The sequence below is a fragment of the Equus asinus genome, chromosome 9 (genome assembly GCF_041296235.1).
Source record: "Equus asinus isolate D_3611 breed Donkey chromosome 9, EquAss-T2T_v2, whole genome shotgun sequence".
Classification (NCBI taxonomy): Eukaryota; Metazoa; Chordata; class Mammalia; order Perissodactyla; family Equidae; genus Equus; species Equus asinus.
In genome coordinates, this window is record NC_091798.1 from 46,062,725 (window position 1) to 46,206,903 (window position 144,179).

A 144,179-nucleotide genomic window follows, 5' to 3' on the forward strand; every position below is an offset into this window, starting at 1 on the left:
GGAAGGTCTGGGAAATGAGGAACCAGCAAAGGAAAGCGCCTGTGCAGGGAGAAGGCAGTGTTACATTTAACCAGTGTTGGTGGGGTGTCAGGACAGTTTGAGGATAGAGGGGCAAGACGGTTGAGGGTCTATGCAAGACACTGATGTAATGATGGACTATGGAATTGAAGCTGTAAAAGGTGAGAAGTAAAGGCATGAGGGAGATGAAGAACTGAAAAAGTGGTAGAATCAATGGATTGAAATCCTGGTGGGCTCAAAGAATTGCAGGGGTTGGAGACCCAGGAGTGGATTGTAAGATACCAGAGAATTGCTGGAGATGCTTAAAAGTGAGGTTGTGGAGGGGTGCAGTTATTATTAAAAGGACTCCACTGTGGAGTAAGGCTATGGAGCGTCTTCTCATTGGAGGAAAGAATAAGCAGCTGAGAGGCCAGAGGGCTGTATTAGATCATCATTTGGATACTGAAATCCCCGATGATTATGAAATTAGTATTGGAGTGTGACAGTGAACAGGGAGCTAAAATTGTCAATGAATGAGGGGAAGTGACCAGTCTTGGGCTAAAGATAACTGCAACAAAAAAGAAAACTGAAGATCTAAGTTTTCTTGAACAAACACATAGTACTTAGTATGTGCCAGGCAGTTCTAAGCATTTATAAAGTTGTTTAATCCTCATAACAACCGTACAATTTAGGTACCATTTGACCTACTTTTCCAAATAAGGAAACAAAGCAAAAGAGGACAAATAACTTGCCCAAGGTCCCAAAGCTTGTGAGTGGTGGTGCTAGGATTTGAGCCCAAGGAGTCTGGCTCATATTCTTAATCTCCATACTGTTATGCCTATTCATTCCAAGTGTGAAGGAAGGAGGTAGTAAATGGAGGGTAAGGGGGGGGGGGGGGGAGGAAGAATGATCCAGAAGCAGCAATGAAAAGGAAGAAGGGCATCTACTTCACCTCCAAGCCCACTGATACAAGGGGAATGGGAGAGAACACAGCACTCTCAAAAAGCTGCAAGAGGAAGCCACATCCTCAGGGGAAAACAGGACTTGAAATTGGGAAGTCTGTTTTAATTTACAAACAATTTTATTTCATAGCCTTTATTTACCTTGTATTACCTTTTCTTTTTTTTTTTTTTTGTTATTCCTTATTGCAATGGCTGGAGCCTTCAGAAACGTTTTGATAGAAGGTACCTGGTTTTATTATTTAATGGGAAAATTTTCACCTTTTTCTATTAAGATGATGATGTTATATGAGGCAAATATTAAGAAAATATTCTTTTATTCTTTGCAAAATTATGAGTTTGCTAAAGCTAGATGTTGAATTTATTAAATAATGCCAGTGATAGGTGTCTCTCTGAATCTTTCCTCCTTTGGCTTTATTATGCTGATGATATATGAACAGATTTACTTTCTGAAATATTCTTGCGTTCTTGGGATAAAAATACCTTGGTTATTGTGTATGTTTACTATGACTGGAATCCTCTTAATTTATGAATTCCTGGATCTGTGCTCTGAGTGAGAATTGGTCTGCTCTTTTTTTCTCATGGTACCTTTGTCAAGATCCTGCTAGTTTGGTAAATACGGGTGATTTTAGTTTTTCAAAACTAGTTAGGATGACTGAACATTGTCATGAGAAGGGGCCTTGGACAGGAAGCAGGTGGCTATGCTGCCTGGCCATTTCATCCAGGGACTGGGTAAAGGTCTGGACCAGCAATTCTCAACCAGGTTCTTGATGTGAACGACAGAACACAGAAAATGATCTGAGTAACTTTTTTCAATTTTCTCAAGGACTGTACATAACTGGTATCATTTTAGATGCACAGAAATTGATTACAATGATACTGTATTAGTTTCCTATTGCTGCTGTAACTAATTATCACAAACTCAGCAGCTTAAAACAACACAAATTTATTCTTATAGTTAATGGAGGTCAAAAGTTGAAAATCAGTTTTACTGGGCTAAAAGTCAAGGCATCAGCAGGGCTGGTTCCTTTTGGAGGCTCTGAAGGGAGTGTATTTCTTCCCTTTTCTCAGCTTCTAGTGGTCACCTATATGCCTCGGCTTATAGCCCTTCCTCCATCTTCAAAGAGCATCATTCCAATCTCTGCATCCAACACATTGCTTTCCCCTCTTCTGCAGTCCAGTCTCTCCCTGCCTCCTCCTCGTTAGGCTTCTCATGTTTACATTTAGGGCCCATCAGGATAATCCCCCCATCTCAAGATCCTTAGCTTTCATCACATCTGCAAAGTCCCCTTTGCCACATATAGTAACATTCATAGGTTCCAGCGACTAGGACCTTGCTATTTTTGGAGGCCATTATTCAGCCTACCATAGATCCCTTAGGACCTTAGGGCTCCTCTTCTAGACTCTGGTTAAGAAAGGCTGTCTGGGCCATATGCTTATTAGAGCAGTAGATGGCACAAAACTGATTGTGCCACATGACTGAGAAGCTGAATGCTAAAACTCCACAATGTGTAACTCAAAGTGTGTGACTTGGTAGCATTCTGTGTGGAATGCTTATGAAAGGCTTCAAGATGTCAGGTGACAATTCCAGAAGGTGTGATTGTGCTTTTATTAGAAATGACATCTGGAGTCAAAATGAGAGGCCTGCTCTTCCTGGCCTGGATGCCACTGGGAGGGGGTCATGACTGTGAGTGAGCCTTGCTTGCCTTCCACACTGGAATGCACACTTGGGCAGCAATCAGGATTGACGGTGAGGCTGGGATGATACACAAGGTAGACACACAGGAGAGTTACAGACTTCTTCATGATGGCGGAGCAAGCCTCAATGAAGGGAGCCCCTGCTCTTGGTCAGAGCTTTCAAAAGGTGGACGTCCACAGCGGGGAACTCCTTCTCTCTAGAAGAGGCCCCGAGTCTGGATGATTACCTACACGGGTATGTGGGGAGGGAAGATGGTGGGTACTGCATTAGATGATTACTTACGGTTCCCATCAAACCATGAAGCCTCATTAAAACTACTTCAAATTTTAGTTGGGGAAACAAGGCCAGAGAGGAAGGTCGTTTGCTCAGATTTACAAAGTTAACAGCAGAGCCAAATATTAAAATCTCATTATTTATGGTCATCTTCAGATATTAATGCTGATATTTCAGTTTTTTAAAACCACATCCAAGGAAATAAATTCAGAGGTAACACTCAACACTGAGTTTCTTTTAATGCCAAAACCATAAATCGTCAAGGCAGTGAGACACTATATCTCAACAATGCTTTGAGAAGTGAAAGGTGAGTGAGTAGTTTCCAGTCTCAGGGAATCATTCTTTTGTGCTGGGGAGGAACGAAGAGAAGCTGAGTCCACCTGCACTGCTGTTGAGCCCCCAGGCCTGTGAGAGGCTGCCTGGAGGGGGATGAAGTAAAGGAATCAGCCCAAATTTCATGTGAAACAACTTTAATCATTTCAGAACCTCTCCAACATTCAAAATTCTAGGCACAAAGCGCATTTAAAGAATCTATTTTTGGGGCTGGCCCAGTGGCACAGTGGTTAAGTTCACATATTCCACCTCAGCGGCCTGGGGTTTGCCGGTTCGGATCCCAGGTGCGGACCTATGCACCACTTGTCCAGCCGTGTTGTGGTAGGCATCCCACATATAGAGGAATATGGGTATGATGTCAGCTCAGGGCCAGTCTTCCTCAGCAAAAAGAAAAAAGAAAAAAGAGGAGTGGTGGCAGATGTTAGCTCAGGGCTAATCCTCCTCCTCAAAAAAAAAATCTATTTTCTTATTGACTCAGTTGACACCAGAAATAAGCAGTTGCCTGAAGACCTATGTTTGTAAGGCATTTAAATCTTGAATATTTTTAATGAACATAAGATCCCAGGGAGCTAACACTGCATTTTACAATCTCTGAGCACTGATCAATGTTCTTCTTAATCCTGTAGAATTTCTCCACATATTCAGAACGCCCTAAGAGCTCCACGAAATCTTCATCATGAGTGATTACCAGAAGCTGGAAGTTGCGCTGTTGTGAGCGACTTTTTATTATCCTGAAACAACATATTTAGAACATTTTATTACTAACAAGCATAAACAACTCTTTCCTTTATTTGAAAAAGCCACTGAGCACCTTGTCAGAGACATGGCCATGTGTTACGTGTGACGACCAGGCTTTTCCTGTGGTGTGTGAGTATCAGGGCCTCTGCTAGCCCTGCAGGAAGTGGGGGAGGGGTGCGGTGGACGCCAGCCTTCGGCCCAGCCAGGAAGGAGTCCTGTCTTCTCTCCAGACAATGGGGATGCGTGGCTTGACTCTTCACCTAGGTCTGGCTTAGGGACTGGTAAGAATATATGATCTAGTTTCCTCCAGAACACAAAGTTCTTTTTACCAAAGCAGGTGAAAATGTTTTACTGAGTTTTCCTTAATATCTGTGCTGCTCAACTTTGGAAGTCTGACTTATTCCTTTGCCTGGGGTTTTCTTGATCTGTTACCAGTTTTCTCTGGAAGAAAATAAGTTTAAAAAAAAGACAGACTGCAGGCAAGGGAAATAACATATGCAAACCCCACTGTCTTCTTAGGAGCTGGGTCTACTTAGAATTCTGCCACCACCAGTCACTAGATGCATCATTAGTATGACACACAGGGGGCCTGAGTGGGTGGACCACGAGCATTTTTGCTCATTATCTATATGCTGAGGTGCCCAGGTATGAGACTAAGATCTGAAAGACGACTTCTTTTAACCACTTATTTGCCCTTTGCTTCGAGCTAGATGCACTTAGGTTTCAAAAGCTCTAGCTCTTACTTGCTGGTCATGCAGGACTGAGACGGCTGGAGAACGGTGCTCTGTGGCTGCTCAATTCTCCTTCTGGCCCAATCCCTGCTATCAGACAGGAAACATCATCTCTGCCAGAAAAAGTCTACCTGGAGCCGGCAGTACCTGAAATAGCTTCTCTACTTCAGGAAAGTGCCTTTCCTCTGCCAGCATAGTCCTTAAGCAAGGGCTGCCCATCCCTGGAGCCTGTACCCACCACAGGTGAATGTGGAAAAGGTGTGTGCAGTTTTACCCTCTCTGGATTCTACTTAACCACTAACACACTTTTTGAATAAGAACTCTCATTCCTCGTAGATGTTGTCTGACACATGTGAAAAGCTGGGAGACAGTCCAAAACCCACTATCGCCACTCAGAAATGTTTTAGCAGGGCATGCTAACTCCTGCACATGACATGTGGGCCCCTCTGGTGGGTTTACAGGAAAACTCAACCAAGCCAGGAAACCCTCACCGTTTCTTTCCCTATGAACACACCTGGGGAGATGCAGGATATGTCTGGGGCTGCTGTTCACCATCTAGTTCTTTTTTAAGACTGAAAAATTACTATCCAAAGGCAAAGCCTAAGGTCTGGCACCAACCAGCTTCCCTAAGGAAGACACATCTAAAGAGGGTTTTTACCATAGAACTCTCTTAATCTTACTTTAAAAACTATCATAACCTCCCAAATTTGAGAAACTTACTCAACCAGAGCATGTGCAAGAGATTCAATGTTTTCTCGGTCAAGATTTGTCGTTGGCTCATCCAAGGCAAGGATGCCACAGTTCAAGCAGAATGTTTCAGCCAGAGCCAGGCGAATAATGAGTGAGGCTAATACCTGGAAAAAAGCACCAAAGCTGAGCTGTGCAGCACACTTTTTCTCATTCACCTTAGGAAAGCATGTACACCTGGCTTAATCTCTTTAGAAGGCAAAGAGATTTCTGCTCTTTTGTTTGGGAGAGCCTGGCACTGTGACAGACTCTTACGCTGTTCTAGGATCATGAACCACCAGGTGTATTATCTCAGCCCATCATTTGCAATGGAATAAAATGCTAAAAGCAATGCTGATCTCTCACACACACAATCAGCTATAACAAAACTTGAAATCACAGGCTTGAATCATAAATGCATTACCATTTATCTGTAACTAATAATTTTAATAATGGTATAAGATTATCAACCTTAAAAATTCATGATCCAGCTATTTTATTTTCCTGATAATGAGATTAGAAAACTTGGACACACTACATTTTCCAGAGACCCACAGAGACATTTTCAGAGTCTTCTTTCAATCTCTATGTTCCATGAGCACCAGGTATCATGCTCTAACCCACATACATGTTTGCGTAGATAATTTTGAGAGCGAGCGAGAAAAAAGACAGAGAGAGAATGAATTCCTGGGTCAAAGTATCAGTATAGAAGTATGGTTTTATTTAAGCTTAGCTGTAAGAAATACAAGCAAGTGAAGCCATGAGACAGTTTCATGTTTACCTAATACTAAAACCCTCAGACCCAGCTGAAATGATCTGAGGGTAGAAGGGACACAGAATTAAGAGTGTAGGACTATTCTAGGAAGTATAAGCTCCCTTTGCGTGAGCTGTAAATTCCCCCTCCCCCTGAATTTGTGAGTGAAGGAACATCAGTGAGGGAGTTAGTGACTCGAGAGCAGTTTACAGCTTCTCTTGATGCCCAGGGCAGGCTGGCAGACTGCAGAAGTGGGGCCAGAGCTTGGCCCTCGAGACAGGTACTTCCTGTATTTGAATCCCACTGCTTCCCCCACCACCCACTCAGAGTCGAGTCTGAATAGAGCTCCTGGCCCACCTCTATGAAACCATTTGTCTGTCTTCTCCCCTAACGCCAAGGAAGCAATTATTGCCAATTAATTTTAATAATTTAGACTAGCTACAGAAAATCCACTTTTGTTCAGAAAATATTTTTGAAAGTATTTTTCTTTGTTTTTGTGAGGATGATTAGCCTTGAACTAACACCTGTGCCAGTCTTCCTCTACTTTGTACATGGGATGCCTCCACAGTATGGCTGACGAGTGGAGTAAGTTCTCACCCAGGATCCAAACCTGTGAACCCGGGCCGCCAAAGTGGAGTGTGTGGAACTTTAACCACTCGGCCATGGGGCCAGCCCTTGAAAGTATTTTTAATCTAAAGAGACATGTTTCAAGTTCTGTATTTTCTCATTCATAATTACCACCAAACAAAGTAGAGGATACTGATTATAGATCACAAATTTGTCATTTTTGCAGACTATGATTAAGATAATAATCTGCAGATGCCTTAAATTGGTATCAGCTATCTGGGCTGACAACAAAATACATACATGCATGGAGTGTCTTTAAGCAAAAATTGAAAACTATTTATGAAAATAACAGCATCCATTTCTAGAATCTTAAAATTTTGTTAAGAAAATCAAGGGTCCAGAGGTGTTATCAAGCATAATCTTCTGCTTCTAATCTGAAAGGAGGAACCTCAAGAATCTGTGAGATCTTAAGTCCAAACCTGTGCACAGTGAGAGGACCCAGCCTTGTTCCCCAAGGATGCAGGTCCCACTTTGCCGACTCTTTAGAAGTCATTCCTCCTTCTGATTTGCTCCATATCCAACCTGAACTGTCTTCCCAGAGTGTCAGACAGAGGTGGGTAGCCTGGCCCAAGTGCTGAGTCTCTGCGTGTGGTGGTGGGGGCAGAGGCACCTGTGGGTATCATGGCCTTTGGCTCTGGCAGACCCTTCTTCAGATGGTCTGCAGGCCCAAAGGCTTGGCTGGGAGTGGTGGGGGTGACTCAGTCCTATGATGGGACTGCTTTCTCAGTGAGACTTTCCTGTATATTATAATGTCTCATCTGCCTCAACCTAGGATCTGGTTTGCTAATATTGTATGTCATTGATTCTAAAACATACCCCCTGCCCTGACTTCTCTGAAATCAGGATGCATCTTGCAATTACAACTGCATTTTTTCTTTCTTGGTGGCACATAAGACAGTGGCATGTCTTATCATGATGACACAGTAACCATAAGGAGTACAATGAAACAATGAATGGTCTTCAGCTCCTTGTTCTACCTTTAGCCTATCTCATGAGAATGTTTCAGACCCTTCTCCTAAAAGCCTTTTACATAATGTTGCAGGAAATGCTGGTGAGATTTGGGAGAGTGTAATGAGGGTAGCTGACCTTGGTCCCCGTTACAGAGCACTGTAAGGAGCTTCCCACCATTCAAAGGCAGCCTTGGGTGCTTCCGCTGCACTGCCATGTGTTTTTCTCATTCAATTCTCTGCGTAAAGGTGGCTCCCTGGGCTCTCGAGATACCTGCCTTTTGTCCAGCACTGCATCGTCCTCGCATATCCAAGGCTGTGTCTCCCTTTAGCATCACCACTCGGTAATTGTAATTCCGCCTTTTATCAGCAGCTGATACATTTTCGTCAGCATCCGACCGAATTTCTATGTATTCAATATCTGACCCAGAAAGAAGAAGATTTCAGAGGAACCTACATTCCGCAGCCTTTTGTTATCTGCAAACATTACCAAGTAAGTCTAGGAGCAATGTGTGAGGTTGACATTACCAGAGGAAAAGTGGCTGGATTGGAACCTTTTTCTCTGGCTTAGAGGACTCACGAGGAGTCCTGGCCAGAAGAAACACAGATATCCCAACCCTCAGTCTCACTCGGCCTTTCTTAGTTCCCCTATTAAGAGTTCCCTCCTGATGGTTTTCTTCTTACCACATTTCAGCTCATCCCTATCTACACTTCAACAGAACCTGTTATGTCATCAGCTAAATATAATTATAATGCGTATGAGAGCCAAATATATAAGTCCTGTCAGGCTTTGAAATAGAAATGTTTGCATTTTTTCTTGCTACAAGATGTTGTCAAGGCAAGAATTCTTAGAAAATCTCAAAGAGATGGTCAGAAAGGCATGTAGGAGGTAATACTGGCATGAGAGGTCATATAGGGCAAGAGCTGGGGACAAGGCTTTGGACAGAGCATTTGTGATACACTGTTAATTACCTTGTCCACGATAGGTACTTCGCCAAAGGTCACGAATAATTTTATTGATTTCTTCCATTTTCATACTATGAAATTTCATTATTGCTCTGGAAAAAGAAGCCATTGGCATTTTAAAAGAAAAATTATATAATGATAATATATTATTATATGTAATAGCATCTTTTAAAAATCTATGAAATATACAATAATGTATATAATAATATCATGGAATAACTCCCCCGATTAAATGTTGATACAAGTAGGATATAGTAAGAGCTAGAAAAAATAAACAGGACCAAAACCTTGCTGCTTGGCTACTACTGAAAACTGCCAGGCATATTTCCAGTGCTCTGTGCCCTTACCCTTCTCCATTTTCACTCTCAATCATATGACAAATACTTCCTTAAATAAATACTTAAATACTGGGGCAATTTCAGAAAGTGATTTTTTAGTAGACTTTTTCTTAGCCTTATTGGAAGGACTATTTCCATTGAGGCCCACTGGGTATAGGCAGAGCTGCTGATAACAAAGCGAGGAGAGGTACAGAGGGTCCTTTAGTCTACGGGGAAACAGGCCAATCTCTGCAGCTGCTGCTTTTTTCCTCTGCTATTACTTAAGGTTTACCAAAAGTCAGACTCTTAAGCTGCTTTTATTCCTCAGATCTGTAAGCTTCTTATCAACCAGAAGCCTTGCTTTAGAGAGGGTGATTGAGAGCCTTAAGCTGAGCTGAACCTCAAAACTTCTATTTTCCCTTTCTAGTTAAAAATTCAGAAATCCTAACGCCAAAAATGTGCATTAACTTCCGTTTGGTCATGGGCTCCCCACCCCCAACTTAAACTACTTAAAAGGAAGGAAAGAAACATTTGTAAAAACAAAAGTAGCCTGTCAAAATCTAACGTTCTTACTATGGTCACCTTTCACCAAAAAGCCCTTAGATTCTTTGGAAGTGGGTTTATGAACTAGTAAATGTTGCACCAGTGACAAAAAGCACACATCACTGCCATCACCATACAAAGGATGTGAGGTGGACTTACTTCCATTTGCAAGCCTCTTATCTGATATATACAAAAAAAGAAACTGAACGTAATGCTACTGCCTCTGCAGAATCATTTCATGATCTTCTGGTTCACCAGCAAAAGAGAAAGAAATGACTCAACATAAATACATTTTCAATATCAGATGAAGGATTCTGAAGTAATAAAGACGGGAAAAAACCATATTTTGCTTGTCGATGAGAATGCAACAAGTCTCCATTTTCTACTTTATACATCTATCTCAGCCTAACATTTTATACTCCTTTCAAAACAACAGAAACAAAACTTCTAAGTATTAGCTTAAAAAACCCACATAAGACAAAACAAAATACCTCAGAGAATGTTCTTGGGACCAAATCATGTAATCCATAGCTTTATAAATTATGACCCTTTTTAAGAAGGTCATCTTTCGGGCTGGCCCGGTGGCATGTGGGTTAAGTTTGCACCCTCTGCTTCAGTTGCCTGGGGTTTGTGGGCTTGGATCCCAGGCACTGACCTACACACTGCTCATCAGGGCATGCTGTGGAGGTGTCCCACATATAGAACAGAGGAAGACTGGCACAGATGTTAGCTCAGCGACAATCTTCCTCAAGCAAAAAAAAGATTGACAACAGATGTTAGCTCAAGGCCAATCTTCCTCACCAAAAAAAAAAAAGGTCATCTTTCCATTCAAGTTGAAAATCTTTCATAACTAACATAAATAAGCATTCCCAATGTGGAGAACAAGCTCCAGGTGGGGTAAGGGTGTCCAAGGTGCACACACACAGCCTCCAACATGGTTCCCCTGTACAACAGAGTTGGTGCCTACTGGCCTGTGGGTAGGTCTGCTGAGACACAGCACTGCAGGAAAAAGCTCTAGCCCTGAGAAAGATCTAGACTCACCAAAAGGTGTGTCAGACAGAGTTGATGCCTACTGCTGTTGACTGGACCATAAGCTTATCTTTATATCCTCTCTCTGCTATTTAGTTTACAACCCCACTGTGCAAGAGTAGGGGATGATAAGGGAAACTATATTAATCCACTTGAGAGAACAACAATGATAATAGTGATTACTACTGATGAGCATTTAGCTCATGTGAAGCACCATTATGCTGAACAATCATATATTATCTCATTTAATCCTTGAGACAACACTGGGGATTAGGTTTGGTTATCTTCATTCACCACTAAGAAAACTGAGACTCCATGAAGTCAGTATCTTGCTCAAGGTGAGAGGAAAGTGGCTAGAATATTAACAGCCCTTGAATATAATAATTAAAAATTAAAAAGTTGTCAAAATGCTATTTTAAAGCCACCAGGCTCAGACAGTTTTACGAGTGAATGTTATCAAATCTTCAAGGTAAACCCAGCTCCCAAGTATATAAAGTATTACACAGCAAGGAGAAACATAAGTAAAATGAGAAAAAAAAGTATAGACCTATTTTGCTTATGAATATAGATAGAAACATTCTAAGTAAAGTCCAATTTACTAGTGAGGGTATTAAAAATAATATATCATGACCAAGTAGTGTTTATCCCAAGAAAGGAAGAATAGTACAACAGGAAAAAAAAAATCAAGATAATTCATTGCATTAAGAGATTAAAAGAAAAAAATAATTATCTCAATAGATGTCAAAAAAGTATTCAATACAACGTAACACCGAGTTTTGACAAAAATCCTCAGTAAGCAAAAAATAGAAGAAAATTTTCTTAATTTGACAAAATGACTATCAGATATCCACAGCAAGCATCAAATTTAATGTTAAAATATACAGAAGTGTTCCTCCTAAAGCTAAGAACAAGAGAAAGATGCCTCTTATTAGGGTTATCCTAACAATTCAGTAAGACAATAAAAAGAAATGAATAATAAATGGGAGGGGGGACTTGCCACTGTTTCTGCAGGTGATATAACTGTGCACTTAGAAAATCTAAACTATTAAGACTAATAAAGCGGTCAGAAATAAAATAAACATACAAAAATTAACAGTCATGCGTCACTTAACAACAGGGATACATTCTGAGAAATGCATCATTAGGTGATTTTGGCATTGTGCGAACATCGTAGAGTGTACTTACACAAACCTAGATGGTATAGCCTAACACACACCTAGGCTATATGGTACTAATCTTATGGGACCACCGTTGTGTATGTGGCCCACTGTTGACCAAAAGTCATTATGCGACAAATGACTGTAGTTTTATTATCTAGTAGTAAAACCTAATAGGAAACAGAGAAAAGGATCCTATTCACAGTGGCAATAAAACCTATGAAATATCTAGGAGGAAATCCAACAAAAAGGTATAGGATCTAGAGGAAAAACCTATAAAACTTTACAATAGGACAAAAAGAACTGATTAAACAGAAGAAACATACTATAGGATCCAAAATGAGACATTCAATATTGCAAAGATGTCCATTCTCTCCACAATAATCCATAAAGTAAATGCAATTCAAACAAGACTCCCAGTAAGATTTTAAAAAAAAGATGTTACATGAAATCCAGAGATGACTTTAAAGTTCATATTTCAGAGATAATGCAAAAGAATAAAATCACAGTACTGAGACAGGAATACAAATGAAATAAACACAAATACATACAGAACTTTATAACTGACATTTCAAATCAGTGGGGAAGGTTTTAATGGTGCTGGAAAGAGGAAAAAATTAAAATTATATCACTATCCTTTATCAAACTTCAAATAAAATCCCAATGAATTAAAGCATTAAAAGTTAAAACTATCAGAAGAAAATATTTTTATAATCTTAGGATTGGGAAGCCCCTTCTAACTAGGAAGCCATAAATAAAAAATTACCTAAAAATTAAGTCACTTTATTACCATAAAGAAAGTTAAAGGACAAATAACAAACTGGGAATAACTGCTTGCAATGTATGTGAAAAGGATTAATATCCAGAATCTATAAACAAGTGATATAAATCCCTAATAAAAAGATAACCTAATAGAAAAATTGGCAAAGAGATATGAATAGGCAATTCTCGGAAAAGAAATACAAATAGCCAATACATGAAAAGAACTTTAACCTCTCTAGTAAACAGGGAGAGCATTTTTTGGGCAACAGAATGGCAAAAATTAAAAAGGCTGATAATATGAAATGCAGAAATGGAGAAATAGGTACTTCCGTACATTACTGGTAAGAACAAATTTTTAAGTGTGCTTGGAAGGCAATCTGGCACTAATAAGTTAAAAAGGTACATACCCTCTGACTCAGTAACTCTATTTCTAGGAAGCTATCTTTCTGGTGTATCTGCACAAGTGTGCAAAGACGTCTGGTAGCAAATATTTAAAAACTTCCTAATATGTCCATCAGTGGTTAAATAAAGTAATATCCATTTTACAGAATATTATGCAGTCATTAAAAATAACAAGGTACTTATATACATGAACATAAAAGATTTTCATCACATAAGTGGAAAAAAAAAAGACACCAGAAAAATACCCACAGTGTGACACTATTCACATAAAAACAAAAAAGATATTATTTGTGTGTACATACATGCAAAAGCACTGGGGGAAATGAAAATACATCATCAATGTAATAATACTTAAGTGCTGAATAAATGTTAGACATAGTCATGGTTCAACTTGAACCATGTTCTGTGATTTGCATAGTAATGAGGTACAGGGAAGCATAAATATCTGTAATACAAAGCTGAATGTGTTAAGTGGTATAAAATATTATGGAGTACAAAGGGAGGAAAAATTATAACTGTTTGGGAAGGCTTTCATCCAAAAGAAGAAAAATAGCATAGGAAAATGTGAAGCGTCTTAAGGGAACAAAATTGTTCAGTTTGGTTACAACATAATGAGTACTGAGAGATGAAATGGGAAAGGCCAGGTATGGAAGTCTTTCCTAAAATTAGAAGAGAACAGGGACCACCACCTTTAGGAAGATTAATGTGATAGAAGTACAACAGAGGTGGGAGGGATAAAGAGGTGGGACGCTACCACAGTAATACAGGTCAGAGTAAGGAGGGTCTGACTTAGCGGCCATGGAAGAAAAGCAGCTCTGAAACAGCACTGTGCAGGAGCCCTGTGGGAGCTGCCTGCTGACCGACAGATATAGGCCCAGAGATTAACTTAATACACCTTTTAGCACCCAGAGTTTACAGGTAATTAGTATTTAAGAATGACCTCGAAGGTCCACCACCTCTAGTAAACTAGCATTCTGCTGAGGCAAAGATATGAATTTCATGGGCTGGAAACTGCTGTTGGGTACGTGGTCATCTGGCTAGCTGCCTTCAGGCATACTCAGGTGACTGAAGTGTGCATGTTGCTCAGTTAAATGCATATACTAACTCATATGAAGCAGTACGTTTTGTGAAAACTGGTTCCCAAAAGAAAGTGAAAAGGTCTAAGATCCAAGAAAACAGTGCTTTATAAATTATTTAGTCTTGTATTTAAAGATTCTTAAGAATCTGAAAGATTTCCTTAAAAATTTCAGTAACAAGCTATTGTATTTTATAAGGACAGATGATGGCTTTAGCGGTATTTATAATTTTGGTGATCCATGAAAGTCTGAGGATGTCATACTCACAAATGACAAGGGCTTAACAATTTCCTGTTTGAAAGGGGGCACCATGAGGCCAGACAGAAATAAAGACACACGCCTGTGAAACTATTCTATATATTATTATGATGGGAGATACATGTCAGTATACATTTGTCCAAACCCACAGAATGTACACCACCAACAGTGGACCCTAATATAACTACAGACTTTGCGTGATTATGATGTGTCAATGTAGGGTCATCAAATGTACCACTCTGGTGAGGGATGTTGATAGTAAGGGAAGCTATTGTTGGGGCAGGAGACAGAGGTATATATGGAAATCTCTGTACTTTCAGCTCTATTTTGCTGGGAACCTAAAACTGCTCTAAAAACAGTCTTTTAAAAAAAAGAAAGAGTGAGAGAAAGAGATATGTGCCAGCGTAGCGTGTGGAGCTGTTTCCATCCATGTCCCCCTTCCTTCTTCACAGAGACACCCCCTTTAAATGTCAGGCTGATTGTACTGTCCTTTAGCACCTCTTTGCACCATGGCTTCGGCCCCAGCAATGAGATGGTTTTCCTTTTTGTTCTAAGCTGTCCAACTGCCTCCCACACTTGAACCTTGAACGAACAGCTTCCATAAGCCTCTGAGTTAATCTTTTTCCTAAGTATATATATGTTCTAGCTTGATATCACAAATGAAGCATATTAGGCCTCCCTAGGACAGTAATTCAGGGGTTTTGCTGCTACTATGAGGCCACTTCCGTAATCATTTCAGGACTTGGCCATTAGCAGAGAACGGAACACCTGAAATGGAGTCATTAGCGAGTATGTATCTAAGGGGTTGGAAAAATATCACCTCAATAGACCAAAACCTTACCTGCCAGGAAAATACCTTTCCAGCTCTTACTTTCTCCATTATTTAAACCATCTCCAGGACTCCAGCTACTGAGGAAAGTTAGCTACCATTTTGCAAAATTTGAACTGAAGCTCAAAATCAGTTAAGTGCACATAATCTTGAACTGGATTTCCCCATAGTCTCAAGCTACTTCACTGAATAAGATATTAATTAAAAAAGCCAAATACATATGTTCCTTACTAATAAAAAATATTAATTCATAAGTATGATAAAAACTAAAAAGTTAATGAAAATTAACCAAGTAGGAAAAAAGCAGTTGACATTTTCCAACAATATTATCCTCATACTTATATTTAAAATTGTACCAAACTTGGAGATATATAGGTTGCCAAAAATTTGGCTATGAACACTGTTATTCATTCCAGAAGGGACACTCTTCCCTACTGCCCTGGTACTCACCAGTGGGAGAACTTTCTGCCTCCCTATATTTAGGGGAGTGGAAGCCCTCTTATATAATGGAAATGGTATCATGAGTATAATGTTCCAAACTAATAGCGATTTTCATTACTTAGCAGAACTCAAAATCCCTAATTTGCCAAATGTAAGTTACACATTTAAAAGAAAAATGACCTTTTTCTAGATAAAACCCTTAAGACTATTAAACTAATTTCCTAAAACCTTTAAAACTACTGAACTAAATTCCTTTAGCCAGACTCCCAAAAATCAGCTTTTAAAATTCAGGCAATGAACCATTATCACAAGATAAGTATTTGGTTAAAAAACCCTAGAGTGTGAAATCCCACTGGCTATCTTTTGGTTTTGTCATTTACCTGCTTGATACTACAGGGGTTGCTGATGCGAAACCGCACTGTACCCACGGTGAGGATGAGAATGGTGGCCGTGAGGTGAGCCCTGGATAAAGTCTTCATCCCCAAGCTCTCATTGAGTGCAAGGAGTCAGGCTCTGAACAGACTCACAGAGTGCTAGCTGGCCGCCTTGGATGCAAAACTTTTTATAAAAGTTACATGTTTCCACTGAGTCTCAGGAGAAGTGTGACTTAATATGCAACATTCCATATTTGGGGAAGAATGACAACAGAACATTAAGCATAAGGTAGAACTTTGAGTGATATATTCCAAAATCATTTAATTTTAATTGATGTATTCTATTAAGGGGGTAAGGGGTAAACATTTTAAATGATGGATGTTTTCTCCCTTCACATCTAGCTTATGTGTCTCTGACCACTGGCAATCCTTGTAATCAGTGATGTTTTTAGATGATTACTAATAACAGATAGTAATCGGCTTTTCTTGAAAATGCACTGCTAATTTCCTGTGTTACCTTAAATAGACAGCTAAATGCAACAATTACACTGACTGCATGCTTCATTCTAAGAGGTGAAACAATGAGGGAAATTTTGGACCTTACTTTCTTCTAGGTGAGAAGGCAAATTTAAGGCTCACAGCATAAATCTTAAGAAGAAGGCCATTGTTTGTAAGCACAAGCCCACAAAGACTCAATTTTGGGGAAATCTGTACCACTTCTTTTCTTCTCATTTAGAAGAATCCATCTGATTCCAGATAAAAGAACTCAGTAAACAGCCTGACTTTGTTCCTTCAGCAAGCCTAAATTGCTGGAAAGCACCCCTGCATCTCCCCATCCTAAAAGCTCCTAACTGGTCCCATCAAGCCCCCTCACACGTGCTCACTCTGCTTCGTGTAATGCCTCTGTGATCGAGGCACTTTTCTCTACTGAAATGCCCTTCCTACATTATTCAAGGCCCAGGTCAAATACAGACTATGGAGCACCTACATGGTCTCCCCTACTGGACTGTTAGCAGTTTGCAGGAGAGACAGGGCATGACAGTCCTGTCTTTCCAGAGCCTGACAAAAGAGGACAGAACAGAGTTTTCTGAATGAACATGTGCCTTATTGAGGGAATTCCTCTTGCTCCTGCTGTTCCTGGCTCTCAGGGTCTGTAGGGATAGCTGGAGGGCTTCTAGGTGTAGTTTTATATTCAGTTAACATCTATGAAACCCCAGATCCACAGGTCAAGATACAAAGTAAGAGGAAAAGCCACTTGTAGCAGAATATGTGCAATTAAAATTTAAAACAAAACCAAGCTACCTACCTACCTAATTTGGCCCCAGTCCCCTCTAGCTATCACCCATTTTTCTGTTCTCCTTCACAGCAGAACTTTTCATAAGAATTATCTATACTCAGTCTCTGTTTCTTCCCACCCATTCTCTCCTCATCCAACTCCCAGGCTTCAGGTCCAACCATGCCATTTGAGATTGCTCCTAAAAGTTATTAACTACCTCCATTTTATCAAATTCAAGGGTCATTTCTTAGTCCACATCTCATTTGATCTCTCAATAACATTAGATTCTTGAAGTACTTCACTTGCTTACCAAGATTTCACACCTTTAAAATTTTCCTCCTACTTCAGCTATTTCTTCACTGGATTTGTAAACATCATGAGTCTTGGGACCCTTCCCTTCTCTATCTACACTTATTCCATATGTAATCGCATGCAATACCATATATATACTGACGATGCCCAAATTTATACCTTTCCCCTGAATTCTAGACTTGAGATTATACATCCAACTGTCTGCGTGACATCCCTACTTAGAAGTCTACAGATACCTCAAATTTAAAGTGTCCAAAATAGAACTCTAGATTTTCCCCTCCCCAATCCTGCCCATTTCAGGGAATGGCAATTTGCTCCCCCAACATCCTTTTGCTCAAGTAAAAATACGTAGGAGCAATTTTTGATTCTTTTCTTTCCTTTTCCTCCCCTACATTTGATTCAGAAGCAAGGCCTGTCAACTGTATCTCCAAAACAAATAATCTTGAGTCTATCCACTTTCTCTCCATTTCCACTGCTACCACCCTAGTCCAGTCCACCAGCATCTGCTGGGTTACAATAGTATCCTCTCTGGTCTCCTTGATTCTATTCTTGCCTCCCTACAAGCCATTCTCCATAGAGCAGCCAGTGCAATTTCTTCAAACTATAAATCAGATTATATTATTTCCCTGCTTCAAACCCTCCAGTGACTTCCTATCGCACTTAGAATAAAATACAACTGTTTACCAAGGCTACAAGGCACAACATATTCTGGGAACAATCTATCTCTGACCTCATTCCTTTGCTCACTGTATTCCAGCTGTGCTTTCCTTCTTCCGACTCCTTGAACCCCTCCTGTTCATACTGGCCTCGGGGCCTCTGTATCAGCTATTCTCTCTACCTGGAATGCTTGTATCTCTGCTTTTTGTATATCTTGCTCCCTCTCATCAATCAGGTCCCAGCTTAAACGTCACATTCTCAGAAAAGATCCTGCCTTAGAAAAGGCCTAAAGTAGCCCTTCAATTAGTCCCATCACCACAGCTAATTTTCCTTGTTTATTAATTTTTTAATTTTGTGTTTCTTCATCCCTGTATATTTAGTTATGATACCTATGATGCCTAGTATCAAGCATATAAGCACGCAAATCTTAACTGAACAAAATCCTAATATATACAACAATATATATGATGCACCACATACATACCTCACTGAGGAGGTATAAAATGTATATAAATAAGTTGATTATAGTGGTTTTAAATCAGAAAGTATATGTTAAGTACAGTTAAGAAAACTTTTATATAAATATCAGTTTTTTAAAGGTTAAAGGGGGGGCTGGTAGCAGCACAGCACAGTGGGAATAGAAAGCCCTTGGTTCTGAGATCTAATTTATCTCTACCATTTAGTTGGGTAATCTTGGATAGCCTTCTTTTTTTTCTTTTTTAAACACTGGCACCTGAGCTAACATCTGTTGCCAACTTTCTTCTTCTTTTTTCTTCTTCTTCTCCCTAAAGCTGCCCAGCCCACAGGTGTATATTTTAGTCGTAGGTCCTTCTGGTTCTGCTATGTGGGACGCTGCCTCAGCATGGCCTGATGCGTGGTGCCATGTCCCCACCCAGGATCCAAACCAGTGAAAACCTGGGCCGCTGAAACGAAAAATGCAAACTTAACCACTCGGCCACGGGGCTGGCCCCGGGATAGTTTTCTTAATTTCTGATAAATTCTTGCCCTTTACAGGGTAGATGCAAGAATTCAATGATCATGGCTAATACATAGTAAGTATTCAATTAATATTAGCATGTCCTCTGCACAGCCCCCACCCTTGAGAAATTTACTCTCAAAGAACATCTAAATAGAAACAACAGACACCTACATTTTCTTAGTAAAGTTAACTTCTTTTGTGGTATTAAGGAATAGAGAGTTTAAGAATTTAAAGAATGGAACGTGACAAAGAAAGCTGGACTAAACGGCCTCTGAGTTTCCCTTATAACTGAGTCTACGTTGAATGCTATAATGGACTTTAATAAAAAGATTTCCATTTTTGGATAAGGAAACTGAAGCGAGGGCATTTAAATAATTTGCCCAACGTCAACAGTCAGGATTTGAATTCAGGTAGTCTCCAGAGACAATACTTTTAACCATGTATTATGGATTTTTCTTATTTTTGAGGAAGATTAGCCCTGAACTAACTGCTGCCAATCCTCCTCTTCTCACTGACGAAGACTGGCCCTGAGCTAACATCCATGCCCATCTTCCTCTACTTTATATGTGGGACGTCTACCACAGCATGGCTTTTGCCAAGCAGTGCCATGTCCGCACCTGGGATTTGAACTGGCGAACCCCGGGCCGCCGAGAAGCAGAACATGTGAACTTAACCACTGCGCCACCAGGCTGGCCCTGTATTATAGATTTTTGAGACCTCAAAAAGGTAAAATTTATCAACTTTTACACAAACATTTCCTGCTTTGTATGACTCAGTTTAATTTTTTTCATCACAATCAATCTGTTATCCTATTCTATACAGTGGGTTTTTATTGATAAAAACGTGTTTTGATTCTTGTCTCTTCCAATAAACTTGCCAGTAAAGCCTGGCTCTCCTATTTCTTGGTGCTCAACAAATGTTTGGTAAGTTTATTGGTACACAGCATTTACTGCTAAAGAACTGAAAAAATAGAAAGCCTCCTAAAGGCATATATGAGGTAGCTAGGAAGACTAAAAATTATGGAAGGAAAAAAAAAAAGACAAATGTGTGTATGTATAGGCTACTGGGCAAGGATTCTTTAATAATGTCTTGCTTATGGTCTTGTTTCAAAACCTCAAATTTCAACACTTTAAACTGTAGTACAATTGAGGGGAGATTTCAACATTTAAAGAGGTTAAAAAAACAAAAGTTCCCACTTTGGTGCAGGCAAACATTTCCACGAGCCTTTCTGGAACCAGAGAGCATTGTAATGTTAACCTATTCACTCACAATGAAAGAGGACAAAAGATGTGTCCATGGAATAACTTTCCAAGAGCCATCTTAAGGGCCAGCCCGTGGCGCAGTGGTTAAGTGCTCACGTTCCACTTTGGCAGCCCAGGGTTCGATGGTTCGGATCCTGGGTGCAGACATGGCACCACTTGGCACACCATGCTGTGGTAGGCGTCTTACATATAAAATAGAGGAAGACGGGCATGGATGTTAGCTCAGCACCAGTCTTCCTCAGCAAAAAGAGGAGGATTGGCGGCAGATGTTAACTCAGGGCTAATCTTCCTCAAAAAAAAAAAAAATAGCCATTTTAGAAGTCAAACATTCCAACAAAAATTTTAGTAGTATTTATTTTAAAAAATAACATAATTGGCTCATTCCCAATTTTCACAGTAAATGACTGACTTGTCTTAAAAGATTATGTCCTCCCCCAAAATCAAACATGCCAAAGTTATAGCTAGGTGGTTCTGGGGCCACCTGTTATTGAAGGGGAGCAAAATACGCCACCCTTAAACCATTTTGGTATGTTGATTATTTTGAATTAAAGTCACTTAAGAAACAGCTGGTGTAGGAAGGACACTCTGACCCTCCTATGTCCCCCTGAAAGCAGGAAAAACATCTCCCATGTGAAAGGAACCCTCCCTGCACCAGAAGGGTAGAAGGCATCCTTATTACCAGAGACAGGGAATTCAAGGCTGAGAAAGCTATATAAACAAACCCTGTTACTTCTTCACAAATTTACTATCCCAAGCCCAAATTTCATTTGTCTTGTCAATTCTTCACAAACATATTGTTTGTCTAAAGGTATCAAGCTGCCTACTTTGGTCACTTTTTTGAGTCTCATAGTTTTATGAGCTCTCATACATACAAAATTAAATGTGTTTGTCTCCTGTTAATCTGTCTTATGTCAATTTAATTATTAGACCAGCCAAAGAACCTAGGGGAAAAGTCTTCTTTCCCTATGTTATCATCAACTAACAGAACCCTCATGCTGAAACCAGGGTCCTCCCGTCCTCAAGAACCCTTTGGTCTGAATGCCACTGCTGAGGCAGGTTTGTTGACTATGCTCTTTCTGACCGGACGCAGCCTTAAGAGAAGAAACCCTGTCTGTGTAGTTCTCTTACCAGTGAGAGGATATTTTCCTTTTCACGAAAACAAAAACAAACAAAATCTAAGGTAACTAATAATTCTCCTGCTACAGGGGCTGGCCCTGTGGCCAAGTGGTTAGGTTTGTGCACTCTGCTTCAGTGGCCCGAGGTTTCCCAGTGTGGATCCTGGGCGCAGGCATGGCACCGCTCATTGGGCCATGCTGGGGTGGTGCCCCACATGGCACAACCAGAAGGATCTACAACTAGAACATACAACTGTGTGCTGGGGGGCTTTGGGGAGAAGAAGAAGAAAGAGGAGATTGGCAAGAGATGTTAGCTCAGGTGCCAATCTTTAAAAAAAAAAAGTGTTTAAAAGTCACACTGTTCAAAAAAACAAATAATTCTCCTGCTACAAATGCCTAGAAACATTAGATAGATTCATAACAAAAATTAGTTTACATTCATAATTGAGTTCACAAGAAAGAAAGGGAAATCCCTATGTGACGGAAACAAAGATGAAACTGAAAAGCAGAATGGTCAGTGTGCGATCTGACACGGCAGCTGAACTTGGTTATTATTTTGTAACCCAGGGACTGGGTACTATCACCCAGAACAGAAGATGAGATACAGGGCTCAAGTGAGGCAGAGAGTTAGAAGTGACTCCCAACATAAAGACTGAGACTCTTAAAGGGCTACACCAACCTTCAAAGAAAGAGTAAAATTATAAGCTGAGAGTTCAAAGTCCTGGGCAAATGCCTCACATGGGTTTAAGATTCAATGTTATACCAACCAGTGTAGTTCAGACACTCCCAACTGAAAAATTAATATAAAAACTAGACCCAGGCCAGTGTTACCCCTGAAGCTCCTAGCAGATATAAAACCAAAATTGTTGTGTGGAGGGACATCCACACAAAAAGTTCACAAGGGAGTCTCAGAGGAAAAAAAAAAAAGCACCACTAAAGAAAAGCCTACAATTAAACATTATATAAAACACAAAAAATACTTCACTGGTGGCTAGAATCAGCACACAAAATAGCAGAAATAGATTCCTAAAAATGTGAAATAAGAAAACGACAATGTGAAAGAGGATATAAAATATGTATACTTAAAATGAGTAAAGACATGCAAGAAGGAATCAAAACACTCAGGAAAAAATACACTATGAAAAACAATAAGAATTTCTGAAGAAAAAATAGAACTGATAGAAATAAACAATACACTGAAATACAGAAATGAAAAGTTAAAAAAAAAACAACCGGCAATACAAGCAGCAGCTAAAGAATTTGTAAACTGGAAGATATTCATGAGGAAGTTATCTAGTATATTACCAATACATGTAAGAGGGGTTTAACAATGTGCAGAAAAGAATGAGAAGGTTTACTTACGTCTAATGAGAAACGAAGAAGGGGGAAAACAGTGAGACATGGGGAAAGGGTAATATGTGATGAGATAATATGCGAGAATTTTCCAAAATTGATGAAAGCTTTCAGTTCTCAGGTCAGTAAGCACAGTTCTTGAAGAGAAGAACTAAAACTAAACCTATATCTAGATGTACCTCCCCCCAAAATGGAGAACAGTAGAGACAAAGGAAAATTCTTAAAAGAACCAGAGAAAAAAGGCAGGTTATCTCCAAATGAATAATTGGAATGACTTCTCAACAGCAACCATAGAGGTCCAGAAAAAAATGGAATATTTTCAAAATGCTGAAAGAAAAAAATTGTCAAACTAGAACTCAATGCTCAGCTAAACTATCAAGATTGAGAGTAAAGACTTTTCAAAGGCTGACAGAGAATTTACTACTAAAAATCTCTCACTGAAAAAACTATTAAAGGATGTACTTCAAACAAAGGGAAACTGAACCTAAAGAAGGAAGGAATGAGATTTATAAGAAATTGGTAAACACATGGGTTTATCCAAATAAGCACTGACTATGAAACTATGACAATAATAATTACTACTTATTTGGGATGATATAAAAACAAGATAAAGCTAAAATACACTGTAGATAGGAGAAGATAATTAGTATTCACTCAGGAAGAAGATAAAGCAATTCACATGAGAGCTATGGTTCTTAAACTGTGATGTGCATCAGAATCACCTGGAAGGCTTGTTAAAACTCACACTGGGTCTCATCCCCAGCATTTCCGATCCACCAGGTGTGAAGTGAAAACTGAGAATCTGCATTTCTAACAGGTTCCAAGGTGATAATGCTGCTCCAGGACCCCTTCGAGAAGCAATGCATTTGGTTTTAAGTCAAATACGCATGTTAAAAATTTAAAGGTAAAAACCCAGATAACTAAAGCAGAATATATCATTTACAGTCCAAAGAAGGAAAAAAGGAGGAATAAAGAAAAATACATCAGGGGCCGGCCTGGTAGCATAGTGGTTAAGTTCACACGCTCCGCTTCGGTGGCCCAGGGTTTGCAGGTTCAGATCCTGAGCGTGGACCTAGCCCCACTCATCAAGCCACACTGGCGGTGTCCCACATACAAAGCAGAGAAGAGTGGCACAGATGTTAGCTCAGGCCCAACTTTCCTCACCAAAAAAAAAAAAAAAGAAAGAAAAATAAATCAATTCCATAGAAGGCAGCAAAGTAGGAAAAAAAGATAGAAATAAAAACAACTCCACTAAGTAATCAATCACAATGAATTGATACTACTAAATTCACTAGGTAAAAGGCAAAGATGGTCAGACTGAACAAAAAACAAAACTCTGCTAAATGCTGAATATATTATAAAGTTACAGTAATTAAGACAGTCTTGGTCATAGCACAGACATAGACAAAGTGACCAATGAAATAGAACAGAAAACCAAGAACCAACCTATGCATCTATGGAATTCTGATATATGACAGAAGTGACACTGCAGATCATTAAGAAAAGGATAAACTACTCAATAAATAAAGCCAGGACAAGTGGTTACCCATAAAGGAAAAAATGAAATTGGATTCCTGTCTCAAACTGTACATAAAATTCAATTTAGGATTAAATACTTAAATGTACTTAAATGTGAAAAGCAAAACTTTAAACCTTTTAGAAGAAAATATAGGAGTAGGGAAGGATTTCTTTCTTTTTTTTGCTGAGGAAGATGTGTCCTGAGCTAACATCTGCTGACAATCTTCCGCTTTTTGTATGTAAACCACTGCCATAGCAGGGCCACTGACAGACTTGAGTGGTGTAGGTCCTGGCTAGGGAACTGAACCCATGCTGCTGAAGCTGAGTGTGCTAAACTTAACCACTAGACCACCAGGGGTAGCCAGAAGTTCTTAAAGAAGACACAAAAAGAGCTAACCAGAAAAGACTGGCAAATTCAACTACCTTAAAATCAAATGTGTTCATTAAAAGACACTATAAGAGAGCCCAGCCTGGTGGAGTGACGGTTGAGTTCACGTGCTCTGCTTTGGCAGCCCGGGGTTCACAGGTTCAGATCCCAGGCACAGACCTACACACTGCTCATCAAGTCATGCTGTGGTGGCATCCCATACATAAGGTGGAGAAAGACTGGCACAGATGTTAGCTCAGGGACAATCTTCCTCAAGAAAAAAAAAAAGACACTAAAAAAGTGAAAAGATACACATGAAAAGCTTGAGAAGATATTTATAATACATATAACTGAAAAAGAATTAAAATGCAGAAGAGATAAAGAACACCTGCAAATCAACAAGACTACCAATAATATATTAAAAATGGGTAAAAAACACAAACATTTCAAAGAGGAAAGAATATGATCAAACATGAAAAGATGCTCAGCGTCATTAGAAATCAGGGGACTGCAAATGAAAACCACAATGATTTACAATTTTGACCCCATTAGATTGGTAAAAATTAAAAAACTGACAAAATCAATGTCAGAGGATGCATCAAAGAAAACCCTTATATTCTATTAATGATGTAAATTAAATTAATAAAACTATTTTGGAAAACAATTTTACACTACTTTGTAAAATTGGGGCATAACCTGCAAGCCAGAAATTTTACTCCCACATATACCCTACTACACCTTACACCTTTGCTCCAGAAGACATGATAAGAATATTCCCAGCAGCAAGGGTTATATTAGTAAAGACCTGAAAATAACCCAAATGTCCATCTATGGGAGAATGGATACCTTGAGCTATAGTGCCACAATAGAATTCTGTATATTAGTGAAAGTGAATTAACCATAGCTATAAGCAACATGAGTAAATAAAAACAAAATCCTAGAAGAGTACGCAGAATATATCATTTTTTAAAAACTACATAAACAGCTAATCTTCGACAAAGGAGCAGAGGGCCTACAATGGAGAAAAGAAAGTCTCTTCAACAAATGGTGCTGGGAAAACTGGACAGCCACATGCAAAAGACTGAAAATCGACCATTCTTTTTCACCACACACCAAAATAAACTCAAAATGGATCAAAGACCTAAAGATTAGGCCTGAGACAATAAGTCTTTTGGAAGAGAATATAGGCAGTACACTCTTTGACATCAGTTTCAAAAGAATCTTTTCGGACACTGTAACTCCTCAGTTGAGGGAAACAATAGAAAGAATAAACAAATGGGACTTCATCAGACTAAAGAGCTTCTTCAAGGCAAGGGAAAACAGAATTGAAACAAAAAAACAGCTCACTAATTGGGAAAAAATATTTACAAGCCACTTATCCGACAAAGGGTTAATCTCCATAATATACAAAGAACTCACACTGCTTAACAACAAAAAAACAAACAACCCGATCAAAAAATGGGCAGTGGACATGAACAGACATTTCTCAAAAGAAGATATGAATATAGCCAATAGACACATGAAAAGATGTTCATCATCGCTAATCATCAGGGAAATGCAAATCAAAACTACACTAAGATATCACCTTACCCCCGTTAGATTGGCAAAAACATCCAAAACCAAGAACGACAAATGTTGGAGAGGTTGTGGAGAAAGAGGAACCCTCATACACTGTTGGTGGGAATGCAAACTGGTACAGCCACTATGGAAAACAGTATGGAGATTTCTCAAAAAGTTAAAAATAGAAATACCCTATGACCCAGCCATCCCATTACTGGGTATCTATCCTAAGAACCTGATATCAGATATCTCAAGAGTCCGTTGCACCCCTATGTTCATTGCAGCATTATTTACAATAGCCAAGACGTGGAACCAGCCTACATGCCCAGAAACTGATGATTGGATAAAGAAGATGTGGTATATATACACAATGGAATACTACTCAGCCATAAAAAAAGACGAAATTGGCCCATTCACAACAATGTGGATGGACCTCGAGGGCATTATGTTAAGCGAAATAAGTCAGTCAGAGAAAGACGAACTCTATATGACTCCACTCATAGGTGGAAATTAGTATATTGAGAAGGAGATCTGATCGGTGGTTACCAGGGAAAAGGGGGGGTGGGGGGAGGGCACGGAGGGGGAAGTGGTGTACCCACAACATGACTAACAAAAATGTACAACTGAAATTTCACAAGCTTGTAATCCATCATAACATTAATAAAAAAAAAAAAAAAAAAAGACTACATAAGACAAAATTATTTTTTAACAAAGCAGAGAAAGCAAAAATCTGTGTTAGCAGTTACATGGAGTGGACAGAACGCTGAGATCAGGAGGTGCATCTAGGTGGATGCCAGTTAGTGACAACGGTAGAGTTCCTGGATTGGGTGTGGCAGGTGGTATCATGAGTACTCCTTAATATTAATATGCTTTGTAACTTAACTTTATAACTTAAGCATGTGTGTGTGTGTGCATACACATATATACATATATTTTTCCATTATTTGGTATGTATGAAATAAATTTAAAAAGCAAAAAAGGGGGAAAATATGACTAAAACATGCTAGTAGGTAGTAACTGCAATGGGAACCAAACCCCCAGTCCAATACTTACTGGTCAAGGGTCTTATAATAAATGTCCAGATCCTTGTTCACAAGCTCTGTTGTTCTCATAACAATCATCATTTCCCTATACTTTTCCTCAGCATCCCGAAATTGAGGTTCTCGAAGTTCTTTCTTAAAATGAATAATTTCTTCCTCATAACCCTTCTGTCGCCCTATTGCCAAACTGTGATTTCTTTTTACATTGTCTATTTTTTCTTCCAACTCCTGATGTTCACTATAAAAGGGAAAAATAACAAATGAGGACCATTTTTAGCTTTTAGCGGCCTGACGTGGAAAAATCAGATCTCTTTAGATAGATAAATATCATTTACCATTCTCCTTAGCAATCAGCATATGATAACAGACTTTCTCTTTGCTTTTTATTTAAGGCTCCAGTACTAAAGAAAATTTTCTTCCTTCCAAACCTCTGAAGCATCCAGATTTCTAAACAGCTGATTTTTTTGGGTGCTGAATAAAGAACTCTCATAACATGTGAGCACTGAGAAAGTTCCTGACTTTCAGACCCTGACTAACCTAAGTACTCTTGGTGATTAATATTACAAATTCACAAACTTCTGATTGTGAACTGAGAATACACAATTACCAACACTGAGAAGTTATTGAATAACAGGTGTCATCATTTTGTTCATAATATGTCAAAGACAAAATATAATTTTATCTCAATTAAACTATTAATTTCTGCAGTAATCCTTACTAGAAGTTTGTACTCCTCTAATGAAAGCAAAATTTCTTTTATACAAGTATAAAAAGTATAATACTGAGCAAAAAAGGTGAAATACTCAAACTTTTCTGATAACTTGGCAGATAACACAGATTTTAATGTATGCTTTAAAAATCTTCATTCATTATATATAGCTCTGACCCAGGCAGGCCCCGTAGGCCATATATTCTTTACATTCAGTACCATTACCTTGTGGAGCAGGCTAACAGAAATCTGGGGACTTGGCAATTTTAATCCTGCCCATCGCTGCAGTATGACTATAATTCTATATCACTACTTCAGTAATTCAATTTGTAAGGCCATGAAATGTATTTGTATAAAAACTCTGTCCACCTTCCTATAAGTCTCAAGGGACACTTTGGCTAAGGGCTTACATTCCTTTTAAAAAACATGTATTGAATATTCTTCACAATTTCAGTAATAAAGACCTTTATTTAAACTAAACACTATTTTAAAAACATACTTTTTCATTTGTAAAACTTGCATTTGACCCATTTCCTTCAAATGGTGTTTTCTTTCTTCTTCAACTTCTTTTAGTTCCTCATTTCTTTTTCTTAAAGTGAGGTTATCCTGTAGCCATCTTTCTTGTATCTAAATGTAAGTATTAAATCAGTTAACAAAAATAATCAAGTTATCAACATGTGATTCATAACAGGCAACTGCTGACAGGTAGTGCTAACTCTGCCTTACTTAGAATCATGTTAAACTCAACAGAGGGAGAATAAGCCAGGGTAAGGAATCTCCAGGCCTGGACTAATCTGGATGGCCCGCAGACACACAAAACAGAAATTTAGATGATGAAATTAAAAATATAACTAGATGTTTTAATATACCTACACCCCATGGGATATTGCATAGTAACCCCACAACAGAGCCTACTGATCTAAAAGATCATAAGAGAGCAATACTATCAGTCTCCCCCCGCTTTTTTTCCTAGTTGTATTTGTCTCCTAACATGTGCCAAGACTGTTAGATACTGTTAAGGGTCAGATAAGATCTTTACCTTCAAGCTTACAAATTATACAAGGCAGGAAGAAATTTCACAAAAATAGTATATATCTATGTCCTTGATGACACTTTCCTGGCCACCGAATTGAAAATTTAAAAAGTTGGCTGTTCTTTTTTTTTTCTTAAAGATTGGCACCTGAGCTAACAACTGTTGCCAATCTTTTTTTTCTTTTCTGCTTTTTTTAACTCTGCAGATCCCCCCGATACATAGTTGTGTATTTTAGTTGTGGGTCCTTCTAGTTGTGGCATGTGGGACACTGCCTCACTGTGGCCTGATGAGCGGTGCCATGTCTGAGCCCAGGATCCGAACCGTTGAAACCCTGGGCCGCTGAAGCAGAGTGTGCGAACTTAACCACTGCGCCACGGGGCCAGCCCAAAAGTTGGCTGTTCTTATCGAGCAGTTTTGTCCTTAAAAAGAGACTCAATGACTTAGCAGCAGCAGCAACACCAACACAATTATTTCAGTAGTTTTCCTGGTGATTATAATGGACTATGTTGTCAAGAGACAAGCAGGAAACAATTTACAAATTGACTCTTCGGAATTTGGAAAAAAATTTTTCCTGTAAAAACAATGGTGGTTTGGCCCATAAAAGCCTGAACATAGAAAACTCATCCCAAGTTCAGCAACAGGACATCTTAATTAGGACCCTCCTGCAGTAACCCTTACAGCTGTGTAAACTCAGTGATGTGGGAAGCGGGAGGGAGGGGTAAATCTTTGGCACTATCTTGTTGCTCACAATAATGGCACAGGAGTCACCAGGGAAAAAGAATTTGGGAGGTGAGAGAGAAGAAGGGAAGCCAAGGACTTCTCTCACATGCTTAATGTTTATTTCCAACCCTGCCCATCTATGAATCACTATTTTGAGTTTTTTTTCAGTTTTCTTGGAAATAAAAATATATATACATATCTATTAAAGGTATTACTATAAGCAGTTAAAGGTGTCTAAAATGATATGGCTATAAGTGTCTTTTTGTTGCCAAGGCAATCCAATGTACCACCTGCAGCTGCTGTGACTCTCCAAGATTCTTCTATGGGGGACTATGCTTGTACTTTTTTCTTATTTGGAACAAGAGAATGTGCCCTTGTTTGCTTTCAGCTAATATTATTTAACACTGGAATTTGCTTTCATGACCACATGAGAGGACTCTTCAAAGGGCTATCACATTTTTAGGTGAGATTGATTTCTGGCACAGAAATGGTGTAGTTTTTAAAGGCATTAACTATCATGCTTGTATAAGTCACACTGAAGATGTTTCTCAATGTGATTTTAATTATATCATGGAAATTAACTTCCCTAAAAGAGAAAATAAATAATATAGGAACCAAATGAAAAACAACTTTATATTTTACTTACAGACAACTTTTAAGAATATATTATTACACTTCAATCCCTATTTTGTGTGAATTTATCCTTCATAGAGATGTGTTAAAATAAGTAAGAAAAAAATACAGATATATGTAGGATGTTCACTGACATAGTTTGCAATAAGGAGAAAAAGTAATCAACTTAAGTAAGTTACGGTGCATACACAAAAAGAAATATTTTATAATCATTAAAAAGGCGGCGGTAGATCTGAGTTGAGTTGATATGTAAGATCAAATTGCATTAAATGAAAAAAGCAAGATGAAGAGCATCAATGGTATGATCCCATCTGTACACACAAACACATACATACAGATATATTACCTATTTATCTGCTGGCATATGAATAAGAACCTTCTTTAAGAACAAACAAAAAACTGTTAACAGTAATGACATCTACAAGTGAGACTGAAAACTGGCAGAAGGAGAGGGAGACTTTTATGCTTTAATTTTAATTATGCTATAATTTTATGCTTTTATGTTTAAACTTCTGGCAAGTGGGTCTTTTACTAAAAATAAAAATGAAAAAAAGGAAAGAAGAAAAGACCATGTTATTAGAACTGCTTTTCTCTATTGTTTGCATTTCTATTCAATGGAAATACTGAAAATAAAAGTAAGAAGTAAAAAATAAAGAAAAGAATGTTATTTGTATAAGCAATACCATAAGTCACCATAAGCCATTAGTCATTAGACCTACCTTCTGTGTATCAATATCTTGTCTCATGATTCGCATATCCGTATTTATCTTTTCTTTGTGTTTCTCACATTCACTTAGTTGAGCTATTACTTTATTAAGTTCATCTTCTTTTTGCTACAAAAAAGAAAATTCTTTAAGCACAAGAAATAAAACTTCAAACAAATAAATAATTTTAAGTTTTAAATTACCTTCTTATAGTCGTCTTTCCCATCTTGAATATAATTTTCAATGTCTTTCACATAATTATGAATATTTTTAACCTTTTCTTTGATATCATTCATCTGTGGAAAGATATTTATTAAATAACACTGACTGGGACCAGGGCATTTAAGATTTACTTCCAAGGAAGTATCTCATACTAAGGTAACAAAAACTTAATAGGAGAGCACAGTGAAACACTGGCTTGGAGGTTCGGAGCAGTGTGTTCCAGTTTCCATCCCAGTAAACCATATGATCTCAGACAATTCTCACCATCATCTGTGGGGCTGAATTAAATAGTCTCAGTTCTCAATTTCTATTTTAAATGAAGAAGCAAAACAATTTAAGTTTAATCCAACAAGAATTTTTAATGTCAAGATTATGTCACAAATCTGAAAATACTATTTATCTTATCATGTTTTTAATTTCATGTGAAATACTAGTGTCCAACATGGTGCTCTGAACATAATAATAAGTTTAGTATATATATTTGATAAGTAAACATATAAATGAAATCTTACTTTATCCTGTGCTATTTTGTTGCTTGAATTTTTTTTGTTGATTAATTCTTCTTTTTCCTGCTGGAACTTTTCCAATGTTGTTTCCAAAGGGCTTACCTGCTCTTTAGCATCCTAAAAATATAAAGAACATAACATCTTATATAACATTCCATTATCTTATTTCACGTGTCAGAATTTACAGTCATAATAAAAGTACTTTCTATGTGGCAGGCTTTAAAAATCAACTCATTTTCTCCTTCCAACAACCCAATGAGGATGATACCATTATTTTCATCTCATATTTCAGATGAGTAAACAGGCACAGAAATGATTTGTCCAGGGTACAACAGCCAGTAAATGAAGGAGCCAGGATTTAAATCCCATCCAGCTCCAGAGTCTGTCTTAACCACTAACCTACCACCTCAGTCACTGACTTGATTCTTAATCTACTCCATGTGTTCCCAACTATATGCGCATGTGGCTTCAGGTGTAAGTTTTCATGAGTTTGCAGGGGCCCAGGTCAGCACCATATCACCAAAGAATAGGAAAGCTCATTCAGTCCAGGCCTCTCTTTTCCAGATGGAAATATGATTATAAAGGATATTTTTTTTTTTTACACGAAGATTAGCCCTCAGCTAACTGCTGCCAATCCTCCTCTTTTTGCTGAGGAAGACTAGCCCTGAGCTAACATCCATGCCCATCTTCCTCTACTTTATATGTGGAATACCTACCACAGCATGGCTTGCCAAGCAGTGCCATGTCCACACCCGGGATCCAAACCAGTGAATCCCGGGCTGCCGAAGTGGAACGTGCGACCTTAATTGCTGTGTCACCAGGCCGGCCCCTATAAAGGACACTTGTCCTCAAGCCTAGTTTGCTAAGGCTAAGTACTTATTTTATGGTAATAAAAGCACACTGGTACATTGATGTTGGTGTGTTTACACCTATTTTGACAGGAAAGGAGCTTTCAAGTAACAAACTATTTTACTAATCAGAAGTCCACATCATTTGGGCTTGTAACATCTCTACAGCATGATTAAATGATAACCACTGTTAAAAATAGCTCTTTAAAAATGTGTAAAAAAGCACTTTAAGATCTTGAACTATCTAATGAATCTATAAAGGTAGAAACAATTATTTCGTATTACTTTAATGTAGGTGTATTTTATCACACTGGGAAGTGGTATGGTGTGATGAGAATTCAAATGTCTTATACATCAGAAGACCTACCTGAAAATTAACCTTGCCTTCTACTAGCTGCATGAACTTGGGCAAGCCAAGAGATATCTGTAAGTCTCAAGTTCTTTTTCTATAAAAAGGGGATTTAATCACATATCTCAACAGTTACTGAGACACTGAACAGTTTAATGTCAAAGAGCTTTATAAATAGTACAAAATTATACAAATGTAAGGTAGGTACTATTTTATTGGATCATACTCTAAGTCTCTGATAATTTGTAATCCAAAAATACTTAAGAAAGAAACATTTATACTAATTAATGATAGACTCAGTAATATATTTAGTGCTTAGTGAATGAGTATAATTATGAAAACTGAGATAAGACTGTTTCCAAAACTGTTAAAAAATTTAACTGGTTGGGTCCTAGATTTGATTAATCTAGATGAGGGATGCCAAATGGATTCTATTCCACGTGGCAACTCAGTGGCTACTTACTGTATTGGGAAGGATTCTGAGACTATATCGGGAACCAAACAGAAAAAGTGTTATGACTGAGAGGCAGTGTCTGCCGTGGATACAGGATTTGTAGCTAAGACAAACCTCCTATACAACCAAGAATCCTTCTATGGAGTTAGCCAGCCACCACCTGACCACCTCCCATGACAGGAAGTTCACTATTTAACCAGGCAGCCAGTTCTTCCTTATTATGGCCAAAATTCTTCTCCCAGAAATCTTTACCTATTAGCACAAGTTCTGTCACCCAGGAGCAACACAAAGAATTATTATATCATTTTCATTTGGTCCTCACAATAACCATAGTTCTAGTCTACTACATCAATAAAGAGCATTTCACACATTTGAAAAAATTAAAAAAAAAATATGTATGAATGTTCTTACCTTTATCTCTCTGTATAAGGACTGAACTTCAGTGGATAATTCCACAGTCTGCTCCTCCAGTTGCTGACGACGTTGTAAATTAGTGGATATCTGAAGTTTCTCTGATTTAAGTTCATTTGTTATACTTTTTAGGTATTGAATCTGTTCCTGCTGATCCTGTATAAACTTACGATTCAATTCAATTTTACTGGAAACTGCACAAAAACATATTGACACACTGATTAATGTAGGGGTACAGAAAATACTACGAGCAGCATCCTTCCAGTTGTATAGGTCTATGGAATTCACAAAGGCTGAGTGTCTGCAGGTCCCAACTACTATAACAAATGTGCCACAAGAAGCCCTATAGCCCCCAAACCTGCATGTTGTTCCCTCCTGGCCACCCACAGGTAAGGCTCCCAGGGCAGGGATGACTGAGAAAGAGTACAGCTCATCTGATACTCCACATTCAAAATTCCCATTGTTGAAAATCTGTTGTGCAAAGCAAAGAAACAGAGAAGTGATGCTTTTGAGAAAACAGAGTGAATATACTATAGACTGGAAGGAAGAAAGACAGTTCCTTGTCCACATAACAGGTATAAAATTTACAATAAAAAGCATATGCTGGGAATGTTGAAGGCTTTATGGGTACATGAGGAAACAGACTATACTACCTGTATCTAATTTGTGTTGTTTTTCTTGCTTTTCCTGATTTACTTGTTGAACAGTTCTATCCAAGTCTAGTCCTTGTAGCTTAGCTGCTTGTTGTGCAATTTTTCTTTCAACGTCTTTAAGCTCCATCTTAAGAATAGAACAAAGTTATTTTCTTTAAGAAACTTACTGTATTATCATCATTCAAAATGTTTAAAAATTGCTATTAATTACTTTTTAAATCTAAATTTGTAACTGCTTTTGATAAAATTTTAACAAAGTTTAACAGAATAAAAATGAAATTAATTTTTAATTAATTTAATGATGTAAACAAAAGGAAGCAGACTAAAAAAACAAATAAGACTACTTCTTAATTCTTATAATTTATGAATAAAAAAATATAAACCCAAGAATATAAATAAGCAGGTACTCCCTGAGACTATTTGAAATTGAGGATGGGGAACTCTAAACACAATCTCCACCTGAACACTAGCTACTGTTTTTAACACTCACATTTCACATTCAAACTACCATGAAACAAATTTTATTCTGCTTAAACTACAACAACCTTACCTGGAATCTCTCCATAATTGAAACATCTGTCAGACAAACTTTAGCACTTTCTTCTTCAGGCATTATTACACCCAAGAGTGTTTCCTGTTCTTCCACATCATTCTTTAGGCGCTGTATGTCTCTGTTAACATTTTGCAGTTTGTTTCTTAATTCTGGTATTTCCTTCTCCTTCAAATCAATTATGCTTTGCCTTAACAAAAAACACAATTAAAAATAAGCTATCTAATGTTCTCTCATAATGAGGCTAAGGTTATGTATTTTTGGCAAGAATATCATAGAAGTGATGCTGTATCCTTCTCAGGGCATCATATCAGTGGGCACATGATGTCAGTATGTCTTATTATCGGAGATGTTAACCTTATTCACTGGGTTAAGACAGAGTCAGCCAGATTTATCCATCGTAAAGTTACTATTTTTCTCTCTGTAATTAATAAATATCTTAGGAGAGTTACATTGAGACTACATATATATTCTGTTTCTCAAACTCTGCCTACTGATTTTAGTATCCATTGGTGGATCTTGCTCGCAACAACTATTACAATTATTGTTGTTTAGTGCTGCTGCTACATGTACAGCAATGGTAAATCCCTCTTCTCACCTCACGGGCACAAGTCCCAGCATTTCATCTCGCCGCTTTTCTTTTTTCTTTAGCTCTGATTCTGTTGACTTGAGTTTATCTGGAGCAAGCCGCAGCTTAGACTGCAAATCACTGATGACTTCTTGTAATTCAGCTTCTGTCTGAAAAACTCTCTGACAGACGGGGCAACATGACTGGTTTTCATCCGTTAGCTGAGTAATGAATTGGGAGTAAACTGCTGTGGCTCCAGCCAGCATGGCTATTTTAAGAAATAAATATATTCCCAGTGAGAAGAATATCTAAGTCTTCTTTCAAAGGGCACAATATATTCGGATTTGTATAAATTATTTTTTAGTAACACACAAAAAAGTATAACAATGTTCTAGAATTTATCATGTGCTAGAAACTGTTCTAAGAACTTTACACCTATAATCTCATTTACTGCTCCCTAACACCCTAGATGGTAGATAATTATGTCCTCAGATGATATATCTGAAGTTTAGGAAGGTTTCAATAATTTGTCCAAAGTCACACAGTAAGTAAATTGTAGAACCAGGACTGAAACTTAAGGCACATGGCTCTAGAACCAAGTTTTAAAATCTCCCATCCTTATTAGTTACCTGTGAATGAAAATTCAAAAATGTCAAAGCACCTCATATAAAGTGGGTACCTTACCTCGCTGTTTTGAGGATTTTTCAATTTCTTCTTTAAGTCTATCCAAATCACTATCAAAATCCTGGCTACCACAAACATCAAACAGCTTGTCTTCATAACTGGACAACTGCTCTTCCTTCCTTTTTATTTCAATATTTATATGATTTTTATTTTGCTCAGCTGAAGCCAGTTCCTTGCTAAAATAAGAACAAATATGGATCACAATTTTAAAGCATGAGAAACGAGTTTGAAAAGTTTGAGTAAATAGATACAAGACAAATTCTACAAACAAATATTACAAAGATTTACTGAGCAAGAACTTTTTTTTAGACGTCTTGGCAATAGTCCACTTCTGCCTGAAGTCTCCCCCTGGGACACTGACACCTGCCACCCCTGGTCATGGGCCTGCTCCCAGAAAAATGTGTATGGGCAAAATTCTGCCTGGTTTCTGGGGATTCATGGTCTTAGATCCTGGGTTAAGAGCCTCAGCAAGGAGAATATGTTTGCTGGATCTATTGGAGGGAGAGAAAAGGAAAACATTCTCCTAATTCCCTTTGGACTCTTTCACAAAATTACTTCCCTTCCCTCCTGTAAAAACTTTTCCTTTGTCTCCTCCTTGCTGCTGTCCTGTACTTATGTCCTAATCACTCATTCCCTCTTATTCACCAAAGACGTTGCTCACTAATACAATTTATCTCTACTCTAACTCTTAAATATCATCCTAGCCAACCTCCGTGCCTGCAGAGACAGGGTTTTACAATTTGTAGAATATGAGGCACTGGTCAAGTCATGTAATCAATTTAATGCATTGCATTCAGCATATTATTTTAAAAAATGAAACAACAGAATAGACTGAAGTAGACTGTGCCAGTTTACAAAAGGTGCTATTTTGAGAAATTTGTTTCAGATAAACGTGTGAGCACACGTATGCTTCATCTTGATACTTCCCATTGTGAATCACAGTAAAAATCTGGAAGAACATAACTGATGTAGATGATGCTTTCACCATCCTAGCCACTGAACACTGCTCATCAAGGTCACCATCTTAGCAGCACCAAACACACCCTCTTTGAAGGAATATCTTCTTAAGGCATCCTAGACACCACTCTTACCTGGCTCTCACTCTGACTCCCTGGGCATGTCCCAATTTCCTTCACTTGCTCCTCTTCTTTTGCCTGCTAACAGTTTAAATGCTAGTGTTTTCCAGGAGTCTAACTATAACCTTTTCTATTCTCTTTGCATAACTACTTCAAGGTGACATATCCTATATTAATGACTCCAACTATCAGATACAAAGCAACAACTTCCAATTTTCTGAACTTAAAACTCCAATATTTTATTCCCTAACAGACATTTCCACAAGAAACATAGATTTAACATGGTCAAAGCCAAATCCACTATTTTTTCCTCAAAAGTCTGTGTGGAATTTTTTGACCCTCTTATCCAACCATGACTCAGGGTGACATATGAAAAAAGTGACCACTTTTTTTTGTTGCAGTAAAAAAACATGTAACATAAAATTTACCATCTTAACCATTTTTAAGTGTACAATATAGTGGTGTTATCTATATGCACATAGTTGTGCAACAGATCTCTAAAACTGTTTCATCTTACAAAACTGAAACTCTATACCCATTGAACAACAATCCCCCTTTCCCTCTCCCCCAGCTCCTGGCATCCACCGTTCTACTTTCTGTTTCTAAGAGACTGACTACTTTGGATACCTCATATAAGTGGAATCATGAAGTATTTGTCTTTTTGTGACTAGTTTATTTCACTTAGCATAATACCCTCAAGGTTCATCCAAGTTGTAGCAGCTAGAGCATTTTTCATTCCCATTAACAGTGCACAAGGGTTCCAATTTCTCAAAATCCTCATCAACACTTATTCTTTTCTGTTATTTTGATAGTGGCCATCCTAACTGGTGTGAAGTGATATATCATTGTGGTTTTGATTTGCATTTCTCTAATGACTAGTGATGTTCAGCGTCTTTGCACATGCTCGTTGGCCATTTGTATATCTTCTTTGGAGAAATGTCTATTCAAGTCCTTTGTACATTTTTTAATCTGGTTATTTGGTTTTTCTGTTGTTGAGCTACATGAGTTCTTTATATATTTTGGATATTAATGTCTTATCAGATTATGGTTTGCAAATATTTTTTCCCATTCTATGGGTTGCCTTTTCTCTCTATTGATTGTTTCCTTTGCTTTGTAGAAGTTTTTAAGTTTGATGTAGTCCCATTTGTCTACTTTTGCTTTTGTTGTCTGTGCTTTCCGTATTATATCCAAGAAATCACTGCCAATTTCAATATAATGAAGCTATTACCCTATGTTTTCTTCTAGGAGCTTTATAGTTTCAGCTTTCACCTTTTATAAAGGAGAATTTTAATACTCTCACTTAGTTCTGCAAACTTTTAAGGAACAAGAGCCCCAAGTTACTATGTGTTACCATTTTCCTTAATTCATAAAATATAGGAGAACTAAAGTCAACTAACAAGACATACCATTTCATGACAATGAACGATTTTAAAACAATTAAAAATGAAAGCATAAAACAAGAGACTTCGATTACATCTCCAAATGTTGCAACTACTTACTTCAATCTGGCAAGTCTGTCTCTGGTCTGATTAATTTCTTTTGATTTACTATGAAGCCAGTCTTCAAGCTGTTTTTTGTTGGGAAAATACCCTAACAATGAAGTTAATTCATCACTGTGCCTAGATTTTATTTTTCTGATTTGTTCATCTTTGTCAGCCTACAGGAAAAAAAAAATCTTTTAAAAATAAAGCTTAACATCTCCATAGTATATCAAGAACAAAAATAAATTCTAGACTGATTAAAGTTCTGGGCTTAAAAAATAAAACTACAAAAATCAAGAAGAAAATACAAAATTTCTTAAAGTCGTAAGAGTGAGGATGGCCTAACCCACAAAAGAGTAACAAGTCTGACGATGTAAAAATTAAAACTTGTGTATGATATACGATAAAAATCAAAGCACTGTGCATGTGTATTTGTGTGTATACACTTCCATATTATTACCTTTTTGTAATTAGAAAATACTTTTTAAGCTTGAAAATCTAATTCATAGAACATTAAGCTCATTTAATCCCTCAAATATAAACCCAATACCAACTAAATAGTGTATCACTTATGAATATAAGATAAGCTAGTTTAAAGATCAGAAAGTATAATTAGAACAAAAAGAAAGGTCATACTTTGTCTTTGGTCAGCATCTCCATCTGGGTGCGTGTTGTTGTATGATGGTTTAATTGCTCCATCTCCTGATCCAGTTTACGCAGGGTCCTGTCTAGGTCTGCTTTCTCATTTTGAAGGCTTATCACTTCTGTTTTTAACATTTCTACATTGCTGTTTTTCTCAGCCTTGCTTAGCTCACGTTCCTTATCAAAAATTCAAACAAAGGCACAGGTTTATATATGCGTGTCATGATAAAATGTATTAGAAATCAATTGCTCCTCAGAATGGTCAAGATATTACTCTTTCCTCCTAACCAACCAGACAAAAAACATAAAGAATAAGATTTTTAAAGAAAATCTTATGAAGTTACCTTACTATGTTATAATGTAAGAGAACTAGTAAAAAAAAATGTAGAGGGGTCAAACAGGAGAGAAAACTGAGAATCAGTGCAAAATTAAGAGAAATCTGTCTAGGTATATAGTTTAGTAACTCTTCAGTCAATAATTAAGTATTTATGAAGTACCTATGTAACTCACTATATTGGTTGGCATGTAGAAACTATAAAAATTGTGCGAGGTGGTCCCTAACCAGTGCCTCCTCATCACAAGGCAATATTGTGATAAAGTGCTAAACTGACAAAAATGTACCCTAGATGGTGAGTTAGAGAGCAAAAAGAAATGTTTACCTAAATTATCAAGATGGAATTTGAGAGGGGGATTTGCCAAGTTTTGGGATGCTTACTTTGGTGGTGATGATGTGAAAGAAGGGGACAGATTAGAAACAAGGAAGAAAATTTGGAAATTCATGAAAAGAAGAGATGGGCTAAGAAAATTTCTACCACAGAAAAAGTGATAACATGGCAATAATCATATAAAATCTGCAGTGTGTGGAACCTAGAGGGAAAATACTTGTTTTTTAAATTTTGGTAAGTGGTTCTTAACCAAGGGTGCTCATAAGAATCACCCAGTTTTGTTTTGAACACAAATTTCCATGCCTTATTCTTAGAGATTTTGATTTGGAAGGTTTGAGGCAAGATCTAAGTGTAAGTACTTTTAAAAAGCTTCCTTGGTAATTCTAATTTTCAATCCACCAGGTTCCAGACCAAAGAGCTGGGTGATTAAGATATTTGGATGAATTCATTTTATATGAGATTGATAGACAAGGTTAACATTTTTACTAAAATGCCACAACCTTAGGATTAGCAACAGATAAAATACTTCAGAAGGCAAGATTATAAATGTCTTACACCTTAAAATTATTACACTACTCAAATAATATCTTACAGCTTTTGTGAGCTCCTGGTCCAGTTCAAGAATCCTGTCTGAAGATCCTTCCAACTGCTGTAATTCGTACTTCACATTTTTCAGCTCATTCTGCTTCTTAGTTAGGATTTCTGATTTTAGTTCAATTATTCTTCCCAGTCCAGTTTTCTTATCCCTTATCTCATCTATCTGTTTTTGTTTCAGACTCTCTTTTTCTGCAAAGTCATTCTAAATGCATATGAGAAGCAAGAGTATTAACAATTTTTCATTAAACAACTCATTAAGAAAAAGTTTCTTCATTGCAAAAGTAGTACACACACACTGAGGAAAAAACAGAAAAGTATAAAAAATGTAATGACTACCACCCAGACATAATCATTAGTAACCTTGAGCAAATTTTCCTTTATGATTAGCTTTAAAAAGAAGTTTTACTTAAATAAAAGATGTCGGTCTGTATTTTCTTCATATTTTTATCCTTGTAAATTTTAAAAAATTTGCCTCCATAAAGGTTTTTTTCTACATTATAGCAGATTCTATCCTAACACTTATCCAAAAATATGACAAAATAAGGTCCACCCAAAAATTAAAACAATTCAACTAGAGAATCTGACACCGACAAAAGAGAATATTTACCATTAGGTGGCTGGCAGTTTCTGCTTCCCTTTCTTGCCTCTCTCTCACAAGTTTGTGAAAATTTTTAATCTGTCTTTCACTGAATGGTCCACGTTCAAATCCATCTAATTCTAGCTGTGATGCCAAAGACTGAATTAATGAATCTCTAGCTCGGATATGTTCTTGATGACGATCTTCCTGTAGCTGTAGACGACCTTTAAAACACACAGCCATAATACTTTCTTTCAGCTGACTTTTTAAAAATTGAGATAATTATACATTCACATGCAGTTATAAAAAATAATACTGGTGTCCACTCTCACCACTCTTTTTTTTTTTTTTTAGGGAGCTTAGCCCTGAGTTAACTACTGCCAATCCTCCTCTTTTTGCTGAGGAAGACTAGCCCTGAGCTAACATCCATGCCCATCTTCCTCTACTTTATACGTGGGATGCCTACCACAGCATGGCATGCCAAGTGGTGCCATGACCGCACCTGGGATCCGAACCAGCAAACCCCGGGCCGCTGAAGCAGAACGTGCGCACTTAACTGCTGCATCACCAGGCTGGCCCCTCACCACTCTTATTCAACATAGTACTGGAGGTTTTGGCCAGAGCAATCAGGCAAGAAAAAGGAATAAAAGGAATCCATATAGGGAGGGAAGAAGTGAAACTCTCGCTGTTTACAGAAGACTTGATCTTATATATAGAAAACCCCAAAGAATCCATTGGGAAAATATTAGAAATAATCAACAACTACAGCAAAGTTGCAGGGTATAAAATCAACTTACATAAATCAGTAGCATTTCTATACTCTAATAACGAACTAACAGAAAAAGAACTCAAGAACACAATCCTATTCACAATCGCGACAAAAAGAATAAAATACCTTGGGGTAAATTTAACCAACGAAGTGAAAGACCTATACAACGAAAACTACAAGACTTTCCTGAAAGAAACTGATGACGACATAAAGAGATGGAAAGACATTCCATGCACTTGGATTGGAACAATAAACATAGTTAAAATGTCCATACTACCTACAGCAATCTACAGATTCAATGCAATCCCAATCAAAATCCCAATGACATTCTTTAGAGAAACAGAACAAAGAATCCTAAAATTCATATGGGGCAACAAAAGACCCCAAATTGCTAAAGCAATCCAGAGAAAAAAGAACAAAGCTGGATGCATCACAATCCCTGACTTCAAAACATACTACAAAGCTACAGTAATCAAAACAGCATGGTACTGGTACAAAAACAGGTGCACAGATCAATGGAACAGAATTGAAAGCCCAGAAATAAAACCACACATCTATGGACAGCTAATCTTTGACAAAGGAGCTGAGGGCCTACAATGGAGGAAAGAAAGTCTCTTCAACAAATGGTGCTGGGAAAACTGGACAGCCACATGTAAAAGGATGAAAATTGACCACTCTTTTTCACCATTCACAAAAATAAACTCAAAATGGATCAAAGACCTAAAGGTAAGACCTGAAACGATAAGGCTTCTAGAAGAAAATATAGGCAGTACACTTGTTGACATCAGTCTTAAAAGGATCTTTGTGGACACCATGTCTTCTCAGACAAGGGAAAAAACAGAAAGAATAAACAAATGGGACTTCATCAGACTAAAGAGCTTCTTCAATGCAAGGGAAAACAGGATTGAAACAAAAAAACAACCCACTAACTGGGAAAAATATTTGCAAATCATATATCCGACAAAGGGCTAATCTCCATATATATAAAGAACTCACACAACTCAACAACAAAAAATCAAACAACCCGATCAAAAAATGGGCAGTGGACATGAACAGACATTTCTCCAAAGAAGATATATGGATGGTCGATAGGCACATGAAAAGATGCTCATCATCACTGATCATCAGGGAAATGCAAATCAAAACTACACTAAGATATCACCTTACACCCATTAGAATGGCAAAAATAACCAAAACAAAAAGTAACAAACATTGGAGAGGTTGTGGAGAAAAAGGAACCCTCATATACTGCTGGTGGGAATGCAAACTGGTGCAGCCACTATGGAAATTTCTAAAAAAATTAAAAATAGAAATACCATATGACCCAGCCATCCCACTACTGGGTATCTATCCAAAGAACTTGAAATCAGCAATTCCAAAAGTCCCATGCACCCCTATGTTCATTGCAGCATTATTTATAATAGCCAAGACGTGGAAGCAACCTAAGTGCCCATCAACTGATGATTGGATAAAGAAGATATGGTGTATATATATATATATATACAGAATGGAATACTACTCAGCCATAAAAAAGGATAAAACCCTCCCATTCACAACAACATGGATAGACCTTGAGGGTGTTATGTTAAGTGAAATAAGCCAGATAGAGAAGGACAATCTCTGTACGACTCCACTCATATGTAGAAGTTAAACATGTAGACAAAGAGACCAGATTAATGGTTACCAGAGGAAAGGGGGTTGGGGGGTGGGCACAAAGGGTGAAGTGGTGCACTTACAACACGACTGACAAACAATAATGTACAACTGAAATTTCACAAGGTTGTAAACTATAATAATCTCAATAAAAAGTTAAAAAAAAAATCCTGCAAGATCTCTTATATTCTTCTCCCAGTTTCCCGGTAACTGTGGTATTGTGATACAATAAGAAATACATATTTGGTCTTTGTCCTCAGTTGCTGGCACAGAGCTCCTAAAACTCTTAGAATTTCTGAGTGACAGGGGTGAGAGGAGTGTCTTTTGTTAGTCATTATATGTACCTTTCAAATGAAGCGACTCGGAAGATGGGAGCTGGTTGTCAGAGGAAGGAACTATGTGATTTGAGAGTAGGAACTTTCAATACTCACTCTCTCCAGCTCTGGGGAGGGGCTGAAGATTGAGTTCAATATACCAATGGCCAATGATTTAATCAATCATGCCTATATAATGGAACTTCCATAAAACCCAAAAAAACAGCGTTCTGAGAACTTTTGGTTGATGAACACATCAAGATGCTGGGTTAGTACCACACATGGAGAGGGCATGGAAGCTCAATGCCCCTTCCCCATACCATGCCCCTATGCATCTCTTCCATTTGGCTGTTCCTGAGCTTTATCTTTTATAATAAACTGGTTATGGTAAGTGTTTCTCAGAGTTCTACTGAACCTGAGGGGTTGTGGGAACCTCTGATTTATAGCCAGCTGGTCAGAAGTACAGGTGACAGATAACCTAGAACTTGCATTTGTCATCTCAAGTGGGGGGCAGTCTCATGGGACTGAGCCCTTAATCTCTGGGGTCTGACTAACTCTGGACAGTTAGTGTCAGAATTGAATTAAATTATAGGATACCCAATCAGTGCCCACCGAGAATTGGAGAATTACTTCTTGGTATGAAAAAACCCACACATCTGGTGTCAGAATTGTTGAGTAGAAAAAGAGTTTTCTTTTGGTAACATTTTGCAAAATCATAGCATAATATCATAACCAGGATATTGATGATGATATACAATCCATCAATCTTACTCAGATTTCCCCAATTTCACTTGTACCTGTGTGTGTGTGTGCGTGCTTGTGTGTGTGTATTAAGTTCTACACGATTTTATCAACTGTGTAGGTTCATATATCCACCATGACAGTCAAGATACTGAACAGTTCCAATACCACAAGAATCCCTCTTATTGTCTTTATAAACATAACCACTTTAACCTTCCTTCTGCCTCTCCTCTTAGTAATCCTGGCAACCACTTATCTGTTGGTTTCCCTTCCTAAAATTTTGGCATTTCAAAACTGTTAAGTAAATGGAAACATACCGTATATAATCTTTTAAGATTAGCTTTTTTCATTCAGCATTATTCCCTGGAGATTCATCATTCATGCAGACAATGCATAATATTCTAATATGAAAAAAGACAATAAGGACTTTGTCCTACCTTGTTCAACAAGTAGTTCTGACTTTTCTCGATTGAGAAGCCCAGATTCTTTATTTAATTTTTCCACTTCACGCTGACAGTCTACCAATCTCCTTTCTTTCTCCCTTACTGTTCTCTGGTGATTGTGATATAAATCATTTAGTTGTTCATCAGTCCCTTGAAAAACCTGTGTAGAACCAAGATAAAGAGCTTTAATAAGCAAGTATCAGACGGTATCACTCTGATGTACAAAATATGAACCAAAGGTTACTTAATATCCTTCTCTTTAACATACACGCAGAAGTAACACAAACATAAATATTTGTATATTTTTTTCAAAATATGAGTAGCAAAACGGAATCAAATGAGATTCATTACAATAACCTCAAAATTTTGAAGTAGAACAAAATTCTATCACCACAAACCTTTTCCATTTTCTGTTCCAGTTCACTATTATCTTTCTCCATTTGCTTCTTTCGGCTATCCAAGGCTTTAATTTCATTGTCAAGTCTCATTATTTTAGAGAGATTTTGTTCAATTTCTTTTAGACGATTCTGAAAATAAATACTCAACATAAATAAAACTTATTATAGTTTACACTGCAGATGAATGAAGAAAAATAAGATGTCTCAGGGCCAAATACTTCATAAAAGTGATCTCATTTAATGCTAAGAACGCTATAGAGAGGGCACAGAGAAACTGAGGATCAGAGACATTAAGTAACTTGCCCAACTCCTCACAGCTGGTAAAGAAAAGCAGGGATTAAACTCCACTTCTACCTCCAAAGCCCATGCCCTGCCCTCAATACCTCCCACAAAAGTCCTTCATTCATCGGGTACTTAGAGCCACATTATGTAAAGTACCACATTTTAAGAACTTAATCTTTAAAAGGCTAACTATTTAACCTATATATAAAAAAAAATCAGAACTCCTGAGTAGGCTAGAAACTCATGGTGAGTCATCAGCACATTCTGAGCCTGTGACAAAATTTATTTTGATTCAAAGTTTGCTCAAGCACAGAGGACTTTGAACAAGTGAAGTGTGACAAAAGATCTCAGTGGCCTGCTTCCAGGGATAGCTGGTTGCCTCATCTCCTAGGAATATGTGTGACCTGGCTCATAGTATTCTCCCCTTGGATGATGTTGGGGATACTCTTCCAATGTTTGCCTCTACAATTCCACAGCTGATCAATTCCTCTTCTAAGACATTTTTAGAACCTAAATTTTAAACTAACATATTATTAGAGTGCTTAGATATCAATTATAAATTTTCATAGCTGCATCGAAATGCATCCTCAACTCTCATGTCATCTAGTAAAATTATACTATATCTTGTGATTTATATATTAATGAATAGCATGTAATCACCATAAAAACAGGAACTTTTTTTACTCTGTTCACTTATGTATCCCCAGTACACATAACAGGTGTTCCATATGTTAGCTGAAAGGATGAGAGATTTGAAAAAAGTTATTTTACCAATAATAACAGTTATAGCTATAATTGACTGATTACCTACTATATTGCAGATACTGTACTAGGCGCGGCTATACATTCTCCCTAATCCTTATGAGACTACATGCTAAGTAGGAGACTTAGAGGACTTGTAAAAAGTCACATACTTAACAATGAGAGATAAGACTGGGAGGCAGGGTGGTATAATGGTTAAGACGGCAGGCTCTGGGTGCTGGAACAACTGGACACCTGTACGAAAAAAGGAAACCTCAACCTTACATCACACCATGTTCAAAAATTAACCTAAAATGGAGCATATACTTAAACGTAAGAACTCAAACTATAAAATTGCAAGGAGAAAACACAGAAGAAAATCTTTGTGACCTTGGGTCAGGCAAATATTTCTTAAATAGGAAAAAACAAAAGACAAACTGTAAGAGAAAAAAATTGACAGACTAGACTTGACCAAAATTAAAAACTCCTGCCCTTGGGCCAGCCCTCGTGTCCTAGTGGTTACGTTTGGTGCGCTCCACTTTGGTGGCCCAGGTTTGGTTCCCAGGCACAGATCTTTACCACTCATCTGTCAGTGGCCATGCTGTGGTGGTGGCTCACATACCAAATAGAAGAAGACTGGCAACAGATGTTAGCTCAGGGCAAATCTTCCTCAGCAAAAAACAAAAACAAAAACACTCCTGCCCTCTGAAAAGCAAAGAAAGAAAATAAAATATTTGCAAAACGCCTATCTGATAAGGGTTTGCATCCAGATATATAAAGAACTCTTACACCTCAATAATAAAAAGACAAAAAAAAAACCACATTGAAAATAGGCAAAAGATTTGAATAGACACTTGACCAAAGAAGACATTCAGATGGCAAACACACACATAAAAAGATACTCAACATCCATAAACATGAGGAAAATGCAAATTAAAACCACAATGAAAAAAAGAAACACTTAGAGATACTACCACACATCTACTATAATGGCTAAAATAAAAAAGACTGACAGTAAGTGGTGACAAGGATGTAGAGCAACTGCACTCTTTTACATTGTTGGCAGGACTATGAAATGGTATGGCCACTTTGAAAAGAAGTCTGGCAGCTCATAAGGTTAAATATACACTTACTATACAACCTAGCAACCCCACTTCTGGGGAGGTACCCAAGAGAGATGAAAACATACCTTCAAACAAAGACCTGTACACAAAAGTTTATATCCATTTTATTTGTAATAGCTGAAAGCTGGAAACAACTTAATGTCCATCAACCAGGGAATGGATGAATAAGTTATAATATATCCATAGAATGGAACACTCTCAGCAATAAAAAGGAATTAACTACTCATATATGCAACAACACAGATAAAATAAAAAGCATAATTATTCTAAGAAGCCAGAAACAAAGGCTACATAATGTATGATTCCATTTATGGGACATTCTGGAAAAGGCAAAAGTATAATGACAGAAAATGAATCAGTGATTACTATAGGCTGGGAGTGAGGGAGAGGACTGACTGCAAGACTTGAGAGAATTTTCGGGGGTGATGGAAATATTCTACATCTTTATTGTAGTGGTGGTTATGCCACTGTCTGCATTTGTCCAAACTCACCAACCTATATACTTTAAAAAGAGTGGCTTTTACTATACGTAAGTTATACTTCAATAAATCTGACTTAAAAAAAAAGTATGGGCTTAGGAATCAGAGGCCTGCACTTAAATCCTGGATTTACCCCTTACTTCCAATGTGAACACCTGTGCCTCAGTTTCTTGGCTATAAAACCTCATAGGGTTACTATGGGGCTTACACAATCCATTTTAAAGCACTTTCCTCAGTGACTGGCATACAGTAGGCCCTCAATGAATGGGACCATTCACATTACTTGTGAAAAAAATTCTGTGTTGAGAAAATATCTTTTGAACAGTCTAACAAAGAGAACTGGACTGATTCTTAAGAGCACTTAATATTAACACCTCAGCTATGATACTCTACTTCTCAGAAACTTTTTGGAGTCTCTCTATCGGTGTTTCCAAGGACTCTTGGTGCTTTAATATTATCTGGGCTTGGATCTTTTGTGACATCTCTAGTTGCTTCATTCCTTAAGTCCAGTCAGTCATCAGATACTGGGGATTCATTCTTTGACATCTGTGTTTTAGCTCGATTCTCAGAGCACAGAACCTAGTAAAAGGAGCTAAGACGAACAGAAAGACAACAAAAAAATATAGCAGTGTTTAAAGCTTAGGTGTTATTGTAAAATGAGACGAAAGAATGAGGCAACTGGGCTATCAGGTATAGAAGGATCATGAACTTGTGTGTGGAAGAGTAAGTTAGAGGGCCAGAGGGTATTTTTGAACTTGAAAATAAATTTCTCAGTGAATTCCCACTGAAGTTAAGAAAGGAAAACATGGGGCCGGCTCTGTGGCCGAGTGGTTAAGTTCGCGCACTCCGCTGTGGCGGCCCAGGGTTCGGATCCTGGGCGCGGACATGGCACCACTCATCAGGCCACATTGAGGCGGCGTCCCACATCCCACAACTAGAAGAACCTGCAACTAAGATATACAACTGTGTACAGGGAGGGGTTTGGGGAGATAAAGCAGAAAAAAAAAAAAAAAGATTGGCAACAGTTGTTAGCCCAGGTGCCAATCTTTAAAAAAAAAAAAAAGAAAGGAAAACAGGCCTAAGTTGGCCAAGGTCAGGATAGGAGGTGGTGGTATGGGAAAAAAGTAGTTTGTGAGAGTTCCTAAAGATGGAGGGAATTTGTGAAAGAGAAAGCATGAATTATATGCAGTATTGAAATGAAGCTGTCTTCCGAATGGCTGCTGGGAAGGTGATTTGACCCAAACTTTCAAACTTTATGCTGAGTTCTATGACAGGAAGAATCCTCCTGTATCAGAGCTAAAAAAGGACTTTGGAAATCATTCACTTGATAACTAAACCACCTGCTATGTGCCAGGCACTGGGCTAGGCTCCAAGCATACAGAGAATACGATTAGACCCTTGGATAACTAGTCAAAATTAAAGACAAATAAAGAAATATACAAACACCTAAATGTTTGCTACAGACTTGGTTAGAATCCTGGCAGCACTCAATAAATACCAGGTGTTATCTCTTAGCCCTAACTTGACATTATTTCCTATACAAATGCTCTATTTCAACTATATGGATTTGCTTGATAGTGTTCAAAGACAGCTTGCATTTTACTGTCCCTATGTCTCTAATTACCTATCCATTTATGGTCAACAAAAGCATACCCCAAGTTCAGGCCTATGAAATCCTCTCTGGCCATTTCAGATGGAAATTCTCTTCCTTCCTCAGACCTCTTATAGCTCTTGTCTTTTATTTTGCCTTATGTGTGCTTGTCATCTTTTCAACCAGGCTACTCCTGAAGAAATTAAAATGTGCTCCAATATTGGTAATTATCACACTCTCTACACATAGTTATCAGGAGAACTGTCCTAAAATACAACATACTTTGTCACTCTTCTGTCTACCGAACTAAATTCTAAGCCCATTAGCTGCCCATAATCTGATGGCAATTCTTGTCTCTCACTCTTTTTACCCTGATTTAACCCAGGCTCTTCCTCACAATCCTGTTTTGATAAGCTTGTATGTGTGAATGTACACACGTGAATGTTTGTATACATGTGTATTGTATATATGCAAAAAAAAAACCTGCTGTAGGATACACCTGGGAGGTTAGAGATGAAAAATGGGAAGAGCATCTCTTACTTTTCAACTGACATTCTACTATAACTTTTTCATTGTGAGCATATATTATGTGTAAAAGAAAAAATACAAACAAATATGCATAAAATGGCTTCTAGTCTGTCAATCTGATTTTTCCCCATCCTTTAAGGCCCAGCTCAACTCTGCCTCCTCCCTTGAAGGCCTTGTGATAGATTTCTATTCAAGGCCATCACTTTTTTAAACAGCTTTATTGAGATATAATTCATATACAATTCACCCATTTAAAGTGTACAATTCAATATTTTTTTAGTATATTCAGAGTAGTGCAACCATCACCATAATCTAATCTTAGGACTTACAAAAAGAACTTCCTAAAAGAAACCCTATCCCCATTAGCAGTCACTAATCATTCCTCTCTAGCCCCTACCCTAGGCGATCACTAATCCATTTTCTGTCTCTGCAGATTTGCCTATTCTGGACATTTCAAATAAGGGGAATCATACAATATATTGTCTTTTGTGATTGGCTTCTTTCACCTAACACGTTGTTGAGGTTCTTGCCTGTTGTAGCATGTATCAGAACTTCATTTCTTTTTACAACTGAGTGATATTTCAATGCATGGATATGCCACATTTTATTGATCAGTTAGTTAATGGACAGTTGAGCTGTTTTCATTTTGGAGCTCTTATGAATAATGCTGCTACGAACATTCCTATACAAGTTTTTGTGTAGATGTATGTTTTAATTTCTCTTGAGTATAAGGATACTTAAAATTGGTGGGTCATATGGCAACTCTATAAGTAACATTTTGAGGAACTGTTGAACTGTCTTCCAAAGTGGCTATACCATTTTATATTCCCACCAGGATCTATGAGGGTTCCAATTTCTCCGCATCCTCATCAACACATTATCTATCTTCTTGACTTACAGCCATTTTTGTGGGTGTGAGTGATACTTCACTGTGGTTTTGATTTGCACTTTCCTGATGAATAATGATGTCAAGCATCTTTTCATGTGCTTATTGGACACATATCTTCTCTGGAGAAATAGCTGTTCAGATCCTTTGCCCATTTTCAAATTGTGCTGTTTATTTTTTATTATTGAGTTATAAGAGTTCTTTATATATTCCCAATAAAAGTCCCTTATCAGATCTACGACTTGCAAATCTTTTCTCCAATTCTGTGGGTTGTCTTTTTGTTTTCTTGACGGTATAGTTTGCAGAACAGAAGTTTTTCATTTTGATGAAGTACAATTTATCTATTTTTTTCTTTTCTCACTTGTGTTACAGTCATCATCTTTCAGCTCCTAAAGAACCTATGTTCTAAACTGTATCATTTGTGTAGCTCTTCAGTTTACTTCTCTGTTGTCCTACCTATCTTCTAAAAGAGTTTCCTTGTTTCTCCAACTAGATTTTCAGTTCTTTAAAAGTAAAGTGCAAGTCTTTGGCTTCCTTATCCCTGAGAGCACCTGCACAGTGCTATGCACAAAACAATAATTATCCACTAAGGGAGGTATTAATGTCAATGGACACTGGGACAGGAACCACACCAAAGCTTTTCCAGTTTACACTTCAAAGATCTATATCAGTATTTACAGATGAGTTTTTAAAAAACAACATGATAATTTTTAAATGGCTTAAAAAAAATCTACTATCTGAAACCTAGAAAATAACCATTTTCAAGAATATTCTTACTTATTAGACTAGGAATATCTTAAGGGCAAGGATGTTGTTGTAGTCCTCCTTGTACCTGTAGCCCCAAGCATAGTATACTCTAGCACACAGGAAACACTCAATAAATGCTTGTGAAATGAATGAATGGGATTTCTTTAAGGTCTTCCTTATAAACCACAAAGTTCAGAAAGCTATACTCATTTGCAAATATATCAACATGTTACATGTACCAATTCCAAATTTTGTGCAATGTCAAGCACATCCTGCAAATTATAAAAAATTCCCTAGAAAGAGCTGTCAATTAAAAAAAAGAATCTCCTTAAGAATACAGAACTGTAAGGTTGGGTCATTACACATATTTAACAACTAGTGATCTATCTTACTAATTGAGTATGATGCTACAAATTTATTTATTCTCAAATCCAAGTTTTTTGGGCAACTTTAATCGTCTAGTATAGATCTAAGACATTAACCATAATATTATATAGTCTCTGATAATTTTTTTAAGAAATATACACACCATTCAAATTTACATAAAAATAAAGTGCTTTAGCGGTGAGTGCTACCATGGTAAAAGGTGACCTTCTCCTCAGCAAACAAGAAATCAAATTACCTTCAACGGATCAAGTTCATTCTCATAGGATTTGACAATTTCCTTTGAAGATGTTAACTGGGCTTCCTTACTAGTAATCTGATCTCGAATCTCACAAGCTTTTTCCTTATTTTGCTTCAGATATTTGAGTTCTGTTTGACATTCTTTTACTTTCTGACCTTGTGTCTGACGTACCTGCCGAAGTGTTTCCAAGGCTTTAATGTACCTTTGAAGATATTAAATAAAAATCAAATTTCTGGCTAAGTAAATTATGGTATATTCAAATAATGGAATAGGATGTAGTCATTAAGATTATGTTTACAAAGAATTTTTAATAACTTAGAAAATGCTTATGACATAATGCTAAGTGAAAAAGTTACATATATACTGTCAACCAGGTAAATAAAGATGCATAGAAAGTAAACTGAAAGGAAGTATACCCACCGGTTGCCACTGGATGAGAGGTAATATTTGATAACTCTTTTGCTTTAAAATTTTTTTCTGTTTAAAAAAAGAAGCAACCAAATTGCAACTATGGCTCAATAAGTTAATGGGCTACGAAGTCTAATTAAAGGTTACAAACCTTGTTGCTGAAAAAATTTCATCAAATTTCTGCTTCAAAGCCTTTCCTTCACTTAAAGGCCAATTAGACTCTTCTTGGTGACAGAAAATGACATTATTTAGCACAGACTTGGAAACCCCAAGAGAACTTATCATCTCTCGGTCAATTTCGGCACATTTAGAGCTGAGACTGACCTTTTCGCCATGCCTATAGAAAATGAAAATCAACAATTTATGTAACATAACCTCCAGCTGTACCTAGTCTATTGCGTAATCAATCCTTCACCCTGTACTTGAAAAAAAAGTCCCCTCAACCATCCCATTACAATAGCTTCCTCATACTAAAAAGTATAACTCTTATTAAACAATTCAGCAGTTCACTGATGAAAAAGTATATAAAACAAGGTAGTACAGGAAAAGATGCCAGAAGTTTTCTTTTACATATTTGAACTTTTAAATATAATAATTTAAAATATTTATAGACAATGCATAGAGGAAAAGAAAGTATCTTCCATCCCCAGAACTTAAAAATAAGGAAAATAAGAGACTTAAAACAATAAAACAAAACATGATCCACAGCAGACAGGCAAAGGTGCTTTAAACTAACATCCAAAGACTGTAGTTTAGATAAGGGGTTGTTCAGTAACAGACACATGGTAAAATGAGAGTAAAGGCAAACCTTAATGGTGCTCATCTAAGCAAATCCAGGGAGGATTCTTAATCAGTAGGCCTCAAGTTCTAGGGTCACAATGACAAAACAATCCAATAGAGAGAACTGCCTCAGGATTTTTAAAATGAGTTCCATACATGATTATACCCAGGCCCAGGAGCATCCTTGCCCTTGGATTCCAAGAGATCTCAGTTTCTTTCAGCAGAAGGACAAATTCACCATTTTCTGTCACAAATCTGTCCAGTATCTGTTAATAACTGGATTAGGTAGACAGAGGCAGTGGTCTGTCTTTACTGTCATTGATATATTCCAATAAGTATTTTTAAAATATTACACCAAACGTACTGAGAACGTTTTGTAGGAGGACAGAATGGACACAGATAGACCAGGTTATTATATCAGACTAGGGAAAGATGATGGTAGCCTGAACTAGAATGGCTGTAGAGATGAAAAGAAACAGACTCAGAGACATTTAGGTTAAATCCATAGGCTTTGATAATGGACTGATTATGGAGGGCAAGTAAGGTGTCAAGATAGACTTAGGTTCTTGGATTGTGTCACTGGATGGATGGGGGTGTCATTTATTGAGACGGGGAGCACTGCAAAAGGATCAAGTTGTGAGAGGTTTTTTAAGAGGAGTCAAGAGGAAAGATACATGAGGTTGGTTTCGAACATGTTGAATCTGCGGTGTCTTTGAAACAACTGGTAGAATATGAGACACTTGGGTACATGAGTCTGGAAACAGAGATGTGGCCTGGAGACAAATCTGTGAGTCACCTACAAATACACAGCAATGAAGATGAATGAGATTATCTAGGAAGAGACTATATAGCAAAAATAGGAGAGTATCTACGGCTGAACCTGTGGCACTCCAAACTTCATTAGCTGTGTAGGATGTGGCTGTGAAGGACAGAAAGAGGGAACAGTGTTGTGTCAGGTCATGGGAGTCTTGAGAAAAACTTTCAAGTAAGAAGTGATTAACACCTACCATTTACTGACTTGTAGTACATGGAATAATAGCCTTTCAAAGATATCTACATTGCAATCCCTGAAATTTGTGAATGTATCAGGGTACATGGCAAAGGAGAATTAAAGTGGCAGACGGAATTAAGGTTGCTCATCATTTGAATTTAAATAGAGAGATTATCCTGGATTATCTGGGTGGGGCCAAGGTAATCACAAGAGTCCTTAAATGTGGGAAAGAGAGGCAGAAGATGAGGTGAGAGAGTGAAAAAATGTGAGAACTCTGCCCACTGTTGCTGGCTTTGAAGACAGAGGAAGAGGGCCAGGAGTCAAGGAGTGTGGGTGGCATCTAAAAGACGGAAAGGACAAGGAAACAGATTTTCCACTAAAACCTCCAGACAGGACCATAGCCCTGCCAACACCTTGATTTAAGCCAGTGAGACTCAATTCGGATTTCTAAACTACAAAACTGTAAGACAAGAAATTTGTGTTGTTTTAAGCTTCAAAGTTTGTGGTTTGCTATAGCAGTCACTGAAAACTACTACATGAACTCTTACAACATATTAAGCATTTTAGATGCATTAGTTCAATCCTTACATCTTTCTAAGATATGTACAGTGATAACGAATCCTTATTTTACAAATGAAAGAAACAGACTCACCATGATGTTTGTTTTGTATAGCACTAGCATTATCCTAATTAAAACAAAGGTTTTTTGTGACCTGAGTTGGAGCTGGTTCAGTAGAGGAATGGGGCTAGAGGAGTGAGGAGGAACTAAAGAAACTGAGACACTGAACAACTCGTTTGATAAGACTGGCTGTAAAGGGGAAGATGAAGACAGATAATAATTAGAATGGAATGGAATAAGAGGATGCGGGAAAGATGCAAGTGTGTTTAAAAGACAAGGAAAAGAATCCATTTAAGAAGCCAGTAGCTAGTATAGTGCCTCAAGTACATAATAGGTGCTAAACATTATTGGTTAAATAAAGGAATTATTTAATTAGTTTAACAAATAAATAAATAAATGAAAGAGAGGGGTAAGGCAACAGTTATTTGCTCAACAAGGATAAAGCCTTGAATCCAGGGCAGCCTAATTCCAAAATCCATACCCATTACAAGATGATACCTGCCTCTAACAGAACAGTAACAGCTGAAAGGGATAAATTACTACTTTTTCCTACTTGTCCGCTTCTCATCTCATCCCTCCCTACACATGATACCAGCATTCTTCATTCATTCAATCTATATTTGACTAATCATGCACCTTCAATTCATCAACTGTTCATTACTCAAAGGAATGGTGCATTATCACTAAATCTTTAATGGGGTCATTCTGTTTAACTGATAAACAGTATCAAATAAAAAATTAAATGTTGATAGTGGGTGAGGCTTTGCATATGTAGGGGCAAGGCGTATACAGGAACTCCACTTTTTGCTCAATCTTGCTGAAAACCTAAACTGCTCTAAAAACTAAAGTCTGTTAAAAAGAAAATTAACACTCCACCAAAATAAAGTAGTAGGAAAAAACAATAGTCTTATAGACCTAAAAGACAGAAAATGAACAGATATCCAAAATAAAATAAACACCTACTTTGTTCTAGTAATGACTCCTTCCAGGGTTTTAAATTCTGTCTTTTTGCTTTTCTGAGTACACACCATAGATCTCTGCACAGCTATAAGTTCTCCATTGACATCACGAAACTGCAGACGAATCTGGGCTCTAACATCTGTTTCTTGAGCAACCTTTGAAAGTAAACAGAGAAAAATTACGCTACTTTAATAGCATCAGAACATTAGTTCTGAAAGAAAAGATATAAGCAATCTTACGGGAAATGAGAGAACAAAAAAAGAAAAACTTATTCAAAATAAGTGACATTTTTACATGTTATTCAAAATACAGGAGGAAAAGAATACTTCTTGATTTGCTAAAACTGTATTATATTATCTACCTATTATTCAGCATCATTAGGAGATCAGGTATGTGGATTCTACAAATAAATGAATTTTATCTTAAGTACCAAAAGTGTTTTTTAAAATATTTTTTAAAACAATCACAAGCTTATAGAAAAGTAGAAATACAGTATATGTAACTTTGTCCCCCTGGACCACTTGAGAGTACTTACTGATCTAATGTCCCATCAGTATTTCCTACAAAACAAGGCAGTTTTCAACCACAAAAATCAGGAAATTGAGAGTGATATATTACTACCATACAGTCCTCACGTACCATTCAAGTTTTGCCAGTTGTTCTAATATGTCCTTTACAACAAAAGGATCCAGTTCAGAATTACACGTTACACATTGCACAGAATTACACATTGTTATCATGTCTCTTTAATTTCTTTCCGTCTGCATCAGTTCCTCAGATTTTCCTTGACTTTCATGGCTGATCATTTTGAAAATTACAGAACATTATTTCATAGAGTGTCTCCCAAAACTTGGGTTTGTCTAATATTTCCTCATGACTAGAATAAGATTACGCATCTTTGGCAGGAATATTACAGAAGTGATGATGTGGCTCCTTTCACTGCATCTCATCAGACGGGACACAATTTCAACTTATCTCATTACTGGGGATGTTAACCTCAATCTCTTGCTAAAGGTGGTATCTGCCAGGCTTCTCCATCATAAAGTTATTTTTTCTACTTTGTTCTTAAATATTTGTGGAAAGATACACTGAGTCCATGTAAATACCTCGTACCTCATCAAGCTTTCCACCACTAGTTTTAACATCTATTAATGTTTCTTACCTGAATGAGTTATTACTATGATAGCTATCAAACAGTAATTTTTTTGTTCCATTATTCTTCCTACATTTATTGTTAAGATTCTATTATAAGGAAGGGCTTTGTCCTTTCCCCATTTATTTTTTTCATTTTTAAAATAAGACTATGGACTCCTGCATTCCTCACTTGGGCTCTAATTCCCAACCAGGCTGCCGTAGCTAGCTTTTGTGGATGCCTTCCTCCCTCAGCCTCATCTACTGGCTTTTGGACTAAATTACTTAAGAATGAAGGAAAGTGCTGAGTTTTTATCACGAATAAATACTGAATTTTAATGATTTTTTTGTACCTATTGATACTCATATGATTTTTCTTCTTCACTCTGTTAATGTGGCAAATTACAGATTAGTTTGAATGTTAAACCTTGCATCCCTGAGATAAACCCAACTTAGTCAAGGTGTATTATCTTTATTTGCATATTGTTGAATTTTGTTTGCGAATATTTTGCTAAGGAGTTTTGTATTTATGTTCATGAGAGATATCTGTCTACAGTTTTCTTGTAATGTCTTTGTCTGGGTTTGGTATCAGGGTAATGGTACCCTCATGAAATGAGTTGTGACCTATTTCCTCTGGCTCTCTTTTCTGAAAGAGTTTGTGTGGAACTGACATTATTTCTTCCTAAAATGTTTGGTAGAATTCACCAGAGAGCCCAGTAATAGACCCATGCCTATATGGTCAATTAATCTATAACAAAGAAGACAAGAATATTCAATGGGGAAAAGACAGTCTCTCAATAAATGGTGATGGGAAAACTAAACAGATAAGTACAAAAGAATGAAACTTGGACCACCTTTTTACACCATATACAAAATTAAATTTCAAATTAATTAAAGACTTAATTAAGTGTAAGACCTGAAACCATAAAAATCCTAGAAGGAAACATAGGTAGTAAACTCTTTGACATCGGTCTTGGCAATATTTTTTTGGATATGTCTCCTCAGGCAAGGGCAACAAAAGCAAAAATAAACAAATGGACTACATCGAACTAAAAAGCTTTGGCACAGCAAAGGAAACAATCAACAAAACAAAAAGGCAACCTACTGAATGGGAGAATATATCTGCAAATGATATAGCCAATAAGGGGTTAATATCCAAAATATATAAAGAACTCATACAACTCAAATCAAAAAAGCAAATAATCTGATTAAAAAACAAGCAGAGAACCTGAACAGACATTTTTCCAAACAAGACATACAGATGGCCAATAGGTGCATGAAAAGGTGCTCAACATCCCTAATCATCAGGGAAATGCAAATCAAAACCACAATGAGCTATCACCTCACACCTGTTAGAATGGCTATTATCAAAAAGACAACAAATAACAAGGGTTGACAAGGATGTGGAGAAAAGTGAACCCTTGTGCACCATTGGTGGGAATGTAAATTAGTGCAGCAACTATGGAAAACAGAATGGAGGTTCCTCAAAAAATTAAAAATAGAACTACTATTCCACTTCTAGGTTTTACCCAAAGAAATAAAAAACACTAATTCAAAAAGATATATGCACCTCTATGTTCACTGTAGCACTACTTACAAAAGTGAACATATGGAAGCAACCTAAGTGTCCATCGGCAGGTGAATGAATAAAGATGTGGTGTGTATACACACACACACACACACACACACACAATAGAATATTACTCAGCCATAAAAAAGAAACAAAATCCTCCCATTTGCAATAACATGGATAGATCTAAGGGTATTACGCTAAGTGAATTAAGCCAAAGAAAGAAAGAAAAATACCATGTGATTTCACTTACATATGGAATCTAAAAAAAAAAAAGCAAAACAAAACAAAACAGATTCACAGATACAGAGAACAATTTGGTGGCTGCTAGAGGGGAGGGGGGTGGGGAAAGGGCAAAACAGGTGAAAGGGATAAAGAGGTACAAACTTCCAGTCATAAAATAAATAAGTCATGGTGATATAATGTACAGCAAAGGAAATATAGTCAACAATATTGTAATAACTTTGTAGGAGGACAGATGGTAACTAGTCTTATCAGGGTTATCGTTTTGTAATGTAAATAAATGTCGAATCACTATGTTGTACACCTGAAACTGATACAATTTTGTATGTCAACTATACTTCAATAAAAAAGAAAGAAAGAAATTATCAGGGCCTGAAGGTCTCATCATGAGATTTTTAACTACAAATCAACTTCTTTAATAGGTATACTTCTTCTTGAGTGAGCTTTGGTAGCTTGTGTCCTTAAAAGAATTTGTCCATTTCACCTAAGTTGTTGAATTTATTGGTATCAAGTCGCTAACAATACTCCTTTATTACCTACATAATGTCTGTAGAATCTGCAGGGATGTTGCCTCTTTCATTCCCAATATCAGTAATTTGTGTCTTCTTTTTCTTGATCACTTTGCTTAGAGGTTTATTAATTTTATTGATTTTTTTCTATTTCCTAGATTTTGACTCTAATTTCCCTCCTTTTGCTTATTTTGAGTTTAATTAGGTCTTCTTTTGACAGTTTCTTAAGATGGAAGCTCAGGTCATTAATTTTAGACCTTTTTTCCTTTTCTAATATAACCACTTGATTCTATAAATGTCTAAGCATTATTTAGCTGCACCCCACAAATTTTCATATGCTATGATTTTATTTTAATTTATTTAAAGTATTTTCTAATTTCCCTTGTCATTCCTTTTTTGATCTTTGGGTTATTTAGAAGTGTGCTGCTTGATTTTCAAATATTTGGGAATTTTCCAGTTATTCTGTTGTTACTGATTTCTAGCTTGATTCTGGTGTGGTCAGAGAACACACTCTGTATCACTTCTCCTTTTAAATTTATTTGCACTTGTTATATGGTCCAGAATATTTGTGAGTGCTCCACGTGTGCCTGAAAATAATACGTATTCTGCTGTTCATTGGTGGAATATCCTATAAATGTCAATTAGGTTAATCTGGATAATAGTGTTAAAGTTTTGCATATCCTTACTGATATTTTGTCTGCTTTTTCCATTTCTCTACTGTGAGGGGAATTGAGCTCTCCAACTATAACTGCTGATTTATCTATTTCTCCTTCAGTTCCATAGATTTTTGTCTCTTCTATATTGAAGTTCTACATTTAGAATTGTATCCTCTTGGTGAATGGACCCCTTGATCATCACAAAATGTCTTTTTACCCCAATAACATTCCTGGTTCTGAAGTGTACTGATATTAATATAGCCACTTCAGTTTTCTTTGTATTAGTTAGCATATCTTAGTATATTTTTTCCAACCATTTACTTTTAACCCATCTGTACTATTATATTTAAAAACATTGTTATCCTTTTGATTTGAGTCTTTTTGTTATATCTTCTATTTCTCTCATTATGCTTATGTTTTCCTTTACATTTTTCCACATATTTGTAAAATTTATAATAATTTAAGGTCGTCTGTTAATTTTATCATCTCTTTCATTTTGGATCTGTTCCTATTTCTGCGTTTCTCCCTGTTGTGGGTTCCCTGCTTGTTTGCATGCCTGGTAACTTTCGATTGTGAATTTTACATGGTTGAGTGAAGACTTCTGTTTTACTCCTTTAATGAGTGTTGAACTTGGTTTAGGCATGCAGTTAAGTTTCTTGAGGTTTGATCCTTTTGAACCTTTGTTTTTAAGGTTTGTAAGGAAGCATCTAGAGTAACCTTTACTCTAGGACTAATTTAGTATCATTTCCCATCAGCCTCAAGAACCTCTTTCAACATTTCTTTTACTGCAAGTCTGCCGGTGACAAATACCTCTTGCCTTTTTTTTAAATTTGAAAATATTCTCCATTTCACCTTAAATTTTTGAAGGATATTTTTGTTGGATACAGAATTTTAGGTTGCCTTTTATTCCCCAGAACTTTAAAGATGTCATCTCCCTATCTCTTGCCTTGGATAGTTTTTTATGAGATCAGCAATCATCCTTTTTCCCCTCTGCATAATGTGTTACTTTTTCCTCAGTCTGCCCTTAAGAATTTCTTTTTATCTTTGGTTTTCAGCAATTTGAATATAATGTACAACATAAGTGTGTTTATGCTGCTTGTGATGTGTTGAGCTTCTTGGATCTTAAAGTTTTATTTCTCTGCTGAGATCTTTTTCCACACATTACGGCCATCTTTTCCTTTAAATTCTTGAACTTACGTATTTTAGCTTTTAAAATTCTTGTCTACTAATTCTAAAATCTGTCATCTCTTGATCCATTTCTATTCACTTTTTCCACACCCAGGTATGGATCACATTTGCTTCTTCACACCTCTGCTAATTTTTTAGCATATCCTGGACATTGTACATGCTACACGGAGAGTTTGGATTGTGCTGACTTCCTTTAAAAACTGTTGAGTTTTGTTTTAGCAGGCAGTTAATTTTCTGGAAACTTGACTTTTTCAAAGCTTGTCTTATGATTTGTTAGGATGGCCCTTCTGAGGTCTCAACAGAAGGCTGGGGAGTTCCTTCCACAAGATCTCCCTACTCTGGCATATCAGGACTCAAATGTCTCCCAGCATTGTGTAACCTCTAGAATCACCATTCAGCTCACAGACTCACTCCTCTACCCCAGTAGTTGCTCTCTGCTTGCCCTTACTGAATCTCATCCTGGAGACATGTAGCTTAGTATATGGCAAAAGACTCAAGGGTTCCTTATGCAGATTTCCAGTGCCTCATCTCTGCACACCAACCCCACTCCGGTACCCTGTCCCAAAATTTACAGCCACTTCAGCAAACCCAAACTTCTATTTTTCTTTCATCTGCCTGGTGATATTGTTCTCTGCTGGGTTCATATTCCATGTGCTGACATTTACAAAATGTCCCTAGGTAGTAAGCTAGAATGAATGTGTAGTCACCTCATATATTTCTCTTTTCTCAAAGATCACAGCCTTGCACCATCTGTTGTCTAATGCCTGACAGTTCCTTCAAACATTTTTTCCAGTTTATAGTTATTCATCTTGGGAGCACAAGTATGATACTCATTATTCTGTCATGATCAAAATCACAAGTCCTGGATTCTGCATTTTTTTAAGTCATAAAATATCTTTCGTAGGTCTTTGAATGACTTTTTGGCATACGTTTAACTTTGATATTAATTCATCAAATTGTTCAACAAATATTTATCAAGCACTTTGTAGCTTTCATGTATCATTTTGGTTTGAAAATGACAGACACTTTTTTCCTTCGGAGTACTGAAGACAAAGTTTAAACAAAAAAGTAGAGAAAGGGACATTAAGCATCATCATAAGAGAAGTACAGGGTGCTTTGAGAGCACAAAGCTGGGGCATCTAACCTATGCAGGAGAGTTCTGGGAAGGTTTTCTAAAGGAAATGAATGTTTAAACTGAGACCTGACAGATGAACATGAGTTAGCCAGATGAAAAGACCTGAGTCACTGAATGGCTAAAGTAATTTCAGAATGTTTGGTGCACAAAGTAGGGAAAAGGGGAGTGATGACAGAAAACAGTTCCAGTAATTAAGAGTCTTCTGAAACATGTTAACGGTTTTGGACTTAATGCTATGGAAAGCCACTGAAGGGTTTAATCCAGAGGAAAGGCATGCAGTAGACATGCATTTTAGAAAAATCATTTGTCTTTAGGGTAAACAGACTGGGCTGAGGCAAGACAGGAAGCAGGGAGTAATCCAGGAAAAACAGGAAGACAGCCTGGACAAGAGCTTTAGCATTGTGGATGGAGGTAAAAAGGCAGAAGTTACCAGACTCGCTGCTCACAGAATAATCTCTTAGGATACAGACAGCTCAGTGAGGAGGTGGCCAGAGGTTGATATTCAGCTTTGAAAGCACAGTGACTTGATTCTATCATTTCATCCCAAGGAAAGTAGCTGTTAAGGTCTTAATCAACAGTAGTTAAACAAAGGAGTTATGCATCTATCTACCAGAAAATGAGTTAATTTGTTTACAACACGCCTGACTAGCAGGACAAATATACATACTTATTCTCCATGGCATCTACCTTTCTGGGACTTAGGTATCTGGCAAGCATAAAATTAGTAAACAGAACTTCAGCAAAGGGTATCCTGTAGCATTTCAATCACAGTATTGTTGTTGATGCTCTTAGGGAGGAAGAATCACTTCAAAAAGGGTAATTTAGATTGAGTCAATTTATTAAGGCAGAGAAATATATATTACACTTTAGAACAATTTCTATCCAAAAGAATAAAACAATAAAAAATAAAATCCTTTCCCTTTCCAAACAATCTAGTTGTAAAACCATTAGATGAGGCAGAAGAAGGTACATGTTTATGCTGGCTGGAGGTAGGGGGACATGATAGTTTAGCCTAGAGCCAGATAACTTAGCTTAAGTAGGCGGAGAAGGGGATCCACATGGAGAGACAGTTTGGCTCAGGGTTTCAAAAGCCCAAGGGTGTAAGAGTTCAAGGAGGATGAAAAGGGCATCTGTGAGTAGGGATGGCCCAGCTCAGGAGGAGGAGGGTGTTCACACTGGGGGAAGACATAATATGGGGATTCAGAGCCTGACAATACTGAGGAGTGAATCCACATGATGAAGTTGTCTGTAGGGAGAATTCAGATCCTGGATTAGAGAGGGCATCCCTATAAGAGGCCACCTGGTAAAGAGTATCAGAGACTGAGAAGGGTGAGTAAGGTGTCTATGGGTGGGGAATGAGGAAAAGGTCTAGCATGGGAATTCAGAGCCCAAGCAGAATGGGAAAACATCCATGTGACGGGGTCAGTATGAGGAGTTAGAGCCAAGTAAGGTGAGGAGGGCTTGCACATGAGGGTGGATTCAGTCTAGCATGGGGTGGTGGAGCCCTAGTGCAGAGATGGGAGATTCATTAAATACAGGGGAATTGATCAAATAGGTAAATATATTAAGAATATAATCAATTTCTTGCCTCCCAATCCTTTCATTGTATTTACCAGGCAAACCTCCAACCTTGATTAAATCCAACTTTCCAACTACTCAGTGCTTGCCATTAAGCAGCTGAACAAGACTGAAGAAACACAACCATGATGACTGGTCTCCCTATAAATTTTCACCCCAAAACCTCAAGTGATCCCCTGACACTGTTTTGTAACCCTGTAACACTTTCCTAATCAATTTACTCTCTGAGATAAAAAGTACTTTACACTTTTTCTAGCCTCAATCAACCCCTTCTCCCACCCTCAACCAATGATTTCACTTTTTTTCCACTGAGAATATAGAAACAATCAAAAGAGAACTTAGTCATTCTCTCACCACTAAACTTACCAATTAGATATTCTGCCTGCCATCTTCTTAAATTGGATAAACAGTGTGTGCTTCTGTTAACTCCTTCAGTTGAGCAATGGATCCTATCTCTTCTCGTCTACTCAAGGAGTTTGCTCTGCAATTATCCCCTCTCCTGTATCAATTTTTCCTTCTATCCAGGGTCATTCCTACCAGTCTATAAATGTTCCAGTATCTCCCACTTTTAAAAACACAACATATGGGAGCAATATGGGATAAAGAAATAGCTGAGGAAATAAGCATCCAGGTAATTTACAGTATCAGCCAGAAGCAAAAAACCTGATGAGATGCAGACAACAGAGAAATGAGCTTCTGCGGGTTCAGATCAACTGAGGAGATGGAAACGAGGTCAGAGAAAGAAAGAGAAAGACTGAGGTAGCCAAAAGTTTGAAGGACATAGAGAAGAAAGGGGGGAAGTTAGGCAAATGGAGCAACATGGAAATCAAAGTTCCTAAGAAGACAGAAACACAACTAAAGATAGGTAAGAAAGATTGGTGAGGAGCACCAGAAAAACTCAGCTATTTAAGAGAAGGTAAAGAGTACCAGGTGCAGGGACAAACAAAGAAAAGGAAAGACAAGAGAATCTGAAGATATATGAGGGTGAGAGGAATTGAAATGATGAGAAGAACAAAGCAGACAGGGAAACCTGAGGGAATGTGGGCAATTCAGGTGAAGGGAATAGCTCCACCCACAGGAGCAAGCGTGAGTGACTCAGGAGAGAAGAGCTGATAAACAAAACAGCGAGAGTGGGAGCTCAGAACTGGGAAATGAGAGCAGCCGAAAAGTGGGTAGTAAGAGTTAAATCGTGAAGGGAGGCCAGAAGAACCACAGGGAGGACATGAGCAGAGAGGTGAGAAAAACAGCTCTAAAAAGATAAAAAGCATTTGGAAAAGGGAGTGGGTGATAGATTGAGATTGGCAGAGATACTAGAGCATCAATCAATGTGGAAACATCCCAAAAATAAAAAAAAAATAATAAAACCACAACAAAAGAAGAATATGCAACAAAAGTCTCCTTGATCCTGCAAACCTTTTCAGCTACTGTACTCTCTTGCATAGCAAAACTCATAAAACAATTCTGTGTTTCACTTCCTTAGCTCCTGTCTTCTCATATTACTAACACTGGTTTTGGCAAGATTGCCAACGGCCTCCACATAGCCAAGCCCTCCTCTTACTTGAGCTATCAACATATTTGACACAGTTGATGACTACTTCTTTTTGTAACACTTTAGTCTCTTGTCTTCCAAGATATTACCTTCCCAGTTTTTCTTATTTTACTAGTTGTTCTTTTACCATCTTTTGTTGGCTCCTTCTCCGCATTCCTATTTCCAAATGCTAGTGTGCTAATAGGTTCAAGTCTTGGATCTCTTCTCTATAGTCATTCCCTGTGTGATCCCATCAGGCTTTAAAACTAACTATATATAACTAACATCAATGATTCCTAATTTTCTTTCTCTAGCTCGAACCTCTCCCCTGGACATACTTCTATTTGCCTACTGGATAATATCCTTTGGGTATCTAACAGACATCCCAAATTTACATGTTTAAACCAGAGCCAACCAAATCTCTTTTTCTAGAGTTTCTCCATTACAATAAATGGCAAAACTATTTTATCTAGTTGCTCAAGTCAAAAAACTTGGAGTTATGCTTGATGCTTCTACTTCTCTCATATGCCATTATTCAAATCATTAGCTAAGCTCTTGGTTCCACCTTTAAAATACATCCCAAATCTAATAAGCATTTCTCACCATTTCTACCACTACCACCATAATCAAACCACCAATATTTCTCACCTGGATTATCACAAAATCCCCTTTATTAGTCTCTGCCCTTCTACCCTTGCCACCTACAGATAGTCTTCTCTCAGCAGCCAGACTGATAGCTTTAAAATATAGATTGTGCCCTTTTCCTGCTTAAAATCTTCCAATAGATTCTTATTTAAATAAGAATACCACCCAAGGCACTACAGGATCTAGTCCATTCTACCTCCCTGACTTAATGTTCTACCAGTCTTCCCCTCACCATTTTGCTCCTCCTTGTGGTTCCTTGGACACACCAAGCACATCCTACCTCAGGGACTTTGCAGTTAGTATTAACGCTGGAATGTTCTTCCCCTAGATTTTGAATGACTCACTCCTTCTTTAATGAATGGATATTTAAAAGATAACTCTGGTCACTGTGTGAAAAAGAGAGAACTTCTAGTGACTTATTAGAAGAGTTTAAAGGGAAGAGGATGCTGGCTTGGACCAGGAAAGGAGCAGTGGAGATGGAATGAAGGGACAAATTCTGGATATATTTTAGAAGAGTAGCTAAGAACTGCTCATGAATTGGAAACACGGTGAGATGAAGGAATCAATCAAAGGACATCACATAGGTTTTGGCAGGAGCAAATGTGTGGATGATGATATTTATCAAATTGGAAAGTAGTGAGGTAGTTAACAGGCTTGAGGATGTGAGGGATGGGGGAACAGGGGATCAAGAGTTCTGTTTTGAACATGTTAAATTTGAGATGCCCATTAAGTATCCAAACAGCTGGACATATATGTCTAGAGTTTAGGAAAGAAGTTAGGGTTAAATATATAAATTTGGGAGTCATCGACATACCAGTACTTAAATGAGATCACCCAAGAAGAGTCAGACAAAAGTACACTCAGCAAAGGAGACTAAGGTGTGGCTAGTGAAAAAGGAGGTATGAGATTATGGTGTCCCGGAAGTCAAGTGAGCAATGTGTTTTAAAAAGGGAATAACCAACTATATCAAATCTACTGAGCAGTAACTGGGAATTAGAAAACAACCACTTTAGGGGCCGGCCCGGTGGCGCAGTGGTTAAGTGCGCACGTTCCACTTCGGCGACCCGGGGTTCGCTGGTTCAGATCCCGGATGTGGACATGGCACTGCTTGGCAAGCCATGCTTGGCATGGTGTGGCAGGCGTCCCACATATAAAAAAAAGTAGATGAAGATGAGCACGGACGTTAGCCAGGGTCAGACTTCCTCAGCAAAAAGTGGAGGATTGGCAGCAGATGTTAGCTCAGGGCTAATCTTCCTCAAAAAAATTTTAAAAAAGAAAGAAAATGACCACTTTATCTAGCAACACGGAGATTACTGGTGACCTTACAAGGGCAGTTTTAATGAGGAAAAAAAAGACAATCTGAACAGAGGAGGCTGAGGAAAAAATGGGAATGAAGTGAAGACAATGAGTACATATAATTCTTGTGAATTTTGCTATAAACTGGAACAAAGAGGTTGTAGTCAGAGGGTGATATGGAGTAAAAGGAGAGTTTTTTGTTTGTTTGTAGATCGCAGCTAGCAGAGCATGTTTATATGCTTATGTGAATGATCCTATAGAGGTAGAAACTGCTAAGGCAGGAGCAAGAAGAAACAATTGAAAAGCAAAATGCTTGAGGTGCCAAAAACGATTGACTGGATCCAGTCTCCAAGAGGAGTTAGTTGACCTTTAGATGAAACAATAAACAATGTGCCCTTAATCCGAGAGAGAAAACAGATAGTATGTCTACATATGCAGGGTAGTTTGGTAGATTTTATGATTGGAAAATGAGGGACTTTCCATCCGATTCCTCCTATTTTCTCAATAAAGTACAAGGCAAGATCATAAATTGAGGAGAGTAGATTGTAGGTTTGAGAGAGAAGGTGTGAAAGTCATTGTAGACAGGACTCAGGAAACGTACTAAATGATTTCACTCTTTCTAAGAGGAAAATTATTAAATACTTTCATAATCAGTGTTAGATTTAGTCACACAAAAGTAGAAACAACTGAAATGACCATCAACGGGAGTCAGTTAAATAAACTATAGAATATAAACGCAAAGGAATATTGTTTAGTAATTAAAAATAACTAAATAAAAGTGTAAATATAGGGGCCAGCCCAGTGGTGTAGTTAGTGGTTAAGTTCATGCGATCTGCTTCAGTGGCCTCAGGTTCACAGGTTTGGATCCCAGGTGCAGACCTACACATGGCTCATCAAGCCATGTTGTGGCAGCATCCTACATACAAAAAATAGAGGAAGACTGGTGCAGATGTTAGCTCAGCGACAACCTTCTTCAAGCAAAATGAGGAAGACTGGCAACAGATGTTAGCTCAGGGCCCATATTCCTCACCAAAAAAAAAAAATCTAAAAAATTTAAAAGGTGTAAATATATATATATTAATATATCTGTAGTATGTCACTAAATAAATATTTGATTTGTACAATGGTATAAAATTCTATTGATGTGCTAAAATATTTATGTGAGAGTATTTATCCACACACAGATATGTTTTTACAAACACAGGAAAAAACCTGAAAGAAATATAAAATGAACTCTTCAGTGGGGGGTGGGAGGGTATTGAATTATGAAAGGTATATGACCCCACAATATATATATATGAAACAAGAAAAACGTATACGCCAAAGTATGTATAGAAAATTCTACATACTTCACACACATTAATAGTATAAACACCATAATTCAAACAAAGATTTACACACAAACACTTTCATCATGGTACATTTTATGTACCATGGTACATTTTAATGAAAAACTAAAAGCAATATAAATGTAAGGAAATTATGCAATTCTTAAAAATGTACATATACGGTTATATATTTTAAGTGGGAAATATTTCAGACATACAAAAAAAAATAAAGATTAAAAGACATATCCATGTACCAAACACCAGATTAAGAATTTCATATAGTTTCTTAATGACATGGGACTTTATGATAATGTTAAGCGAGAGAAAACCTCAGAATACAGAATTAGAGTATGACTTCAGCTATGTAAGACAGTATGTATAGGAGAAGAAAATACAGGAAAAAGTCAACAATGGTTGTCATTGGGTGCTAAGACTTTCAAATTTCTTTATACTTTTCCATTGCCAGGTTTTCTAAAATAAGCTAGTATCACTTTTATAATTATAAAAATACAAAATTTTACTAGCACCATTACCTTGGGATCATGAACAAATGTATTTCCTTTGGTTCCGGGAGGGAAATCTCCAGTACAAATATATTTTAAACATTCAATGATGGTCTAAAGAAATAAAAAATCATATTATTATGAGAGAACTCATATACAATACATATAACTCATATAACTCATTATAGTTATGAGAGAACCACAGAAGTTTATCACAAAATGTTAATTCATTATAGAAATATTATTTATGGGGGCCGGCTCCAAGGCTGAGTGATTAAATTTGCACACTCCGATTCAGTGGCCCAGGGTTTCACCGGTTCAGGTCCCGGGCGTGGACATCAGGCCACGTTGAGGCAACGTCCCACATGCCACAACTAGAAGGACCCACAACTAAAAAAACATATATACAACTATATACTTGGGAGATTTGGGGAGAAAAAGCAGGGAAAAAAAAAAAGAAGTTTGGCAACAGTTGTTAGCTCAGGTGCCAATCTTAAAAAAAGAAAAAGATATTATTTACCACAGAGACTATAAAAGATATGATCAGATAAAATGACATTACAAAACCTGTAATGTAGTATGATTAAGTGTTAAAAAAATTCTCTATTTCCAATTAAAACCCTTTAAACTAAAGTTAATAACAACGCCTAATGTAAAACATGGTTAGCACAGTTGATAACACTGTACTGTAAAACTGAAATCTGCTGAGTAGAACTTAAATGTTCTCACCAAAAAAGATAAATATGTGAGGTGATGGATGTGTTAATTAACTAGATAGGGGGAATCCTTTCACAAAGTATATGTATATCAAATCACCACAATGTATACTTTAAATATCTTACAATTTTATATGTCAATTATACCTCAACAAAGCTGAAATTTTTTAAAAAGTAAAGAAAAAAACCAAAACCCAATGGCTAAACACAGACCTTACTACATGCCAGGTATTGTACTAACTACTTTTACATACATTAACCATTTAATTCTCAATTAATCCTAGGCTATAGAAACTATTTTTATCTTCATTTTATAAATTAGAAAACTAAGGCACAGAACATTTACGTTGCTCTTGCCCAGTCATACAGCTAATAAGCGGTGAAGCAAAAAAAATTTGTATTCAGTCAGCTAATACTCATAAACCCTATACTAATCTCCCTTCCAGTAGAGCACTTAATACAATGCTAGGTACATAACAGGCACTCAAAAAATAACACTTTTACGTAAACAAAAGTAGACAAGAGTCTGGCATGCAATTCTCAATATTAAACATTCTTTCTCTATGCTTTCCCTTCATTTACTCTCCTCCCTGTTACACTGACAGAGCCTCGCTTTTTCTCAAGCCACCCTTTCAGACCAGACATCCTCTTGGCTATATCTTTCCTGCAACTGCATGCCATTTCAGGGCCCAACGCAAACTTATAAATATTCCCAAGACTTTAAAAAGTGACAGTAAAAAGCTGTGCTCCGATCTTTCACTTTGACTAGGTAAGAGCATCCTAACAACAAAATCCAGTTTTCCAATTTAACTAAGCCCCACCGCCATCAGTTTCATTTTAAGATTGTAATTTACTTCCCATTTATTATGCTTAAGACAGTTGGCTTACTTAGAAACTCTTCTTTGACAGTCACATACTTATCATATTTTATAACTACTTAAGAAAGTCCTGTGTTGGGACAACCACCAGGAAGTGCTATGTTTTGGGAGCAAGGAGTGTTAAAAAAAACATCAACGCAGACAAAAAGGTTTCTTGTAGGACCGAGCTCGCTGAGCGCGCGCGGCGGTAGCTCCCGGCCTCAGGTACCCTTGTCCACCGGGCAGGTCTGGACACCCTTTCGAGGCTGGGTCTGGTCGACTCCTAAGGTCGCTGGGGCCTGAAAGCCAAACCAGGCCACGCCCCAGGGCCGGGACGTCTCCTGGAGGCCTAGGCACTTCCCGTGACCCCAGGAGCGGAACCACAGGGACACCTCCTGTCCTAATCGCAGTTCTGAACTCTCCAGATATTTTATTTTCCAAATTCTTCAGATGCGGCGACCCATAAACTGAAGGCGGCTACTCAGGACTTACCGTCTTCCCCGCCCCATTGGGTCCAACCAAAATCGTGAGGGGGCTGAAGAAAGTGATAATTTGCTTATCTTTGTCCTCTATTCCAAAACTCCGCACGCCCAGAATGCTCATCTTTTCGATCCGGGACATATTTGCAAATGTTTCTTTTCTCAACACCAGGGGCCTACAGCCCGGGGCCCACCAAGTTTTAGCAGTGAGGCCGGAGCCGGGAAAGACGGCGCGGGCCGGGAGCGCTCGCGAGTCTCGGGGTCGGGAGGCTCCAGGTGGGAGCGAAGGCTCTGGCTGGAACCCCTCCTCCCACACCGGCTTCCTTCCCGGCTAGCGGGCGAGAGCGGCGGTGGGGGCCGGCCCGGGGATGCCCCGGGGAGACACAGACCCCAAGACCAGGGACCACCGCAACCGTGCGACTCACGGATTCCCGCCTCGGCAGCCCCTCAGGTCACATGGGTCGCTACGGCCTGCGTGCGCTTACGCCGCAAGCCCGGGGCACGCCGGGAAGTCGGAGGCCCGCGGTGCGCGCGCAGCTTTGGCTTCCGGGAGCAGGGCGGCTCGAGTGAGTTGGTTGTCAGATTGCTTTAGGGGTGGCTGCTGACTTCGGGTTACTTGCTGAGGGCCTGGGCAGCACCGAGAGGCGCTAACTTTAAGGGACGACAAAGACTCTCAAAGTGTGATCTCGGGACTCCTGGAGTGGAAGGGGGTGCGGTGTCCGCTAGCGTCAAAGCTATTTTTCTAATCATACTAAGAAATTATTTGCCCTTTTCACTCTCATTCGTTCCCTAATGTACAGTGTTTTCTAGTGATCGCACGACGTGGGGTGACGCCATTGCAATGACCACTAATGGAATGTGTGCTTCTATGTTCCAGTGCTTTAAAAAGAAATCTCAATTTTGATTTCTAATTGAGTAAATATTGATAGTTATACGTCACAGAAAAGCTCTTTGGAGTCTTCAGTAATTTTAAGAGTAGAGAGGTGTCTAAGACCAAAAGTTTGGGAACTACTGTTGTAGACCAAAAGCCAAATACTGTCATAAAACTGTAAAATGTTTTGCAAATATGATGTGAAGAAAATCCACTCCTTTAAGTACCGCCGTGAGATAGGAATAGACATCTTTAAAATAAAAGAAGGATTCAGTTATGCGAGATGAATAACAGGAGATCCACTGTACACCATAGTGCCTATAGTTAACAATACTATATTGTATACAGTACCTGAAAATTTGCTGAGAGGGTAGATCTTATGTTAACTGTTAAGTTTTCTTATATAAAAATAGGGCCAGAGGAAACTTTTGGAGGTGATGGATGTGCAAATGGCACTGACTGTTGGCACTGACTGTGGTGATGGTTTCACTGGTGTCTGTTCATCTCCAGAGTCATCAATTTGTGTGCAATAAGTATGTACATCTTTTTGTATGTCAAAAGAACTTGAAGTAAAATAAAGGAAAGAGAAATTACTTTTCTCAGAAGACTGAGAATGTTGCTTTTCGAAAACCAACTTAATGGAAGGATATCACATACAAAGACCTATAGGAAAATTTATAAAACAATGGTGGAAGATATTAAAATCAAAGCAAAAAAACCCTTTGATTACTGAGATAGAAAAATGCAGAAAATGCTCTCCAATCAGACAATCATTTATAGAACTTAATATATAAACTAAAAAATGTTATATGTCAAAGGATGCGAATGGGGAGGCCAATGAGTAGTCTCTTGCTGTACCAAGTATGAAAACATGAAAGTGTCAGTTATTACAATACATATTTTAAATTACCAATGGAATAAAACATTGAAATTATACAGTAATGCCTTATGTAACAAATGAAATGTAATAAAACAATGGGAAAAGATTAAAGCCTATTTTGTAAAGGTTTATAGAAACATAATTTACATACTGTAAAATTCACCCTTTTCCAGGGTACAGTTCCATGAGTTTTGACAAATGTAAACAGTTGTGTAACCACCAACACCATTTTTTTTATCACCTTCACCATTTAAATAAATGCTTGGATAGTTGGGTATCAGTAGGAAAAAAATGCAAATCTATGCATTATTTTACTTAACGCTCTAAATTTTGGTAGAGGAAGATCTAGATATTTCTGAAAGCAATAAAAGAAAAGCCCAGAAATGTAATTACTCCCACTATTAAAGGAGAATTTTATGACTCAAAGTAACACAAGAAATTAGCAATGACTGGGACAACCAGACATTGTGTATCTCCTGCTGTGATCTTAATATGAAGTACCCAACATTATCTCTTATGCAGTTTGGTTTTAAAGAAAAGTTCAACTTGAATCTAATCACATCTTTAGATTTAACTTCTGGTTCACAGAGATTAAGGATTGAGCTCATAATACCACAAGGATGGAAAAAGCAAGTCTGGAATGTGGGATGTCTTACAAGACACTGGCCCAAGCTCTCAGATCAGGGTAATGAAAAAAAGAACTGTTTTAGATTCTAAAGGACTTCTTTTTTAGAAAAGCACTGTTGTAAATTAAGAGATTTGAGTTTCGTGTCACCCAAATGCAACACATAGTCCTAGATTAGATCCTGGTTTGGACATAGAGATGTGACACAGAGATGTAATGTTTTGCAATGTATGAAAATGATCCTTTTTTTGAGATGAGTATGGAAGTGTTAATGATAGAATGTTATGTTTTGTATTATTTACTTTAAAATAGTTCAGAAAAAAATAGCGAGTTGAAGGAAAAAAATGGACATGACAAGGTGGCCAGATTCCATTACAAAAATTTTCAACTTTGTAACAGTAGGAAACTGTAACACTAAGATAACAACTCTCGGAAGGGGGTGGAAAAGATTTGCAATAAAAATGATTAATTCCTAAAATAAAAAGAATGAAAAAGGCAAATCAGTCAAGTTCCCAGTTTTCAGTAAAGTACTACTGAAACATGTTTACTTTATCTTATATCATAATTAATAAAATGGAAAATAAAACTACCATGAGATACTATCTTGCATCTGTTAGTGAATCTCTTTATTCTTATACTACTTTCTGACATAAATTCTGTCTTTTTCTGATACTGATATTGGCCTGTGAGCTTTGTTTTGATTATTATTTGTCCAGTACATCTTTCTATCCCTTGATTTTCAACCTTTTCGTCATTTTGCATGAAGCATATTTCTTGAAAATAGCTGGTAGATGATTTTTGATAAATTTTATAGTATCTTCCTTTTTATAGATGAGTTTAATCTTTTTTTCAATTTTACTGTGATTCGTGATAAACTTGGATGTATTTCTCATATCTTTTTCTGTGCTTTTTCTTTGCTTATTTTTCTCCTTTCCTGGTTTTCTGGATTGATCGAGCTTCCTTTATTCCCTTGTTTTAGTCTACTGGTTTGGAAGTTATACATTCTATTTCTGTTATTTTAGTGGTTACTCTTAATTTTTTCACATGCTTATCTTGAAGTCTAAAGTTAATATCTTTAGCATCCTTCCAAACAGTACAAGAACTATAAAATCACCAACCAACTCTGATCCCTCCTTCCATCTCTCACATGATTATTGTTTAGTATTTTTGTTCCTCATTGTCTTGAAATCCCCTAAATAAGTATTTTTTTAGCCAGCATTATTTACTTAGGTTTACTGTCATATTTATTAATCTCTTTGATTACCACTGCTTCTTACATCACACCTTGGGGGTTCATTTCACTCATTACATTAGAAAAACTATTGAACCCTAGTGCTAAAGAACCTTCCGGGAAAGAACTCTATCCCACATGCCAGGATTAAACAGTTATTCTTGTGAAAGTGCTTCATAAGTTGTAAAACACTGTAAAAGTATGAGATTTATTTTTTTGTGCATTGAATATTTTCAGAAGGGTGATTTGATAAAATGTAACAAAGGCTACAAAAATGATCACACGAGTTCCTTAGCATAAGGAAACATTTTTTAGAATTATACAAAGAACTTTCTAGTAGCATTGTTTGTAATTGTGGACTCCTAGAAACTACCCAAATGGGGAAGTAAACTGTGGCACATCAGTTTCATCTAGTAGCAGGTAACCTTTAAAATAATAAGTAGATATATAAAAGAGAAGTATTGATAAGCAAAAAAGAGAAACACAAATTGCATATATTCATTGATTACAACACTGTAAAGCTGTCTCTGGGTTAGCAAAAATTGGAAGAGGTCATCAAAAAACTGATGGGAGCTATGCTGAGGGGAAGAAGTTTTGTGTTTATTTTCCTATAATGTTATTTATTCAGTAAAAACCAATGTTTTAAAGATATGCTTGGGGATTGAAAGGATGGAGGTTAGAACAGGATCAAGAAAAGAAAGAGATGCTATCATTTTACATTTAGTCACAGTGACAAGTTTGTGGCATCATGCCCAGTTGATTGATTAGAATCAGTTCATAGAAAAGTCCTTTGACCTCAAATGACTACACAGTTAGTAAAAACCACAGTTATCAGTTTTTGAAAACTTGTTGCCAATTTGGAAGCCACTATAGTGATAAAGGTTTTAGGGCAAAATGATGGACGTTACCCACTAATATAACTTTTCAACACTATTCAAAGTCCTTTTTCTAAATTATATAATTACTAATAATTCTTAAGAATTCTGAATACTGATTGCTAAATTTCATTCTGTTCTTCTACAATAATATGGGTTTTTAAAAATGCCATAGTAGTTCACATTGGCTTGGTCTCCATAGCTGAGCTTTAAAGGTTTTCTCTATCTTTTTTCTAGGATTTCTGCCGAAGTTGTTCCTATTACGTATTGCAGGCTCCCAGCCCCAAGGAAGAGACTCTTGGAGTTTCCACAGTATTCACATTATTTTGTTCAACTAATACAATCAAGTGCCTGCTTATTCATTCAGCTATTTATTCAACAAACGTTAATCAAGTGCCTACAATAGTCTGGTCCTCAAGGATAAAGAGGTCAGTTAAAATCCTTATTCTCAAGGAGCCCACAGTCTAGTGTGAAGTGAAAAAGGTCCCAAGTGCATAATATTTATGGGATGCAAAGTCTTTTTAATAATAATAGTAAAAACAATAAACTTGTTTTCAACATGCAATGTTATTTTTAATAAACTTTTTATTTTAAATAATTTTAGATTTGCAGAGGTCCTGTGTACCCTGCACCCAGTTTCCTCCATTGTTCATGTTACTGTGGTACATTTGTCACAACTGAGGAAACAACAGTGGCATATTACTAGTCTCCACATTTTGGCGGGATTTCCTTAGTTTTATCTACTGTCCTTTTTCTGTTTCTGGATCTTATCCAGGATATCACATTACATTTAGTCATCGTGTCTCCTTAGACTCCTTTGGGCTGTGACAATTTCTCAGACTTTGCCTACTTTGGATGACCTTGACAGTTTTAAGGAGTAATGGCAGGTATTTTGTTCTCAATTTGGGTGATGTTTTTGGAGAAAATATGTGATGTTTTTCTCACGGTTAGACAGAGGTTATGGGTTTTGGGGAGGAAGACCACAGAGGTAAAATTCCATTCTCATCACATCGTATTAAGGGTACATGCTCTTAATTTGACTTACCACCATTGATGTTGACCTTGATCACCTTGCTAAGGTTTGCCAGGTTTCTCGATTGCAAAGTCACTCCTCTTATAATCCCCTTCCCATACTGTACTCTTTAAAATGAAATCACTGTGCATCCCACACATAAGTGGGATTATGCTCCACTTCCTTGAGGGTAGAATATCTGCATAAATTACTTGGAATTCTTCTGCACAGGAGATTAACATCATTAACTTTGTTTGGAGTTTAACATTAATAAAGTTCTTTAAAATACATTATTTTATGGCCCCTGCTCTGAGAGAGTTTGCAATCAGGTTAGGGAGATCAGACTCAAAGAAAAAAAGTTAATGACATGACATTATAAGAAATGTAATTTTGTACACTCATGTTCATAGCAGCATTATTCACAATAGCCAAAAGATGGAAGCAACCCAAATGTCCATTGATGGATGAATGGATAAATAAAATGTGGTATAATCATACAATGGAATGTTACAGGAAATTCTGTGACATGCCACAATACAAATGAAACTTGAGGACATTATGCTAAGTGAAATAAGCTAGTCAAAAAAGACAAATACTGTATGACTCCACTTATATGAGTTACCTAGAATAGTCAAATTCATAAAGACAGAAAGCAGACAGACAGCCAGGGGCTGGGGGAAGGGGGCAATGGGAAGTTGTTGTTTAATGGGTATAGAGTTTCAGTTTTACAAGATGAAAAGAGTTCTGAAAATGGAATGCACAATATTGTGAATATACTTAACACTACTGAACTGTGCATTAACCATCTTAAAAATGGTTAAGACGTTAAATTTTATGTAATGTGTATTTTACCACATTAAAATTTTTAGAGAGAAATGTAACTTTGAATAGGAGGGTTTTTTAATAACTAGCCCTCCAATAGGGACCCACAGTTATGCTGTAAATCAGAGGCTGCAAAGTGGTAGCCTATACAGTTTTTAAAAATATGAGTTACTGACATTTAAAAATAAGGGTATTTTACATAATAATCAGGATTTCTGGCTTCTTTGAAAAACTGGATGATCTGGCAACATAAGCCTAAGGGTGTCACATGGCAACGATCAGCTGGAGCTGAGTAGCACCTGCTTTAGACAGGTCATGCAAGCTGCAGGTTACTGCAGCCCCACCATCTTTGTTGTGTTACACCCTGCCCATCTCACTTATTTTCATGGCCAGCCAGGATGACTCCCCTAAAAATAGTGAGTAGTTGGTGAGTTTTCTCCTGCTTAGTGCAGGCTAGTCCAGTGGTATCTCAGTACTCCGCCACCTAGATGGCCTGTGCAGCCCTATAATAGAACTTAAAAATGCAAAATGTTGTGTATTTAAAGTACTAAAATAATGTCACTTGGCCATTCCTCTAAAACCTTTATCTAAGCCCCCACTTTCTCAGTGTAGCCCAAAGGAATCCAAGGAGAACCAGAGTGAACTCTCTCATATGAAATTCTCTGGGGAGAGAAGGCACCTGCAAGAACTCAGCTTTGGTTCTGCGAGTGCCATTTTAAGAGCACCTTGACCCAAGTCTATTGTGATGCCTACCTCACTCCTAAAGTGAGCCAGTATCTCTCCTGCAGTCTCAAGGAAAAGATTTTCAAGTGTTCACATCAGACATGTCTAACCAAGAGTCCAAAATTTTAGCACAATCAGAACCAGACATGACACAGGAAGGCTGCCATTGAAGTCCTACACTATTTTTGTCCTACCTGTGCAGAGCTGGGATTACATGCATGTGAAAGGCGTGTCTACTTCCCAGCTGCCTCTGCTCCGTGTACAGAACTTTATCCAACTTTGGAAAAGGGTTCTAGATAGCAATTTGTATTTGGTACCATCAGTCCTAGATGCTCAAGATAATCCTAAAGTTGGGCTTCCAGGTCACCAACACAGAACCACTTTCAGATGCTCATTGAAATTCTCCATAAAAAATAATGGCTTACACCTCCATTATGTGTGCTCGGGCCAGGGAAGAAGGAAGTGTATGGTCTAGAAGGCAGTCTCATTTGCTCCCTTCTGGGATTACAGGTCTGACCTAAGGAACACAAGGCTGATTCCCCTGATTACACATATTCATACATGGCCCACCCAGGGTGTGAAAGCATACCCCTACCCTTGCGGGATGTGAAGAAGAGGCCATGCCTGTATGTTATGTAGCTGTGTTGGATATTTATTGGTTGCCTTCTGTGTCCATCTTACTACTACCTAGGACCTCCAATTTTTCAGGTATGCAGTTTGGGTGAGATACAGCCCACCTCCAGCTCCAGGGAGAGCCAATCAATATATCCTATACCTTGCCCACAGTTCAAGGATGAACATGTGATCCCTTGTCATAAAGAGGCTGAATTCTAGGACTTTTGATTGAGCGATCAGAAAAGCACAGTTTTCTTTCTCCTGCTGCTCATGAGCAGGATACATATAGATCCAGGAGTTTTTGACATCATCTTGAGACCACAGTGGGAGAACTGCCTGAGAATGGAGTCAAGGAAGTCACTGAGGCAAGCAAGATATAAAGGAGGCTCCACCTTGGACTATCTGGTTATATGAGCTAATAAATTCCCTGTTCAGCTTCAACCAGAGTGGGTTGGGATTTTGGTCACTGGCAACAGAAAGGATCCAAATTGAGATCCCAGTGAACACAACTTGACCCTGCTAAGTTTTGATGATGTCTGCTCTAATCACCATCTCCCCACCAGGACTTTCAATTCCTTTAAAGACAGATTAATCTAGCTACAACCATGATAAAATTTAGTCAACCTGAAAAAAACACATTTCCAATATTTGTGTATTTTAACATAAAATTCTATTTAGTAGTTTACATTATACTTTTTATACACATCATTTAAGAGGAAATTCAATCTTCTCATTTTAAGAACTATAAATGTGAGGCAGTGATGTATCAACCCAAGATTTTCTTTTGTAATGGAAAATGTTTTTAAAGGGGGAAAAATAGGTATTTTTTATTATTATTAAAAGATAAAAGTAAAATTATTTTTTAACATGCAAGGCATTGGAAACATTTAGTTTCATGATAGCCACTATAGGCATTCTCTATCTGATTGTTAGAAATTATTCATTTCCTCAAAGAGAGAGAATAAATTGGTTGGGGATACAATCTTGTACTATGCACTTTGTTTGCCCAAGGCAAACGCTGAACATTTCAGAGTCATGAGAATGCTTCTGCATTTGAGTGTGCTAGCTCTTGGAGCTGCCTACGTCTGTGCCCTTGCTGTAGAAAGTCCCATGAACAGACTAGTGGCAGAGACCTTGACACTGCTCTCCACTCATCGAACTCTGCTGATAGGCGATGGGGTAATTTTGTTTTTGATTCCTACGTTCTTTAAAATGCATAGGTAATCATTTGTGGTGATTAATTTTTAAAGATCTGTTATTAATAATGAAATGATGAGAGTGTTAGTAATATATAATTGATAACCATATCACTAGCAAACTTTTTATTAAAAGTTATGAATGCTAGAGTACTTTAAAAATGAATGTATTTCCTTTCCTTTTCAGAACCTGATGATTCCTACTCCTGAACATAAAAATGTAAGTTAAATTATGATTCAATAAAATGATTGCATGAACAATTAAATTTCATATTTTAAGCTATAAATCATTAGTTATCATTGGAACTATATGATTTTTCTGTATTTTGTTGTTATGTGTGTGGGTGTGAATGTATATACTTATGAATATTAGGGATGACTCTACAATAAATAGACTCTGTTAAACAAGTAGATCAGGCCCTTTGGAGATGTTGTCAGTTCTGCATCTCAAAGAGCCTCATGTCAGGCATTCTTTCCAGAAGAATTCCATACTGGATGAAAGGTGCCTCCTAGTCTCCATTCAACTCTGACTATCTATGGCTTTCCTCACTTCAGTGTCTCTCTGAAAGTATTAGCAACTTAGGGTATGTTTCTAGAATCGTGGTCAGTAGACATTAAAATATACAATGAATGCCCTATAGTAATAGTCATTTCCACATATTTAAATGATTATGGCCATATAATGGAATTATATACATTTGGAGTATGTCATGGTCTATTAAAATGTCAAACATATGATTTAATTAGTCTAAATAGAATAAAATTACCAGCTAAAACTAGAAAAGGAAACTCTGATGTGAGGTCAATCAGTAAGGTAGTTGCATTACACTTCGTAAACATTTGATTTTTGGTTAAGTACTTAATTTATATCCTTTGTAAAACTCCTCAGTAATTATATAAACTTCATTTACTTTTGGAAATTATATCTCACCCCGAGGTGATTTGCCACCTGGGAAAGTAACAAGTAAAAAACTTTGGAGAATGGGACTCATGTAAATACCACAAAACAAATTCTAACTTTTTGGACCAAATTTTTACACTCTGTTTTGACTATTTATGTTTTTAAAATCTTCCTCATTTAGCACCAACTCTGCATTGAAGAAGTCTTTCAGGGAATAGACACATTGAAGAATCAAACTGTCCAAGGGGATGCTGTGGCCAAACTATTCCAAAACTTGTCTTTAATAAAAGGATACATAGACCTCCAAAAAGTAAGTTCAAAACATTTAGTGGAAACTTAAGTATATTTGTCTGGCTGTGCCTATTTTTACAGGAATTGACAATTTCCTATAATACCTATTGCCTATTCTTTTCACAGAAAAAGTGTGGAGGAGAAAGATGGAGAGTGAAACAATTCCTAGACTACCTGCAGGAGTTTCTTGGTGTAATAAACACTGAGTGGACAACGGAAAGTTGAGACTAAATTGGCTTATTGTAGTGAAAGATGTTGAAGGGGAGAAGATGTTTTATTGCAATGAGAATGAGGGCCAATCAAGGGTGGGACCTTAATGTTGGGTGTAATTAAACTTCAGAGGCAAAGTAAATATTTCAGGCACACTGCTACTTTCCCATGTCACACAGGCAGAAAGCATAAATATTTGAGATATATTTCAGATATCGGAATCATTGAAGTATTTTCTTCCAGTTTGCTCAAGGCAAAACAGATATAGGCTTTTATCTTATTTAACGTAACATTCTGTAAAATGTCTGTTAACTTAAATATTATTTATGAAATTATTAAGAATTTGGAAATTTAATATTTATTGCATGTTACAATAAAACAAAAATAGACAACTCTGGTTCGATTTGTTGCTGGCCTTTGTCTCTTACTCTTGAAGTGAGCACAGTCTCTGTGAGAACATGCCAAGTTTGGAGGGAGGGTCTGCATGTGTGCCAGCTGAACAGGCCCATCTCCCTGGTGGCAGAAGTCGCAGGGCCGCTTGGCATACCACAGTGGAAGTGATCCAGCAGGACTTCGTAGCGATGTGGGCAGCAGGGACGTGGGTAGGGGCTGAGCCTGGTTTCCTTTCCACGATGTATCCAGAACTTAGGGTGGTGCAAGTTAAATGGTAGGTGATGAATGCATGAATAAATTAATGAATGAATGTATGAATGAATGAAATGACCTTCTAGGACTGGCCATAGAATTAAAATGAGTTTCAAGCCTTCCCTTGGAGGAGGGCAGTGTAGGAATCTGTAGCTAGGTCTCTTCCCAGCCTCTGAGAAGAAGTTGGCAGACCAATCCCACTGCCGGTTCGGGGAAGGAGCCAAAAATCCTCTTTGTGGAGCCCAGAGCGCTGTGGTTTGGGGGGAGTTCTCACCTCACCCGACATTGTGGCATAACAAAAGGAGCAGAGAAGCGCTGGTGGGCAGTTGTATCGGGAAGGCTGGGTTCTAGAGGCACCCACCATGCTGTATTCCCAACGGCAGAGCAGCATCAGGCAGAACAACACCAATATGCATCCTTGTGACTATTGGTACCATAATTGGAGGTCCTCTGCTTGAAAAAAATTTCTCAAGGATCCAGAAAATATGTTCTTTATATTTTAAAACTGAGACCTGGAGGAGAGATCCAGTAACATTATTCAGCAATGACATTGATTCCTTCAGTCATTTACTGATCACAGGCCCTACACTTCGTGCTGGGATACCGTTGTGGACATGTGCTGAAGGTCTTTACAGATGGGTGCATTTCCCTGGGCACTATCTGCATGGATTGCATGTGTGTGCTTGATTGCTTGTGTGAAGCAACCACTCCTACTGTTTCTGGGGATGGGAGTGGGGCCAGAGCAGTCAGACACAGATTCTCAGGTGAGAGAATGCAATTCCCTCTGTGTAAGAAGATATGTTTTCCTTCCAGCACAAACCCAGGCATGGTGGTCAGCACTCTGCCATGGCCCAGGCCCACAACGAGCGCACTCACCAAGCCCCAAGAGTTGAGCCAACGAAGAGGAAGATGGGTCAGCACGCCACCATGCTGACTGCTCTAGAAACTGACAGGAAACAGGAAACTCAATTTTCAAAGAGGCTGAATGTCAATTTAATTCAACTCAGCAAATATTTACTGAGCTCCCATATGTTCCAGGACTATTTTAGGGACTAGGATCCATCAGTGAATAAAACAGACAAAATTCCCTGCTCTTGTAGAGTTATATTGTCTCTAAATAAAGGCCATATTCCCACTTCTTTATCAAGGTCCCATATAGTTAATGTGGATTTAAGACTGGAACATTCTATTCAAAGTCCCTCTAATGAACTCTTCCCAATCCGCCAGGTCTCAGAGAAGCTAAAAGCAATCAAGGGTGTACACAATTAACTGAAATGGGGCTTCTTAGATGTACCAAGGGTTTTTAATGTAGAAACTATGATTCTGCAGCTGATTCTACTTTCCCTGTAGAAGCAAAGCCATCCTGATGGCCCCTGGCCAGATGGAGTGGGGTTCCTGCAAGTCAGCTGCTCCCTCACCCACAGCTGACTACTGTGGGCTCCAGAACCCAAGGCATGAAAGGAGAGAGACTCAGCAGTCTCCAGGTTATAGCAATGCTGTCTGAGTCTTGCTTTTCCTCTCAAAAGATTATTCTAGTAACAGAGCATCTATCTTCACTACGTCTTAGTGATGTCATTGTTATTATCTAGTGGGAGGAGCCAGTGTGAGCTATTAGGCTGGTTTTGGGAGGGACACAGAGGAACGGTCCCAGACAACACCTCCACATAATGCATCCAAACCCAGAGTCACTCTTTGTCAGCCATCCTCTTCCCCTGAAATTTGCTGCTGCTGCTCCTCCTTGTCCTTCTTTTCCTCTTCCTTTGAGGTTCCCTATCTTGGCTAATATAACCATGACTATCTCCCCATCACCTTTTGGGACAACTCTGTGACTTTTACCCTCTGTGCTCTTCCATCCACCATTCAGCCTCTGAAGTGTCTCTCCAATTCTCCCTCTCCATCCTCACTGCCTCAGTTGAGGCCCTCACCTCTCAAGAACTCTCAGCCATCACCAGCTCTCTAATTCAGGCTCTTTCCATGCCTGTTAAGTCAAGACTGCTGATAAAACACACTCATGTCCACATGTCACCAATGAGCATAAAAACCTCTAGCTCACTATCATCTCAGGTCCAGACTCTTTCACAGGTCATACCTCTGTCCCCTCCGAGCCCTGACATACAGAAACACAAGCATCTCTCACGTAACATTGTTTTCAAGAAAACACTAACCAGGAGCCTCATTCCCATTATTTTAAATGGGAACATTTTTAGTGCATTACCTCTCAATCCAAAATCCTCAACCAATTTTCCAAAACATAAAACACAGTAAAATGCCTGTATATAAGCAAGAAGCTAACAGGTTGTAAAATATTTTATAATTTATTTTTTTGTATTTATTTAATAAATTGTGGTAAAATAAGGATGTAAAATATTTAAAACAGTACTTTCTGATCACTAAACCTTTAATATGGCTGCTTTGTCTGTCTAACATGCTACATGTCCCCTTGATTGACATTCAGAGCCTTTCCGATTGTCTTCCGTGAACTTTGATATGCTACTAATTATATTTGAAGTGAATCTAGGCTTTCTCTGTTCAGCTCCCCCATCACTTTGTTAAAAAAAGTATCAATTTTGGAAGAGATAAATATAATATTTTTCCTATATAAATATTACTGGAAAAGCATTGTGTTGAAAGGCACATACATTCTGTGAAGAAATGTTCTACTTGGAAAACACTGACCAGAGAGATGTTCCATAGGGAATGCTAGCTTTTATTCTTTCCAGAATACACCGTGATTTTCATACCTCTGTGCCTTTGCCCACACCGTCTCAGTACATCTGTCTTTTCTCACGTAGGGAACATGTCATTATCCTTTAAGGTTTTCATTTATCCCTCTCTCTTTATTTTCACAGTTCAGCTCAAATGCTACCTCCTCTTTGAGTCTTTCCCTGCCTAGCCCAGGAGTATTAGTCGCTCCCTTCTCAGTGTCCTGCATTACATTGAATATTCCTCTATCAGAGCTCTTGTTTCCATTTTTATTTATTTTTTATTTTATTTTATTGAGGTCATATTGGCTTATAACATTGTGTAAATTTCAGGTGTACATGATTATATTTCAGTTTCTGTGTAGACTGCATCGTGTTCACCACCAAGAGTCTAGTTTTTATCTGTTACCATACATATGTGCCCCTTTATCCCTTTCACCTTCTCTCATCCCCCTTCCCCTCTGGTAACCACCAATCTGTTCTCCTTACCTATGTGTTTGTTTGCTTGTTTATCTTCCAGATATGAGTGAAATCATATGGTATTTGTGTTTCTCTGTCTGACTTGTTTTGCATAGTGTAGTATACTCAAGGTCCATTCATGTTGTCACAAATGGCACAATTTTGTCTTTTTTATGGCTGAGTAGTATTCCATTGTATATACCACATCTTCTTTATCCATTCTTCCTTGATGGGCACTTGGGTTGCTTCCAAGTCTTGGCTATTTTGAATAATGCTGAGATGAACATCGGGGTTCATATATCTTTTTTAAATTGTTGATTTCATGTTTTTTGGATAAATACCCAGTAGTGGAATAGCTGGATCCCATGGTATTTCTATTTTTAATTTTTTGAGGACTCTTCATACTGTTTACCACAGTAGTTGCACAGTTTGCGTTTCCACCACCAGTTTATGAGGGTTCTCTTTTTTCCACATCCTCTCCAACACTTGTTATTTCTTGTCTTATTAATTATAACCATTCTGACAGGTGTGAGGTGATAACTTATTGAGGTTTTGATTTGTATTTCCCTAATAATTAGTAATGTTGAACATCTTTTCATGTAGAGATCTTGTTTTTAAATTGCTGTGCTTTCAGATCCATCTTATTCATCTCTGTATATGTATTAGTCAGAATAGTCTAGGTGATGCTGCAGTAACAAATAATCCTTGAATCCCAGTGGCAGGAGACAACAAAAGTCTGTTTCTTAATCACACAGAGTCCACTGTGGATGTGATTCTGGGAAACCTTCAGAAAAACTGTCCTCCATGTGTTGGCTCAGCATTCCAGGATGCTTCCATCTTATGGTGCCTCCATATCAACAATTGCTTTTACAATTCCCTTGGCAAGAACAAGAGTCATGTAGAATCACACAATAATTCTTAACTACTTCCTCTCACATCACATTGGTTAGAGCAAGTCATACTGCCATGAGTAACTTCAAGGGGCAGGGGGCATACAATTCTCCCATATGGCCAGAAAGAGAGGAGGATCAGAAATATCGGAGAATATCACTAATATCTAACACAATAGGCCCTCAACAAATGTTCACGATGTTGCAGTGTGTTGCCAAGACAGGGGACCAAACTACTGTTTACTGATCACCTACTATGGGTTAGGACTTTCCTAGACACTTTAGATCACTATCTCAGTTAATTCTCATCACAAGCCAATGTGAGATAGTATTATTCCTTTTTTTTTTGATATGGAACCAAAGGTTCAGAGTTTAAATTATTGACCAAAGTCACATAGCTAAAACATGATACAGCTGGAATTCAAATGCTGGTATATGTCATTCAAAAACTTCCCATAATTTCTGAGGAAGCCTTAAGAAATCAGTGAAGTAGATAAGATGGCAGACCAGGCTGTTTGTCATCCTCAGCACAGTTAGTGGCACCCTTAAGTGCCTGCAAGAGGAGGAAAGGAGGGAGAGCAAAGGTGGAGAGCAAGGGTGGTGAAGGTAGAATGTGCTTCTTGATAGAATTCTATCTTTGCTGCTGTTTTTGCATTCCAGTCTGCATTAGAGGAGGTACAGGCATGTTTCTTTGGTTTGGACCTTGTCTATCAGTTCACTAGATCATGAGGTCTGTTTTCTCCCAATCTATCCACCTGACCCAGTGAGTAAGTAGAAGCTAATCCAGGTCCATAAGACTAGATATGCAGAGACAGGAAACTCACTCAATTCACTCATAGTCACTACACCCGTATTTACTTAGATCTGTAGCTGGTGCTATGGTTGTTAACAGAAACAAAGAAAACTTGCTTTCCTTGAGAACAGACCCTGCCCTTTTCCGAAATAAACCTGTGAGAGCCGATATAATCAACATCTTCAATGTGAAATGCTCAGAGCTGTGGCCAGCAAACTGACAACTTGTTCCTAATAAACTGGACCACTTTCATATCATCCCTTAAATCTCAGTCATCCCAAACCAGGGACCAAGTGATGCACCACAGATACTCAGGCAACCTAGGCAGGTGCTTGTTAAGCAATCTTCCTCCAAACACTTTTGCACAGAGTCAAGTACAGAAACCTAAAATTCCATGTGATTAGCTACCTCTAAGCAGAGAAGTCAATACTCAGAACACCAGGAGGAAGTGGCCCAGGTGCCCCTGAAATCTGAACAAAGCACTGAGATGGAACCATCTGACTTGGCCACATTCCCGTGGGGAAGACCCCCTCCCTCATCACTATTATATAACAGCAAAACTGCCTTCAGGGCCTTCAAAGAACTAATTTCCCCAAGCCCAGTCCAGTCCTGCTCTGCCGATGAACTAGCAGCTTGAAGATACAGAGCTGAAGCAAGGTGCACACTGTGTTATAGGCATACCTCAGAGATATTATGGGTTCAGTTCCATACCACTGCAATAAAGCAAATATTGCAAGAAAGCAGGTCACATGAATCTTTTAGTTTCCCGGTGCATATAAAAGTTATGTTTACACTATACTGTAGTCTATTAAGTGTGCAATAGCATTATGTCTCAAAAACAATGTACATACCTTAAAAATGTTAAAAAATATTTCATGATTTAAAAAAAAATTTAAAACTATTTAAAAAAAATGTTAAAAAATATTTCATGGCTAAAAAATTCTAACCATCATCTGAGCCTTCAGTGAGTCATAATCTTTTTACTGGTGGAGGGTGGTGTGAAAAACGCAGCATCTGTGAAGCACAATAAAACAAGGTACACCTTTAATTTGCTAGGGCTGCCATGACAAAATGCCACCGACTGGGTGGCTTAAACAACAGAAACTTGTTCTCTCACAGTTCTGGAGGCAGGAAGTCCGAGATCAAGGTGCCGACAGGGTTGATTTCCTCTGAAGCCCCTCTCCTTGGCTTGCAGATGTCTGCCTTCTCCTTGTATCCTCACATGCCGTCCCTCCGTACACGTGCATCCCTTGTATCTCTCTATATGGACCAATCTCCTCTTCTTACAAGGACACCAGTCACATTGGATTAAGGCCCACCCTAACGGCTTCCTTTTAACTTACATTTCTAATGCCCTATCCAAATACAGTCACGTTCTGAGGGACTGGGGATTAAGGCTTCAAAATATGAATTTTGGGAGAATACAATTCAGTCCATAAAGCACACTAAAAGGGAACATTTTCCTTTGGTGTCTGGGATAATGCAGAGGCACACCTCCATGAGGAGCAGAGAGATTGTATGTCCCCTCTATTTTAGGAACTCACAGAAGATGGAAACGGCAGTCTGCACATCTGATAAAGTGCTGACACACGTGTGGAAAAACCAACTCAGGAGGCCCTGGGGCCTTTCTAACACAGTGAAGCATGGACATTTGCACAATGTAGCCTCTGCTAGGACCTCTCAGGCAGACCAGGTGAACCTCATGGCACTCTGGTATGTGCCCAACCCTAGAGCCAGTAGCTTCTCTCCTCTGTGGGCCCTGTGGGGAGATCCCAAGTTCTGGGTGAAGATTTCTCACTGAGAAAGCTCCCTATTGTGGCCACAGAAAGACCAAAGGAAATGCCAGACAGCTTCCTGACGGGTCTTCCCATTCTTCCGCTCTCCAATCCATTCTCAGTGCTATTGTCAGAGCGATCTTACTAAAACAGAGCTGAACATGCCATTCCTCCACTCAAAAATCTTTCCTGGACTGCCCTGTACCCATAGGAGGAAGCAATAGGAGATATGGAGGATAAAATGAGAACATCTAACGCGTATCTAATCAGAGTTCTAGAAAGAGAGAGCAAAGAGAATGGGGAAGAGGCAATATTTGAGGAGATAATGACTGGGAATTTTCCAGTATGGATGAAAATACCAATCCATGGATTCAGGACATCTAGTGAACTCCAGGTAGGATAAATTAAAAGAAACTCATACGTAGATACATCATAGTAAAAACCTAGGACACCAAAGGAAAATATCTTAAGAGTAGCCAGAGAGAAAGATTAGATTACCTACAAAGGAAATACCATTAGACCGAGAGCTGATTTCTCAACAGTAAAAAATGGAAGCCTGGTGACAGCAGAAAGTTATTTTCAATATGCTAGAAAAAAACTGTTAACCTAGGGCCTGCCTGGTGGCCTACCAGTTAGGTTTGCACAGTCCGCTTTAGCGGTCTGGGGCTCATCGATTCAGATCCCGGGAGTGGAACTGTGCACAGCTTATCAAGTCATGCTGTGGCAGGCATCCCACATGTAAAATGGGGGAAGATGGGCACAGATGTTAGCTCAGGGCTAATCTTCCTCAAAGAAAAAAAAAACTGTTAACCTAGAATTCCATGATCAGTGAAAATTTCCTTCAAAAATAAAGATGAACTAAAAACATCTTTTTAAAAATAGACTTTAGGGGCCAGCCTGGTGGTATAGTGGTTAAGTTCAGCACGCTCTGCTTTGGTGGCTCAGGGTTCACAGGTTCGGATCCTGGAGAAGGACCTACACCATTCATCGAGCCATGCTGTGGCAGTGTCCCAAATACAAAAAAATCTAGGAAGATGGGCATAAATGTTAGCTCAGGGCCACTCTTCCTCAAAGCAAAAAGAGGAAGGTTGGCAACAGGTGTTAGGTCAGGACCAATCTCCCTCACCAGAAAAAAAAAAGGCTTTATTTTTTAGAAAAGTTTTAGGTTCACAGCAAAATTGAGCAGAAAGTACAGAGAGTTCTCATATGCCCTCTCACCCCACATGTGCACAACCTCCCCCACTATCCACATCTCCCATTAGAGTGGTACATTTGTTATAATCTGTGAACCTACATTGACATGTCATTATCACCCAAGTCCGTAGTTTACATTTGGGTTCACTCTTGGTGTTGTACATTCTATGGGTTTTGGCAAATGTATAATGACATGTATCCACCATTATGGCATCATATACAACAGTTTCACTGCCCTAAAAATGTTCTGTTTTTCACTTTTTCATCACTCTCTCTCATCTGACCCCTGGCAACCACTAGTATTTTTGTTGTTTGCATAGTTTTGCCTTTCCAAATGTCGTATTGTTGGGATCATGTAGCATACAGCCTTTTAATTAATTAATTAATTAATTAATTTATTTTTTTGAGATAACTGCTGAGATAACTGAGCCCTGAGATAACTGCTGCCAATCCTCCTCCTCTTTTTTCTGAGGAAGACTGGCCCTGAGCTAACATCTGTGCCCATCTTCCTCTACTTTATACATGGGCTGCCTACCACAGCATGGCTTGCCAAGCGGTGCCATGTCCTCACCCGGGATCCAAACTGGCGAACCCCGGGCTACCCAAGCAGGACATGCGCACTTAACCGCAAAGCCACCGAGCCTGCCCCCGCATACAGCCTTTTCCGATTGGCTTCTTTCACTTAGTAATATCCATTTAAGGTTCTTCCATGTCTTTTCATGGCTTGATAACTCATTTCCCTCTGTATCCGTGAATGCAACCAACCATGGATTGAAAAGCCTGAACATGTAAAGACTCTTTTTCTTGTCATTATTCCCTAAACAATACAGTATAGCAACTATTTACACAGCATTTGCATTGTATTAGGTATTATAAGAAAGATAGAGATGATTTAAAGTATATAGGAAGATGTGCACAGATTATATGCAAATACTACCCTATTTTATGTAAGGGACTTGAGCATCCATGGATTTTGGTATCCACAGGGGGTCCTGGAACCAATCCCCCACAGATACCAAGGAACAACTCTTGTCCATGATACAGATGTACCACAATTTATTTATTCATTCACTTACTGACGGACATCATGGTTGTTTCCAATTTGGGGCAATTACGAATAAATCTGCTATAAACATCTGTGTGCAGGTTTTTGTGTGGACATAAGTTTTCAACTCATTTGTGTAAATGACAAGGAGCAAGATTGATTGAATTGAGTGGATTGAATGGTAAGAATATGTTTAACTTTTATTAGAAACTTCCAAACCGTCTTCCAAATTGGCTGTACCATTTTGCATTCCCACCAGCAGCCAGTGAGAGTTCCTGTTGCTCTATGTCCTTGTCAGCATTTGGTGTTGTCAGTGTTTTGGATTTTGGCCATTCTAATAGGTGTGTAGTGGTATCATTGTTTTAATTTGTGATTCCATAATGACACATGATGTTGAGCATCTTTTTGTAAACACAAGTCTACTAGGACCAGTTCAACTGACCCCATCTTAGCAAAAATTAAGAGTTGTTTTTCATGATCTGACATCAGAGGGCTGAAAACTTCACCCTTAGATTATGCTAACACCATGATTTTGTGAACATACATCCTATGAAGAGCCATGAAGCTTGACTATGCTTGTGAAGATCATCAATTACCTCACTTCTCCCTACCTCCAAGCATCTGCCTCCACACTTCAGACTGCCCTGTCCTTCATCCCATAAATTTTGCCCCAAGCCCTGGATTGGGGAGACAGATCTGTGAGCATATGCCTCCCTGTCTCCTTGCAGATCAGTCTAGCAACAAAGCTGTTTTCTTTTCCCAAAAGCTGATGCTGTAATAATTGGCTTTTTTTTTCACGTGCATCAGATAGGAAAACCCCAATTTTGTGCAGTAACAATTTTGGCGACCATGAAGGGACTAGGTCCTGTGACTGCCTGCCCGATGCTCTGGAGCCCCTGATGGGGTGTGGGGTCTTTTTGCTGACCCAAAGCAGCCACCTAGACCTCTTTGTCTGGAGGATCAGCTGATTGGATTTCTGTTTCCCACCATGGTGTCCCCGGCTCCCTCAATGTTTTTTTTCCTTTTTAGAGAAGAAACAGCTCCAGGATGAGATATCTTTTGGGGGAGTGACCTTGTTAAAACATACCCATGCCTAAATTGTCTAATAATCTCATCATGATCATGGGTTAGAGTCCCCACTGGGGAGATTTTTTTCCAGGTTAAAGTCCCAAGGCTATAATTGTGGGTCCAAGTCTTACTCCAAGGGAGACAATATAAAAAAGTTACAGCCACTGGGGCACTCAAAGAATTGGGTTGGAGTCCTGAACTCTGGTGTACGGTCTCAGAGTATTGGATTTCTGTGTCTCTTCATGTTTTCTTTGCCTGACTGTTAAATTTGTTAAAATTGGCTGTTTGGGGACTGAGTTTCTCAGTGACCATAACAAACTCTCTTTAGAAATTACCTTGTTCCTTGCGGCCACCTTGGGAAAAGCCCCCTAAAATGAGGGTAACTGTAAACAGCTGGAAAGATAACCTGGGATAATTTAAAATTACAATGGCCATTTTGGACTCTTTTTGTGTCTCCAAACCAAAGAACAAGGAAAATCTTTAATCTTTAGAGTCAAGTGCTCCACCTTCCAGCACAATTGCTCAAAACCTAAAGGTTCTAGAAGTTGCAAATATTTACAAAGAACTACAAAAGCTTACTAACCTTGTTTAGTGTCCTGCGGACTTGGTTTCATAATCATCAGGTTGGAGGTCCCCAAAATACGGTTGGACAAAAATGCAGTTACATTCCGTTTTGTGGTCAGAGATAGTTGGACAGACATGTGAGTTGTGCTTTCTTTTGCAGCTAAAGGTCCTACCAAACTGCCATCAGTGTCAGAGGAATTACTTTGGCCATTAGAAAGAATGTTGTGATTAGATAAATCATTTATAAGTGCACTTAAAAGCAAAGACTTCAAAATTCCACAGTAATCTTATTGAAAGTTTTGTTGCAAAAAGAAAAAAATAGTTTATAAAAGATACCTAAAAGAAATGCCTATTATGTCATGGCTTTACAGACACCCCAGTAATCTAGGAGGACCCAATATAAGCCCTTCCCAAAGTTAAAAAGACTCAGAGATTTTCTGGAAAACTGCTACGTTAAAGATTATTGGAATTGTTCACTACTGCCAGGTGTAATTACTGTTTGTCCTGGCTGAAACCTGACAAGATATTTGGAAAGATTTAGCAACTTACAATCAGAAATTCAGCCAAACTGGAGGCTGATACTCTGAGCCTGATAGGAATTTTTTCCAGGCTTTCTTCCTTAAATTAAAATAAAACTAATCACCTAGAGGGAAAGAAGCAAATTATGGATGCTGTGGTTGGACAGGTAGATCAACCTATAATGTTGTTTAAGTTGCAACCCAATTTTCAAGGAATTAAGAGCAACTGTCCTTAAAAAATCCTTGCAAGACTGGAAATGCAGCTCTACAGGCAGTTCAGATTCCACCCATTTCCTCTTTCTCAAAAAGCTTGTAACCTCTCTGGGAACTGTTATCTAGCTCATCATTAATTCCTAGACTGAAGAAAAAAAAAAGGAGAACAGGGGGAAAAAATGGCCATAAGAGCACCCTTGTCAACATCTAGCATCTTGAGTGTCTTCTCCACAAATATTAGTAGAAAAAGTTTAAAACAAAATTTGGATTCAATTATTCTTTCATAACTAGTGAGCCTTATATTACTTTAGCTGATTCATGACATTAATTTTAAAACAAAAGCTGTGGAGTCTTGTGTATGTGTGTCTATATGTGTGTTATATGTGTGTAATATTTTCCCTCTGGATGGTTTAATTTCTAAAAGAGCTCTATTCAATTGGCTGAAAGTAAGTGCTTATATAAATTATTTCTAAATGTAATAGAAACTAACCCAAATGTTTTTCAAGCTAACATAATATACAGTCATCTTTGGTAAATGAAAGCTTATTGAAGTATGTTGGTTCAATTAAAATAAACTTGTTTTCAGAGTTATTCACATTGGATATGATACAGACATTATCTCTGTTACAAAACTGGTTAGCAAAAATAATAACTTAAAATTATAGGTAATTTTGTCTAATGTCTTATGAAGTTTTGCAGGCAATCTAAATAATTATTAGGAACAAGTAAACTAAATAGATGTGAAAAAGATAAAGTGTTGGGTGAATTTTTAACAATAATTATGTGTTATGGTATATGTACTTAAAATGACTTCAAGACCTTTTGATAACTTGAAACCTTAGAGTTTTACTAAATTGAATTAAATGGTAAAGTTTGTCGAGTATCAAAATCATTTCCATGTAAGATATAATGTTAGATATTAATTACTAAACATAGATTTATCTACCCTTGGCTTTGTATTATAGAGAAACCAGAAAAATACTTGGATTTTATTGATAAACATGTTCTGTGCCACACTGAGAAAATTTCTATACAGTATTTGTGGATCTGCCAATCCACAAGATGTCAATATATAAAAAAATAAGGAAAGTAAGATGTACGTTTTAGTAAAGAAGATTTAAGGAATAAAGATATTTTTGTTTATTTTGCTAACAAAATTAAATTTGTCCTAAAGTACTAGGAGGGAAGAAAGAAGGCATGGGACAAGTCCTGAATGTAGAAAGAAAGTTATAGGTTTGTGGAAGAGGAATCCTGAGGAAAGAATTTTGTGCATGGTCAAGATAAAAATAAATTTAATTAAGTGAATAAGTTTTAGTATCAAAAGTAAGCTAGTGCAAAATTAGAATTTGGTTTTCTCTCTCTTAAGAGAATAATTTTCTTGAACGTTTACTCTGTTCTTGATAAAGAGATTATAAAAGGTTTTTCTTTATTTTTGAGCAAGTCTACCTAAAAGACAGAACTTCTATGTTTTATCAAAATAATTTCCTGTGTTCTGAAAGGCTTAAATCTCTCTATTGAGAGAACTTAGGGATTTAAAAAAGTGTTTTACTCTGTATCTTTGCCTTTAACATTTCTGTTGTCACTTTGGTCAAATGGATAACTAAGCATTGTTTCACAGTGAGCATTGTTTCCTGTTTGACCAAATGTTTTAAAAACTTTTGATATTTTGGGATGCAAACTTCCTGAAAATTTAAACTTTGAGAATTTCAAATGAGGCCCTAGGGCTTCTCAAAGAATTTGTTCTCTCTTTCTATTAAACAAATTAGGCTTATTTGGCATGTTGAATCACATGGGAAGCATTGTCAAATAAATAATGATAAACCTTTTTAGATTATACTGTGTGGGTGAATGTTACCGATATAGTGTTTTAAAAATCATACAACACTCCTAAAATTCTGATCTGTCCTGGCTGTCAGCCATAATTCTAGTTATTATCTTGAAGTGCTGTATGTCACAGAAATAACCAAGTCTCTTTGTCAATTGCCCTTTTTGAGTCTTTTGTCATTTGCACACAGTTGTGTTTTTCTCTGATATTTTTGCAGATGTATTTCATCTTCAGAGAGATTCATGGGAAGGATGCTGATACTTACTTTAGAATAAAGTTTCTGATAAGCTTTCAGATTATAAGACTGAGTTGGGTAAGAAATTACAGAACTCTAATGGAGAAACTTATGGCCTCACAAAACTGCTAACAGAAGATTACGATCAAGAATAAATTACATGGAACTGGATGAGCTGATGAAGATGATTACAATTTTTATGACTTTAGAGATTTTGCTGATTTTTACTGTTTTACTTTTTCAGATTGAAGGAAACTTCTTCTCTTTTCTCCTAAGTTAGCTATGACTTATAGCAATTTGGTGAATTATACCTTTGTAAGCAGAATAGAAACATATCTTTTCCTCCCTACCTGATCCCTCCAGAATTTGGAAACTCCTGATGAGTGAGTATTCTTATTTTCATGACACTATAGTTATTTGCATAAGTTCAATAAGAATCTGATTTCCTTATAACAAGACACAATTGAAAACATTGGTTGTATTACTGAGGCTTTGACTGGAATGTCATATTTGAGAGAAACATGCATAGACTCAGACAGCTTTGAGGAACAAAGATTGACCTTATGAAACAAAGCTGTGCCTGGTACCTTGCTTACAGGGTTCCCATCAACCTTATCTGGTGAGTAAATAAGATCATCACTTCCCTGGCAGGTGCAAAATATCCTTTAGGATATTTGGGGGAACCTCAAGAGAAGAGAGGAATTCACCCAAATCTATAGGTATTGCAGATGGAGTCTGATGACAAGTCCTTGGCTTGGCTTTGCTGGCCTCAAGAGGTCTTTAAAGTTCAATCTGAGATTACTTATAAAAAAGTTCCGGTAAAGCAGATTTGAAAGAGCCTATGTGATCAATTACTATTATTGCTGTACTTATGTAAATAATTGGGCCAAGATAATGGAAAGTAGACTTATTTTGCAAACCATTAGTCTTTTTTTTTTTTTTTTGAGAAAGATTAGCCCTGAGCTAACATCTGCTGCCAATCCTCTTCTTTTTGCTGAGGAAGACTGGCCCTGAGCTAACATCTGTGCCCATCTTCCTCCACTTTATCTGTGGGACATCTACCACAGCATGGCTTGCCAAGCAGTGCCATGTCCGCACCTGGGATCCAAACTGGCGAACCCCAGGCCGCCGAAGCAGAATGTGCAAACTTAACTGCTGCACCACCAGGCTGGCTCGCAAACCAATTAATCTTAATTTGGCTATCTTTGGTAAAAAGGAGGTTGATTTTAGAGAGAAAAACTATGTTTCAATAGAAAGCATAGTACACATTTGTGGATTTTAGGTTCTAGTTCTGTTGTCTTTGAGGTTTTTGTTTTTTATCTGTAAACTGGACTGGATCCTGAATTCTCCTAGTCTCCTCAAATGTCTGGCTACAAATCTCCAAACTAACATTTTCAATTTTTTCATTTGGAATCATTGAGAACTGAAACCACTCTTTTTCCTGAAGCCCTGCAAACTGAGGCTGGACAACTTGATATAAATTTAAGAGAGATTCATGCCTGTTGCTGCGTAATCCACTCAGAAAGATACCTGAACACCTGAAGATATCATCGAGGCTATTTCAAACTGCAAAAGATGCTGCGATCCTGACAGCTAAAAATATTCTTAACTGGCTATGCTTTGGGCTCAGAAACAGGTTTATAATTTGCTCCAACTATCAACCTTGTTTTTCTAGAAATGCTTCTTACTAAATACCTGGTTACTCCCTTACATAATATAGGCCTAACTTTCAGAGCCCACCTTCATCATCACCTTACTAAGAGACTGGTTCAGAGAGATGGAACAACCTATACACCTTGTCAGTAGGAAGAATCCAGAGTGGTTCTTGACCTATAGCCTTCATGATTGAAGAATGAACAATAAAAAGGAGGAATTTGTAACCACAGACCTACTAGGATCAGTTCGACTGATCCCATCTTATCAACAGAGAATTAAGAGTTGTTTTTCAGGGGGCTAGCCCTGTGGCTGAATGGTTAAGTTCGTGCGCTCTGCTGCAGGCGGCCCAGTGTTTCGTTGGTTCGAATCCTGGGCACGGACATGGCATTGCTCATCAAACCACGCTGAGGCAGTGTCCCACATGCCACAACTAGAAGGACCCACAAAGAAGAATATACAACTATGTACCGGGGGGCTTTGGGAAGAAAAAGGAAAAAAATAAAATCTTTAAAAAAAAAAAGTTGTTTTTCGGGATTTGAGAGTCCCCCGCCTTGTCCAGTTCAGGCCAGTTGAGACCACTAACCCATCAACTTGGCCTGTGCAAATGTCTGATAAGTAACCCTTTTGACACCAGAGGGCTGAAAACTCCACCGTCAGATCATGCTAACACCACTGTTTTGTGAACATATATCCTATGAAGAGCCATGAAGCTTGACTACTCTTGTGCAGATCACTAATTATCTCACTTCTCACTACCACCAATCATCTATCTGCATACTTCAGACCGCCTCACCCTTCATCCTATAAATTTTGCCCTAAGTCCTGGATTGGGGAGACAGATCTGTGAGCATATGCCTCCTGTCTCCTTGCAGATTGATTTAGCAATAAAGCTGTTTTCTTTTCCCAAAATCTGATGCTGTGATAATTGGCTTTCTTTTACATGCATCAGGTAGGAGAATCCCAATTTTATGTGGTAACATTTTCATACACTTATTTGCCATTTGTATATCCTCTTTGGTGAGGTGCCTGTTCATGTCTTTTGCCATTTTTAAATCAGGTAAAAACATTTCAAGAGGAATACAATCCAAGAGAATGTATTATCAATAAACTCTCACTAAAAGGACTTTGATAGGTCATACTTCTGGAAGGAGAAAAATCATCTCAGAAAGAAGGTCTGAAATGCAAGAAGGAATTACAGAATTGCTGTTTTACACAGGATGATGTTATCTTCTTCCAGAAATTATTTGCTTTACTTCTAGCAAGCGATTAGGGTAGTTTATCATCTTAATTTAGTCTGAGATACAGTTGATTGAAAGTTGGGTTTTGGTTTTAATGGACTGATCTATTTTAAGTTAGTTCTTATTCTTAAAGTATAATTCTTCAGGGGTCCCAATGGAAAGCCTGGAAGTATTTACAGGAACCCCTCCTATTTGGTGGGCCTTGGACTCCAATTTTTATTCTTCCATACTCATAACATTGCCTAAAATTCTGCTTTATCAACAGTCCCTCAGCCACAGCTTTTCTCTCAGCATCTCAACCTCTAGACCACTGCTTACTAATCACTAAATGCCTCAAGGCAGAAATCTATGCCAAATGTCAGGCTCACTGCTAAGCTTTCCTGTTCTCCAGGACTTTAGTCTCTTAAGTCTTCTTGGCCATGTTAGCTTTGTGTTTTAAATAAATTTGAAAAACTATCCGGCAGCTTTCCTAATTGTTCTTAGCTAGAGGGCTAGTCTGTACCAGTTGGTTTCCCATAACCTGAACTGAAACCGTCCTTCTGGCTTTTGCAGAGGCCAGAAAGGTAAATTGAATGGGAATATGATAGGGACCACCACTTGCATGTTTCAAGTTTATCACGGTGGCAATCATGCAGGGATACAGTATTGCCTTTCATTTACTATCTTCAGCAGGGTCAGGGTAGTTCCAAGGCCTTCCACTTGATCATTACTCCAAGAATTAGAGAACCAATATGAGGTTTCTCCCAGGTGCTAAGAATGTTTAGCCTATTTATACAGTAAAGAACTAGACCAAAAATCTTATGCCAAAGGTCCATTTATCACTTGTCTTATGTAAATTCCATTCTAACCAGAAAATCATGATGGCATTTGGTTTGCCAGGTGTCAGTGTCAGCTCAGACCTCATATGCATCAATCTTTGAAAAGTCTAAGTATTTCCTTTACCAGTGTATGATTATTCTGACAAATGGCTCTAGGTCGCTTTGGTAAAGAATCAAAGAAAGTTTATTGCACATACATGCAGCAGGATTGCAGGGTCCTCCTGTTTGATTAATGGACACTGGGTTTATGAACTGCCTTACATCTGTGAGATGGATGAAAGGCCTGATTCTCCATTGTGTTGGCTAATGTCAGGCCTCTACACATAAGCTCTTGATTTTATCTGACTATATATACATTGAATGGCAGGTTGATTGATTATCCACTTCTCTTGCCTCTAGGAACACTTTACTATATTAGCCACCACTATAGATCCCTGAGGGTCAGAGATCAAGATACTCTGATTGCCACGATAGCCTTGCTGCTCATTGTAGTAATTATGTCCACTTTGCCTCTGATGGTTAAGCACTACCAACCTGGCCTTTGTCATTCTAGGGATCCCATCTTGCCCACTGATATTAGGGAGCATCAATGCATCAATGGTAGCATCCCTCACTCACCTTCAACCCAGCTTACAAAGAACATCCACTACTTTATACATATACATATACATATACATGGCTTTATACATATACATGGCTTTGCAATGATGCCTATTTCTCTTCACTAGGGTGTCCCTTGCTGTGTTAGTGAAAGGGGCATTCTCTGTGCCCTCCAGGGAACATAGTCAGATAGTGGGTTCTCAGATCATACACAATAAGTCCATTTAGTGTTCCCATTTCCCTGAGCTATCTGCTCTCTTCTTCAACACTATGGAAGGGAAGATCTGGCATCTCCATTTCATATTCTGACCATCATCAGAGTCAGGCTTCAAAGAACCATTCCAGCAAACTCTTAGGATCAGCTCTAGATGTTCTTACCAAAACATTAAATCCTCAGTCATAGTGAGTAGCCCTCCTATCAATGAATTCAACCCCACCCAACTCTGTATTCTTGTGGACTAACAGCCTTAGGATCTTCCCTGCCCTGGATTCTGACAGTACATATTAGTGAGCCCCTGCAAGGCTTATACTTCCCTGCCAAGACTGTATGTCAGTTGTGAACTATTGCCTCTCAGCTTCAAACCCACCTTCTATACTCTGCTGGAACCAGGATTCTGCAAACCAGTTTCTCCTTTGCCAGCTGATTCTCTCTTAGGATCTGTTAATAGGGGGTGCTAGGCCAGGAGGCTGGAAGAAGAAGGGACTTGCTCCTTCCTGTTTGCTCCCCATTCCTTGTTTTTGTTTTCTAGTCCTCTTTTTCATGTTCCTATTCCTAATCCTAACGTTAACCTGGCAGCAGCAGTTTGCTCCAGTAGCAGCAATTGATCACGGTTTGCGGTTTTTCCACCATTTATAGAACCAACCTTAGCACACTTCATTTCCCTCTGAGACCCCAGCACCAGCCAACCAGCACCCCCTTAGATATCTGGATCCCATTCCCATAGGATCCCTTTTCTGAGCTCGGAAACACCACCAGCAGCCAGTGGAAGACCAGTGCCCCTTCCACAAAGGTTTGAGTTCCAGGTCCACAAGTTCCTTCCTCCAAGTTTCTGAGTTTTAATAATTTCAACCTCTTCCCTTTGATCCCAGTTATAGGGCTGGGAGCTGCTCCCCACAGTTCCCACTTTCATAATGTCTTATTGTTGCCTTTCCAGTTTTCCAATATCTGCTTAACAATTATTTATATTCAATTCTCTCTATTACGATAACTGGTATAGTTTCTAGCTCCTGATTGGGCCCTAATTGATACAGGCTGTTCTGAGATCTGACTCTGATTATCGGTCTGGAGGCAATGAGGGGTGTTGAGGGAGGGTAATGAGGAGAATAATGTCATCTTGTGAAGCACATGTTTCAAGAAAAATAATTATTCTGTTTCCAAGCAAGGAGAAGCTGCTCTACTCTGACAAGGCAGAAAGGCCTGCTTCTGCTGGTTAAGGAGGGCTCAGAAGAATTTTGGGTTTCAAGAGTCTCAGGTTTGGGGGCCGGCCCCGTGGCCGAGTGGTTAAGTTCACACGCTCTGCTTCGGTGGCCCAGGGTTTCACCAGTTCGAATCCTGGGCACAGACATGGCACCACTCATCAGGTCATGCTGAGGCGGCATTCCACATGCCACAACTAGAAGGACCCACAACTAAAAAAATGCACAGCTATTTCCAGGGGGCTTTTGGGGAGCAAAAGGAAAAATAAAATCTAAAAAAAAGAGTCTCAGGTTTTCCCACCCACATGTTCCTATCCCACGTCTCATAGTCCCACCCTTTCCCTACGAGGGCCCCAACTTTGACATAGAAGAATGCCAAAGGTGCACAACTATCCTCCTCTGAAGCTCTACAAATACATGCAAATAATCAGATCCTGAGCCTAATTTTCAGCTCAGTCCGCCCTGTGGCTGCAGGAGATAAGGGTCTCCTTTAAAATTGCCATAGAAGTCTTCCAACATTCGGAGCATACCTTAAATTGAAATTCGATTGCCCTGAGCCTATCATTCTCTTTTGGTAAGGTTTCCCATGCTGTCAGAAGAGTCATTGTACTCTGGAATCTGTGTAATTGACATGGTTCCCATATATCCCAGCCACTTTATCTTCCATTGCCTTGCTCTCCATCTATTCTTCATCCAAATTAACCAGAGTTAAAAGCTTAAGAAATTGAAAAGCCACTGCATGCTAGAAACTATTGCCAACCCACATGTTCTCAGCAATAGGTTCCTATTATATTAAGAGATGAGCAATCCAACTTCAAAATTTCATTCCAAGGGCTTTTTATATCTGATAATAACTGTCATAGCCCAGGTCTCCTCAGAAAGCAGAGCCTGAGGCAAAGATTAAAGTGTTGACACTTCATTTGGGAGTTTAAGCCTGGATTGGTGAGGATGAGGATACAAGGAAAGTGAGGCAAGAAAGATGTGTAACAATGTGTTGTGGTACATTACCACACTGGCCACAACTTCACGCTGGGGCATGAGGAAACAAAGCAAGTCTCTCAGCAGGTATGTTTGCCTGTCACAGGAATTTCTCCAGAAGTGTTGAAGGGAGAAAGCATACCTTAGAACGGTGCAAAGAAAGGGCGAAGGAGTGGGGACTGGAGATACCAGCCTCCCTTTTCTCTCCCTCATCCCATTGATCAGGGTTCACTCCACAGGAGCTAACTGCCTTGACTTCCAAACCGCATCATCTGGTCACTGGCAGCCACTTAAAAAGCCAGACCCCATTCCACATAGCGTGGCACTTCATCTATGTCTGGAAGTGAAGGGATGACTTGGTGTGGGTGGGGTGCCATCCAAGAGAGAGAGAAAGGAGGAAGTGGAGGAAATCTGAGAAGGCACACAAAAATGTGTCCAATACAAATATAAATTCCAAAAGCTAATGTGAGAAGACAAAGAAAATCTGAAGTGTTCTATAACCATTAAAGAAATTGAATTAATGATTTAAAATCTTTCCACAAAGAATACACAAAAGCCAGACAGTTTTGTAGATGAGTCCTCCCCAATTTTCAAGTCACATCTATTTCCAAACACATGTAAACTCTTACAGAAAATAAACAAAACTAAATATTTCCAAGCTTATTTTGTGAAGCTAACATATATTAGAGTAGAATCAGAGGGGGACAGTATAAGAAAAGAAAATTATGATCCTATACTCACTCATGAACATGGATACAAAAATTGTAAACAAAATGTTATCAATCCAAACCCAGCATATATAAGGAGATATTACATAATAACTACATTGAGTTTATTCCAGGAATTCAAGATTCAAGATTTAAAAATCTATTAATGTAATTTACTACATTAACCAATTAAAGAGATAACTCACATTATATCAATGCAAAAACCGCATTACTGAAATTTAATATCTACTTAACATAACTTCTTTTAGTGAAATTGAAATAGAGGGGAACTTCTTTAATCTGATAAGCTTACAGCAAATAAGATGTGCTCAATGGTGACATGTTAAAAGTATACCTTTAAAAACAGGAACAATGCAAGAACACCTGCAAGACCACCGCATGTGGACTGTGCAATCCCAGGGAGAACCACTGACATCACAGACATTGTAGATTTGAATACGTATTGTGACAATTTCCTACCAGATGGAAATAAAGTGTCTTGAGGAAGAGGCTTCTTTTTCCAATTTGCACAAAGTCTTTATATGGGCTAGTGGTGGCCCTGGGTAATGATAACTCCATTTCTATTAAAAAGTGTGACTGAAGGTCCTGACCTTTGCAATAAGATCAAAAATAGTACAAAGAAATATGAAAATGGTAATGGAAGAAACAAAATTCATGTGTATGTATATATACGCATATATATATATGCAGATGATACAATATGACAAAAATAAACCCAAAAGAATGTAGAGTCAGTCAAATGATTATAATGAATAAGAGTTTAGCAAATCGCTGGATCAATATACAAAATCAATTACATTATTATACATGACCCACAAACAGAAATGTAATTTTAAAGAAGATATCATTTATAACACAAAAATGTAAGGTGCCAAAGAATAAATCTAACAAATATGGGAAAAATTTTAAAACTTTATTGAAAGGCATTTTAAAAGGACCTTAACAAATGCAGAGGCCTAGTACGTCCATGGATACAAAAACTCAATACCATAATTTGGAACCTGATCTATAAATTCAGTGCAACTCCTATCAAAAGCCTAGCAATTTTTTTCATGGTACTTACTAAGCTGATTCTAAAAGTACACGGAAGAACGAGGATCTAAGAACAGCCAGTACAATCTTAAAGAAGATCAGGATGGGAGAATTTGCCCCACTAGATATCAAGCTTTAATAATTAGATCAGTGTGGTATTGACACAGTGTAGAGTAGTGGCTCTCTACAGAGGGTAGCTTTTCCCCTAGGGAACATTTGGCAACTTTTGGGTTTCACAGCTGGAGAGGAGGGAGGGGATGCTACCGTTATCTAGTAGGTAGAGGCCAGGGATGCTACTAAACATCCTACAGTATACACAGGACAGCCTCCACAACAAAGAATTATCCCACTTAAAATGTCAATAGTGCCAATGTTGAGAAATCCTGGGATAGAGAGATAGATCAACAAATAACTAATTTTTTAAAAAGTAAATATGACCTTGGGGTGGGCATATCCAGCAGGAAACAGCTGGAATATTCATATTGGGTAACTTGAGGAGAGCTTATTTAATAAAGGGATCATTACAAAAGTGAGAACAGAGGGTAGAGATATCATGAGGGAAAATGCAGTTCTCTGGGGCTAATAATAGGAGCAGTAACAGGAGAGGGAACTGTGACTGAAACTCAGAGATACAGATGGCTATGTGGAGAGTGCCACTGGTAGAAGATGGGACTTTCAGGCGAGGGACACAGCCAGACTGCAGCAACCTTGACAGGAGAGAAGTGAGGGGACAAATACCCTGACTTCACTTAGCTCCCATCTTTTGATCGCTGTCAACCATCCTCACGGCCAAACCCAAGAGGGAGCTGTAAGCAAAGTCATGAATATAGTCCAAATGGGTCTGCCTCCCAGGACACAGAGAAGGCTAAAGAAGAGTCGAGAGTACGTCTGAAGGAGCAAACAGGAGCTCTCCAGCATGAATGGAAGGTTTCATAAGGAAAACCCCCAAAGCACAGATCATTAAGGAAAAGATTGACACGTTCAACATTCATCAAATTTACTATAAGGAGAGTGAAAAAAGACAAGCCACGACCTAGGACAAATATTTGTATCACGTATACATTACAAAAGATTAGTTTCCAGAATGTGTAACAAAGTCCTCTCAATCAATAAGAAAAAGATGAATAACCCACTAGGGAAAAAAAAGGTAAATGACATGAATAAGCATTTCTCAGAACAGGAAACACAGATGGCCAATAAACATATAAAGAGATGTTCAACCTTGTTAGTAGTCAGGGAAATGCAAAATTAAACCACAATGAGATAACATTTCACACCCACCAGACTGGCAAAAATTAAAAAGTCAGATATTACAAGTCTTGCCCAGGATGTGAAGTAAAAGGAATTCTTATACATTGTGCATACGACAGCAAGTCGGTACTTTTGAAATGTAGTGCCTAGTAAAACTGAAGATGCACATACTCTATGACCCACAATTTCTATCTGGTATAGATTCCAAAGAAATCCTTGCACATGGGCATCAGGAGATATAAGCAAGTATATTCATAACAGCATTGGGTTTTTAAAATAAACTTTTTATTTTAGAATAATTTTCGATTTACGGAAAAATTGTGAAGAGAGTACAGAGAGTTCCTACATACTCCACACCTAAGTTCCCCTATTATTAACAGCTTACACTACATTTGTCACATTAATGAACCAATACTACATTATTAGTAATTGAAGTCTATACCTTAATCAGATTTCCTTAGTATTTACCTAACGTCCTTTTAGCATCATTATTTTTAATAGCTAAAACTGGAAACAAAAATCCTAAATATCCATCAGTATAAAATAAATAAATAAATTACAGTTTATTCATTCACCAAATTACAGTAAACTACATACAGTAGAGTAAATGAATGTACAGCTATATGGGTCAACATAGATGAGTCTGAAAATATTTTGTTGAGCAGAAAAGGCAAGTCTTAAATACATCCAACATGATCCCATTTATAAAAGGCTCAAAAATAGGCAAAATACACTCATATATAATTTTAGGATGTCTATATATGTGATAAAACTATAAAGAATGGCAAAGAAATGATTAACCACAAGAAGAATCAAGATAGTGGTCACCTCTGGTGGGGAGAGGCTGGGATGCTTCCTGGGGGTGGAGTGGTGGGCACATAGATTTTTATTTTATGTTTTAAACTGTACATGTAATTATATTTTCTTTTGTGTGTATGATATGTTTCATAATAATAATTTTAAGGGCTCTTATCCCTTTGCTCTTTTTTTTCTCCCTAAAGCATATTTTCCACACAGCCCTCATCCTCTAGAATCCTGGCTTAAGGGAAAAGGCGATGTGTTAGAGCCAGAGCAAACAGGAACCCCGCCGTCCATGCCCATACCAAAGAAATGTGATTATGTCTCTTATCATCCTTTCAAACCCCATCACACATCATGGTGCTTCCTGTTTCTCAGAAGCTGAAAAAGGTGCTGACATCCTATAATGAGTGGAAGTGAGGCTGTTCATACAGATCCACCCAGAACCCTGGGTATCACCCCAGTGGACAGGGTGGACTCTCAGCCGTGGTCAAGAGCAAAGGCCAAACCCAGGCCCTAGTCTGGGAATGAGCCAAGTTTGATGATTCATGGAGCAGATGACTCTCACTGTAAGAGTGAGCAAGACCACTGTCATCTGCTTTAAAAGATGCCTTCCTCAACAGCAAGAGGCAACTGCTCAGCAGACCCCTTGCCCAGGCTCTGGGCACTGGACTCCAGCAGGGCCTGGGAAAGTCTGCGCCACTGGTGCGCTCAAATTCCTCTACACTCATCCCTCATTTGTCTGTTCACTTGGCTGTTTATCCATTCAGCCAACACCAAGCACCTACGACGTGCCAGGCACTGCTCTAAGCATTGGTGACACAGCAGGCAGCAGGACACAGCCCTACTCTAGCAGCATCATACCAGCAGAGGGGTCAGATAATAAACAAACAAAACAACTACGAATTGTGGTAAGTGCCATCCAGGAAAAGAGGTAAAATAACCCAATGTCAAGCATTAAGCATGAAAGTCAAGCTGCCTGAGTTCAAATTCTGTTTTTACCCCCATACGTTAGGTAAGTTAATTAAGTTCTAGGCCTCAGTTTCCCTTTCTATAATCAAACCTACTGAATAGAGTTGGTGGAATATTTGTTATCTCAAAAAATATTTATCGAGCGCCTCTATGTGCCAGGCACTCAGGATTAGTAGTGAAGACAACAGGCAAGGCCTTGCCCCAGAGGTGCTCACACCACAGTGCAGGAAGAGTTACCGGAGAAGCAAAGGCCATTTCAGATAGTGACAAGGGCTGCGGACTGATGTGATGGAGGGAGGTTAGGCAGGTTCTGGGGAGCAAGGGCCACCTTATACGTCAGGAGAGGCCTCTCTGAGGAGTTGACATTTGAAAGCTTAGTGATGAAAAGGAGGTAGCTATGTCAAAGTCTGGGGGAAGAGATTAAAAGTCTTCCCCAAAGTCTGGGGAAGGAATAGCAAGTAGGAAAGTCCCGAAGTGGGAATGAACTTGGCGTGGTTGAGGAACACCAGGGTGACAGATGGCTGGAGCGCATTAGTTGTGGGGTAGGAGATGAGGCTAGGGAGGGAAGAGAGGGCCCATGCAGGCCATAGAGAAGACTTCGCGTTTCTTCTAGCAATGGAATGTCACTGAAGGTTTAAAGCAGAGGAGGGATGTTATCAGACTTATGTTCTTAAAAGATCTCTTGCATCTGTGTAGAAACAGACAAGAGTGTTAATGTTTAATCAGGGAAACGAGATAGGAGGCTATTGCTCTAGGGTTGGTGGCTTGAACCTGTGTCTGCGTGTGATATGGAGTGAGTGGTGTAGGATGGGCTGGAGGAGGAGGCAGAATCCCACCACACAGCGCTTGTAGTGGCACCTGATCTCTGTCTTCTCCCACCCCTGCAGCTACTTCTCTCCCCTCAGGATGCAGATCTGAATTCCACTTTCTGCTGGGAAAGCCCTCTCCTCTTCTGAATTCTATTCTCTCTGCAGGTGGTGGGGGCCCTGGACCTGGGATCACTGGCTCCTTTCTCCTCACCTGCAGCCTCATGGCCCTGGAGCCTTCTTGTGTAACTCAGATATACGCTGGCCTCTCCCAGGCTCCTGAGACCTGGATTTGTGGGCACAAACTCCCATCTGCCCACATGGAAGTCCAAAGTTTTGCCCATGTGTCCATAAGACCTGAGGGGCTTGTGTTCTCACGACCACCGCTGGGTCCCTGCTCTTGCTCTCTGTGTGGTTCACCCAGACGTTCCAGGAGTGCTGCTCCCGTTCTGCACCCTGACAGAAGGCAGCCCTTTCCATTGAATCCTGTTCACACAGCAAAGCCGCCCAGCCACCCGGCTCTCTGTGGCAGAAGCAGTCTCAAACTGAGTGCGGGTGCTCTTGTTCTTTGAAGCCAGTGGCCATCCCACTGTGGTGGGTTTTCTTCTTCTCCACTCCCGTTTTCATTCCCCTTGTCTCCAACCTTGTGCTATTTTGCCAGCTCCTCTTCTCACCCGATTCCAGTTCATTTCTAATACAGAGCAATTTCTGTAGCCTTTGTGACCTCAGCTTGTTGGTCACTTGTGGACCCAAGATCTCAGCTCCCCACCCGCCTCTACTGACTGATCCAGGTATCTCCCCAAGAATTCCTGCCATTGTGGGATTCTGGGACGGGCAGCAAGGCTGCCATTGAAGCCCCTGCACACGCAGTGGTTCTAAGAGTTTAAAGTACTCAAGACATATGGGAAGGGGCCAGCCCCTCGGCGCAGCAGTTAAGTTCGCACGTTCCACTTCAGCGGCCCAGGTTTCACTGGTTTAGATCCCGGGTGCAGACATACGCACCGCTTATAAAGCCATCCTATGTATAAAGTAGAGAAAGACGGGCACGGATGTCAGCTCAGGGTTAATCTTGCTAAAAAAAAAAAAAAAAAAAAGAAAAGAAAAGACATATGGGAAAAGCAAATGAAGCCTGTCTGACACACGAGCCAGAGCTGAAGGAAGCCAAACTGTTTACTGTTCCCTGGCTGAGGCAGAGTTTTTTGGGGTGTTGACATGCCCCAACACTGCCCTCTGGTGGCTGACAGGTGTTAATTCTAGAAGCGACTGCTTTACCTCAGAGGCGAAGCACCAGCCTTCCCAACCTGGTCCCCCAACGACCCAACCATCAAGTGTGGACAGAGCCACACTTCGACTGAGTTCTGTCCTCTGCGCAAGAGCCACTAAATTTCTAGGGGTCTACTCAGTTAACTTTCAGCAGGGGCCTGAGTCCAGTCAAGGAAAGAGGTCAGCTGGCACCCTGAGCTTCGACGGCCTAGAGCATCTAGAGATCACTCACCCTTGGTCTTAAGTCCTTCTCGTGACCACTCCATGCCTCACAGCTTCTTGCTCCCCAACCCCAAAGACTGGCCCAGTGGGCAGCAAGAACAAACTCAGGGGACAAGGGTGACTCTGGCTAACGAGTTGGGAGCAAATGCACTGACAGAACTGTAACAAAACTTCACTTTTTTAATCTCCTCATCCCATAGGCCCATATCAGCGTTAGCTCTTGTCGTACTCATCCCCTAGATGCACACAGTGCTGGCAATGAGATGGCAGAATTCACTCCCTCCTGCCTTCTCATCTTGCCCCTGGAGTGCAGCACGCTATGGGTCTTAAAATAATCTCCCACTCAACTCTCCCCTACCCTACCGCCTCCTGCCCCCAAGTGGCCTTGGTCCCAAAACTCTGCGCTTGTTGTCAGAGCACTGGGCTATGAGCCAGGAGTCCCAGCTCTGCCACCAATGAGTCCTTTAAGTTTCTCGTGGCCCCATTTGTAAACTGGAATGGGACTGTCTCTTGGCCCCAGGAAGGAAGTGGACGGGAAGGGACCCAACATTACTTAGGACTGTGGTGTCCTGACACAGAGTTGCAGTTCTCTCTCTCTCTCTCTTTCAGCATCAAAAGTGTTACATGCATAATATAAAAAAAACACATATATATATATATATACATTCTTAGAGGTATAAGACAAAATCCTCCCAGAAGTATCCTGTCAGTTGGGGATATGTTGTTACTTTATAGCCTTGATGTCATTCACTCCTCACACAAACCCTGCCAGGTGGGCACTTGGATTACCCATGTTTCATAGATGAGGAAAGTGGGGGTTAGAGAGGATTAGAGGCCAAGTAACTTGCTCAAGGTAACGCAGCTTGTGAATGGTAGGCTGGGATACAGCGTGAGGACAAAAGATTAAGTGCTGGGAGAGCATTCTGAAAAGAGCAAAAATTTCCTCATTTTATCATGAGCTGGACCTATGTTTTCTGTCACTCAGGCTGTGGATGCGAAAGTTAAACAATGCTAGCTGTAACCAGCCACAGGAGGATTTCTGAGTTGCAAAAGGGTAGGGGCGGGTGGGTGGGTGGGTGGGTGGTGTTCCAGCTTTGGGCTCCCACAGCTTCTGTTCCTGTAGCTCTGGGTTACAAAACTGGTCTATTTGCTCGTCACTGGATCCTGTGCTTCTTGAGGGCGGCCAGTGTATTTTATTTTACAGCTTTACCGAGGTACAATTAACGTAGGAAAAACTGGACTTAGATAAAGTGTATAATGCAATAGGTTTGGAATCTGTATGCAACCATACACGATGAAACATCACCACAATCAAGATAGTAGTGATCAATCACCTCCAAAAGTTTCCTCGCGCCACTTAACCATCCCTTCCTCCACTCCGCCTCACCTCCCCACTCCCAGGCAATCACTGGTCAGTTTTCTGTCACTACAGATTAGTTTTCATTTTCTAGAATTTTATAAAAATGGGACCATACTCAGCCTGGTTTCTTTGACTAAGCAAATTACTTTGAGATTGATCCATATTGTTGCATGTATCAATAGTTTATTCCTTGTTTGATTTATTTTATTTTTAAATTAACGTACAGTAAAAATAACTTTTCTGATGAACAGCAGTAGGAATTTTAACACAGGTATAGGTTTGTGTAACCAACACCACAATGAGCATACAGAACAAAAATTCCCTGGTGCTATCCCTTTGTACTTCCACCTCCCTCCACTCTGAATCCCTGGGAACTACTGATCTGTTCTCCATCAACGTAGTTTTGTCTTTTCGAGAAGGTCATATTAATGGAATCAGGCAGTATGTAGCCTTTTGAGACTGGCTTCTTTTACTCAGCAAAATGACTTAGAAATTCATCCAAATTGTGTGTTTGTTCCTTTTTTATTTTTATTCTTTTAGCTAAGTAGTATTTCATTGCACTGATGTATGAGTTTGTTTGTCCATTCACTTGCTGACTATTTGAGTTGCTTCCAGTATTTGTCAATTGTGAATAGAGCTGCTACAAGCATTCATGTACAGGTATTTGTGTGAACATCAGTCTTCATTTCTCTAGGATAAATACCTGGGAGTAGGACTGCTGGATCATGTAGTAAGTGTATGTTTAACTTTATAGGAAATTGCCAAATTGTTTTCCAAAGTGGCTGCATTGTTTTGTATTTCCATCTGCAATGTATGAGAACTCCAATTGCTCCATCTGCTCACCAACACTTGGTCTTGCCAATATTTTTTATTCAACCATTCTAAGACATGTAGTGGTATCATAGAGTTAATTTGCATTTACCTAGTGACTAGTGATGTGGAAACATTTGCATTTAATATAATTATTGATAAACTATTGCTTAAATCTGCCATTTTATTTTTTGTTCTCTTATTTCTCATTTTGTTGTTTCTTTTTTCTACTGTCTGAATTCTTTATATTTTAGATATAAGCCCTTTCTCCAATATAGGATTTGCAAATATTCTCAAGTCAACAGCTTAGCTTTCCATTTTCTTGATAATGTCTTTTGAAAAGCAAAAGTTTTACATTTTGAAGTCCGCTTTGTCAATTTTTTCATTTATGGATCGCACTTTTGATGTCATAGCTAAGAAATCTTTGCTTAATCCAAGGTCACAAAGATATTTTCCTATGTTTGCTTCTAAACGTTTTATAGCTTTAGTTCTTACATTTAGGTCTATGAGCCACTTTGAGTTAATTTCCACGCGCAATGTGAAGTAAGTGTATAAATTCTTCTTCATGCATGTGGATATTCAATTGCCCCAGCACTATTTGTTGAAAAGACAATTGAATTGCCTTGACACCTTTATTGAAAATGAATTGACTATAAATGTAAGGTTTTATTTTGGTACTCTTAATTCTGTTCCATCTATATAGCTATCTCTATTAAACAGATAGATTCAGCTGTTTTTTCTTGATTAAGCACTTCCCTGGTTACTGTAAACTTTTGATTAGTTTCCAGAGTTCCAATAAAGTTGATTCTGACAGTTTTTGCCAGTTTATTTGCTGCTTTTGTGTAGGGATGGGTTTGGGAGTTCCCTACTCCACCATTTTCGCTGACACCACTCCTAGACCACTGACATTTAATGTAATCATTGATACGGTTGGATTTATGTCTACCATTTTATTATTTGTTTTCTCTGTTTTCTCTCTCTCTGTTTTCTTTTTCCTGCATATGTTTGGGTTATTCGAACTTTTTTTAGCATTTCATTTAAATGCATCTACTGTGTTTTGTAACTCTCTCACTCTTTTTTTACTGGTTACTCTAGGGATTACAATAGACAGACTTACCTTTTCAGTTCTGCTTAGAATAGACCTTTCACCATTTTAAATGGAATGTAAAACCTTACCACCACATAGGTTCCCTTATTCTCCCCTCTTTATGTTGTAGTTTTCCTATGTATTATATATTCACACATTGAAAACACCATCAGAAAATGTTATAATTTTTGTTTCAACCAGAAGACATATTTTAAAGAACTCAAGAGCTAAAGAATAGAATATTAAATTAACCCAGATTTTACCATTTCTTTTGGTCATCCTTCATTCCAGATATTCCAAGTCAACTGCTGGTATCATTTCCCTTCTGTCTGAAGAACTTCTTTTAGCAATTATTTTAGAACAGGCCTGCTGTCAAGGAATTCTGTTAGTTTTCCTTGATCTGAGAATGCCTTTATTTCACCTTTACTCCTGAAGGATATTTTACTGGATATAGAATCGTGGGTTGACGGTTCTTTTCCTCCAGCACTTTAAAGATGTGATTCCACTTCCTTCTGATCTCCCTAATGAGACTTCCTTCTGTCCTGCTAATGAGAATCAGAAGTCATTTAAAAGTATGTTATCCAATAAATAATGGACTTTTTCTGGCAAATATTGTATATATTAAATATCATATTTATATGTTAGTATTAATATATTATAGTTATATTATGGTTATATATTATATATTTAATGTATAATTAATATATAACATTAAATATGACATATTATATGTTATAATATAAATATATATAACATATTATGAAATATATAGTGAAATACGCTCCAATGACGTGACTGTTAGACCTTCTGGTATTGTATTTCAGGCTCTATTCATTTTTTAAAAAATCTTTTTCTCACTGTTATTCAGATAGGATAGTTTAATTGGCCCATCTACAAGTCTACTTACTTACTGACTTTTTCCTCTGTCATCTCTATTCTGCTCTTGAGCTTATCTAGTGAGTATCTAAATTTTGGTTCTTGTATTTTTAAATTTTCATTTCTTTATTTTTTATATCTTCTATTTCTTTGTTGAGACTTTCTGTCTTTCCATTCATTTCAAGAATGTTTGTTTTTATTTCTTGGAGCATTTTCATTATACTACTTTAAAATCTTTGTTTCTTAATTCCAACATCTCATTGTTGGCCTCTTTTGATCATCTTTTTCCTGGATCTTCATATGTCAAGTAATTTTGTTTTGAATCCTGGACATTTTGAATGTTATGAGATCCAGGGTCTTGTTTGAATACTATGGAGAATGTTGATATTTATATTTTAGCAGGCAATTGACTCTATTGGGCTCAGGCCGCAAGTTCTGACCAGCTCTCTGTGGATTGTGGTTTCAACGTTAGTTCCATTTGCAAAGCCTTTGAAGTACTGTTTAGATTTGTCCTGTATGTGCACCCTCCAGTGGTTAGTCTGAGAACAAGGTGGTGGTTTATCTTTTAGTTCAGTTCTCAAGTCTTTGGCATGCTGCTTAGGCTCAAATCCACGCATGCTCATCTTGGAGATGAGCCTAGGAGTTCATAAACAACGTTATAAGTCAGTTTCCTGAGTTCCTCTTTCTCCATGATCTCCCTGGTCCCTTTGAGTTCCCTGGGGCTCCTCTTTTTTGTCCTCTAGCCAGAAAGCTGGAGTTTTAGTTACTTTGCTTTGCTGTGTCCTTCCTACAGCTGTGCCCTCAACCAGAGCCAAGTGGTAAAAGGACAAAGAAAGAGAGAGAGAGCAATGGGATTTGTCCCAATCACTTGAGACTCCCCCAATCATCTCTAACTCCCTTAGAGTTTTAGGTGCCTGCAAGCCTCAGATGTTACTGCAGCAGGAATGTTAGGGGGCCGGGGCATGAGAGAATGGAGGAAATTTTAAAAGGGGGTATTTCCTCACTCTCTCTGAGCATTAGGAGTTCCTTTCCCATTCTTCGTCCCAGAACTAGAAGACTTCTCCTAGAGTTTGCACTGCCTGTGCCCCTTTTCCCACCTTCAGGTTTCAGGCTGCTTTGAGTCCAGCCTAGGGAGCACTAGAGGGAAAATGGGAAACTCACCCCCAGTTCAATGGCACTCCAAATTCTGATTTTCTTCCCCAATTCACCTGCTACTATTTGCTCTTCAGAGTCCTCCATGCATTCTGTCCAGATTTTATTGCTTCATTTAGTGGGAGAGACAGAGTGGAGTACGTTTACTCCATGTTACCTAGTGCATTCCTTTTTATTGCAAACTGGTATTCCATTCTATAAACACACTACAATCCATTTATCCATTCTCTTGTTGATGGTCATTTTTGTTGTTTCCAGTTTTTGCTTATTACAAATTAAACTGCTAAGAACATTCAAGTACAAGTCTTTATGTGGACCCATACTTTCATTTATTTTGGATAAATACCTAGGAATGGAAAGGCTACATTATATGGTAGGTGTATATATTTTCTAGAAACTGCCAAAATGTTTTCCAAAGTAGTTGTATCATTTTACATTCCTGCCAGCAGCTTAGGAGCATTCCAGTTGTTCTACATCATTGCCGACACTTAGCATAGTCAGTCTTTTTCATTCAGCCTTCCTAGTGGATGTGTAATAGTATTTCATTGTGGTTCTAATTTGCATGTCCTTAATGATGACTGACTTTGAGCATCTTTTCTTGTGCTTATTTGCCATCTGTATATCTTATTTTGTGCAAAATCCATTTAAATCTTCAGGCCATTTTTAAAATTGTGCTATCTTCTTATTATTGAGTTATAGGTACTTTTATTTTATTTTTTTGCTGAGGAACATTCACCCTGAGTTAACATCTGTGCCAATCCTCCTCTATTTTGTATGTAGGTTGCTGCCACAGCATACCTGATAAGTGATGTAGGTCTGCGCCCGGAATCCAAACTTGTGAACCTGGGCCACCGAAGCAGTGTGCTGAACTTAACTACTATGCCATGGGGCTGGCCCCGTAAGTATTCTTTACATATTCTATATACAAGTTCTTTATCAGATATATGAGTTGCAAATATTTTCTCCCATTGTGCAGCCATCACATTGTATTCATCTCTGTTTGGCTTCTCCTCCATCCTCTGCCTGGATGCATTCCCTGTTCTTTCCATTGACGCCACCATCACCCTGGTTCATCTCTCCTGGATCATCCTCCTACTCCAGCCTCCCTCGTGGTCATCTTGCTTCCATACTTGCAGAAAGATTTGGACTAGACTACAGCCCAGTCTGCAAACAGCAGTCAGCGAGCATTTAAAAATACACACAGGATTATTTCACCTCCATGCATAACATGCTTCAAAGGTTCTTCATTCCCTTGGCATAAAGCCCAAGCCCCTGACAATGGGCCCCAAATGACCCCCATTATCTGACCCCTGCCTATCTTACTGGTCTCATCTTCTATCATTCTCTCCCTTGGCCACCATGCTGCAGCTACCATGATCTTTTTCCTCAAATGCACTGAGCCTGTTCTCTTCCTGAGGCCTTTGCACTGGTTATTGCCTCTGCCTGGAGTGCTCTCAGCCCTGCTCTGCACAGTTAAAATCTCACTGCTTCATACAGACATTCCTTGAACACCAAATCTAAAGTGGTTACTTCCATACTCTCTATGACATCATGCTATTCTATTTCTCTGCAGAATAGTTATCACAATACGACTATTGTTTATTGCCTGCCTCCACTAGAATATGAGTTTCGTGAGAGCAGGGACTTTGTCTTGTTCATTTCTATATCTCTAGTGTCTAGAGCCGTGCCTGGCTCATAGAACAGGTTCAATAAATTCTTCCTGAATGTCTGTGCCCAAAGCACCTACCTCTGTGCCTGGCACCTGGCCACAGAGTAAACATTTGCTGTCTGAATTTGCCAAGTAATCCATCCCCATGACACAACGGTCAGAAAGCATTCCTGGGCTAGAAGAGGGAGAGAAAAGACACAGGCAGAAAAATGACAAGAGAAAATTTGCAGAGGAACCTGAAAGAGAAGATCAATTCCTCCAGAAGTGTTTTGGGAGCTTTGTGACAGAGTTGCCTTGTGTCCGGTTCTGGCATAGGCTCCCACCCAAGGCAGAGTCTTATCTTGGTTGCTGGGGCTGTTAGGCCCACACAGAATGCAGACAAGGCAATGGTGCAGTCGGCAGGCACAGCCCCAAAGCCTTCACGAGGCCTGCCTGTCAAAGGAAATCAGACTCTTTTAACCTCATCTGTTCTTTACTGTGCTCCTCTGCTTCCTGCTGTCTGCAAGTCGGTTTTCCCATCCCACAATCCTCAGCATGGTGGGTCAGCCCTCCCACAAACTGCTGACAGCTCATCGCTCCCTTGGCTCCCACCCTCTCTCAGGCCATGTGGCACCAGGCCTACTGACTGAGCCTGGCTCCTAGGGTGCATGGGCATTTTTAACACATAGCGCCAGTTTCTTCTCTTCACGGACTCTCTCGCAGGTCTCATCTCTCCCTGAGAGCCTGGGAGGTGAGCAGTCTGAGGAGTCTCTGTGAGGAGCTTACACGGTCCTGGTGAGTCAAGATGGCTGCTAAGGCACGGTGAGGAGCTGCTTCCTTGAGCAGTAGGCCCTCTCTGAGTTCTAAAGAGAACAGTGGCCACGCACACTGTCTTGGCCTGGGAGAGATGTTTCCCTGCAAACAAGGCCCCTGTCTGGGCTCCCAGGAGCCAGGTGAGGCCTCAGCCTTCACTGCAACCGAGAGTCATAATGTAAACAAACTCCCAGAAGCTTCTTATCTGAGCTGGGGACTCCAGATGGCAGGGCCACGGGCGGGCAGAGCTCATCGCAGAAAGCCACCCTCTTTTTGTGGCAGAAACTTCTGGGAAGTGGTTGCCCAGGGTGTGGCTCCGTTTCTAGACTTCCTGGCTCAGAGGTAAGGGGACTGAGGCAGCTCACACGGCGTCCTCTCACTCCTCTGTCCACTGGGCATCTCATCCAGCACTCCAGATCGGTCCCTGTGCCCCTAGGCACTGAGGCCTGACTCAGGAGGGGAGTGAGTCCAGATAAGGTTTGAATCTGAGGAGCCAGGCAGCTGCTCAGAGACTCTCTGATTTTGTTCTGCTGACATGTCCTTGCCTCCATTCTCAGCTTCAGTTGGATAGTCGGGGCAGGAATTCTGTGTGGGAATGCCTCTCCCTCTTTTTGGAGTGCCTAGGGCACTGCCCTCTCACAGGCCTGTCCCTTGGACCCCAGTCCCAAGCCAAATCCTCTATGGGGCTCAGGGGATTTGCTCTGAGGGAATCTGAGGCGGCACCTGAACCCACCTGAGGAGACGTGTGCTCAGCCTAGGATGCAGGTCTTCCTAGGCCATGACACCTAGGAGGAGAAGACAGGGTTCTTGTTCTCTGGCCTCCCTCAGCAGTCACCTTAGAAAATCCTATCTCTGCCTTTGCTTGAGTCCCTGCTCTCTGGTGCCTGCTCAAAGGCTACTGACCAGGAAGCAGGTGCTCTGTTTACCAGGAGGCACCTGCCTATCTGCCTTAGCCAAAGTCCATCCTCAATTCCAGCCCCGGCCCTTTGAGCCAGCATTGTCCCTGTACTCTTCTCTCTCCCGTAGATCCATCCCTATATCCCTTCCCCTAAAGGAGGAGAAGGGGGAGAGTCTCTATGTTAGCCAGCAGGGGGCACTGCTGCCACAGGGTCAGAGCTTCCACCGGTCTCGGGCTGGGAGAGCAAAACTGCTAATTCTCTGGGTACAGAGGTGGACCTGGAGATGAACTCTGGTCCGGCTGAAGAGCAGAGGAGCGATGGACTGATACACACACCCCACCCAGCAGTGGGGGCACCCTTATCCTGCCTTTCCCGACTGATGTGCCCACACACCCAGTATCCAAAGGGCAGGGAAAAGCAGTGTTGGTGTATCATTTCAGGTTCTAGCTATGGACACCAGTGACCTGGGCATTCCTGGGGCAGGCTGTTACTTTTTTTTTTTTTTTTAATTTTTTAACCTCTTTCCCTATTCTCTTTAGCTCAGTGCCCTCGGCCCCCCTGACTCATAACCTAGGACAGAAGCCCAGGCCCAGAATCTTGCCTTGGCCCTGGCTGCAGGCATACATGCCCCTTCGGCAGAGTGGGGGTCTCCCTACATTTCTCCCAGGATGAAGAATCTAGGGAGGGCCTCCGAAGGGTCCTGCTCCAACACATTCCACATCCTGGTCATCTTCAAATTCTGTCCTCTGATCTTGCTCTCAGGCAGGCCCAATTCTCTCCATCCCCTAGGGCCACAATCTTAATCTACCTGGATCACTTGAGCTGCCCCTTGTCCATCACCCTGCTCCAGTATGCAGTAGGGTCCCAGACTAGGGTGAGGGTGGTAGGTGCCTCAGTTTAAAAATTTGAGCAGGCACTCCCTCTCGGGGTCATGCAAGTACAGAGTTGGCCCCTAAGAGTGGGTGCCTCCTTAAGTTTTGTGGCCTAGGAAGCTGTTTGCCTCCCTAGTCCTGCCCTGGTGTGCCACATGTTGGCATATGGCTTTTGGCATGTGGCCATGGCAGCCACAGAAAGTTTTCTAAAGCACAGGTCAGACTCCCGGTTACCCTCACAGGCCTGCCCTCGAATTTACTTCAACAAACATCTGATAATAGACCCTGGTTCTCCAGAAGAGGAGGAACCATGGGTCCTGCCCCAAAGAGGCCCCTGAATGACAGGATAAAATCTAGACACCTAAGTACAGCATTCGAGCTTCTTCACAGGGTGGCCCCCCTTGACTGCTTCAGCCTCCGCTCCTGGGCCAGCCACATATGTCTATATCGCGAGCAGCAAGCAGGATCTGTCCTGCACTTTTGAGCTTCCAGGCTTTTCCTTGGGCTGTTCCTGCACGCTTTCCCACTGCTGGCCTATTGAACTTTGACTCATCCTTCAAGGCCCTGCTGAATGCCAGCTCCTCAGGGTAGCCATCTGTGAACACTGGCTAGGATAAATTGCTCCTATCCCCACACCCCAGCAACTCTGCCTCACCCTCCAGGCATGACATACATCTTTCATTCTGCAAACAGAGCACACTTACTAAGTACCTATTGTTTGCGAGGAGTGTGCTGGGTGCCAGGGAGTTGCCTCTGACCAGAACATCCACATCCTCTGCTTTCGGAGAGCTCACATCCAGGTTAGCAGTCGGGACCTTGGCTGCTCACTTCTAAGTCCCCTACACGGCTGGCACAGGCACAGGGCTGAGCAACATTCCATGACCATCAGATGCCCCCAAGTCTTCAGCCTTCTGGAGTCACCACTCCACTACAAGCAAAGTAATATATGTGTGCTCCAGCCCATGAGGTGGTGGGAAGTCCTCTCTAACATTCTTGAGGGTTCCTGAGGAAGGGAGAATGGCTTTTGTTTCCTAAGGGTGACCAGTCACCAGAGGCCTCCTGGCTCAGAGCTCCTTCTCCCAGCACACCCTGGCCCATTTTGCCCCCCAATACAAACTCAGTCCTCTGAAATACTCCCAAAGCAGCATTTCACATTGGCTATCTGACACGGTGACACACTCACTGTGGTTTGTCACCTGCCAAGCTGGAGAGCAGACAGTCATGCTTTCTCCTGGACCATCCAGGCAGGTGGGTCTCTGCTGATCCTTCACCCTTCCTGCCAGTCAGTTGGTCAGTCAGTCAACAGACGCTTTCCTGAGGACTTACTCATGCAGACAATGGACCGGAACTTCTCACATCTGGCTGAGGTCCTATCTAAGTGGAGCCCCTCTGTGGACCTACCTTCCAGGAGAGGCAGAGAGCACCCACCTGATGGTAACAGCCCCTTCCCCTTGTTCTGTGGCTGGCTGGCCCTTGTCACTGGACTCCCAGTCTCTCTGCAGGACTTAGAGGGGCCACATATGTGAACAGCGTTATGGGAAAGGGAGCAGAGGTTCCCTTGGAGGGACAGAACCAGACAGAAATTACCATAGTGCTGCTCAGGGAAGCCAAGTCCCTCCCTCTCTGCCTTCCTTTGGGACATCCACGAGTTTCTGTGGAAACTCTCTTGTTGCCAACACCCTCAGGGAAGATGTGCACGCTGCTGAGAAAATCTGAATCATCCATCCACCCATCCATCCCCATCCATGCCACACTGGTTCATAGGGCACCTGCTGTGTTCAGCTAAGGCTAGATCTAGGGCTATGGCAGTGAACAGAACAGAGCACCGACCAGGCCTCCCTGTTCTTCTCCTGCCTCTTGCCCTGCTTTCCTTCCACGAATGAACCATAACTCGGCACTTGCTGAGGCCAAGTTACAAAGACACGTTCTTGTTGATATGTTCTAGCTTAAGCTACATCTACTGTTTCTAAAACATGACCTCAAATGGAGCCCAACACAGACATTCTTAAGATCAGGTCCTCTCCCAAGACAAATTTATGGGCTAGGATCAGGGTTGGGCTCCCTGCCTCAAAGATATTATTTGGACTAGGCAAAGGACCAGCATCAGTGGGTCCAGCCTTGGGCCACAGGAGAAGGAGGGGACAATGAACTATTGGTCTGGGGCCTCACTAAACTGCTGCCATAGTCACTGGTCCCCTTAAGGGGACCCCCTCACTGTCCTGAGCCTTATTGCCAGGGCAGCCCCTGGAGTAGGGATTCCCAGGCTGAGTCACCAGAGTCAGCAGGGGCTGTGCTCACAGCACAAGCTCCACTCTTGCAGCATTTGGAGTTTCCCTGGCCCTCTCCCAGGCCAGCCAGCCTCATCCTGAGCCTGGGCCAGAGGGAGTCAATGCTGGCCTAGACAAGGGATGCTTGAGGGTCTATCTGCCTGTCCCTCCCCTGGCTAGCTGGCTGCCGCCAGAGTGGCCACCACTGCTACCTGCCTCACTCCCAGCTCTTCTGGAGTGAGGGAGTTCTACTCATTTGATTTGTCTTCCCAAGAGCCATTGTCTCAGGGATATAAGGAAGGAGACCCCTAACGCAGACTTGGGGGCTCGAAAGCAAGAATTTAGGAGATATGGGCTTCCAGGTGACACTACCCACCTTGACCTCAGGTATTGCTTTGGTCTGAAGAGGTCAAGGAGGGTTCTAGACTCTGCCTCACCATTCCAAACTCCCAGCCTCCTTGGCTCAGATCGTGGCCCAACCCACAATCATCCCTGGCCTGAGCTGCAAGCCCTGGGGAGGGAAGGAAGTGGCTGACCCCCACAGCCAGCATTCCTCTGTGATGACTATAGTCTGCTCACTGCCCCACCAACCCATCTGGAGGGCAGTTCTCATGGAGCCACGGGAGAGTCCCCACAAAGGGGCTAAGGCCTCGCCTACAGAGTGGGCCTCCTTCAGCTGGGAGGATCAGCAGGACCTGACTGGGCTAGGGGGCTAGGAGAGCTCGGTTCAGAGGTCCCCTGGGAGCAGGTCAGAAGGCCACAAGGTCCACCCTAGATGCCTCTAACTCACTCCATTTCTTCACTTCTTCAATAGGCACTCACTGAGACCCTCTTTGTGGTTAGCCGCCTTCTAGGCCCTGGGGACCCAGCAGGCTGGACTAGGCAGACAGGGCTGCACCCTCAAGGGGCTCCAAGTCATGTAGGAGGAATCCTCCAACAAATAAAGTCCACAAAAGGGTTAATTTCAACAAGGATAAGAGCTATGAAGACAGTAAAAAGGGATGTGACAGTGACTGGTACATCTGGGGACCTCAGCGTTTGAGGGGGCCCTCCCCATTCCTCAGACTCCACCTGCCTGCACATAGTCCGCTCCTCTCCTGCGTATACAAGCCCCCTCAACTCCCCCGCCCCGCACTCCCCTTTCTGTGGGAACACTACTCGGGAGGAGGCTGGGAGCAGGTGCATTCAGGTGGGGCTTTTCCGGGGCCGGTTTTCCCCTGCTCCCGCTGGAACTTCCAGAGGGCCACTGGCCCGCGACACTGGACGCCTGCCTGTTCCCCGCCCCCCTGCCGCCGCGCGAACATCACCGCTCCCGGCGCGGTTCCCGGAAACTCCTCGATTTCCCTGTCGCCGCTGCGTTTGCAAGAAACCGAAACCCAGTCCCCGCCCCTCCAGCGCGGCCCCGCGGATCCCCGCGCCTCCCCCGGCCGCAGTGCCCAGGCGCAGGGCTGGGGGGCCCTCTGAGTGCCTGGGCTCGGCACGGCGCTGACCCCCGGTGGGCATCGTCCGCCCTGCGGCTCAGCACAACCTTGCCTCCCATCGGAAAGCCTCGAGTCTAACCCGAGTCGTCCTGGCTGCAGCGGATGGCGGAGGGCCCCAGCGTGGGGACGCAACGCGGCTTTTCCCCGCGGCAACATAGAGGTGGGCGCCATCTCTGTGCGCCTGCTGTGTGTCCGCCAAACCCGGGAGGCTGGGGGAAGGGGCAAAGGGTTGGCTAAGAAGGAAGGGCAGGGGCATTTACAAAGAGCTCTGCACCCTGAGTGTTGCTAGCTTCATGGGGGGAGCGGTGCGTAGGGGAGAGTATAGTGGGCACAGAGAAGTTTAACAACTCGCCCAAGGTTGCACACAGCCTGCAGCTGCGAAGCTGGCTGCAAAACCAGGACCCGCAGCGAGAGGCTGGGCGGGGAAGGAGGAGGAAGTGCCCTGGGCCGCGGGCAGGTGAGCTGCCTGGCACGGGCGCGGCAGCCAGCTGGGGAGGGGGAGGGGCGGTCCCAGCAACCACCAGGGCAGCACGGCTGGGAGGCTTTGCTTTTCTCCGTCTCTCCCTCCCTTTCCAGGAAGCCGGCCAGCGCGGAGCCGCCGCTCACCCCGACTCACCCCCAGCCCGGGGCCGGCAGGAATGTGGAAGTTGCCTCAAAAGACTTGTGCCCCCTCCCCTCCAAAAACACATCCAGCTTAGGCCCAGGTAGCGCAATCGTGGGTCACCTGGGGGCGAGGGGCTCCAAACCAGAACTCGGATTCCCCAAGCAGAAGTAGGGGTGCTGCTGCCCCCATAAAGGCCAGGAAGCTGCCATCGGCGCTCCGGGCTGACGACAGTGGGCGGAGGCCGCGCTGTGGGACCCATTCACGCGGAGGAGGAGGGTGCTGCTCCAGTCCCACTCCAGGTCGAGGCCGCCGGGCCTGGCCCCAGAGCCGCGCCCCACCCCCTCCCCGCCTCCTCGGGGCCCCAGGGGGCGGATGGGAAGCTGAGGCCTCTTTCCTCCCAAAGCAGTGTTTATAAGAAATGAAACTGCACAGGGCATCAGCGGCAGCCCACATTGACGCCCCGCTCCACCTCCGGGGTTCCGGAACAGCCCAGAGCGCTGGAGCAATTCCTCAGCCCACTCTAACATCGCAAGACCCCCTAGTGCTTTTCCAGCCATCAGCAGCCTCCCACTCTGCGTTTAGGGCTTTTATAACAGCACAACGTTTATTCTGCTGTGTCATACAGCATTTTGCCAGAGCTGTGAGAGGGGAGGGGCCAGTCTCGTGCCCCAGCATATCCCCAGGGCCAAATCTGGAGCTGACCCAGATCAGGAGTGCGATTCCTATTTTTGAATGAATTAAGAAACGACTTACTTTCTCTCCGACTGGGCTCCTTTCAGGCAGGGTGATTATGCCTGGATTCTATGTTCAAGTTTTCGGATGATTTTATGCCTGACTGGTGCTGCATACTTTATAGTTTAGGACTGCCTGCTTCCCAGGTTTGCTGTGAAAATAGAGATGATGGCTGGGAGGGACTTTGAGCATCTAAAAGAACCCTCCCTCTGAACCTGGAAGGCTGTCACACCTGCTGGGGGTTCATCTACTTTGGAGATTGTGGCCTCTTCTCTGGGTAGCAGGCCCCCTACTCTCAAAAACCTAGTTAAAGCCTCGCTGGGTCCTGCACTTCAGGACTAACTGGAGCCCACATAGGGGGTGCACAGTGTGTTCTGAGAGCCTAGGGAGGGGACTGGGGACAAGGTCTGGTCCATCAGGGAAGAGGCTTCCACAGGGGTGATCTTGCCTCCGGCATCCTGATGGCAGATATCATCTCAAAGGAGGCTCTGCCGGCCAGTCAGCCCCTCCTGCCAGCCTAGAAACCCCAGGGCCTAATAGGGAGAAAGTGCACAATATATTTACCCTTACTGAGTGACAGTGTAGATGGGAGGCATCCTGTGAGTGAGACTGGCTCCAAAGCTGACTCCCAGCCAACTCCAGCTGCAGGTGTGAGGACCCTGCCTCAGGTCTCTTGCAGAAAAATGCAGACTTTGTTCCCCACAAGGTCACTACCCAGAAAGTGATAAGTGGAGAAAAGGCAACATGAAAGCTAAGGGCCAGGGTTTCTGAGGAGGGGAAGGACTTCTAGTTGGCTGCCTTGGGGGTACTAGAAGACCAGGCATTTGCTCTGGGCCTTAAAACAAAGACTGAAATTGAAGTGTGTGTTTGAGGGGGTGGGGGTGGGGGTAGGGGTGAGAGGGGGAGAACAGAGACAGAGAGAAGGAGAGAGAGGTGAGTGTTGCTAAGTATCCCAGGAAGTCAGGGATGAGGAGCAGATGGAAGGAACAAAGACAGGAGGAGAAACAAAAAGTCTGTTCAGAGAATGGAAATGCATTGAAAGGTTCATGCATTACTGTTAACACATGTCATTTGACTAATGATTTACAGTTTCGAAAGGAGTTTGATAGTCTATCTAATTTCATCTCCACAACAATTAGGAGAGATGTGCAGAGAGTATCTCTATTTTACAGATGAGAAAACTGACACCCAGAGGGGGACCGTAACTTGTCTAAGGTCACACAGCAAGTAGCAAAAGCACAAGAACCCAGGTTTTCAGACTCAAATCCTGTGTTCTTTTTCCACTGCCCTTTAGTTACTGCCAAGGGTAGAGGAGCTGTGGAAGAGAAGGTTGGAATGGGACCCCTGGGACTAGAGTGAGCAGTGATTTGAATATGGGGCTAAGGAGTCTGGGAGAACTCAGAACGCTCCTTGGTGGACCTCAATGTTAGGGAGATCATTAAAGTTAGGAAGATCATCCTAGTGCAGAGGTACCGGGAGGGGCAGGCCTGATGAGGAGGGAGGCCCAAGAGAAGACCGGCCACAACAGTCAGGTCCTGGAATGTGAAGACAGGAATTATGCAAGGAGGGAAGACCCCCCCCCCCTCCCCGCCCAGGGTCAGGTGAGGCAAAGAGGGGAGGAGCTTGGGAAAGACTTCACCAGGGAGGGAGCTGGAATTTGCAAGAGAGAAAGCTGCTGGGAGCAGTGTGGAAAGGGGAGACCAAGAGTTCTGCTTGTGTGTGTGACTCTGTGGATAGGGTTGTAGGGAATGTACAGAAGGCAGCTAGAGCTTGGGTTTGGAGGTCACCTGCCCAGAGGGGATGGCTGGGATTACAGAAGATGAGTGTTTTGAGTCAGAGAGGGGGAAGGGCCCACCCTGAATTACTAAGAACAACCTAGGGAAGACCATTCTGCTTAGGATCACAGGGAATGTGTGCTACATCTTAGAATGGCACTCATCAAGACCAGTTCCAATAAAAATTTGAGGAGCTTACATAGGGGTTGGCTTTATTTTGCTGATTTGGACACCCCCAATCATGATAAGCAGATTCTTATAGACTTCAAAATAAAATAAGAATCCCTAAAGTTAAAAGTGAAAAAAAAAAAGTCAAAGAACATTTCAAAGATGTAAATGACAATTTCTTTGGTAAATCCTAACATTGGGGAATTTTTCCTAAGCAAAAAATTAATGATGTGTTCAAAGATTTAGCTACACAGTGTTGTATTATGAAAAAATGGAAATAACCTAAATGTCCTACAATAGGGGATTAATTGGGTAAATTTTTATTTATCCTTATGATGGAATAATATATACCCATTACAAATGATATTGCAGAAGTCGATTTCATGACATGGAAAGATGCTCATTATATATACAGATGATTATCTGTGAATTAAAATAAAGTTCTTGTTTTAAAGCACTTTTTACAGACTCCTGTTGCCTTCATAGGGTCATTTTGATCAATTTCTCAGGCCACACGGATGCAAACTTCCTCCCCCTAATCTCATTCTGAATTTTCCAGTGGCTGTGACAGGTTCTTAGAGACGACAAGCATCCATTTGCTGCACAGAGAACAGACTTAACAACTCAAAAACCACTTGTTTTCTGCTCTTCTTGCTCAGATGGTCTCAGTCTCTGTAGTGGGTTCCTGCTCCCATCTGTCACCTAAAGCACTCCAACCCTTCTCCGCCTTCCAGGGCCCCAGCACCTTCAATTTTGCTTACCACCCAGCTAGGCTCATTCCTCGCAGTTCCTCCTGCCTCTGCCTCTCCCAGCTCCTGCACCCACTGCTGTCTGGAGATGGCTCTGACCCACTCGTGTTGGTCTCCTGGGAACCAAGCTTGGCATTATTGACAGCATCAGATTCTGGTGCAGCAGAATTGGATTAACCCATCCATTTCCTCTGTGGGAGGGAGGCAGTAGAATGACTGACAGGTGGAATACTGCATCAATGTGTCTATTTATAGCCTGCATGGTTGCAACTGGGTGCTGCTGTGGAAGGAGAGCTGAGGTGCGGGGAGTGACACAATCAGCCCTGCTTGGAAGAGCAATTAACTTCTGAGTCAGCACCTTTGGGGGTCGGGGGGGTCGGTGAAGGAAGGAGCCTGCTGGGCCAGTTATAGATGGAAAATGAACACAGGCCAGCCTCTGAAGTACAAGGGGAGCAAGGTCTAGTTGTAAGCGTGAGTTAAGCAGCTGCCCTTCCCAAGTGGCCTGTGACCTGGCCTCCCAACCCTTTGGCTAGACCCATGGCCTTGGCCAGCCCTAAGCAATAACCTCACACTGCCAAGAACCTCTCTGGGCCAAGCTCTGAGGACCCAGAAGCAACACCAAGGCTGCCACTGAGGAGCTCCCTTGCAAACGCCATGTGAGGATGTGGAGGGTGGACTAAGGCAGGAGTGCTAGGAGGGACCAAGCTGCCCCACCCCAACTCAGCAGTCCTGGATTCTCTGAAACTCTTCTCCTCCCTTTCCCTAACGCCAGCCAGCCGTGAGGCAGTCCCAAGGATGTAGACGGCAAGGGGGAGAGGTGTCTCCCGGGTCTCTATTATACTCCCAGCAGGGACTTCACAAACCATGCAGCATCTGCTGCCTAAGTGGGGCATGGTGCTTTACAGACACCATCTCTCTCTGTCACTGGACCAGCAAGGTAGGGCTATTACTATTTTGTAGTTGACGAAACTGAGGTCCCTTGGCAGGCGCGCTGCGCCAGCAGCAGCAAGCCTGGGATTTCCTCTTTTCCGGCAGCCCCAAGGCAGCATCCCAGGCAGCGTAGGCTTTCCTTTACTTCCCCAGGGCAGGTGAGTGATCTGGAGGTGTGTCATCCCTCAAGAGGGGGGCAACGTGAGTCGAAATCCTCCCTTCTTGACACCCCATTAGCGGGCTTGAGGAACCAGGCTGCTTTTCAGGGGTTCCATCCCGGTGTTCACTCTGAAGAGGGCGGCAGGTGCCTGGTAAGCCCCTCACCTGCATTCGGGAGATTGATGTCCCCACCCCCCGGAGAGGAGGGTGAAGAGGTGGTCCCAGGAGCTAGCAGGCTAGGAGAATGCGGAGTGAGGGAAGTAACTGCGGGCCGAGGGCGTTCGGCTTTCCAGGACAGCTTTTCTCCCGGGCTAGCTGCTGTGCGGGCGGAGTGGGAGCGGGCGGGGCGGGCCCGCGGTCGTCCCGGGGCGGTGGCGCCGGGCCGGAGGGGGTGGGGAGGAGCAGCCGCCCTGTACTTCCCCTTCGCCGCTAGCTCTACAACAGCCTGATTTCTCCGAAATGATGTGGCGGCGCGGGCCAATAGGCGTCCTCGCGGCTCTTTAGAGGCGGGGCCCGGCCTGGGTTGGGGGAATCCCGCTAAGTGTTTAGATTTCTCGCCGACGCCGCTGCCCCGGCAGAGCGCGCCACTCCTTCGTCGAGGCAGGACGTGCGCCCCAGTCGCGCGGAGCAGAGGCCAGCAGGAGCCGTGCCAAGCCCAGACCAGCGTGCCCAGCAGCCCCGCGACGCAGGCATCCTCTGCCTTCTCCCCGCTCCCACCCGGAATCGCGCTCCCCGCGCCGGCACAGCAGCCCCAGCCGCGCCGGGACCCTCAGGCGCCGCTGCCGGATCGCGCCGCTGCAGAGGTGAGCCGCCTTCGCTGCGGTGGGGACCGGTGGCGTCGAACAAAGGGGCGCCGGGCACCAGGAAGTGGGGGCCGAAAACCCCAGCCGGGAGAGTCTCGGGCGCGCGGCGTTGCCTGGGTCCCCGAGCGGGCTCAGGAGGGCGCTGGAGGAGCGGCGAGCGGCAGCGCGGGGAGGGCGGGCCGCGGCGTGGCCCGCCCAGCCGGCCGAGGTTGCTGGCGTCCGGCCGTTGTCGCAGATCTGTGTGCGCGAAGCCGCCGGGGGTCTCTGGTTGGCTCGGTATGTTGGTTGCGCGCGTCTACAAGCCGTGCCGGGAACTCGAGTGTGCGTCCGTGCGTGGGCGCTCCAAGCTCCCGACGTCGGCTTTCGGCGGTCCCAGCTCCGCGCCAGGGCCCAGGTTTCAAGCTGTCTGTGCAAGGGGAGGGGGCTGAGGCTTGCTGCCCTGGGTGGCTGGAGGACCTGCTGGAGCTGCGGGAGGAGGCGCCACAGGTGTTCATTGGGCCACTTCGCCCTAGGAGGGGAGCCAGGCAGGAAGGGTTAGCGTCCTGGCCTGTGCACCGCGGCTGTCAGGAAGGCGTAGAACAGATGGGGGTGGCGGTGGGGAGAGGACGTCCAGGGTGCAGGGTGATTGCTTGCCCTTCGAGGAAGGCACACAGTTAGTGGCAACAACTCTAGTAGGGAAATTTCTTGGCATCAAGCAAAAGAATCCCCTTCCTTCCCAAAGGATTCGAATTTGGGGAGAAAAGTTCTGGTATCTGTGTATTTTGTCTCTTTTTCCTGCACGTAAATCCTGAAACTATCACTGGCAAGCCTGTCTTCTCCCAAGACTGTCTAGGAGGGGGTGAGGGAAGGGGCAGAAGTGTTTTTGCCCAAGATGCTGAAAATATTTGGAGGGCAGTTTTATTCCAGTGAAGGTCCCTCCCTCGTGGAGTACCTGGGACCTGGCTGAAGGTAGGGGAGGGTATCTGAATGACCTGGGGTGGGGCAGGGTAGTGCCCAGTGGCTGCTCAATAGATTCCAAACAGGAGCCTTCTGTCTTCTCTTTACAGCCAACATGCCCATCACTCGGATGCGCATGAGACCCTGGCTAGAGATGCAGATTAATTCCAACCAAATCCCAGGGCTGATCTGGATTAATAAAGTGAGTGTAACTCTTTGGGTTTTTCTGCCACTATTTTAACCCATTTTCTTTGGGGACCAAAGCTTCAGATGCAGCTAGAAAAGGGAAGTGATAGGGAGCAGGCAGATGTGTTTCCCAGTGGCTCCTGCATGCAAGGGGTGTAGGAGGCCCAACCCTGCGCCCCACTTGCCCGACTTCTGCTTTCCTCCCTTCTCAAGGTATGGACAGGGCACCCACCTGAGGGCACTGACAGTTCCCAGCAGCAGGACTCTCCCAGAATCTGCAGAGCTGGAGTTCTCGTCTCTCCTGAGGGAGACTCCTACAAATACACACAGCATCTACAGGGCTCCAGTCAGACAGATGGGAGACAGAGAAGTGGGCACTGCTGGCAGGAAGGTGGCTGACTCAGCAGGGAGCCCAAGAATTAACCTTGCACCAGTTGCCCAGGCCCAAGAAGCCTCTTGCTGGTGCACAAAGGGCAATATAGACCCTGCAAACTTAATAGTTATAATAGTATTCATAATAATAGCTAATGCTTACTGTATACTCACTAGAAGCATGGTACGATGCTAAAGATGTTACTTACGTTGTGTCATTTAATCATCAAAATAGCCCTTTGAGGTAGATCCGGTTAATATCTCCATTTTCAGATAAGGAAACTGAGGCTATGAGAGGTAGATAATGAGATCACATAAAAAGTGATAAAGCCAAGATTTGAACCTGAGCAGTCTGACTCAAAAATCCATACTGTTAACCACCAGTAATAACAGTGAGACCTCAGTCTTTATATTTGTCACTGTGTTTTGTCATTTCACAGCAGAGAAAACAATGAGGGACAAAGAGGAACAGTGACAGTGCCAGGGTCACACAGGTAGTCAGCATCCAAGTCTGGCCCAAGGCTCCCTCAAGTGTATGGCTGTAGAGCAGCCCCATCTAATTGATGGAGTTCTCACTTCCATGTTGGTGCTGACAAGCCAGAGAGAAGCATCCCAGGGTGCTCTGTATGGGTCCTAGCACATCTGTAACAGGCAGAGGGAGGTCTTTGCTGAGCTGAGGGTGGCACAGCTCATCAGAACCCAGGGCCACTTCTGAGAGATCCAGAGTGATGGAGCAGCTGATTTAAGCCAATCTCAGGATGGGTCAACCCAAGCCAGATGTCAGGGTGAAAAGGGGAAGTCAGCCTTTTCCCAGACCTGGGGGGCTGGGCAGGGCAGACTCAGGCCAAAAACCTGTGGTCTCAGCTGACACAGCCTTATGTGTATGCGTGTGTGCTGTTCAGGAGGAGATGATCTTCCAGATCCCATGGAAGCACGCTGCCAAGCATGGCTGGGACATCAACAAGGATGCCTGTCTGTTCCGGAGCTGGGCCATTCACACAGGTGTGTGCCTTGGACTTCAGCCCAGGAGTCCCAAGGGCCAGGGAAGGACAAGAGGACGCACTTCTGTTAATAGAAAGGCTCTTCATTGGCGTCTCTGAGCTCCCTAAGAAGGTGTATAGAATTCAGGGGGTGGACAGGGCAGACCTATGTTTCTGGGGAGAGGGTCCATCATTTCAACAAATTCTCAAAGGAATCTGTGAAGATCTGTGAAAATCTTAGAAAGTGTGGTTTCAGGTTGTGGCTGGATTAAGGTTCTCCCTGGCAAAAGCAGCTATGAGCCAGGACACTAAAAGAGACCCAGGCCTTCCTTTTTCTTGATGTTGACCAAAGTCCTTGGCCCAAGGTCCATCTGATTGGCAGCCTCCTTTTATTCTTGAGGGATGGGGCTCTTGGCCCATCTCAGACCAGTCAGTCCACCTATCAGTAACTGTTCTTTGATGCCTACTCTGTGTCTACTACCATGTTTGGAAATATCAGATAAGCCCCAGTCCCTATCCTCTAGCTGCTGATAGCCCAAGCAAGGAGACTGGGCATGGTCCGGGACAAAGATAGCACTTTTGGGTGTATGGGCCCTCTAGTGCTTCTGGCTGGCCCCTTCAGTGAGGCCTGCTTGATGTGTTTGAGCCAAGTCTGGGCATTTAAGAAGCCCCAGGGCCCAGGGCCTGCAGAGTGTCACCCAGGAATACCTGCTGGTTTGACCAGTGTGGATCTCTGGCAGCATGAGAATTTAGGGGTACTCTTGCCTTCCTCCTCCCCGGCCAGGGGGCAGCCGAGGATCCCCACCCATGGCCCTGACGATCCTCTTCACTCTCCTGCCCATTAGGCCGATACAAAGCAGGGGAAAAGGAGCCAGATCCCAAGACATGGAAGGCCAACTTTCGCTGTGCCATGAACTCCCTGCCAGACATTGAGGAGGTGAAGGACCAGAGCAGGAACAAGGGCAGCTCAGCTGTGCGGGTGTACCGGATGCTTCCACCCCTGACCAAGAACCAGAGGAAAGGTATCCAAGGGCTCTGGGTCCTCGGGAAGCCCTCAGGGAGGGAAGGAGGGAGGAGGAAGGGCAGCTGGGGCTGGCATGCCTATACCAAGGCTGACAGCCTATCTGTCCCACAGAGAGAAAGTCCAAGTCTAGCCGAGATGCTAAGAGCAAGGCCAAGAGGAAGGTGAGTGTGGTCCTAAGCAGCTGGCCTTTGGTCACCTGTGAGTCAGGGTGGGCAGTGGAAGAAGTGCCACAGCAAGCCTGGGCCTAAGCTTCTTTGTCCTTCTGTAGTCATGTGGGGACTCCAGCCCTGATACCTTCTCTGATGGACTCAGCAGCTCCACCCTGCCTGATGACCACAGCAGCTACACAGCTCAGAGCTACATGGGGCAGGACTTGGAGATTGAACGGGCCCTTACTCCAGGTGAGGTGGGGCCCTTACTCCAAGTCTGGCAGGGGAACACCCAGGTCGGTGGGATGTCTCTTTGGTTGGGTATAGGAGGCTTTATGTCTGTGGATGGTGGCCTGTTGGAGCAGGCTGCAGGGTAGGGGATGCTGGATGTCTTGCAAACTAAGAAAGCACACAGCTCTGACCTGTGGTTTCTGTTGTCCTTCAGTGCTGTCATCATGTGCTGTAAGTAGCACTCTCCCCGACTGGCACATGCCAGGGGAAATTGTGCCGGACAGCACCAGTGACCTGTACAGCTTCCAAGTGTCGCCTATGCCCTCCACCTCTGAAGGTTCGTGCTTCTGGGGCCTGGCCTGCCTGCCTGACTGGGTCCTGGGAGGGATTTCCTGAGGAAGAAAAGATGCTCAGAACTCCAGCTGGCACTGAGCTGACTGTGGTGGAGAGAAGGAGGAAGGGGGCCAGGGGCTGCATTTTGGTCTAAGGTTGCTGGTTCTCCTGCCCCCTCTGCAGCTCAGTCTCTGAGAGTAAGGAAGGAAGCAAGGGGTAGGAAGAGGTGTGGCTTCAAGGTTGGGGAGGCTGAGTCACCACGACAGTGTCCTGTTCTGGAATCTCTATGGCAGGCAGATGTCCGCTGGGAGGCCAGTGTGTGTGTGCATATGAAGGGGCAGGGGGATCTAGTGGGGCTGGAACTGCAGGATGAGCCTAGGTGACTGCCAGCCAACCTCTCTGCCCTTCCCCATCCACAGCTGCAACAGACGAGGATGAGGAAGGGAAATTAACTGACGACATCATGAAGGTAAGCCCCTTTCTCCCTGGGCACTCTTTTGAAGTAGCTGCCTCTCAGTGAGGAGAGAGACTCAGTGAGAGCTTCCACATTGGAGGGTAGGCAGCTGCTGCTGTGACCTGGCTGCTTGCATAGTCCTACAAGTGCCACCATATCCATGTGCCTGGGGACCACTGCCCTCCTTGGCTGAATGGGAAAAATAGTGTGGAAGTGAGGACAGGTAGGAGGCCTAATTTCCAACAGGCTGTTCTGGTGCAGGCCTCAGGGCCTCAGACACTCTGAGTCAGCCGCCATCAACGCTGGGTGGCTGGTGAGTGTCCTCCACCCCAGCGTGCCCCAGCCCTGCTAGTTTGGGAAATGCACATCAGGTTTCAATAATCAGCCTTGGGATCTGTAATATGATGGCTTTTGTTTTTGTTTGTTTTTTTGTTTTGTTTTTTTTACCAAATTATCCTCCAGGGTTTTTTTCTGCTTCTGTTTTAAAAGTGAATATATTGGGGCTGGCTGGGTGGCACAGTGATTCGGTTCGCATGTTCTGCTTCAGTAGCCTGGGGTTCGCCAGTTCGGATCCCAGGTGCGGACATGGCACCGCTTGGCAAGCCATGTTGTGGCAGGCGTCCCACATATAAAGTAGAGGAAGATGGGCATGGATGTTAGCTCAGGGCCAGTCTTCCTCAGCAAAAAAAAAGAGGAGGATTGGCAGCAGATGTTAGCTCAGGGCTAATCTTCCTCAAAAAAAAAAAAGTGAATATACAAAAGTTTTTGCAGTAGTTGTACCCAGACTCTGTTCCATCAGCACAGAAAATTGAGACATGAGTATGGTTCCTATCTCTAGCTTTTCTAGTCATCTTTTCTTGACTTACTATGCTAACCATTGCTTTAAGCCAGACTCCCAGTTGGTATGTCCCTACCCAGTTGAAAGGGAAGTCTCGGATATTCTGTGCCAGAGGCTGGATGAGGAGTGTGTGTGTAGGGCAGACCCTCACCTCCCAGGCCCCTGTCCTAACTGCACTCCACGTCTGCTTCCATCTGAGAATGTGAAAATGGCCAGGGTGTGATCCTGGCTGGGAAGCTTTGGCTCACTAAGGGTAGGGCCACAGGGCGAGTCTGTACTGGAAGTGAGCTGATGGCTTCTTGTTCCTCTGTCTCCAGTTCTTGGAGCAGTCGGGGTGGCAGCCGACAAACGTGGATGGCAAGGGATACCTGCTCAATGAACCTGGGGCCCAGCCCCCCTCTGTCTATGGAGACTTCAGCTGCAAGGAGGAGACAGAAGTCGACAGCCATGGGGGTAAGAAACCCCAGGATCCATGTGGCAGGTGGGGAAGGCTTGGGGGCAGAGCCAGGGAGCAGCAGAAGTAAAGCATCCTTCTTAAACTCATCTGGGTACAGACAGCTTGTGAATTCGCTGCTGCTCCCGTGCCCTCAGTTTACCTAAAGATGACGGCGGCTCGCTGTATGGGGTGGAGAGCAGAGGCTGCTGTGTCTGTGGCCTTCAGGGATAGGGTTGGGGGGTCGAGGAGGAACACACTTGCCCCCACCCTCATCCTCACACAATCTTCTTCACATCTTCTAGGGTATATTGGGCTGATATCTTCAGATCTGAAGAACATGGACACCAGCTGGCTGGACAGCCTGTTGACCCCAGTCAGGCTGCCCTCCATCCAGGCCATTCCTTGTGCTCCATAGCTGGGCCCCTGGCCCCCTTTTACTCCCCTAGGTGAGCAGGACCTGGCATCATGGTGACTGTGGTGCAGAGAAGCAGGACTCCTGTGGGCCCTTTTGACATGGCAAAGCGTGACCCCACTGCCGAGTGGGGATGGGGCCTCCCTCCTTGGGACGGTGGCCTCTTGGGGCCTGCCAGGCCAAGGTCTGGGCTCATCTTGTGGGGGTAATGCTGGCCCTGCCTCCTCGGAAGATGGGGTTCTGAGATTGGTGTGTCAGGTGGAAGTCTCAGAAAGGAGTCAGCCTCCAGCTTTCCCCTCTACGCCCAGCTGCCTGGAGAGGGTCTCACTGTCACTGAGCTGGCCCAAGGGAACGGACCAGTGACCTCAGAAAAGCACAGCACCGACCCCAGGGCTGGCTCTGCACTAAGAGACAATTGCACTAAGTGAATCCTGTTCCCAAAGAACCACCTCCCTTCCCAGCTGAGCCCTGGGGACTGTTCCAAAGCCAGTGAAATGTGAAGGAAAAGTGGGGTCCTGCGGGACAGTACTCCCTCAGCCTCGGAGGAGCTCTGCCCTGCTCCCTGCTCGGGCTGAGGGGCTCGGGAAAAAACATGGCACTTTTTCTTGTGGAACTTGCCACATTTCTGATCAGAGGTGTACACTAACGTCTCCGCTAAGCTCTTGGACTTTGCATTTATTTATACAGTGCCTTGCCCTGCGCCCACCTGCCCCCTCAGGCAGGCCCCAGCAGCCCTCAGGAGGCCCAGGGAGGGAAGTGTGAGCGCCTTGGAAAATTTTTAAAATTGGAAAACGCCATCTGACCACTAAGTCATGTGTGATCACATATGTACATGTCTGTAAATTTGTACATTTGTCTTTTTATAAAAAGTTAATTGTTTATAAGGGGTGTGACCTTTTCTTTAGAGATAAATTGCAGATGGTTTTACTTTTTGTAGAGACATTCTAATGGACTCATTCTTGGCATCCTGCCTGAGCTTGATTTTGGGGTGAGCAGTGACATGCACCTGTTGCAGAATCCTTTCAATTATGTTCATGGAGAAGATGACAGGACGAGGGGACAGTCAATCGCACAGGGACATGCCTATGTAAATAGAGACACTTGCCCTTGGTTTTATAGTCAGGGCTGTGAGTTGAATTTGGGCTTCTGGGGCCTGGGGTGTGTTAGGTTGTGAGTTCTTCTAAGGAATGTGCCATAGACCATATGTCCTCCTGAACTCATGTGCATGTGTACTCAGGTGCTGCGCCAAGAAGTTAACAGGTGGCACAGCACAGTCACAGACAGTCAGCACAGACATAGCCCAAAACAGGTCCCCAAGGCCTGCTGTGCTAGGCATTAGTTGCTGTCCAGTTTCTGTGGTGATGGAAATGTTCCCTCTCTGTTGCTGTCCAATACAGTAGGCAGCGGCACAGTCACATGTGCCAACTGAGCACTTGAAATGTGGCCAGTGCAATGGAGGAACTGAATTTTAAATTTTACTTAAGTAGTTAAAATTTAAATAGCCACCTGTGGCCAGTGGCTACCATATTGGACAGGACAGGTAGATACTGGATTAGGGGCAGAACTGAGGGAGAGGGGCGGGGGTGGCTGGAGGACTCTGGGGACAGGCTTGGGGCTCTTTACCTGCCAATTCAAGAATACTATTTTGACACCCAACAATAACTGTATTGGTGCTGAATACCAGCCCTGCAGTGTACTGTGGAACAGGTCCATGCACAAATGTGTTAGGAAAACCTTGGATGACCTCATACCAAGCAGGTTTCATTCTTCCACGTCTTTTCAGGATTCCAGCTGGGCTAATGCACACAGAATCTCTGTGAAAGGGTATATTTGATCAGAACAGTGTTTCTGAAAACCACAGGTTGAGAACCACTGACATGGCAATGCCCCCTTCAGATAAGGCCCCAGTGAGGAATGTCTGAGGGTGAGAGGTCTGGATATGGGCTTTTCTCATCTCCCTCCCCTGAGATGTAAACAGCACCCAGCAGTAGGCAGTCTGGCCAAGGGAAGCCAGCTGGCATCACTAGCATCATCTAGGGACTGAGGCCATGGCAGCAAGGGGGTTGCTCAGGGAAACCAAGCCCAGTGGACACATCTTCCATATTCTTAGTTCCAGAGACCACTTGGACTGTGACCCTCTCACTGGGCCCAGCCCTCTTGAAGGAGTGTGGGCCCTTGGTGGAGGAGGGAAGGCTGAGTGAGAAACTGATGAAAAACCTGGGAAAAAGGCAAAGGTCAGTCTGACATTTTCTGCCAAGCTCAGGAAATATCATTCCCTGATCTCGGACATGCTGTGAGAGGGCATTCTGCATGTGGACGCCTGGATAGACCCCGATCTCAAACCCTGCCCATCGAAAGGTCCACCTGAATTTTTCAAGAGCAGTCTCATGTAGGGGCAGAGGGATGGATAAGATGGCCTTTCCCAGCTCCTCCAGGGCCCAGGCCTTACTGAGAAGAATTGGATTGAGGTGGCTAGCCTCCTGTAGCTTGTAAATAGGGGCTTGGCAAGGTCTTCTAGTGGGTGTTTTTTCCAGCTAAGGATGGCCGGGGGTGGTGTGAAGCCATGTAGAGTGGACTGAGGCGGGATGGGAGGGAATGGATGCAACTCAGGGCAAACAGCAGGAACTGCTTCTGACTTACCTACTCTTCTTTTGTCTTTCAACCTAATCCCTGACAGAGTAGGCAGTGGGTATGTGGAAGTCCCAGGCAGTTGTGGAAATATTTCAAGTTGTGATACACAAAATTCATCATTTATGTTACCGAAATGGGAGAGGAATTCCATTTGTCACCTCCCAAACTCCAGGAGTCCTGACCTCCTCCAGCTCTTCTTACCCCAGGAATCCTAAACAATTAGGACCAACTCCTTGGAATGTCCAGGGAGGGACTCCCAGAACTCTACCCCCCCACCCCCCATCACAAGGTAGCTGGGTCCTAGGGACCAGGACTGGAAGAGGAGTGTGGGATAGTGCTAGACCTTCTAGGATGGTGAGCTGTCTCTTCATACCCCACCATAGACCTCAGCCCAGGCCTGACAGAAGAATAGTAAGGTCTGACCACTCACCTAAGGGCGATAGCAGCTGACACTAACTCATTAGCCAAAGAATGCCTGAAATGCAGCAACATCAGTATAATCTGAGCCAAATTTGGGCATAATAATTTAAGATCATTCTAAGGACTTGCCAATGCTTTGTGGGTCATTCCCAAGAATTTCAATCTAAGCACTAATGGTGGAAGCTCTTGGCTGAGGGAGCTGGGAGGTCACTGAAAGATCTGTTTGTTGGGATTGCGATGACGTCATTGTTATCAAGGGCCATTTTCAAAGGGGTAAACTGGTAAAGTGGGGCTCAGCCACACCAGCTAGAACTCCTGCCAAGTCTACAGATGTTTAAGGGCATTTCTGGTTAGTCATAGGGGTTTCCTTGCCTTTCTCCAAAGGTGTCACTTTAATTGGGCTAGTTTATTCATTCAGCTCACCTGACAAGAGGAAGAAAGCTAGACGCTAATAAGCTGGCTGCCCATACAGAGGTTGATGAAGCAGAAGATCTTTAGGGAAGACATGCAAATAATCTCTTTTGGTATATCAGTTTTCAACATCTCTCAGGGCACTGTGTGCAAGATAAGAGCTTTCTCAGACCTCTCTGGAAGTCTCAGGTGGGGACTGTCAAAGACAGAGCTGAAGTTCTGGGGAAAGTCCTGCGCCTGGCCGGAGGTGGAGTCCTTTCCTCTGAGAGTGATGCCCTCTGGCTAGTGGGGCTCTGTCACACCCAGGCTGTCATTCTCTGGGACCATTTGGTCTTCTTTCACACTGTTTGCACAGATCCAAAAATCTTTGTATTAGTGGGGTACAGGTTTCCTCAGCAGTCCTATTGGAGCACCCCAGAAGCCTTTGTTTCTGTCAGATGTAATGCCCTTTCTTCACTTGGGCACGACTAACCCTCCATTGTGAGGATGCGTGAAATTCATCAGAACTCTGCACTTACCTTTCCCTACTTTTGCCAGTGGTCACAGGGGCAGAAGGCCTGGGGAGGGAGAATGGGGAGCCGGTGCACTCCCTTTTCCAGGAGGGAAAGTACTGGACAGAATGAGACTTGTCTTTGTTGGCCAGAGCTCCCTTGTGAGGCCAAGTCTAAGGCAGCACAGGGGCACAGCTAGCTGGCCACGAGGTTTTCTTAGCTCTAGGCAGCTCCCAAGAGACTCATTTCTGCTGATTTTCTTGGGGTGGAGAGTTGTAGAAGAAGCCCCCACTTCTGCAGCCTCAGTGGTGAGGCAGGCCTAGGGAGTCTATGCTAGGAGCTTAATTTTACTTGGGGAGATACTGGAGACAATGAGACAAGGACATGGGGACTGGTGCGAGAGGAGAGGCAGACATTCAGCCCGCCATCTTTCATCCAGCTCTTCGAGCTCAGAAATGGGTAGAACTGGAAAGGACCTCAAAGTCTGGATTGGTGATGACAACATAGGCCTCAAGTGCTCACTTTGCACCAGGTGTTGTGCCAAGAACCCCATGTGTACCATGGCACTGGCACCCCACCACAGCCCCCTGTTCACAGACCAGGAAACCAAAGCTCAACCAGCAGAAGGTGCTTGCTCAGGGTGACTCAGCTAATCAGTATGGAGCCTGGATTCCAACTCACATCTGTCTATGCCCAGAACCCACAATACCAGGCTGCCTGCAGAGGAGGAAACTGAAGCCTGGGGAGGAAGTTTGGGAGAGCTGGCCCAGGGCAGGGCACTAGCACCTCATGCCAAGAAGGCATTTGGAGACACTGAGGGAAGGCAGGAAAAGCTGCAGCTGCTCTGGACACTGTGTGGGACCCCACACTGTCTTCTGTTCCCCTGCCCCCACCCCAGGCAACGTGGTTCTGCTGCTACAGGCCCCAGGGCCCCAGTGGGGTGGGGTTTGGCTTGGTCCTCAAGGGGAGCAATGCCCCACCTATGCCCTGGAGGCCACCTGCAGTTTCGAGGGGTGGGGCACGAGGGGGGTGGGACACAGGCCTGTAACTTGGCCTCAGCGGAGGGGGCAGCTCAACCACACAAGTCTGTATGTGAACCTGCTCCTAGCTCCAGGGGACTCTGTCCTGCTGGGCCTTATCTCAGCTCTAGGGGTCAAAGAGGACTTTCCAGCCACGTTTCTGTCTGAGCAAGGCAACCTGAACTCTCTTGTTCTCCTGCTCTCAATCAGACCCTTTCTTGGGTCCTGGGGTCCTAAGAGGTCTGGACTCTGGGTGATTGTACAAGTCAAGACCACTCGGGGGTGCATCCTAACTCCCAGTCACAAGACTGGAGTCACCCGATGGCTGTCAGGAGTCTAACCCCAGCTTCTTGGTCCCTGAGAAAACCTAGCACTCTTGGCAGCTGGCTGGTTGATGCCCCCCATCAGCAGGGCTCTCAGACTCACTCACAGACTTCCTTCATGGGAAGGCCCTTCCATGTCCTGCAGACCCAGCTGAGACACAGCCTGGGTAGGGCCCTTGCTTCCATTTCTGGCCAAATGCCTTGGATCGGCTTGGGTCTCTTTCTCTGTTTCCGCCCTCCCCTTTCCCTTAACAGCCAGGCGGATGTTGGGGTGTCCAGTTCTGCTACCTTCCACTGTCCATCCTGAATCAGCCCAGAATTAGGGCAGGCACAGTGGGTTCTTCCACAGCAGTTAAAAATACTCAACCACACCTTTGCTCAGAGAGGCGAAGAGATATGCCCAGGATCTGAGTTCAGGAGCAAAGTAAGTAACCCAAGCCACATGAGCCCTGGGGTGGGGTGGGAGGACTGTGTGCCAGGCTTCTCTGAGAAAGCTGACTTCATGGAACAAGGGAGTTCTGTGGACATGGAGTTGGTGTTTGGGGATCTGGGGTGGATAAGGAGGGAGTCACGCCGGAACAGTTATTACTTTTCTAAAACTAAGAACAAGTCAAGAAGTCCTGTCATGTCGGCCACACCAGGGCAATGGTGGACTGGGGTGGGGGCTGCTGACCTTGCCTGTGGGAGGTGAAGGGTAGCTGACTCTGCTGGGGACCCAGGGTTCCCCTCTACATGCCCCTTTTGGGCTTTCCAGGATGGACAGAAGAGCAGAATGTCAGGATGCTGAGAGCCATGGGGAGGGCTCGGTCCTTAGGTATGGGAGTCTAGCATTCCCATATAGGTGTTGGGGGGGTTGTGGTCATGGGGCAGACAGGAGGGTCTGAAGGGGTGTCCAACTTTCCAAGATTTGAAACAGCCTGGTAACCATTCTCACCACCCTTCCAGCATGGACGGCAAGCAGCCAGAGTTCTTGGACCAGAAGACTATCTCCTCCACTTGGGGACCTGCCTCCAGTCACACGGGAGGACACCATTTTTGGCCTCCGGCCATACTAAGACATGTGCAATGTGGTCCTTGGACCCTCCTTTATCTGATGGCCCATGCAGGCAAAGTTCACCATCCAGTGCCTGTCCCCCTCCAGTCTGCCACTGCCCATGCTGTCTGTGGGGTGCCCAATCTCTCCAACCAGATTGGAAGCTCCTCAGGGGCAAGCAAGCAGCTTATCTCTTCCATACTCTCACAGTGCTCAGGCAGGATCGGCACTAGAGAGCATCTCTTGCAAAACTCTGGGTCAGCAAAACCCTGTAGTCAGCATCTGCTCACCTGCTCTGCCTACTGCCCACATGGCTTCTCTGAGTCCTTCCCTGGGGGACAAGCCAAGGGTGCAGGGGAGCAGGATTAGAGGCAAGGAGGGCACAGAGTTGCAACTGGCTCTGCCCCTGCATTAAAGCCTTAGGCAGAATGGGCCACAACCAACCAGCAGCCAGGCCAAAGGCTTCAGAACAAGGGCCTCTGTGTCCCTCAACGTGTAGCACAGCCCATCAGTGTTCCTCAGCAGGACTGCTGGAGATGGAAGCCTGAGTCATTAATTACTTTCTTTTATTAAAAATGTACACAAGTAAAAGGAACATGGTTTAATTGTACAGAGTAAGAAATACAGATGAGTAAATAAAATCATTAATTAAAGCCACCTGCAGTATACCACCCAGAAGTAATCAGGCTGTTAAATTTTTAGACACTTGAGTGCAAACACAATTTCTCACTCCCTGGTGCATATGTAGGAGCTCTGTCCCATGCAGACCCAGGCATGGTCTCAAGTGATGCTCTTGCTGGGAATGCTGCAAGCAGCAGTCTGTGCTTCCCCAGCACTGGCCTGGGGCCCTTCCTCAGCCCCCAGGTCTCTCTGCACACAGATAACGTGCAGAGATTGGCATCCAAGAGCCAAGAGTCCAAAGGGCCAGCTGTCCAGGCCGCAAAGGTAATCTAGAATACATTAGGAGGTGCAAAGGGCCTTGGCGGTTGGGTGACAGACTGTCCCAGTTTGCTCAGGACTGAAGAGTTTCCAGGGATGTGGGTAGTGCCAAAACTGAGAAAGGCCTGGTCAAACTGGGGTGAATTGGTCACCCTACTTAGAGGGACAAAGGCTTTGTCCAGCCCCTCCCTACACTGCCCACAGGCCCTCCTGCTGGGCCATAGATTCCCCCAGGCCCTCATTAAGCAGCCCAGGACAAAGCCTCGGCAGGGGCCTCCTGTTCCCTCTGGCCCCACAAAGGTTTCAGCCTGAGGCCCAGGGAAGGAGAGGGGAAAGGGAATGAGTAAAGGCAGACAGGCAGTTGCCACCTGAGGAAAGGCACCAGGTGAACTCTGGCTGTCAAGGGCAGCCAGGGGTGCAGAGGTGGAGGGGCTCCAACTCTTGGCCTCCTGCCTCTCCAGCCCTGGAGCTACCTTTAGACCTCAGTGTCTGAGTCCTCCTGGCTCTGGCCCCAGTCCTTGGAAAGTGCAGGGTCTCTGTGCAGGCCCCAGGGGCCTCCCACAGCCCTGGTACATCCAGCCTTGCATCTCCCTCTTCCTTGTGTCCATGCTCCCTGGCACTTGCTGCCCAGCTTTTCTCCACCTAAGACTGAGAGCAGAGGATGGGAGAAGAGAAGTCCAGGACTGGTTGAGCTGAATCAGGTAGGTGGGAGGGGACCTGGGCAAATAGGACCTCTCTGACAGTGGCAGCACATCCTGACTGTGCTCTGGCCAGGGCTGCTGTCTATGCCTGAGGAACCCAGAGGAGTAGGCAGAATAATGGTCCACAGTGGCCTAAAGATATCCACATCCTAATGCATGGAATCTGTGAATATGTTATGTTACATGGCAATGGGGAATTAAGGTTGCAGATGCCATTAAGGTTGCTAATCAGCTCACTCTAAAATAGATTATCCTGGATTATCTAGATGGGTCCAATGTAATCACAAAGGTCCTTAAACAGGGAAGAAGGAGGCAGAAGAGTCAGAACCAGAAGGATGGCATTATATGAAAGACTTGAGCAGCCATTGCTGGCTTTGAAGGTGGAGGAAGGGGCCACAACCCAAGGAATGCAGGTGGCCTCTAAAAGCTGGAAAGGGCAAGGAAACAGATTTTCTACTAGAGCCCCCAGGAAGGAATGCAGCTATGCTGACATCTTGAGTTTAGTCCAGTAAGGCTCATTTTGGACTTCTGACCTACAAAACTGTAAGATAATAAATTTATGTTATTTTAAGCCACTTAATTTATAGTAATTTGTTACAGTAGCAATACTGGGAAACCATCTGGGGGATGCAGCTGCCCAAAATCCCTTGGTTAGAGTCAGTCTCACAGAGTTCTACAGTCCCTCTGTGAAAGACCCTATTCTGTTCTGGGCCCATGCCCTGGGCAGGGAATGGGCCTCCATAGCTTGGATGGGTCAAGAAGGATGCCTGAGGAATAGTGCCCCTGCTGGTCATGTCTACAGGAAACAGCTGCCTCCTG

At 41.3% G+C, this 144,179-nt stretch overlaps 3 protein-coding genes across 4 annotated transcripts; 2 read left to right on the plus strand and 1 right to left on the minus strand.

The window, feature by feature from the left end:
- Positions 1–3,381: 3,381 nt before the first annotated feature.
- Positions 3,382–72,390, minus strand: RAD50 (RAD50 double strand break repair protein). Its single transcript, XM_014856773.3, has 25 exons — positions 71,914–72,390; positions 69,879–69,962; positions 56,542–56,693; positions 53,340–53,525; positions 52,778–52,982; positions 45,778–45,906; positions 45,374–45,539; positions 41,490–41,683; positions 40,878–41,084; positions 39,615–39,797; positions 38,997–39,154; positions 36,422–36,597; positions 35,768–36,005; positions 35,170–35,359; positions 34,620–34,746; positions 33,967–34,160; positions 31,911–32,021; positions 31,380–31,472; positions 31,192–31,305; positions 28,586–28,713; positions 27,391–27,615; positions 8,757–8,842; positions 8,063–8,205; positions 5,451–5,584; positions 3,382–3,992 (listed from the first exon to the last, which is right to left on the minus strand). Exons 1-25 carry the CDS (start codon positions 72,040–72,042, stop codon positions 3,806–3,808), a joined length of 3,939 nt encoding a protein of 1,312 aa, XP_014712259.2. The 5' UTR covers positions 72,043–72,390; the 3' UTR covers positions 3,382–3,805.
- An 8,158-nt stretch (positions 72,391–80,548) lies between these two features.
- Positions 80,549–82,549, plus strand: IL5 (interleukin 5). The gene is made up of 4 exons (XM_070517416.1): positions 80,549–80,733; positions 80,938–80,970; positions 81,833–81,961; positions 82,069–82,549. Exons 1-4 carry the CDS (start codon positions 80,590–80,592, stop codon positions 82,165–82,167), a joined length of 405 nt encoding a protein of 134 aa, XP_070373517.1. The 5' UTR covers positions 80,549–80,589; the 3' UTR covers positions 82,168–82,549.
- A 45,690-nt stretch (positions 82,550–128,239) lies between these two features.
- On the plus strand, positions 128,240–136,276 carry IRF1 (interferon regulatory factor 1). Of its 2 annotated transcripts, XM_014856776.3 has the most exons (11): positions 128,240–128,390; positions 128,817–129,041; positions 130,088–130,179; positions 131,438–131,537; positions 132,361–132,537; positions 132,651–132,700; positions 132,808–132,940; positions 133,134–133,256; positions 133,672–133,721; positions 134,862–134,997; positions 135,283–136,276. In XM_014856776.3, the coding sequence occupies exons 3-11, from the start codon at positions 130,093–130,095 to the stop codon at positions 135,393–135,395; spliced, it is 969 nt and encodes a 322-aa protein (XP_014712262.1). In that variant the 5' UTR covers positions 128,240–128,390; positions 128,817–129,041; positions 130,088–130,092; the 3' UTR covers positions 135,396–136,276. The 2 variants fall into 2 exon arrangements, with proteins under 2 accessions (XP_014712262.1, XP_014712264.1); XM_014856778.3 differs by lacking the exon at positions 128,240–128,390 and having other exon boundaries at positions 128,817–129,317.
- Positions 136,277–144,179: the final 7,903 nt, after the last annotated feature.

Coding starts and splice junctions, on each gene's coding strand:
- RAD50 (XM_014856773.3), bottom strand. CDS start 72,042: ATGTCCCGGATCGAAAAGATGAGCATTCTGGGCGTGCGGAGTTTTGGA. Junction 31,306..31,379: donor GGAAAGACGACTATAAGAAG/GTAATTTAAAAC, acceptor TCTTTTTTGTAG/CAAAAAGAAGATGAACTTAA. Junction 27,616..28,585: donor CAAGTTTTACAAATGAAAAA/GTATGTTTTTAA, acceptor TCCCTTTTATAG/TGAACATCAGGAGTTGGAAG.
- IL5 (XM_070517416.1), top strand. CDS start 80,590: ATGAGAATGCTTCTGCATTTGAGTGTGCTAGCTCTTGGAGCTGCCTAC. Junction 80,971..81,832: donor CTACTCCTGAACATAAAAAT/GTAAGTTAAATT, acceptor TTCCTCATTTAG/CACCAACTCTGCATTGAAGA. Junction 81,962..82,068: donor GATACATAGACCTCCAAAAA/GTAAGTTCAAAA, acceptor TTCTTTTCACAG/AAAAAGTGTGGAGGAGAAAG.
- IRF1 (XM_014856776.3), top strand. CDS start 130,093: ATGCCCATCACTCGGATGCGCATGAGACCCTGGCTAGAGATGCAGATT. Junction 131,538..132,360: donor GAGCTGGGCCATTCACACAG/GTGTGTGCCTTG, acceptor CCTGCCCATTAG/GCCGATACAAAGCAGGGGAA. Junction 134,998..135,282: donor AGAAGTCGACAGCCATGGGG/GTAAGAAACCCC, acceptor CACATCTTCTAG/GGTATATTGGGCTGATATCT.